General features: G+C 44.4%; 1 protein-coding gene across 1 annotated transcript; it reads right to left on the bottom strand.

The window, feature by feature from the left end:
* Window positions 1-23,533: 23,533 nt before the first annotated feature.
* On the bottom strand, window positions 23,534-99,843 carry CAPN13 (calpain 13). Its single transcript, XM_019735397.3, has 23 exons — window positions 98,971-99,843; window positions 78,785-79,017; window positions 74,138-74,216; window positions 72,388-72,503; window positions 67,171-67,307; window positions 62,858-63,032; window positions 61,852-61,926; window positions 57,129-57,217; window positions 53,305-53,379; window positions 52,056-52,183; window positions 50,166-50,299; window positions 46,131-46,142; window positions 43,973-44,172; window positions 42,967-43,003; window positions 42,559-42,615; window positions 39,437-39,494; window positions 39,281-39,339; window positions 37,625-37,693; window positions 36,693-36,768; window positions 34,698-34,826; window positions 33,613-33,668; window positions 32,953-33,010; window positions 23,534-23,997 (listed from the first exon to the last, which is right to left on the bottom strand). The coding sequence occupies exons 2-22, from the start codon at window positions 78,980-78,982 to the stop codon at window positions 32,984-32,986; spliced, it is 1,986 nt and encodes a 661-aa protein (XP_019590956.3). The 5' UTR covers window positions 78,983-79,017; window positions 98,971-99,843; the 3' UTR covers window positions 23,534-23,997; window positions 32,953-32,983.
* Window positions 99,844-118,811: the final 18,968 nt, after the last annotated feature.

The raw sequence follows: 118,811 nt of genomic DNA, 5'->3' as shown, positions 1-118,811 counted from the left end.
GCATGTTGACAGAAAACCCATTTACACTTTGTATCAACCTTGTGCTGCGGGCAGATCAGGCTTCTCAGTTGCATTTTATGTAATTAACAAAAATTATTATTAGGTTGGTGCAAAAGTAATTATGGTTTTTGCAATACTTTTAACCTTTTAAACCACAATTACTTTTATACCAACCTTATATTAAAGTATAGCTGGCATACAATATTATTAGTTTCAGGTGTACACCACAGTGGTTTGACATTTATATACCTTACCTACAATGTGCTCATCACACTAAATCTAGTAACCAATTGTCACTGTGCAAAGTTATCCCAATATTATTGACTATATTCCCTTCACCTTGTTCACTCATCCTCCCACCCCACCTCCCTCTGCCAACCATCAGTTTGTTCTTTGTTTCTGTGAGTCTGTTTTGTTTTGTCCATTTGTTTTGATTTTTTAAATTCCACATAAGAGAAATCATGTGTTATTTGTCCTTCTGTGTCTGACTTGTTTCACTTCACTTAATACCCTCTAGATCTATCCATGATGTTGCAAATGGCAGGATTTCATTCTTCTCTATTGTTACCATGTTTCCCTGAAACTAAGACCTAGCCAGACAATCAGCTCTAATGCGTCTTTTGGAACAAAAATTAATATAAGACTCAGTATTATATTATATTATATTACATTATATTATATGATACCGGGTCTTATATTATAGTAAAATAAGACTGGGTCTTACATTATATTATATAAGACCGGGTCTTATATTAAGTTTTGCTCCGAAAGACACATTAGAGCTTATTGTCCGGCTAGGTCTTATTTTCGGGGAAACACGGTAAGTAATATTCCATTGTATAGATGGACCACATCTTTATCCATTCATCCACCAATGGACACCTAGGTTGCTTCCATATATTTGGCTATTGTAAATAATGTTGCAATGAGCATAGGGGTGCACATATCTTTTTGAGTTCGTGTTTTCATTTTATGGTGGAGGTCTCCTAGGCTGAGATTGTATGGGGGTCATCCAAATCTCCCACCAGCAGGTGGCAGAGCAGGGAACTCGGACTCTCTGAGGACTGCCAGTGCACGCCTCTGTTCTCCTCCTCTAAACCACCAAATTCTTTAGCACACAGTGCAACCCTCCCATGACTTGCACCCGCAAATCTGTTTGCCAGTCTTAAACGGCAACAACAGGCAGGGTCAGCTTCCAGGCAGAGCCAACTTTGGTTTAAATGCAGGGGTGGATTAGGTTTTATGAAGTTTATACAGTTTTGTATACAATTTTGGAGCGTGTCTTTAGGAAAAAAATGCGAATATATACTACTTTTGCAAATTTCACAGAAAACACAGGACTGTGCAATTGAGGGTCCCTGGAGATTATGCTCCACTAGCTCCCTGATAACCTGCCTCTGCTTAAACATGCTAAAGACCGTTAAGGGCATGCAAAACTTTGGGTCACTTCTCCCTCCTGCTTGCATCTTGCCTGGCACAGGTGAAAAATTATAGTATCCTTGCATTAGAAAACAGCACGGTCATCCCAAAGCCCTTGAGGCCCATTATAAATGTCAGCCTAATTATTAAATGATTAGATAATAGCTACAGTGTGTGCTCTCTGGACGAGCTGCTGCTGCTGCTACCAAAACACCCCATGAATGCCAAGTGACATGTTTCGAAAGATGGGAAGGGCGTGTTTCAGGCCTGGACAAGCTCCCAGGTCACCTCTGTCAGGAAGATACCTCAGAGGCAGAGGATGGGGAGGAGGCTGTGGCAGGTACGAACCTCTTCCCCAAAGAAAAGGATCAGTTGCAGAAGAAATTTACTGGGCCAGCTAAGCTCTTTACATGCATTAGTTTCTTTAATCCCCCAAACAACCTTTTAAGGTGGGGCCTGTTATTACTAATTAAAAGATGACAAAGAGGCCACACAGCTAGTAAGTGGTAGAACCAGTATATGAGCCCAAAGCTCATGGTGAAGAGCACCCTGGGTAAGATCCCCTGTCTCTCCCGGTTTTGCTCACAAAAGGAAGCCTCGCCTTGGGTTTATAACTGACATCCCCCTGAGTCCACCTCAGACCTGTGTATAGTCAGGACTTCCCTGGGCAGGGCAGGGTGGGAAGGTGTGTACCAACAAAGTGGGACCTCAGCAGCGCTCCTCTGGTCCCCAGAGAAGGGTTGCATTAGGCTGATGATTTGCACATGTGCTCTGAGGACACCTAGGATGTTCCTGGAGCTGGAGCTTTCCTGGGAAAAGGAAAGGGGAGAGAGACATCTGACAGGAGGAGTGGGTGGCGCGGTAGAGCAGATCCAGGAAACACCCACACCCACATCCAACCAGAGCAGACCCATCTTCATGTAGATGGGCTGGGTTGGGCTTCCTGATATGCTTTTGTTTGAACAAAGGGAGCTGCACCCCCAAAATGTTTGCAGGCCCATGTGGGTCGTCCCAGCCCTGCATCCAGCACACAGGCTGCTTGGGTGGGCATTTGATGCCAGGTGATACAGGAAAAGTGGATCCCTAACTGCTTTGTTAGGGCAATCCGATGAAGTTATGAACTCCTTCTCAGAGCAATATTTTTAAATGCATAGAAGAGAACACATCAGATTCCAAAGGAAACCAGTTACACTGATATACAGTCATCAAAATACTTCTTAAACCCTTCAATTTCTGATATCGTATTGCACGTGCTTGGTTAACACATTTAGTAAGGTCTCGTGATAGGGTCTAACAACCATCAAAATGCTGAAATCATGACAAGTTTAAACAATAATTTAAGATATCTGCCACCAGTGCACAGTGACATGAAAAGTGTCTGCGATTTCTACCAGTGACAAATCACAGACACGGCTAGAATGTCTGAGGTCCACTGCTTACATTCATAATAGCAGGAAACGCTCAATTTTGGCTGAAGGTTAGTGAAAATGAAGATGTAAAAATGTTCCCATCTAAGTTCACAGACCCCTTGAATTCTGTCCATGGGCCCCACGGCCCTAATGTAAAGCCATCAGCACGGTTCATGTTAGCCATTCGAATTCTCACCCCCTAGTTGTTATGGGGATGTTCTTCTGGAGCACGATTTCCTGGCTGGGCCAAGCTCCTCGGTGCTCATCCTTTGCTCTGTGTCCTAGTGACTCACGAGGGGGAACATTTCTCCACACCTTTTCTCACTGGAATATGATCTCAGGGCCTCTGGCCCCAGAGCCTGTCCCTAATTCATCTTTCCACTAAGGAAAGCTGAAAAATGATGTCTGCAGCGTCCCATCCTAGGTCTGCGGGACTTCATCTGTTGCCCCAAGATAAAGTCAGTCGGCATCACACGCTGCAAGCTCATTCCCCGAGAGAGAGATCCAGAAGGATGCATCCAGTGGCTTGCTCTGCTCTGTCAAAATAGCAGAACGTCTCTGTTGCAAAGGCATGGGATTAGCAGCGGGCAGAGCTTCAGAGAGCTATTTTGGGACGAATGGCTTGTTTTCCCTCCCTCGGATGGCTTGTTTTCAGACTCATTCACAGAATGCCACAGAGGCCTCAGAGGGGAGGAGAGGGTGGAGCTTTCTCCTTGCACCTACGGAGGGTGGGGCTGGGGGACAGGGGTTAGCATGCCTCCCCTCCTTCTCAGGAGGGAAACTGCCAATTGTTTGCAATTTCCAGAAACCCCACAGTGGTGCCCAGTCCCTCTCTGGTGGCCCACCGTTTGGATGGCTCTCGGCTCAGCCTGGAAGATGGAAAAGGGCAGGGCAGGGCCTGGAGGAGCCCAGACAGAGCCAAGAATGTCAGAGCTGGGAGGGACCCCAGAGGGGTTCCCCTGCCCCATTGCCCAGGTCAGGGGCTTGAAGCCAGGTCCTGCCCAGCAGGTCAGGGGCAGAGCCAGCCCTGGCAGCCTTCATCCCCTCTCCTCTGGCCTGACGTGGCCTGAACCTCTGGCAGATCCCACTCCTGATGGCTCAGTGAAACTTCTGGGCTGTGTAGCAGCTCCTGCCATGGGGTATCCTAACAAGGGGGCCTCAGAGCTCCCGCCTGCAGGCTCTCCTGTGTCAGTGGAGTTGGAGTAACAATATTCCTGCAGTGTCCACATCTCTGTCCCAGCACCACTCTGAGCCAGTGCATGGAAATAGACCACCCCAAGAGTGACTTTGCCTGGGGCTTTATGGGCTGGGGGCGTCCTGGAGTGGACCGCCATGTGCCTCTCCATCCTGTGATTTTCAGGCGTGCAGGGATCATACTGATCCTTGCTCCAAATTTCTCTTGCGCAAGATGCCTCCTCTCCAACCCTCAGCTATGAGCCTGCAAGTCTGCTCTCTGCAACTCCTGGAAGACAGAGAACAAAGTGCTCATTCTGACCCAGCCCCAGCAGGTGCCTCTGGGCATGTCTCCTGCCCTCTTCCTGCTCCTTAGACTCTCCAGGTTCTCTTCGATCTAGGAGTAAACAATACACGCCTTTTCTCTCAGTTCCCTTAGCTTCTGAGTTGAGGCTAGACCTGATGTCCCATGTCCAGGTCCCATCCACACCCTCCCACACTGAGGCTTATACCACTGAGGTCCAGGACCCACGGCAGATAGTCAGGCTGTCATGTTCTCCATCCCAAGGCTCCTGGCGCATGAGGGGGAATTGTTTGGGGGCCCTGTCTCCCTCTTTATGGGTCTTCTCCCTGTGGGCAGCCCCCACCCCCATCTTTAGGGGCCAGTGTCGTCATACCTTCCCTCCCCTGGCCTGTGAGATTCCCTCATGAAAGCATTTAAAGCTCTTTCACCCAAGCGGATATGGCCAGCTCAGCTTGGAGTGCCCCCGGCTCTGTGGGATTCCCCAGGGATCCGAGCCTTAAGCTGAAAGAACACAAGCCCCCACCTCAGGGAGCAGGGAAGGGCCTTGGAGGCATGGACTCACCAGACGGTGAGGGTCGGGGTGGGGGCTGCTGTGAGAGCAGCTGGGTGGGAGCCCCATAGGAGAGCTGCTCAGAGCCCTTTGTTCAAACCTGGAGCCTCAGTGGCTTCACAAGGTTGTTAGTGAAGGCTTGGTGGGGGTGGTGGGCCAGCCTGCAAATAAAATCCAGATCCCAGATCCGGTCCTCTGTGTCCTGCTCGCTGAAGAGGGGAGAGGCCTGAGAGAGCCTCTCTTTACCAAAGCAGTTCCCATGACCTCCTCACTAGCCCTCTGGTCCCTGTCCTCTTCTTGGGGTGAAGATGCACGTAAGAAGGCCCTCCAAGTGGGCCCCGAAGGCGGGAAAGCCATAGAGACAGGATGGACCACATGCTTTTCCTACCTAGAACCTAGGAGCAAGATTCAAAAAAAAGAAGGGCAACAGATACAAGTGTAGTTTATACTACCAGCGGCCTCAAAATGGGGCGTGCCCAACGATTCATTGGTTCCAAGACAGGATCAAACTATTGATCTTCTATTTATGTTTATTTATAGCCTTTCACTTTACTATGTTTATATTTTTTGAAAGTTTTAAGGTGCATAATATATCTGTATACCTATTTACGCCATATAATGTTTTTTTAAATGCATTTATTGGAGGGCACGCTGAAAGTTATTTTACTAATAAGAGGATTGGATTAAAATGGGTTTAAACTGTGCTGGTGAGAATCTTCTGGTGGAAGGAGTATCAGAAGGGCTTCTGGAGGTCTGGCCCCCTCCCTGCCCCATGCCTCCCCCGCTGAGGACCCAGCCCGCACAGTGCTCTGACTTCCTCCCCAGAAGGTGGGATCTTCCCATCTGTGCTCTGGGACTAGCCACCTGCTGCTTCAGCACCTGTCACCTGGAGCCCTCACCCTCCCAGGCCTGGGCAGTGAGTGGGGACAGCTTCTCCAGGGACATAGGACTCAGGCTGCCCTGCTCCTTCACAGAGGGCCCCACCTCTGCTTCCAGAGACAGGCGCTCAGCTGGAATGGGTCTCAGCTGAGCCAACCTGGGAGAGCAGTTCCGACATGGGGGACACAGATGGAATGATTTTCTGTTCAGCTTTCCTAACAAAAACCACTTGGAATTTATGTCCCTGAACATACCGTTCCATGTTTTTGCTCAAATTCCTCTCACTGCTGCCTAGAAGCCTTTACATTTGCAAACAGCCCTGCCCTGACATTTGGGAGGTCATAGCCATTCATCACCACCAGCGTTTTATTTCAACAAGGATTCTTTAAGTCCCCACTGAGAGCCAGGCCCAAGGACAGACACTGGGGTTTCCAGAGAAAGCGACGCAAAAGGGGAGGTGGGCAGGGACCACCTTTTCATGACCCATTTTTAACTTTGTGTCAGGTATGGGCTAGGCACTGCAGAACATAATTCGTCCTCCCAGCAACCTGTGAGGTCCAGGTTAGCATTCCTACTGCACAGGTGAGGAATTTGAGGTGTGGGAGGCTGAATAATGCTCCCTCCAAAGATGTCCATGTCCTAATCCCTAGACCCTGTGAGTAGGTTCCCATCCATGGCAAAAGGGGCTTTGCCTATGTGATTAAGAATTTGGGGTGGGGGATTATCCTGGTTATTGAGATGGACCGATGTAATCACAGGGGTCCTTAGAAGAGGGAGGCCAGAGTTAGAGAGAGAGATGGAAGCAGAGGTCCAAGTGCTGTGAGGCCATGAGCCAAGGAATGCTGGAAAGCCGAGGAACTGGATTCTCTCCTAGAGCCAGAAGGAGCACAGCCCTGCTGACACCTTGATGTCAGCCCAGTGAGACTGATTTTGGCGCTTTCCTACAGAATTGTAAGATGATACATTTGTGTTGTTTTAAGGCATTAAGTTTGTGGTAATTTGCTTCAGTAGCAATAGGACACTAACATAGAAGGCAATGATTTTCCCAAGGCTACAGAGGTGGGAAATAGAAGAGGTGGGATATCAACCCAGGTCTGTCTGACTCCACAGGTCCAAAAGACGTTAAGAAGTTTTTCATCAGAGCTCAGAGCCTATGAGCGAGCCAAAGGTGCTATTGCTTGGCCAGGTAAGAGAGGTGTCCCAGGCCTGCAAAGAGTCGGAGGGGCAGATGCTTGAGGCACTGGAGGGGGGTCCAGGCTGAGTCAGAGGTGAGTGAGGTGTGAGACATAGAGGAGCTAACAACTGCAGAACGGCCCCAACTGATTCCTCCTAGAGGACCTGACACTATCTGACAACTCTGTTCCCACAGGAACTCAGGACCAGGTGTTGCCCCTTCAGTGACCACAGCTGGCTGAGTCTTCTACTGAAAGGCACAGCTGGACTGGGGTGTCTGCAGAACTTCTACCCTCCTTTACGTGGAGCAGCTGTGAGGCAGGGGGCCCTTCCCTGAAACTCTCAGAAGAAACAATGCCCAGCTCTGCCATGACCACCCAGGAGACTGGATAAATCATTGAATCACTCCTGTCCTCAGTCTCCCCATCTGAAAAATGGGATGACCATACCTACCTCACAGGGTGGCTGGAAGGATCAATTGCATGTGAGTTGAAGTGGAGCTGAGTCTTAGCTCGTACGCAATGCTGTGGCCCATACCGCTCCTCTGTCAGGGGCAGGAGTCCATTCTGTCTGGTACATGCCTCTGCTGTGCTGGTGGCCAAATAATTTTAATGGCACCAGCTTGGGTCCAGCTCATGATTTCTTAGCTACAATACCCTGCTCCAGCCACCGCTCCTCGTAAATAAGCCTCGGTGGGCTTATTTATCAGCCCTTCTGTTCTGAACTTTCACTCAGCTATAACAGAGAAGTGACCTCTCAAGCTGTTCTCTGGCTGGAAGGGGACATCTGGTGACCTGGACCCTCTGGCCAGAAATACCATTTAAGAAATATCGTTGCTCCTGCAACTCTTCCTTTGCCAGAATGCTAGGGGAGGCCGGGCACTGATGTCCCTACTCGCCCTTCTCCTGACCATTGTCTGGGAACACAGGGGACATAAGAACAAGTGGAGAGAGCCAGCAGTAACCACCTCTTCAAGTGACTCTTCCCGAGTCTGTTTGGAAAGTATTGCTCAGTGACACCTCTACTCACTCGCTGTATTTATTTGTGAGAGAGGCAGGATAGTTTTGAACAGCTGTAATTTCTGGCTCTTTCCCTATAAGAAAAAAAATTATCATTCCTATTCATTTCCTCCTGCCTCTGCGTCTCACATACCCCTCTATGAACACACACATGCATGCATATACACACGCACACAAACACACACATACACCCTTGCTTCAACGACAAAGACTCTGCGGGGTTGACGCAGGACTTTCTAGCATGACAGACAGACAAACAGAATAGGGAGAAAAGCACTGACAAAACTGTAGGTTTGGTCACTTACTGATTTTTACCTCCAGCTTCACTGAACACTCACTTAGTGTGAGGAAAATTGGGCAAGGGCAGGAGAACAGGCCTGAGAGGCACGTGACAGGGCTGGGGGCTGGGGCTTCAGGTCAGAAGGAGCAGTTGCTCTCTGGCTTCCATGAAGGTGCCCAGCAGATGTGCCTTGCTCGCCGCTGACACTGAGCTGAGCGCTGGGGTGAGAAACCTGAAGCAAGATCCAAGATGGCAGGGCAAGCTGAGAAACACGACGGACGAACCGAACAGGTATAGGATGGACACTTTCAGTGCTGCGTTTACATGAAAATAACTAACCTGCAAATGTCTGCAGGAAGTAAATCAGGGAGACAGGGAAGTAAATCAAATACGACTCTGGGCTTCTTTTGCTGGGTCATAGACAGGTTCAGGTGTCGTCTCCAGACAGCGAAGTCACAGATTTTTCTATGTTCCTTCTAGAAGTTTTATCATTTTGGGTTTTACATTTAGGTCTCAGACCCATTTTAAGGTAATTTTTGTATAGGGTGGCAGGTATGGTTTGCTCTTTTCTTTTGGCATAAGTATATTCAATGGTTTCAGCCTCATTTATTATAAAGAAGATCCTTTCTCCATCGAACCACCTTTGTACCTTCATGAAAAATTAGTTGACTGCATAAGTGTGGATCTATTTCTGGAGTCTCGTATGTACCATTTATAGATACATAGTATATGTATATTTTTCCCTCCAAAATCACACTGACTCCATTATTGTAGTCAGTCTCCTAAGTCTTGAAATCAGACAATGTGGTTCCTCCTACTTTGCTCTTCTTTTTCAAGATTGGTTTGGCTATTCAAGTTCCTTTGCCTTTCCATATAAATGTTAGTATTAGCTCGTCAATTTCTATTAAAAATGTTGCAGTTTTATTGGAGTTGCACTAAATGTACAGATCAATTTGGGGTGAACTAACATTTTAATAAACCATCACTTTAGGGCTTCCCTTTGTGCCTATTTGTTAGAGAAAATGTCTCTCTGTGTTCTCGACACTTCCCCAGCAATAGATTGCTGTTAGTATCGTTCCACACTTGTTAGCCTGGGGCTGGTGTTGGGGTGGGGGTTGGGGGCGTTCTCTGCGGTTCTGCTTCAGTTTCTGTCTTAGGCAGGGGCTGTGTCCCTGTGTCTTGGAGGGGGGGATAGTTGTGTGATCCTTCAGACCCCTTCTGTAGGAGGCTTACTCGTCTGGATGTATTTTTGCCCTTCCCCCAGAAGGAGAGGGTTTTATCTTCCCTTGTCCCAGTTGCAATGGGTCTTCTTGTGTGCCCTAAGGACAGCACAGTTTGCTGCCCAAAGGTTTATAATTATTTTCCCATAAGGGATAATAGAGAGAAGGATCCATGTGCAACATGGTTCAAAATTCAAAAGGATATACAATAAAAATCATTCTCCCATCCCTCTTCCCCCACCACGTCATTCTCTGTACAGAAAGCCAGTGTTATAAGTAGTTTCTTATCCTTTTAGAAATCTTTTAGGCAATTACAGGAAAATACCTCTGTGTTCTTTCTCCACTTATTTTTCACATAAATGATAGAATACTTTGCACGCTGTCCTATTACTTTGCTTTTTTCACCTAGCAGTACGTGTGACCAGAGACAAATGCTGAGATGTTCTAAATTAAATTACAGCAGGCCGGAGAGTGAGAGAAAGAGACAGGAAGAGTTAACCAGCTAGTAGCTGTGGGGCAACTAACAACAGACTGCTCACATTTCTCAGTGTATGTTGGGGCTTTGAATCAACTTCTCTAGCAACGCCCAGCACCCACTGCATCCCACAAACACATGAACGTTCACGACCATTGCCGGTATCCAATCAAAGCAGTAAATATTTCTTCCTTACAGAACTGCCCCAACTTCACATTTTTCCAACCACCTTATTTGTAGCCAATGCAAATTCTTTCAGAACACATTAGATCTCTCTTCCCCCAAACATAATGTGCTAAAGAGCCCATTAACTCCAGGACAGCACAGACATCTTGCTGGTGGATCAGACTGAATGCCCCAGGACCTGGTCCTCTTCTGGCTAGCATTAGGCTCAATAAATCTTCTTTTTAGAAAAGCGTTTGGCTCTGAAAATTTCTTTTGTTTAGCATGTGTGTGGGAGATCGTTTCTGATCAACACAAAGAGTTTTCCCATTTTAGGGGATCCAGAGTATTCTGTTGAATGCGAGTACCATTTAGTTAACCCCTCCCATTGGTGGACATTGCGTTTGTTCACAGGCAATGCTGTAAGGTCCTTTTCCTCATGGGCAGAGAGGTCAGCTGTGGCCTAAGCTCCTGCTCGTGGGATTTCTGGGTCTCGGACACGTGCAGGTGTATTACAGATATTGCCAAATTGCCCTCACGGGTGTGGCATCAGTTCAGTCTCACCTACACTGCAGGAGAGTGCCGGTTTCCAACACCTTTGCCAAAATAGAGCATTCCTAACCTTTTCGATCTTTGCCAATCTGATCAAATAGAAGCAGTATCTCAGTGCAGTTTTAATGTGCATTCATCTCACCAAGAATTAAGCTGAATGTACTTACACTGTTAAAGAGACGTTTCATTTCCCTTTCTGTTTTCCAGGGCCCAGGGTGCCTTAGGTCCCTGTGAGGTGGGGTGCAGTGGAGGGTGGTGGTGGTGGTCGAGCTGAGCGCAGGATTTAGAGCTCTCATTCCCTCTGCCTCCGCCAGGTGCAGCCAAGCAGCTGTTTTTACTGTTTTATGTGCACCGGGTTTCCTACCTGAAGCTTGATTCTGAGCAAAATGTTTCTGCTACATCAAAAAAGTTAGAAAATTATTGACTGAATGTCATGTATTTTTGAGTCACAGGAAAAAGACCCCCTATTGTATCCTTTGCCTCCTTATATGCCAGGCTCTCTGGAGGAAATCCAGTGAATAGAGCGGTGAGGACTTCTAGGCTAGGAGGGGAGTAAGATTTCAGACACTGTAAGACATTCTGAGGAACGTGAAGTATGGCCTCTGTATCTAACACAGGAGCTGCCGGGCCTGGCTGGCTCAGGTTCTGGCCTCTGGGCTATGACAGAAGCTTACGTCTGCATTAGCTGAAGTATGGTGGGCAGGGGTCTCTCGAGGAGGAGGCAGCTCCTTGTGCTCCTGTGCTCTGGGCTAAGCAGGGCATGACCCCCAGGAAGGGCCTGGAACCTTCTATCCTAAAGCATGTGAGAGAGTTTAGTTTTTATTTTTGTTTTTCAGTGTAGCATGGACACAGGGAAAGGAAACAGCGTTCTTCCATGAGAAGGCCAACACCTGAGAGGAGATACGGGGACAGCTGTGAGCCCACAGCAGCATGGAGCTCAGAGGCAGGAGGTCAGGGTGTGAGTACAAATCTCCAGGAGGCCGTGGAACTCCCACGGGGAGTTTGAGCGAATCTTATTTCCATCTTAGGGGCAGGGGGACCTGCTGACTTCTGGGTACAATACTGCTACTGTAACTAGAGATTAAATACGTTATCCCGCTTATGGAGCTGCCACCTGCAGTGTTTCCCCTGCTCCGGTGCTGCCTGGAACCACCCTGTCTGCCTATAGGGGCTGCCCCTCTCCAGCCCGCCCGCCCGCCTCCCTGGCCCTGTATTCCCACATCTCTTAAAAGCTTGAGCCCCATACCTGACTGTGGCCCCACCGTGTATCTCTCCTCCATTCCATGAACCTTCTCAGAGCTGCAGGGCCTCGGGCCTGCAGGGCCAGGACTGCTGATACGCAGGAGCCCCCAGCCCTGCACAGCCCACAGTGGGTTCTCCCACCATTGCACCTCGCAGCCTCTGTGCGGAGCTGCTGTCCCTCAGGGGTCCACACTTTCAGAGGTGGGAGAGAGGAGGGCCCTGGTAATCACTGAGGGCTGGGAGTGGCAGGTAGGTGAACCATAGGTTAACCATAGCTAACTAGCTCTGATTGCTTGTTAGGTTCCAGGCTTTGCTTTAAACTTGCTCATTATATTAGTACAGCCTCATAATCACCCCTACCAGGCAGGACTAGTTTTATCTCCACTGAGAAAGGAGGAAACTGAGGCCCTAACTTCAAACAAGCCTGTATCCCTGGGGGTCACTCAGCAGGGAGGGGTGGGGTACCTGGCTTCCTCCACTGCCGTCTGGTGAGATTCACAGCAGGGAGAAAGAAGGTAGACGACGCTAAGAGGGACAAGCTGGTGGCCCAAACCTGCTGGCTGAGGGGCCACAGCAGGACACATGTCTGCACATGTTCCTTCCCAGGAACATTTGGGGCCGAAGGGACTAGAAGCCACCCAACCGCATATGCAACTGCTAAAGGAGTTCAGTGAAGGAAGGGTTAGCCAGGATTTGGAGGACATTTCCCACAAATCACTATGACTCCAGGGGCAAAGATTACTTGGGAATTGGGAGAGGTCCTGTTGGATGATGCAAAGCGACATAGGGTGCTTGCTTTCCCAAGGTTTTCAGTGGCCCCCAGCGAGTCCAGGCTGAGCCTCACAGCAGTGGGGGCCTTGACTGATGGGATACTCCCAGGAGAGCAGTCTGTATGAGGAAGGGTACCTTCCTGGGGATCGGGGCCCTGGCTTCTAATGCCTCCCTCCTTGGGCCTCACTGTCCTCACCTGCCAAGTGGGGATCCTGGAACCCACTAGGAGACCAGCTCATCCAGTGGACAAGTGCCCTGGGGGCCTCAGCAGGGGAGACTGGGTCTGATTCCCGGCTCTGCCCCATGAGTGGATCCTCCCACCTGAGCCCACTTCTCTCCTGTACAAGGTGGATAGTTACAGCTCCCTCCTTGGGTCCTCATGAAGTGTTTGTTAAGTGCTCCCCACTCACCTCGTGTAGTAAGAACTCAGCATACAGCCCTGTGGTTATTGTCACCTAAAGGCCCTGCCAGCACTCTTGTTCTGAGAGGTGGCAAACAGCCTAGAGAAAGAAGGCTCGGGTTCCATGGCCCCATGCTGCCACCTGGTGGTCACAGGGAAGGAAAAGAAACTGAAGAGGGTGATGAAAATAATGAGGATGATGATAATAGCTATTATATGTAGAGTTCTTACCAAGGCACCGTCCCCATGTTTTACATGGACTATCCCATTTAAGGACAAGATACCTAAGATCTCATATTAAATAAAGTGGTACTGCTATTCATGTGGCCAGAAGCATTACTTGTGTCGTTTAACTTAATCCTTACAACAACCATGTTAGGTAGAGATTTATCCTTTCCACCAAATAGAGGACAGGAAAGTTCAGAGGTGTTAAATAACTTCCCAAGGTCACACAGCAAGGAAATGGCAGAGCTAGGATTGGAACCATTTCTGTTTGGGGCCAAGCTCATGCTTGTTTGAGCCTCACATGCTTCGTCCAGAGAAGCTCTGAATCCTCCCACAGGGGAGGGGACCTGGCAGGGAGGACAGGGGGACCATGGAGGGACGCTCAAGGGAAATAAAGAGCTGTGGTCAGGAAGCATCCACTTTTGTCCCGGGTCAGCCCTGGGACTGTTTTTGTTGCAAATGGCAGTATTTCATCTTTTCTTATGGCTGAGTATATTCCATTGTGTATATCTACCACATCTTCTTTATCCAGTCATCTATCGAAGGACACTTTTGTTGTTTCCATGTCTTGGCCACTGTGAATAATGCTGCAATGAACATAGGGATACATATATCTTCACAGATAAATGTTTTCATATTTTTTGGATAGATACCCAGGACAGGGATTGCTAGATCATACGGCAACTCTATTCTTAACTTTTTGAGGAACCTCCATGCTGTTTTCTGTAGTGGCTGCATCAATTTACATTCCCACCAGCAGTGTTTGAATGTTCCTCTTTCTCCACAGCCTCTCCAACACTTGTCTTATTGATAATAGCCATTCTAACAGGCGTGAGGTGGTATCTCATTGTGGTTTTGCTATACATTTCCCTAGTAACGAGTGAAGTCGAGCATCTTTTCCTATATCTCTTGGCCTTATGGATGTCTTCTTGGGAGAGGTGTCTGTTCAAGTATCTAGTTTCATTCTTTTGCACATGGCTTTCCAATTTTCCCAACACCATTTATTGAAGAAGTTTTTTTTTTCCCTCCATTATATGTTTTTGGCTCCTTTGTCAAAAATTATTTGTTCACATACATCTGTGTTTATTTTTGGGTTCTCAATTCTGTTCCATTGGTCTGTCTGTTTTTCTGCCAATACCATGCTATTTTGATTATTGTCACAAGAGTTGGTATTTTTAATCTCTTGTTTACAGAGGAAAGCAGCTAGGCCCAGAGGGGTCAGGACCAAGGCCACACAGCTGAGAGGTGGCAGGGATCTGAGCCTGGACCTGTCTGCCCAGTCCGCAGGATTTCCCATGGAGGGCCCGCCATATGACAGGCATGAGGTGGCCCCTGCAGAGAAACCTGAGCAGGTAGAGCTGGTGGCAATCACAGACAACCCTCAGCTATGTTTTTCTTTGTAGTTACAAGGCCTAGTCAGCCGACACTGAGTTTCCTCACATCTCACACTGGCTGGGCAAAGTCTCACGGAAGTGTTTAAGCTGTTCTCACCCTTTTGTAAGATTAAACAGGCTGGCACTTGAGGCATGTCTGAATTTTCCCTCTTCCTGGATGTGATTTTACAGGTGACCATTTCTACAGTGACTCAGGAGAATTGATCAGGTATTGTAATGTCAATGGGGCCCCCATTACTGGTGAACTAGACTACTATTCCTTTAAAAAGGCCACATTCCTGGCTTCCTCTCAATCTCTGTCACTTCATATCTGTGTGTGTGTAGAGGGGTGCAGTGGGAGGTGGGGGGCGCGAGCCTCAGCATCCCCTTCTCTGCACTTCTAGGGTCTCCTGGCCTGAGTTCTGGCCCACCTGGTGGGTGGTGCTGAACCAGCCCTCAGGGCAGCAAATGCTCAGCCCCTCTAGGGACCAGCCTGCCTGGCCCCCTTTGCAGGGGCCCTGAGCCAGAAGATGGTTCCTCTCCCAGGCTATATGGGCCCGTAGAGAGAACATGGCTTTGGAGTGGGACCCACCTGCAACCTGAATTTCAACGCAGCCCCTTGTATCTGTGTGGTCTCGGGCAAGACCCTCAGTTTGCTCATCTGCTAGTTGTAGTGATAATCCTTGCAAGAGGCTTTAAGGACAGGAGACAATGGAGCACGGTTCCTGGGACATGGTAGCTGGTGGCTCTTATTCCTGAGCCAGAAGGCTGTGGCTCGCTCTAACTTTGAAACACCTCCTGTCTAGCAAATATGCCTAAAAGGGCTGCCAGGCAAGGGGGCTGAGGCATCCCAGAGCCCATCCTCCAATTATCCAGCTGACAAATAGGAATCAATTCTGCTTCTGTTAGAGCATTACAACTTCATCACCCATAAAACAGATCCATGTGCCCTATCTGATTTTCATTTCAGAAATCAGGTATCAATATTGACTTTTCCACAGGGCGCTGGGGCTTAGAGGAACTTGTTAGCAGGATGTCTCCCCTCCCCCCATCATAAGCCAGGCAGCTCCTCACTTTCCACTTCTAGCCCAGTGGAGGTTGGTGTTCCTGTCTTGGAGTATATCAGGATCTCTGGGAAGTTTGTTAAATGCAGATTCCAGCCCCCAACCCCAATTTATTAAATTGGAACCCACAGAACAAACTGTCTTTTATCCTTTACAGAGAGAAGTGCTGTTAGCTTGGTGTAGAAACCCAGGCTCTAGAGTCACACATACAATAGCTTAAACAGCAGTTCAGCCATACATATTAGCTGCATATCCTTCTCAGCTTACTTCTCTCTTTTAGTGTCTTTTCAAGATTAAAATGGGAATTCTAATATCTATTTCAAGGAACATTGCTTGAGATTACATGAGATTCACGGGGAAAATGCATAGCCCAGGGCCAGGCACAGAGTAGGTGTGCCTTTTCTCAATTTGTTGCCTCTGAACTCCAAAACCATCCTTTTTTGCCCGGCTTTGTAATGCAGGAGCTGGACCCTGTTAACAGTTCTCCTTTGCCAGATGGTGTAATGTTAGGCCTTGTCAGCAGAGGGTGCTAGAGGGACACTGCAAAGACCTACCCCTCCTGGCTCCAGTGTGCCCTTTTACTTCCTACAGTGGGGCTGTGCCCAGCCTCTGGACTCTCTCACCCAGTCGTGCTCACTCCAGTGAGTTTTTCTGGCACTCAGCTGATGGGACTTTTATGCTCCAGCTTCACCTGCTGGTGCCCAGGTGAACTACTCCACCATCCAATGGGCCACAGCCACACTCGCTCAAACATGGTCTGCGTCTCACCCACATTGCTTTGTTTCTTCTTTGGGTAACTCCCTCAGCCCTAGAGACAGCAGCTGCTTCCTGCATTTTCTATACCTGTATTCCTTATAGTCCTCTTTTGTCCCTTTTAGAAGTTAACTACCTTTCTCTAGTTAATAATTCTTTATGTTAAAATTTCCCTTTTCAAACAGTTGGTAGGATTTTTGTCTCCTGACTGCACCCTGACTAATAATAGTAGGTGTTTTAAAATAATAGTTCACCTGCTCTCCACCACCAAAACATGTATTTTTACATACACTATTTAATGACAACGGAAAAATGACCACACTGGGGCAATGGTCTAGGGGAAGCCACGAGGAATAAAAGTGACACGACACTCAACTCAACTCCAAAAAAACAAACAACCCAATTAAAAAATGGGCAGAGGACATGAAGAGACATTTTTCTAAAAAGGACACACAGATGGCAAACAGACATATGAAGAAATGTTCAACCTCACTAACCATTAGAGAAATGCAAATAAAAACCACAATGAGATACCACCTCACCCCAGTCAGGATGGCTATCATCAATAAATCAACAAACAACAAGTGCTGGCGTGGATGTGGAGAAAAGGGAACGCTGGTGCACTGTTGGTGGGAATGCAGATTGGTGCAGCCACTATGGAAAACAGTTTGGAGGTATCTCAAAAACCTGAAAATGGAACTACCTTATGATCCAGCAATCCCACTCCTAGGTATCTATCCGGAGAAATCCAAAACTCCAATTCAAAAACCTTTATGCACTCCTATGTTTATTGCAGCACTATACACAATAGCCAAGACCTGGAAACAACCGAAATGCCCATCAGTAGGTGACTGGATTAAGAAACTGTGGTATATTTATACAATGGAGTATTACGCAGCCATAAAGAAGAAAGAAATCTTACCATTTGCAACAACATGGATGGACCTAGAGAACATTATGTTAAGTGAAATAAGTCAGAAAGAGAAAGACAAATGCCATATGATCTCACTTATATGCGGAATCTAAAGAAAAGAATAAGTGCATGAACTAATCAGAGACAGTTTTGGAAACATGGAGGAAAAACTGAGGGTTGCTAGAGGGGCGGGGGTTGGGGATAAGGGGAAGGTGAGAGGTTTTGGGAACGTACAGAGGGATAGTGGATGGGGGGAGGGGGGTTCACACAGTGTGAGGGATATAAATGATAAACGTCTAAGTTTTGCTTTGTCTTGTGCACCTGAAACTAATTTAAAAAAAAAAAAGAAAAAGTTGTATGGAAGATGAAAAAAAAAAAAAAAAAAGTGACACGAACACAGCCTCATCCAGCATTTTTGCAGTTTGCATACTGGAAAGCACCAAGGTCTACTGTGCAAATCATGCAGTGCTCAAAGGTTATACTTTGAGGAAGACTAATAAACACAGACCAAAAACTCCTGAGAAGGGACATGGTTCAAGAGGCAGGGAGCCCAGTTCCAGGATAAGAATACCATGGGACTCAGAAAAGACCTAGCAAGCTTAGCCGCTGTCCTCAGACACACCGAAATAGGGTGAGTGCCTGCGCCCTGAGGGGAGGTTCCGAAGCCTCAGCACACAACCCCTTTCCACTCTTTGCAGTTTGTGGGGTGTCTGTATAGGGAGGAAGGTGTGTAAAAAGAACCCATCTGCATTGTTCTTTAAGGATACATGAACCCTGTGGACTCCACCAATAGGGAAAGATTCTGGTGCCCAAAATGGGTGAAACCAGGTGAATGGCCCCTTCAGCACAAAGCTAGCTCAACGAGGCTTCCTTCTGGCTGGTTCTGCTACTTTTTCCTACCTCAGCAGCAGGTAGCCTGGAGGGAGGCTGGCCTTGGAGTGGAACACCTGTGGTCAATGAGGCTACGTGGTCCTGTGTGTGGCAGGTCTGTGTCACGTGGTGTGTGTCACATGGGTGGAACCCAGGGGTCCTGGGGTGAACTCTGGGCTGTGCCTTCCCAGGAGGGATAGCACTGTCTGCCGTGTGGGCCTAGGATCCCTGACTGTTTGACATAAGGCACAGCAGAGTCACAGCGAACAAGGCGGCTGGAAGGGAAGGACTTAAGAGTCAAACTACTACTTGAAGAACCTAAGGTCTTCAAGACCTTAGGTTGCATAGAGGCAGTTCCAAGACCGAGACTACAACCCAGGGCCTTGCGTTATTCACAATGTGGGTTAATGCCGCCCATTTAACCACGGAGGAGCCCAGGACTTTAGCAAGTGCTGAGAAGTGCTGCGATTAGTGAAGATGGCCACTAGGTGTCACTGTCCCACCACCATCCATGGCTGCTCTGTGGCCTGATTCCACCTCGCTAGGGCAATGTCAACGCTAATGGCTGACTTGGGGTGAGTGAAGGGGCTTTTGAATTTCCATTGTCACAAACATAAAAACAGCAGAAACTCCCAGGCTGAGTGGAAGAAGAGAGCACTGTTTGATTTAGTTCCCCAGAGCGTGGATCCCGGTAAGAGATGCTGTTGCTGCATTGCCAGGGGCTCCTTTCCTGGCCAATTGCTGCCCCTTAATCATGATTGCGGATTAGAATCCTTAGGACCTGGCTCCCCAAGTTTGTGATGTGGAAGGGACCTTAGAGATCTTCAAGTTAGGCCCCTTCATTTTGGAGAAGGAGGCCCAGAAAGAGAAGCCATTTCCCAAAGTGCACATAGCTGGATGGAGACAGAACTGGGCCCTGAGCCTGAGGCTCCAGAGTCTTGGCCCAGTGCTCCACAACCATCCCTGTGTTTGCACTGCACATGTTCAGTCATTCATTCTCTGAACACTGATTAATCACTAACTATATGCTATTTTCTTTTCTTTGTGGCTGAACAGAATTGGCAACTCTTAAAGTTATAAGATGACACGTCATGTCAATGACCAAATCGGGATGGCACAGCTGGGGACCAGCTTCCTTCCCCCTTGGTCGAGAGTATTTGCCAATGTCATCCACTCTTTATGCAAAACACCAGAAATGAGACCAGAATTCAGGCAACGATGGAGTCAGACAGATGATGGAGCTATTCACAGACACGGCAGCTCAGATGGTACACACTTCGTCCAGCCTGGCTGGAGGCTCCATCCTCTGAAGCCCACAGTGGATAACTGGGTAGGAAGGAACTTTGGGAGGTGGATGCATGACCATCAGAGGGCAGTGTGTTTTCACATCCTGCCTGGTCAAAGGGACTAGTTTTCTAGCACTGAAGAACGTAAATGTTTTAAGGGAATGGGGGTTTAAAATAATAGTCTAAGTGTGGAAAAGAGAAAGCTGTATCAGTCTGGACTTGAAATTAATCTCTCAGTCAGTCATTTTATAGTCTTGCCTGTCTCTCCTCTCACTCCAGCAACTATATAGTTGACACAGCTGTAAATTTGGAGAATTATGTCTCGTGTCCAAACCCCTTCCATATGACTCTTATGGTCCAGATTTTTTCATAACCTTAGAAACCCTCTCAGGGAATTTGATGGTCTCTGAAAGAATGGTCTGGAATCTTCTTAGAGATGTCCCAGCCTGTGCAGCCTCAATCCAGTCACCTTCCTCTCCCCTCTTCCCCACCAGACAGTTCCCCATTCTGCATCTATTTTCTCAGATGGCGCCATCACCTGGCTTGCAGCAGCCCAGCGCTGCCGTTGCACTCATTATGGACCATTCTGCTGGGATATTAAGCACTTTGAACTAGGGTGGGGGATGGTTAATCAACAACCTTGTCAGAATGATGGATTCTTCTAGGATTATTGCTTAATTAGTTTGTTTAGAGGTAAAAATCAACTAGGAGAGCAGTTCTCCGGGAGCTGGAAGGAAAGGGAGGAGGAGAGCTGGGAGGTGGTAGGAAGGAATCTTGGGGCTGTCCCAGGCAGCAGTGGGAGGCAGGTGGGCGGTCTCTGACCAGAACGGCCTCAAACTTGAATTCATTAGGTATTTCACCCAGGTTGATGCAACCCAGAGCCTTTCCACCATTCAGTGAGGTTGCAAAAGTAGTGATTCCTGAAATGTCATCCAAGGACCACAAACATTACTTAGGAGCTTGAAATAATGCAGATTCCCAGGCTTAGCCCCAGACTTCCTGGGTCAGAATTTCCAAACCTTTTTTAAAAAGTTATTCCAGTTGATTTTTATGCACAGGAAAGTTTGAGTCATTGCCACAACCCTGATCAACATTTCCACTGGCAACGGGTTTCAAATGTGTGGGTTCTATGCCAACCCTCCCACCAACATCCACGGACACCAGTCTTCTTCTGTTTCAGTCTCCTGACCTCTGTCTTGCACTCTTGCCTCTCCCACCTTATTTTGTCTATATGGCTCCCTGCCATGCCTCATTTTTCTGCCCCTCTGTCTGTCTGAATCTTCCTTCTTCCCCCAGCTCCCCAGCTCCATCTGCTTGCATCTCCATTTCCTTGGCTCTCTGTGCTCTTGTCTGTTGACGCATGACACCCTTTACACCCCCTTCTATAGTCTCCCCTGTACGGCAAGGGCTGGAAGCCTGAGAACTGTCTTTCCAGGAGAGTTCCAGGTATACTTTAAGTCCCACCAGCGAGATGCATTTATGTGGCATTTGGAAGGCAGGAGAGAGGTACAATGTTATCATTCTGCCTCCAGCAGCACAGGCAGATATGTAGGCTTCAGCAGATGTGAGGTTTTGTCAAGCAAGTCACCCGCCTTAGGGCTGCAGGCAATTGTGACCGTTCCTGGCAGTCCCCTGTAGTGTCTGGCTAGAGTGGCGGCAGCAGCTTCTTGATGCTTAAAGCTAGTGGTGGACCTAGGAGTTAGTGGTGACCTTCTCTGGCCTTTGCTTCTCCAGCCAATCCAACAGCTTTGTAAGCATCTCAATCCCTGCGTTAAATTTCTGTCTTGAACACCTTGAGTGGCTCCTGTTTTCCTGCCTGACACGCTTTCTGCTCTTCCCTCCCACTTAACCTCTACCTCTATTCCGCTCTCTCTCCCTTTCTCACCCCTCCCCGCAAACTGGTTATTATATGTAACTGAAAGTTTTAAATGTTTAGTTTGGGTTAAGTTATATTATCTCCTTTCTTAATTTAACACATGGGGGAGCTGAACATTTTTTTAAGTTGGAAAAACCCCCACTGAGCTGAATTGCCTCCCTGGATTCTGTCCTAGGAGGTCAAGGAGGTGCAAAGGGGCTGGGGGAGGGGGAGGGAAGAGTGAGCACACCTGCATGGCAAGTCCCCTACGATTTCCTACTGTACACCCTGCCTCTGTCCCCCTGGGCCTGGAGGGAACAACAGCCAAGCCAGGCAAAGGGGCCCATTTCTGTGCTAGGGAGGTGCAAGGCTGACGTCACCCCAGCACCACTGGACTTGCTCGTGGAGCTGCTTTCTGGGGTTGGGCTTCCCTGTGTACATACATACACGCTTTCAGATGTTCACTGTCTCTGGGGTGAACGCCAGCTCCAAGGAAGCGGGCCAGCCTAACATCCAGCTGCTGCAGAGGGCACAATCACTGAGTTAAGGGACATGGGTTTCAGTCCAGGATCTGCCACGTCTAATGGGGTGGCCACCTCTTCTCTGGGCCTCAAGGCTGTCACCTATAAAATGGCAAGGAGAGCCCGGCCACCCTGCTTCCCTCATGGGGTGGCTGCAGTTGCGGAAGCTCTGGGGAGTCTGAGGTCATTTGTTCCTTGAGGGCCCTTGTCCTTCCCCACCCCTCTGTCCGGCACTCACTGTGCTCCTAGCTCACCACCTCATTTCCAGAGAAAACACAACCTGCTCCAGGACACACAGGTAAGAAGCTGGCAAAACCAGGGCGTCTGAAGCCTTGCTTCAGACGCTTCTCTTGACCTTGGATGAAGGATGTGGGGAGCCCTGAGAAGGTACAGCCTAGGGATAAGCTGGCTGATCTGTGTTGTGCCGAGGCTAAGGATAAAGGCCTTCCCTGACATGGGGGGAAAAGGGGACAAAGTCCTCCCTAGTCCTAAATAGAGAAGCCAGACCCCTTTGCCACAGCCATGCACAGCCTCCCTGAGGCCTCTGGTCCCAAAGCAACTGTGAGAATCAGCTTTTCAATTAATCAATTGAGTAACCTTTCCCTTTATACCCTGTTTAAACAGAAAAATCAAAGTTTTCTTCTTGAGCTAAGCCCTGTGAGGGAGGATGCGACTCTGCATCTTATGGACACCAATCCAGCTGGCACAGGGGGCACGGCCTTCCCTTGGCTGCTTACTACTGACCCTAGGACTGTAAAGTTTCACTCTTCTTGTCTCCCAGGGCCCAAGCAGGCCCAGAAGGGGCCTGGGAGGACGTGTGGGTGGGGCAGCAAAGTGTGCAGGTGTGTTGGATTTTCTACCCAGACATCATGTGAAGGTCGTCTCTGAGTCCTGCTGGAAATGGCGCGTTTGTTCTTCTGGGCTTTCCCTTTTTTTAGCAGCGTCTATGTTAACCTGTCAGTACTGGTATTTTGTGTGCTGGACATCTTATGTAATGGGGCAGTCTGACAGCTCAGGACTCCAAGTCTTCAGGCATCTGCTTTGTCTGCCTCCAACGTCTGTGCTGAGAACCACGGCCATCTAGCCTAGTGGACCAAGCACAGGGCCAGGAGGCAAAATAACCTGGCTCAAGCTTTGCTGTGTGTCTGACGCTGCTATACCACTGAAATGATTGTGAATATTTTGCAACAGTCCCTGTGGGATGCAGGTTAGTTGGCTGTGTGTTTGTACTTGTACCACGATGTGGCCACTTCTGAACGCTGACCTTCTTCCTGAGCATGGGCATTTGCATCAGGGTGTCGCCCTGCTCATACCACCTGCCTTCATGGTGTCTGGTCAGGAAGGTCACACTGAGGAAGGTCCCCACCCTGCTGTCCTCCCGACACAGAACTGCAAGGATTCCCCCACTGGGGAGATGCCTCTAGGAATGTGTTCTCAAACCACCGATTTTCCTGAGTGGAGAGTGGCCTGGGCATGCACTGGAACCTAGTCTGTACTCTAGTGAGCCATGATATTTTGGAGAGACATAATGACAACTTAATGGATAAAGAGGGAGGGAGGTGGCCGCCTTGTTGGCTGGATCCCCCATCCTTAAATGTATTTTTCATCCTGGACTAAGATCCTCCTTGTCATAGAGTCCAAGATCTGAAATGCAAATCATGTTTTATTTTGCCATTTGGCTGTGAAACAATAATCAGGATTCAGACACTGAAGAGTGTGATTATTCTGCAAACCCCCAGTGGACCACTCCCGTGTCACGCAGAGAATCTTGTGGGTAGGCAGACTGGCTCATTATGGCTTTTCCAAGAAATGGATTGGACTGGTGGGAGGGGAGCGAGATACAGCTTCTCCCCTTCTTTCCCACAGTGGAACATCTCCTGCTTAATTTTCCAGGTGATCCCAGGCTGGTGTCTTGTAGTGCTCAGATGAACTTCTCTGTGACCTTGGGATGACCAGAGTCTGACCCAGCTGAGGACCTGGCTCAGGTTCCTTGAAGGTGGCTTCGACTATATTTGCAGCAGGGCAGGTGTCGTTTGTTTCACACTCACAGAAGGCAGCACAGCCCGTTGGAATGGAAGCAGATTCTTGAGTGATCACTGGGAGCTGGTCCTGGAGAAAGACACATGTGCTCAAACGCAGAAGGCCCAGGGAGAGTAAAGGAGCTTTTCATTCCTTACGTGACCACAGGCCCAGCCTGATTCCCACAGATACCCACCAGGCTGCAGAGGGAGCACAGGTGCCACCTGCTGGCAAGGCCGGACCAGCTCCATCATGCCCACGGCTCCCCAATGGATGGAATGTCTCCACCTCATTCTTCACAATTCCTTGGAAGCACCCTAGGCACGTACTCTGCCCTGTCTGAGTGCAAACTGCAGCCCGTTTAGCACAGGAGTGCCCACAGCAAAGTGGAGGGAAAGTTGGGGAATAGATGGTTCTCCTCTGACACCCCCAGGCAGGTTAGAAGGGCCCAGACCAGAGGCAGCTATAAGAACAACAGCTCTGTTCTCTGTTCCAGCAGAGCTCCGATCGGCTAGCTGTGGACTCCTATAGAAGAGTGGCTTTTCTCATGGGCATGTCTCTTGGATTAAAGCAACACTCTTGGATAGACATTTTTTTTCTACAACTAGGTATAATCAGCCAACTTTCCTGCCTCCTTCCTCTTCTCTTGAGTCTCAGACTATTTGCGAGTTTGCGGATTTATTTTTCATAAAAATCCAGCCTAATTGTATATAATTTAAAAATTCAAATCCATGAATTCAAAAACATGAAGGAAAAATACCAGTCCCTTGTTCCATTCCTCTCCTAAATTCCTCTTTCCAAACTCTTTCTTCTGATGCTGGCTCCATATTTCTAAATAATATACTTACTCGGTTACCCTACTGACTCATCAATGTTAAATGCCTACTGACTTATGATGGAAGATGGAGCTGGGGTTCTCCTAATCCACCTTCATACCTGTAGCTTCGCTTCCTGTATTCTCTAATAGATTTATGTCACATTTTTTTTTGTTAAATCAATATTCAATTTTTATTTTATTACAATTATGAATGCACTGTTCACTACCGAGTGAAGAAATACTCTAGGATCACATTTTCTTTCTTCTATAATTCTTTGTTCTTCCAGGAATTAATAATTACCTCATTTAAAAAATCTGCTTAGTCTATGTCATTATCCTAATAATTCTTCCAAAACTCTCCAGCAGAATTTCAAAATCCTTCTGAACACAATTTTCCCCATGATTAAGCAATCAGATAAAACCACTGGTTCCTTTTTTCCCAGAGGTCACTCCTTCTGCTCCCTATGGGGCCTCTTGCTCTCTTGTTCAGCTGCATAGCTCTGGCCCTTGAGCAGTTAGATCTCCTGTTTCCTGGATTCCAACTCTTTCTCCTTCTTGGTTTATGCCCTTAGAGTGTCCATGTCATTTTCCTAGTTGATACATTTCCCTTTGACAGCCAGCTCTGAAAGGTTGGACACCCTGGGTTTGCAAGGTGACTGCTCATCACTTGGTGTCTGTTTGCCAAAAGAGGTAGGGAGTTTTCACATCGCCAGAGGCAATCCAGACTTCTAACTCTCAAAAAGAATTCCCTTGGTCTGAAGAATAGAGAGATGGATTTATTAGAATAGAAGCAGACCCACTCTGGTGAAACTGTTGTTGGTAAATCAGCAGGATGAGGGTTACTGCTGCTCACATTTTTCCTTCATGCAGAGAACGAGAAGCTGGCCCATTGCTTTATTTGTATGTAGTGGGAAATGGTTATAACTACTAACTTTGTTAGAAGAAGGCACTTAAGTGCCAAATTGACAGTAGATCAACATGAATGTAGATGACATTAGCTACACAAACCCTCAGCAGGGTGTGACTCACAGTGTATTAAACCTCCAGACTCTGAAATCAATTAAGATCAACATAGCCTCCAATGTCCAAGGGCCATATATCAATGCACTGAGTATTTGCATTTTTAAAGTATGAACTTGGTATCTTTTAAGATTTTTCACATAAACATCATCCACAATGCAGCAATGGAGGCCTTGCATGCTTGTTCAAAAGAAATAGACATGACTGATGGGAGGGAAGGAAGAGGAGTTATTTGGTTGTGCATTTCTATCTCCTAATTTACTGAGCCGGAGGAGAGCAGATGGATTGAAGACGAGAGAGAAACAGACGTGTGCTCACAATGGAAGCACACCCCAGCTTGCCTGGTGAGTCCAAGGGCAGGTAGAAGATTGTACACAGCTTGTAGGGAGGACAAGTAGACTGGTGAGGGGCTGTAGCAACCGTAGGCTCTGGGCAGAATCTCAGTTTACCTGATAAGGCTTCCGTGTGTTCCAGTGACTGCCTTATTGCACAGAGGACCAAATGAGTGAGGAGAGGGCATTCTACTCTGGATCGAACACAGGCCAACAGTGAAAGTTTTTTGCTAACCTGGGAGTGATGGAAATCCTGGAGGAATGAAGCTTTGCCTTTGTAGGAGCAAAGTAAGGGAATATTGGGCAGAAGTGAAACATGTGCTGGACTCAGGAAAGCAGATTTCAAAGGGGTGAGAAGATCAACGGGTCCGAAAATAGCCTTAATGAGAGACTATTGATCATGATGTATTAGAGATGATAACAAGATAATGTTAACTATCTGCTCCCCAGTAATCCCAGTGGAGAAGAAAATAAAGAAATAGATGAAACATCAGAAGACTTGGGTTTAAGATAATATTACAAAAGTTGCAATGAAAACAAAACAAAGGAAGACACAAACATGAAAGGACAATTCCTTTCAGTCATTTGGGAAATCGTTACTGAATGGTTTCTCTATGCCAGGCACTTTGCTACGTGCTAAGGAGATAGCAACAAATAAGACATACATAGGCTTACAGTGTGGCAGGGAATACAGGCATCAAGCCGGTAATTCAAAGTGTGTTGACTCAGCAAACCGCAAATAGAGAGAACTTCCTCAACTTGATCAACAGTATCTACAAAACCTCCCAAAGCTAACATCATGCTTGTTGGTGAAAGACTAGGCATTCTCTCCCAAGATCAGAAAAAAAAAAGTGTCTGTTTTCTCCACCTCTATTCAGCATTGTACTAGAAGTTCTATCCAGGACCTTGGACAAAAAGTAAATAAAAGCCATCAGGACTGGGATGGAAGAAGAAAAACTATCTCCATTTTCAGATGACATAATTTTGTATATACAAAATCCTAAGGAATTCCCTAAAAAAAAAAAAAAAATCTATTAGAAGTAAAAAATGAGTTCAGCGAGTTGACAGAATATAAGATCAATATGCAAAAATCAATCTTATTTCTATACATTAGCAATGAACAGTCTGAAAATAAAATTATTTATGATAGCATTAAAAAGAATATAATACTTAGGAATAAAGTTAACAAAGGAAGTGTAGGACTTTTACACTATGAACAACAAAACATTTTTGAAAGAAATTAAAGAAGATTGAAAAAAATTGGAGAGACATTCTCATGTCTATGAATCAGAAAACTGTATATTGCATATTGTGAAGACAGAAATACTCCCAAAATTGATCTACATATTTATGTAACTTCTACCAAAATCCCAGCTGCCTTTCTTTTTCTCCTGATTTTGTCAAGCTGATCCTAAAAGTCATATGTAAATTCAAGGAACAGAGTCACCAAAACAATCTTGAAAAAGAAAACCAAGTTGGAGGACTCACACTTCCTGATTTCAAAACCTATACAAAACTATAGTGTCGACACAATGTGGTACTGGCATAAGGAGAGACATATAGATAAATGGAATAGAATTTAAGGCTCAGAAATAAATCTTTACATTATGATAAATTGATTTTTTAAAAAGGGTGCCAATACAATAAAATGGAGCAAAGAACAGTCTTTTCAACAAAAGTGCTGCTGGGACATCTGGATACACACATGCAAAAGAAAAAAGTTGGACCCCGACATCACACCATATACAAAAATTACCTCAAAATGGATAAGAGATCTAAATGTAAGAGCTAAACTATAAAAATTTTAGGAGGAAAACATAGAAGTAAATATTCATAATCTTGGGTTAGGCAATGATTTCTTAATTACAACACCAAAAGTGTAAGTGACAAAAAAGACAAATAGATAATTTGGACTTCATCAAAATGAAAAACTCATGAAACTTGAATTTCATGATATCATCAAGAAACTTAAAAGACAACCTGAAGAATGGAAGAAAATTTTTGTAAATAATATACATGATTAAGGGACTTCTACTAGAATACATACATCTATATCTACATCTATGCATCTTACAACTCAACAACAAAAAGACAAATATCCTAATTATAAATGGACAAATAATTTAAATAGACATTTCTTCAAAGAAGATACACAAATGGCCAATAAGCACTGAAAAGATGCTTAATATCACTTTACATCAGGGAACCGCAAATCAAAACCACAATGTGGTATCACTTCACAACCTCTATGATGGCTACAATAAAAAAGACAGACAATAACAAGTGTTGGAGAGGATGTGGAGAAACTGGAACTCTCATTCACAGCTGGTGGGAATGCAAAATGGTACAGCTGCTTTGGAAGAGTTTGGCAGTTCCTCGAAATGTTACACATATAGTTACCATGCGACCTAGCAATTCCACTCCTAGCAAAACACACAAAGCCAAATGAAAACTTGCACACAAACATTCATAGCAGGATTACCCACAATAGCTAAAAAGTAGAAACAACCTACATTTTCATTATGTTATGAACGGATGAATAAAATGTGGTATATAGACAAAATAAAATATTCTTTGGCACTAAAAAGGAATCATGTCTTGATACGTGCTACCACATGGATGAATGGTGAAAATATTATGTTAGGTGACAGAAGTCAGTCACAAAAGACCACACATCACATGATTCCAATTGTACACAATGTTCAGAGTAGGCAAACCTATAGATTCCGAAATTAGAACAGAGGTTGCCTAGGACCAGAAGGGTCAGGCAAAAATAGGAAGTGGCTACTAAAGGGTATGAGGTTTCTTTTCGTGGTGATGAAAAATACTTTACAATTATATTGTTGATGATGGTTGCACAGCTCTCTAACTATATTGAAAACCTTACACCTTAAATGGGTAAACTCTATGGTGTGTAAATTATATCTCAATAAGCCTCTTAAAATAAAAGGAAGAAGTGGGCAACAACAAAAAAGTATTTTGAGTGTTCTGATGGGGGATGTGTGATATGTGAGAAAATAATACAGGAACCCAATAGGGCTAAGACATGAGGATCAGGAGTTAGGTAACTAACCCCAGGGCTGAGAAGACAGTAAGGACAAAGGACCTGAGGTTGAGAAAAGAATAAAACATTAAAGGAAATAAAGGTAAGGCTGGTGTGGTGAAAGTAGAGGAGAGAGACAAGAGATGGTTAGATAGGTGGGCAGGGCCCAGATGGTGCAGGCCACCTTCATGCTATTAGACTTTTCCTGAGTATCAATAGGAAGACTTTGAAGGGTTTTAATTTTCAGGTTCGAATTTTTAGAAGTATGCTCAGACTGCAGGAAATTGAGGGATGGGGTGGATATAGGAAAATCAGATAGGGAGCCAATGCAAAAATCAGGGAGAGAGATGATGTCTGAGAAACCTAAACTGAAGTCATTTGAGGGGAACGTGGGAGGTGAGGATGTGGAGACAACAAGGTCTTGATGAAGTCTGGCTCTAAAGGGAGGAGAGAGAGAGAGCGGTAGCTGGAAGGGACTTTGAGATGGAGGAAATTTAAAAGATAAGCATGTTGAAACAGAAATTAGAAGGCTCCAGAAAAAAGAGAGGTTTAGTATTCAGAAGCCAGAGGAGATAATTCATTCAATCAAGCCCGTGCGAAAGAGGAAAGAATGAGACCCAGAACCTTCTCAGAGGGATATGCCCTCTAAGCATAACAGAAGGAAGGTAGGAGATGATTACAGATGAAAGTGGGATTGTAGATTTGCAGGTAGAATTTATTCATCTTCCCCCTTCCAATTCTGCAAAACAGTCCATGAGCCACGAGTGAGTGGATATGCTTTAATAATGTAATGTCAGAGGGTGCTGATCAACAAGGAAGGCAGGGGACACTCCTAGGGATGGTGATAGGCATTAATGAAAGAGACTGAAACACACATAACCATGTCTCCTACGTTATACTTCTTACATAACCTTAAGGAACAGGAAGTGTGGAAAAATTAGTTAGGGGAAATTGGGAGCCTATCTAGCAGAAAGGATAATGAAAGTCCGGTTATTTCAAAAGTTTAACCTTTAGATCCTGCATGCCGAATTAGCTTAAAGATGCAATGGAAGAATCATTTCTGACATTAGAAACCATACAGGTTGAAACAGGAATCAGGCAGATTGGAAATTCGAAATGATCAAATGTTCTGTTTTCAAAAAGGAATGAAAGGGGAGTTCAAGAAAATACAGTTGGCTCTCATTAACTTGGATCTCTGCAATGTTTGTTAACTTGTGTTCATTAATAATCACCAAGTGTTCATCAGGAAATATTTATGCTAAAATAATATTTGTTTATGGAGTCAGTGTCTGTGTCTTGATTTCAAGGTATATGATTGGGAGATTAAATAAATGCTATTTACAAAAATAATAGTGTCCCAGAATGTGTTGATCACAGGACAGTTACATAGGAGGACTGTATACTCCCAAGGGACATTGGCATATAGAGAATGGTCACCAAGAAGTCCTGGACAAGAACCACCAGGGATAAGTAAAGGAGAGGCTGTGGGTGAGGCAGCAACGCTCTCCTCAAATATTTGAAGGCTTGGCATGTCCAGTCTTTAGGGGTCCAGAGAGTAGAGCTAGAAGCCTGGGTAGAAAGTTCCAGGGAAATAGAGTGTTACCTCTAGATAAAGAATATCTAACACCTGCAGATGTCCAACAATGGGGACCACAAAATATTGAGCTCCCCAGTCCTGGAAAACCCTAGCAGACTCTGCAGGGGCTTCTGCTACAGCAGGGTGGGGTGCAGACTATGTATCTATGGAGTCTGTTCCCCGAAAGTAAACATGTAAAAATGTGACATGGGTGTGCTAATTCTTTAGCACATTTCTGCCAGAGATAGAGATGCTGATGCCTACAGATATCTGTGATATGTCCAAAGCTGCATAGTGAGGCAGTGGTGGAACTGGGGCTGGACCCAGCTCTCATCTCCCCAAGGTCCCATCATTTCTACTGCTCCACACTTAGCTGTTCCTGTGATGAGTGACTGCCTTTCCTCTTTGGGACTTCAATTAAGAATTCTAGAATGAAACTGGACCACTGTTTTACAGCATACATAAAAATCAACTCAAAATAGATTAAAGACATGAAACCTTAAAACTCCTAGAAGAAAATATAAGAGGTAATCTCCTCGACATTGGTCTTGACAATGAGTTTCTGATTTGACACCAAAAGGACAAATAAACAAATGGGACTATATCAAACTAAAAACCTTCTACACAGGCAAAGGAAATAATTAACAAAATGAAAAGGCAACCTACTGAATGGGAGAAAATATTTGAAAATCACATATCTGATAAGGTGTTAATACCCAAAATAGAACTGGTGCCAAAAAAAATGTATACACATTTTAAGAAAGGGAAAAACTATTAAAATTATGCTGACAGTAACTACTTTGAGCACCTCTGGTAATTGAAGTCAAACGTGACTTGTATTCATCTTTTGTTATCTGTATATATTATTACAATCCTAATACAGTTTTTTCCTTTCTTAAAATGTGTATACATTTTTTTGGGCACCTTCTCTATATAAAGAACTCATATAATTCAATAGAAAAAAACAAACAATCCGATTCAGAAATGGGCAGAAGATCTGAATAGACATTTCTCCAAAGAAGACATACAAATGGACAACAGATACATGAAAATATGCTCCACATCATTAATCCTCAGGGAAATGCAAATCAAAACCACAGTAAGATACCATTTTACCACCTGTTATAATGGCTTTATCTAAAAAGCAAGAGATAAATGTTGTCAAAGATGTGGAGAAAAGGGAACCCCGTGCACTGTTGGTGGTAATATAAATCGACACAGCCACTATGGAAAACAATATGGAGTTTCCTCAAAAAGTTAAAAATAGAACTACCATATGACCCAGCAATTCTACTTCAGGGTATTTATCTGAAGGAAACAAAAACAATAACTCAAAAACATATCTGCACCCTCATTTTCATTACAGCATTATTAACAATAGCCAAGACATGGAAACAATCTAGGTGTCCACCAATGGATGAATGCATAAAGAAAATGCAGGGCATATATACAATGGAATATTTTTCAGCCATAAAAAGGAAAGCAGTATTGCCATTTGCAACAACATGACTGGACCTTGAGGGCATTATGCTGAGTGAAATAAGTCAGAGAGAGATAAATACTGTATGTTCTCACTTATATGTGGAATCTAAAAATAACTAAAAATCAAAATACAACCAAAGTCATAGACACAGAAGAGACTGGTGGTTTCCAGAGGTGGGGGCTTGAGGAGTGGGAAAATGAGTAAATGTGGTCAAAAGTTACAAACTTCCAGTTACAAGATAAATAAGTCCCGGGGATGTAATATACAGCATGGCAACTATAGTTAACAGTACTGTAGTGTATATTTGAAAGTTGCTAAGAGAGTAAAAGTTCTCATCATAAGAAAAAAAATTTGTAACTATGTGTGGTGGCAGATGTCAACCTAATTTACTGTGGTGATCATTTCGTTATATATCTATATCTGTATATCAAATCATTATGTTATATACCTGAAACTAATACAATCTTAAATGCCAATTACATCTCAATAAAAATAAATTAATTAAAAAAAGAATTCGAAATCCCTTACTCATGACTTTCAGGCCACACTCTTTCATGAATGCCCACCGGTCTACATGGCTTAGATGAAATCTTTAGTCAGCATTGACCTTGAAATGCAGGGGACCCCTAAGCAGCTGCCTTTGACTCACACAGTGAAAGGCTCTGTAATTTCTGAGGAGGCTGCTCCCAGGGAGAGAATCTTATGTGTAGTTTCTGGAGGAGAAGGGGAATTGAGCCCCTAGACAGAAATGATTCTAAAGACGCCATGTCTTACCTGGACGCTGGGGTCTGCTCTGCTCCTTGCTTCAGTTGTACATGACCAGGTTCATCCACTAAGAAATAAGCATAATCATTACAACCAATCTTTGGACTTACTAGCTTAATATAGATCAGGGCAAATGGTACCTCCCTCCCTTGAAAGATCTGTTTTTCAAGGCCTGAGAAACCTGTTCAGAGGGCCTCGTGGCCATCTAGTCTCAGCAATGCTTTCCAGCTAATCCTAACCTAAGCAGGAGGTCCCAGCCCCCTGTCACAGCCCATCTTTTGCTAGTGTCTGAACAGCCCGGCAGTGAGAAGGGTAGCTGAGGTCGACCGGCTGGCTGGGCCAGGAGGCACTTTCGAACTCAATGGGAGGAAGTTTAATGTACAGTGAGCTCAGCAGGTGTTCTTCAGTTCCCTTTTGGATTTATGACTCCCACATAATCTTCTGCTTTATTAAGCTATTGGAAAAAAATAAAATCTGTCTGCCAAGATCCTAACACAGCCTTGGCAGCCAGCAATATATAAAGTCAGTAATTGGAGTCAGGGGGGCCAGCAGCTTGGCTGGCCTTTGACAGACTGTTCAATATCCTGAGATAGAAAAATGCCCCCTGGAATCAGATGAGGAGAGTAGGCCCAGGTGGTTCCCTGTCTCTGGGAGGGGAAGGCAGCTCACCTCCATTTTTGTCAGGTAGAGTCCTTTTCCATCCTTGGAAAGGTTCTGGAAAGTCTCTAGGGTGAAGAGGAGGAGAAGAATCAGGGCAGGCCTGAGCCCACATGAAGATAAAAACAAATGCGGTGCTTCTGTGTAAAGCACTCTCTTGCTCTCTACACAGCACGCTTGGCCTCGCCTCCTCTTCTCTTTCCAGCCAAACTGTACACCCGTGTCTTCAAAATAGCGCTCTCTGACTGCTCTGGCCCACTCGCCCCTCTCCCTTTGCTAGTTTTCTTGCACTTTGAATCTCTCCACATTTGACCTTGGGGATGTGTGGGCTTGTCTTAGGAAGTATTTCAGGGGCACAGTTTGGGGAAACCACCCTTGTCCAACAGAGAACTCTCTGGAGCAAGGTTTACACCTCAAGCTTCTCATTTACCCTCCCAGAACCCTGTTCTCTCAATCTTAATATTAATTGCCCAGCTCAGAGCTGTAGGATTTACAGAGGTGCCACATAGCAGGGATGGTGCTAGGATTAGAGTCGAAGCTAGATCCCACTTCTATAGCAGCTCCATTTTGAGCTCTCTTGTGGCTTGGGGTTCCACATAAGATTTCATTAAAACAAAGGGGTATGCTGCTAAAGTGTCAAAACCGCTGGCTTACATCATTGAGTTTCTGAATCCCGAGGAAAGACCTCCGGCCCCCAGCTATTCCCACATGTGTGCAATTTCTTCAGCTGAGACCCAAATCATCCAATGCAAGACTAAAGAGTAGATTTAAACAATAAACACAACCTGGATTGGGGACATAGTGATTTAACCTGGTTCCCCAGAGGCAGTGAATATATAGGGTGATGAGGAAATGAGGGGCCTGGGATAGGGGAATGTCCTGGGGAGAAACGAGTGCAGAAGGGAGATTGGGGACACAAGCCAACTACACCATTACATGGGCTAACGGTGGCTCTGTCTCTTGGGGCAACTACTCCTCACACAGGACCCCAGGCCACCCCACTACTGAAGCCTTGCCCAGACCCGGGAGAGGGGAGCGTTCCTCGTCTTCTTTTGTCTCTGTAAAGGCCTCCAGGATGTCCCTCAGGTGACACTTACTTGCCGTGGCTTCCAGCCGCATCAGGAAGCAGACCAGGCTGGGGAAGCTGACCCTGCCACTGCTGTCGCTGTACCGGAGGGTCATGAGCTCTAGCAGCTCATTGCTGACGGAGATCCCTGCAAGGAAGTCTGGGCCACAGGGGAGCCAGTGAGTGAGGAGGAAGCCAAGACTGAGGTGGTCTTTTGCTTTGCAAGTCCTGATAAACCTGTTCAGAGGGCCTAGTGGCCTTCAACCACTGTTTCCTACTTAGCTTAGCTTCTCCTCTTTACTCTTTTTATGATTCTCTAGTTTCCTCTTTCTTCCTCTGGGCACAAACAACTGTTCTAGAGTTTGGCCAGAGGCCAATTCAAGATACTCAACACCCCTGACTGATCTGGGGACACCTCAGCCTTCAAATCACTCGATAATTCCCAGGTGGGATGGGTGCTGCCAGGACACCTGGGGTTTGTTTCCAACCCTGCCTATGTCAAACCTCTGTCTGCTGGTGACCTTATAAAAACCACCTTTCTCCCCTACCCTATGACTTACGTGTGGGACTGTGAGTGTGGGTCAATGTGGTTCCTGGAAGAGGGGTATTCAGTCCCAGCCCGGTCATCCCGGGAAGAGACTGGTCCTCAGAGGGGAGACCACAACACAGTAGGTGACCTCAGGTGGGCAGGACCGAGGTGCCTTGCCCTTTTTTGGGTCTTGACATCTTGCATGTCTAGTTAGAAGCTCTGGGGAGGTACCAATCACATACCTGACCTTAAGTTCTGCTGAGCCCGTGGAAATAGGCAAGCAAGACCATCTATCAAGAGGACAAGCTGCCTGCCTATAGGCCCTACAGCCAGAGACTAGTTTCTCCAGCAGAGCTAATAAAATGGGAATTTGAATGCTTTTGAATAGGGCATGCACTCTCTCACTTGCACTCTGGCCCCTGAAGGCTTTTGAGTTGAACTTCAGCTATTCTCTCTCTTCCTTTTATTATTCTGGAGTCCTTAGTGAGGTCTCCTTTAAAGATTTCATCTTTCACTGGCTAGTTGGTGGTTCTCAAAGTGTGATCCCCAGACCAGGAGCACCGCCTCAGCAGAGGACTGGTTAGAAATGCAAATTCTTGAGCCCCACCCCAGCCCTCCTGAGTCTGAAACTTGAAGTGAGTGGTGAGGCAATTCGGTCTGTTTTCACAAGCCCTCAGGGGGTTCTGATACTCACTTGAGTTGGAGAACCACAGCTCTCTACTGAGAATAATTAAGGGGGAAGATATACGCTAAAGTGGGCAGCAGCAGCCCGTGTTTTAACCCTCTTTCCAGGCCAGGAGCCGCAGGAGAGAAAACTACGGTAACCTGGGGTTATCTGATTTTGCATCTTATTAAGGATGGTGCAATTTCCTGACTTAACCTTTCTGTGATCCATTTCCCCACTGGTAAAGTGAAGATAATGATTCCTGCCCTTCCCAGTTCCACAGTAGTCAAGACAATCAATTGAGATGACGTGAGTACAAGTTGTTGCTGAACTATGAAGCACTCCTGCACCCTAAGGTATTATTATCATTAGTCCAGGCCTGAAGGCTCTTGTCTCCTTGAAGCAGTCAGATGCCATAGCTTTCATTTAGCCCCAAACCCTCTATGAAGAGAGTGTGTCAGCACTCCCGTGGGTATTTAACCCTAATGGCCCAGAGGCTGAGTGGAAGCATCTCCAAGGGGGGCTTGGTTTCTGGTAGGTTATCAATCATATGGGGTTATTTTCTCACAATTAGAGTGGTGCTGGGGAGAAAGGCAAGTGGGAAAATGGACTGGCACATGAGAACTCAGGCAGGGCAAGATGGAGTCTGAGTCCGGAGCCTGGAGGCCCACAGAGGCCAGTGTAAACCAGGGGAGGACCCGGAAGCTGCAGCTCTCTTCTCTCCTGGCGGCCCACACCGCCACACTGGCCTCGTCTGCAGCATGCTAAGGCTGTGCGTCACACACATACCCCCCACCCCCAGTCATTGGGGCTCAAAGGATCCCCTGTGTTACCTGTATTCTTTACGGCCTCCTGCAAATATGAGCTCAGGAAAACCCCAGAGTTCTTCTGGATGTTCTGGAAAACACTCTGATATGGAAAAGAAGCAAGAAGCCCTTGTGAGGTCCCATTGCCCACCTTGAAGAAGATGCCCTGGGTAGAGGGAGGTCCCAGAAGTCCCTTTTCCATCTCTGGAGGCTGCTTCACTAAAACTTGAGTGGGCCCAGCTCAGAGGCAGGCAGGGCAGCCCAGCTGAGGGCAGAGGAAAGCAGGGATGGGCTCTGCGTGATGAAGCCGCTTGCTCTGACTTCCAGCTGCTGGGTTGTAAGTTCCCCTCCTGGGCTCGTAGCTTCCGCTCAACCAACCTGCCCTCTCCTCTTCCTCACCCTCTAGACTGGGCTCACTGCTTTCCAGGGAGGTGTACAGCACTTTAAAGAGTTTGCGTAAGGTGGTGGTTAAGAGCACAGACTTTACAACCAAACTGCTGGGTTTACATCCCAGCTGTGTTACTTTGGGCAAGTTACTTAATCTTTCTAGGAGCTAGGTACTGTGATTAACCCTGTGCTACAAATGGGGAAACAGGACACACCTGTGATTTTGCCGTATCTCCTGGGACATGGAGAGGAAGGGAATAAGGTGAACTAACAGCTGGGATGCCGCAGTGGGCTGAGGAGGAATGAGGAGGGCGAGGCTACCTGGCGGTTTTAGCTATAGTCCACAGTGACACCTTTCCCTCCTAGAGCAATCCTCCTCTTGCCACTTGATCAGGCATTGTCTTCTGGTGGTGCATATATGCCTCTCCAAACAAAATGGGAGCTCTCCTTGAGTGTAGGGGTGAGGTTCCTTTTCTTTTGTGTCCCTCAACCCTGGTGCAGGGTCAGGACCCAGTAAATATCAGCTAAACTGGATGGAGTAAGAGTGTGAGTCAAAAAAAGCACGCCGGTACCTGGCAGTGGACGAGACGGGTCCACAGTCTTGAAAACTCCCCTTGGTCCAGCCGTCCATTCACTTTCAGCTGCTGGGGAGTTAAAGAGTTAACCAGTCCATTGTGCAGTGAGCAGAGGGGCCAGGGTCCTGACAAGGAGCTCTCCATCCATCAGCTAGTAACAGAGTCCAACATCATGGGAATGGGACGTGGCCCCATGCCCGCTGCCTCCTGCTGTGTCTGAAAGGGACCTGGCTTAGATTTATTTTACAAGGGAAAATGGTGAATTGGAAGGAGAAGAAAGATCTGAGAAAGGGGCCACCAACATCCCTTGCATCCTGGGAAAAAGAGAAAGCCCAAAACACAGCCCCCAAAGCCTTCACCTGTTGGAGTGGAGTCCCTGGCAGGGGAGAGTGGGGCAGAGCATGAAGGGGTCATGTCAGCTCCTGAAGCAACCAAATGTGTGCAAAGTGTGCACATGAGTGGATTGGATAGAATGCATTAAGTGTATCAAAGCCAGCCCTGGTCACTCTATACAAGGGGTTTAATGAGAACCCATAAAAAGAAAGGAATGGATCTCTGAGGAACTGGAGTGTGAGCAGGAGGAAGGGTAGAAAAGACCAGACTGCTTTGCAGGGGCCTGGCGATGTGACACCCTTCGGGTTATCTGCCCCAGGCCGTGGAGCTGTGTGGCCATTTTGATTCATCTGCAGGGATGGGCAGTGTCTCTGAGTGATTCCAAATCCTGCTGACAGAGACAGGGCCTCATACATGATTTCCTCAGAAAGCCCTCTTGTTCAACAATGGCGGGCTCCAAATTCCCAGTCGAGTCTTGTTAGGAAAGAAAGGGCTGGGGATCTGTCTTTCTCCCAGCCGACTGCACACACCCAAAGAAAGAGCTACAGGCAGCAGCTGGGGGTTAGGCACACGTAGAGCTAGTGCCTCCTGCCAGTGGGGAGATGGGGTGAGCAGGAGAGAAATGGCCCTTGGAGAGAGAAGTCAGGAGACCTGGGTTTGATTCCCAGCCCTGCCACTTGTGGCCATGGAATTTGGACAAGTCACTGGATGGCCCCAACCCCGGCCTCCTCATCAGCAAATACAGCATAATTAATAATGGGGTGCAACTGCTGTGTAGACCTAGGCATTTTCTACAAGTTCCAGTGGTTGTCCTTATCGGGGCTTCTTAAGTAAGGCATTTAAATAGTGAAGACTCCTCCAGTGGCAAGGGGAGGGATGGAGAGAAAACAGTTCCCATTGGTGCTGCACAGAGGCAGAAATCCAGGCACAAATTCTGAGTAGACGTGTGATCTGGGCAAATTACTTAACCTCTCTGAACCCCCGTTTCTTTCATTGTATGATAATGCTTCTAATCATAGGGTTGTTGCAAGAATTACAAGGAAGAAACACGTATGTACCAGTACAGTTCTCAGCTCACAATGGATGCCTGGTAGATGGTAACTATTGTCATTATTGCTGTGGTTGTGCTGGAGAGTTGGGGAGTTAGTATAGACTCCACAGAAACCCAAGCTCTTTGGTGAGCACTTAGTACCAAGGAAGAAGAGGAAACACTGAGAGAAAAGCATTCCCCAACATCCTAGTTAGACTCCTGGGCAAGCCCACAGAGCAGATGGACTCTTGGAGCTGGGGGAAAGGTGGAGGGATGACTGAAAAGGATACATCCATTAGAGCCACGATGCTCCGGCACTCATCCAAGGAGAACGTATCCCCTGGACATCCTGAGATGGGGAAGAAGAGGAGGAACTGAAATGTCTGGGAAGGTGGCATTGGACTGAGTTGGCAGTAGGGTTGGGGCTGGGGACAGCAGGTTCTTACCTTTCAGGAATTCCTGGTTGAGAAGGCTCTGAAGCTGAGCAGCCTCAATGTTCTGTCCCTGATCCAAACAAGGGAAGAGTACAGGAGTCACTCAGTGCCCAGGAGCTTCGGGGCACACCTGTCTGACTCTAAAAACACTCAGATTTCTAACAACAGTTCCCACCGAGTGCCCATCTCACCTGTGTCATGAAGTCTTTTCTGATAGTTCCAGGCCATGGTGATAACTCCCTCTCCTGAACATCTGTAGTGCTGATTACGCCTGACATTTGATACTTTGTGTGGGTCACCTTGCATTTATCTCTTCGTTCTTTATTGGATTGAAAGAAATGTTTGCTTCCTCCCTGCTGTGCTGGGCACTTGGGAGCCCCTCAGGAGAAGTATTATTGAATGAATCAATTTAGCCCTGTAGGTATATTTCCCCATCTGCTTCCAGAAAGAGACTAAGAAAATATGACTACTGAATGTGTGTATGTGGTGAGGAGGTTAAAGCGCTGGGCCTGGAGGCTAAGAGAAGCCGCTCTAATTGAGAAATTACTTAACATTAGTCTTCTCAGACACTGAAGCAGAAAGGGAGACGTCATGGTTTTCCTTGGGAAGCAACTGAAGTTGAGGGGAGAGAAACTTGTCCTGGCCTGAACTTCCGGAGGCATGAACTGCATTCAATTTTCTACCAGCAACATTGACTATCTTTGTGGGCAGTGTCTTCCATGATGGTTTTACAGAGGAGTGGAGCTGTTCTGTATATGACTGTTTCTTACTTCAGCCTGGTAAAAGCTGAGGGGATAAGGTGACAGCAACACCCCGGAAAAGCTTTCACCTGGAGGAAAGCTGGAGTGAGGCCTCTCACAGGTGGCTTTGCAGAGTGGCACTAGGGCATGTGGAAGAAGGTGCCTCCTTGGGGTTTTTGAGAACCAGCACCCCATAGAGTTGCTCTCACCACACAGAACCAAAAGCAAAAGCAATCCTATAGCCTGTCCTTATGGGAGTCCTTCAGCTAGGAGGGTGGCCCCTCCCTCACGATGCCCCAAAGAAACATATCCTGCCACTGTCTGAAATTGATCCTCAGGTCACTTCTTTAATGCCTCACTGGTTGGTTATATCAGTATGGTGTGCCCACGATCAACTGAGCTTTTTCCTCAAAAGAATAATGGCACGTTGCTTTGAAGAGCAGTTGACATGCTGGTGAGGGACCCTAACTCCCATGGAATCACCAACCAGAATCTAAGTAGCTTTGGGGCATGGATCGTGTCTCCTTTCTTCTGCACGTCTCCCACCCTAGGACAGCCCCTGACCTGGACCCTGCACCCAATAAACCCCAAAACATTTGAGGAGATGAAGATAGGAAGATGAGAAGGGAGATAAGAGCCTCAATGAATTCCCAAAGAATTGTACTTTGTCTCTGTCGCCTCAACAAAAGATCCCCAAGGACGGATGCTTTGCATTCCCAAAACTTAGCATGGTACTTGGAATATCCTAGGTATTTGGGACATGTTTTCCAACTGAATAAATGATGGATAGATGGACCTGACCCCAAGGCCGAGTGTGTCCTTGCTTTCCCACAGGCATCCCTTGGGTTATGGTACCATCACCACCACCATGGCTAATAAAGGTGGTGGTAGCCATAGTAGCAAGTTAGTTTAAGGCTAGTTAAACCGATACAAGAGATCAGGAGAGAGGACACAGTGAGCGCATGGAAAATATTTCACTCTCAATTTACCATGGAGGGTACAACCTCTGAGCATAGTTGTCAGGTTGTGCAGAATGATGATGCCCGGTTGGCCCTGCTCAAGGGTGACCAGCAGACTGGGGGAAAGGGGCTGGAGTGCAGCCCGGTTTCCACTTCCCGGCCAGGCTCCTTGGCACAAAATTGCACCTGTGTCTTATTTAATTCCTATAAAGACTCCAGCTACTCTCTATGAGGAGACATTTGGTTGTTGTTTGGAGAAGTCCTAATTAGGGAATCTGTCCCATTTATCATCTGACCAATTACATTTTTTTATTTCAGACGTGCAGGTGCATGGACCATGTTGAGGATTTTGCCATCTGCCCCTGAATGAATCTTGGTCTCAGGTATTCTGATCAGGTCCTGCTGATCACCTGGGGGCAGCGACCTTGGCTTGGGCATCTGCTCTGGGGAAGCTAATCTGTCTAATTCAATGTAAATTGATTGAGCACCTTCTCTCTGCCTGGGAAGTAATAGGTATTAGGGACAAAGAATGCACGTGATGTATCCTGCCTCCAGGAGCTCACTCACTGGGGACAATCACCTTGCATCAAACGAAGTGCATTCTGAATCAGCCCATATATAGACCTGAATCCTAGGTCCTTATTGATTTTGACGAGGTCCCATACTGAGCTGCTTCTTGCGACATGTACCCGTCATGCCAGCTACAGTTTAAATTTCTCCTTGTGTTTCCCTCTGGGCCCAGGTTACCTAAATAATTTCCCTTTGGGCTGCCTCGTGGTCCTCACTGGCCCATTAACCCTCTGACTGCCTGGCATCCTTCCTGTCCTTGGCCTCTGACTGGCCCAGGGCTGGCTCCACACACCTGATCATCTGTAATAGTTTCTACTTCCCACACCGACATGATAATGAATGGTAAAAAACTCCTTGTGCAGAGCCCTTGGCAGCTGTTTTTAACCTGACAAGTCCAGGAGTTCTTCATAGTGGTTTATAAAACCATTAAGAAAATCCCTTGTGCACATAGGTGGCTTGGCAGGAAGAGGGCTGTTGGTGCTTTCTGAAGCTGGCCAGCTCCCGGGAGGAATGATGCCAAGGTTGGTGAAAGATGGCAGAGCGGCAGAAGGAAAGATTTCAAGGGGTGTTGCCAATTACTTGCTTCAATATTTAAAAAGCACACACACACACACACACACACACACACACACACACACACACCATAATGAGCCTTTCCCTTTCCAAGCTCTACATTTCATCCCACATGTCACCCAGGGAGGGTATCCCTTCTCTCCAGGGTTTGGTAGCCAGCTCAGTTCTGGAGACATCCAGAAAAAGAGGCTGATAAAACAACTCATCAAGTCACTTTTCCTCTGTATCTTGATAAAGCTGGGGAGAGATTTCCTTCTCTCTGGTCCCTCCATCACCTTGGTAAGTACTATACCTGCTGAGCATATTTGTAGAACATGATTTGTTGGGAGCCGTTCTCTGGAACACTTGCCTGGATCAAAGGGAAAATAGGCACCATCAAACGTCTGGGGAAGGAGGCTACCATCTGGTACATTGAGGGCACAAGCACCCCCGGATCTGAGACAGAGGCTTCATCTAGCATTGGATAAAAACTTTAGGGAAATGGGAAAATGGAAGTTTGTGGAAGGAAGATGGTAGAGTCCAGCCTGGCCTTGGAGGCCTGGTCTTCTCCCCTCTTCCCTGCCTCTTGGAACCATCATGGCTCATATGCTGTCTCTGTGTTCACTGGTCAGTGATAAGGCAAGAAGGAAGGAGACAGGAACTCGTGGGGGATGGGCTTTGGCCAAGGAAGATCACTAGCCGAACCTGACCGCACACTTACCTTCAATGCTCCAAGGTTAAAATTGCTGCCCAGGTTCCTAGAAAATCAGGGGGACAGTGTGACAAGGATGACCAGCTCACTATTAAAAGGAGATTTTCATATGGAAGGCAGCCTAGGTGGCACTGGACATGTATCTCACAGACTTGAGTGGGCAGACATGGCAGGCAGCAGGCAGATGAGCATCTTGACCATGTGTCCAGTCTTTTGGGTCATCTTGTCCTCAAACCATTTAGTAAATGGTTCTTTTCATAACCAAATATGCATGTACTGCAACCCCCATTACCAAGATGGCAGGTAAGCTTTTTCTCAAGTTCCAACTCTGATTGGCGGCACAGTGGCTGTCTGACATGCTGGATGCAGAAGGCCTCCTCCATACTGAACTGTAAAGACTGCCATGATTATAGTACCTTGGGTATAAGAGGGGCTGAGGCACTTAGCAGGGTGTGTACCTGTTGATACCAGGCTTGACCATTACCTTGGCATTGAAAACCCTTCACGATTGGACTCTATCTTTCAGGTCCACTTTTCACTTTCTCCCTGTTCTACCCCACATTCTGGCCACATTTCACACAATTACCATGTATGTCCCTTACTACCGTCCTGTATATATGGCCGACATCACTTAACAAGCCTTGTGCTCACCCACTTCCCTGCTTCTGCTGATGCTTTTTTCTTCCACCTGCATTGCCTTCCCCTTTGAAACACTAAATTATAGTTTCCATCAAGGACTAGCTCAAATGCCATGTCCTCCAAGAAGCCTTCCTGAGGACCTCTTGCCAGAGATGGGCCCCTCCATTCTGTCCTCCTGCATGACTTGGCATTTCCATCGAGCAATGGTTCCTTCTTGTTTGCGGTCTAGTTACTGGTCCACAGACTTTGCCCCCCTTTGTGGTGAGCATTTTGAGAGTGGGACCCATGCTGACACAGTACGTGCTGCACAGAATGACACAATGTGTTTTTATAAAATTAAGTAGAATAAAACACTTAGAACTCCAGAGGTTCTTACCTGTCATTGCCTGGCCTTTTCTGGAAGATTCGGAGCAAGAACTCAACGTCTCTCCACACAGATACGGCCACCACATAGGTCCCTGGGCTCAGGGTGAAACATTTTGTGAAGTTCCACTTGGTTATACTCTTTATGCCGTTGCAAGGTTTTCGGAATGGGGAATAAAAGGTGGGTGGCAATCTCTCCCCGAAGTGCAGGAACTAGAGGAAACATGATGAAGGTGAGAAAGCTCCCTGTGTGCGTGTGTTCCAGCTACCAGGAGAGACCCACTACCTTCTAGACCCCTCTCCAGTTACCACAACAGCACTAGAGGCCCTGAAAAAGAAGACGGTCCTTACCTGAACTCTCACAATGCAATAGGGCTTAGACTGTTATTTAATACAGATGCTAACACTACAACGAATGCACAGAAATCTGTCACACAGTTTTGCCTCGTTAAATCTAACAGCATCCTGGGTTTCTGGGTTTATCTCTCTGCTAATAGATAAAGACGAGTTCCATGAAAACTAGTGAAATTGTTCCAACACTGAATTACTTTTGCAGTCCCCAACGCGCCTTCTGTCCCGAACCTTTTGCAAAGCACCCTTTGGACTGCGACAGCACTGCAGAGCTGGACTCCTCTCACTCCCTGCATCTCATCTTTCCAGCAGAGTCCTGACAGTTCTTCTCATTGAAGAATAATAAGCCCTGATCATTTTCCTTTTATTTCAATATTTTCTTAGAGAGAAAACAATAAATATAATGCAGCTCCTATTACTGGATGTCACATACATATTACATAATAAAAACCCCTTACTAAATAAATTTTCCCCAATACAGTCGAGCATGGGGATTCCATTTAGAATGGTTACGCAGCATGAAATGATTATTTGTGAGCTCTGCCTTGGGGAAAAACAGGGAGAAGAGAAGAGTTTCTTTTTAGGGGGTGGGGACAGGCCTGGGATTTAAGATGAAATAGGAGCTAGGCCACTGTCCTAGGTATGCAGCAGGGGGCTGGGTGGAACCTCCAAAGTGATTCTGGTGGCATTAACAGCAGCCCCAGTGGGTTTGGAGCATGATTTGCTTGGGCCCTTCTGGCAAAAGCAATGATGAGATCAGTTCTTCTCCAGAGAGTCAGCACTGACCTGTGGCAGTGTGTGTGTGTGTGTGTGTGTGTGTGTGTGTGTGTGTGTATGTGTGCACGCACATGTGTTCATGCATGCAGATACACATGTATGGGTATCGTGCCCCCTACAATCTAGGAGATTCCCTACTCTCCTGCCCTTCTCCCTCCACTGCCCCCTTGTGGTCCTGTCCAGGCTCCTGATCCTTCAGAACAGACTTGCTCAATGGCAGCCTAAGTGTGAGTATCGGGCATGTTTCCTGGATCAAGTCCCCACTCCACTCTCCAGCTCTGGGAACTGGAACACCAACTTATTCTTTGTACCTGAGTGCTTTCCTTGAAGCCCTTCCAGAAGTTCCACTTCCATGACTGGGGTGCCGGAGACCAAAATCTGATCCTAAGCCCAGCTCTGTGGCTGGGTTACTGCTGTGACAGACAGGCCTCTTTGCTGCCTGCTTTGCTGCCCGGGCTTCGGAGTATCATCTACTTGGAGACACCCTGTCTGGCCTCTGTCTAACGGTTGGGATGCCTCTGGAAAACCTGGAGGAGCTTCCCTGGACCAGCCCTCATGCTACAGTCACCACCCACTCGCTCCCTTCCGTCAGGGGTCCTCAGACACAGGCACCTCCCCCGGCTGCAACAGCACCACAGAACCCACATCCAATTAAGGGGTTTGAGTACCTGTGATGTTAGGTTTTCCAAACCTCATCTATGCTTCTCCATCCTTACCATATTTTAAGCCACCTTCCCCCAATGTTGAGTCAGAATATCTACTTAGAATGTGTGACAACTTGGTCGTAAGAGGGGTGAGAGGATGTGGCGTGAAGTTGCATTTGCATAGCATGCATCCTGCTTGTGGTGGTTTTGGGGGCTGACAAAGAACATAAGAGGCACCCCCTTTAGCTCTGCCTCTCAAATAAATGGGAAACAGCTACATACGGCTTATCATCAGCAAGAGACAGGTCAAGGCCACAGGTGTTGGAAGAGGCATAACACTTTACCAATGGACAGTGACAGAGGCTTGAGAAGCCCAGTGAGGGCAGCGGTGAACCATACCTGAGGGTCGACCTGTGGGAAAGAAGGAAAAAAAAACAGGTTCAGGAACCCAAACCAATATGCAAAGGCAAACAGATCCCAGAAGCATGGCTCAGGGCCCTGCATACTTTCTCACGTGGTCAGCCTGTTGCCTGGCACACCCGGAAATGAACATGGACCGTTACTCATTCCCTACGCAGAGCTGTGATAAAGGAAATCAAACCATTGTAGGGAGCAAGAAGGGGAAGGCGACTGAGGAGGGAAAGAAAGAGCCTGAAAGGAGGAGACGCTCTCTTCATCAGCTCAGGCAGCTCTAGTTACCTGCCATAGTAATGATGATAAAATTGGGAGGAAAAGTGAGACATTGATAGAGCCTGGAAGTAAGACAGAATCTGGACCAAATGTAAATTCCCCAACATCAGAGCTCCTATGAGCTGCAAACTCCTTTTGTCCTATCAAACCACTGTACAATGTAATGAGAATTTGTTCTAGGCTCTCTGGTGTGTATAGGGAACGGATATGTGCATATGAAATATCTACGATCCAGTCTTTCTATGTGGCAGAAGGAAGCCCTGAGGATGCAGCCCATTTTTAAGCCACTCCACAGTTTGCAAAGTGCTTCTGTGTAATGCGTTGGATTGTCACCGTAATCCTGCAAGCAGATGCTGGGCTCCCTATTTTATGGATGTGGAAATTGAGGCTCAGCAGTCTAAGTAGCAGAGGTAGAAATAAAGCAAACTATGTTGCTTCTTTTGTGGTTAACACCCACCACCAGGTACTGTCTTCCACAGTTGGGTGGCACTTCTTTTCCCCTGCTGCTCCTGGGTCGTACCTGTGAGTACAGACCACTTGATTTGCCCAGGCAGACTACTCCAGAGACTAAGAGTGAGCTGGAAGGGAGGTAGAAAGTCTCAGCCTGGGGGAGGAGCTTTGGGGAGAAGATGAAATGTGTTGTCCACACTTGTCCTGTTTCTCTGTCCTGTCTTCTCCTGGCCTATTTGTACACCACCCATGTTCAGTTTGATGTAAGGCAGGGCAGGGCTCCCATAGTAGTTGGGGAGTCACAGGCCCACAACAGAGCTGGAGCACCACACATACTAATAGTTGTCATCAGGGCAGCACTGTAGCCACAAACACCATTAGAGGCGTGGAGATGTCTGAGAGCCTGGTTGCTGGTACCGACATAGTGTGTTTCTCAGCTGAACTGTGAAAAGAATTCAAGTGTCCCTTGAGGTCTCAAGATCTGGACTATTCTTTGGTGTTTAACTAAATCAGGATCCTGCAAGATCCGTTGGGATCTCCAGGGAGCCTGAGGAGATCTCGGGTCTGAGTGCCCCTTTAGCAAAGTGGACAGATAAGAAATAATGCGTCTCTAGCTGAAAAGTAGAGGAGTGGGCTTGGCAGCATTTAAACAACAGATATGATTACAATCTTGCCAGGGCTCCTACCTGTAAAGACTTTGGGCAAATCAGTTAACACAGGTTAACACAAGGTCCAACTCTGGAGCACCCGACTCACAGATGACAATGCAAACAGCACCCGCAGGAATTGTGTGCTAGGCAGCCCTAATCTCTTTTCTGAGCATCTGTCTCTCATCAGGAAAGAGAAGAGCTGGCTGAGACATTTTTAGTAGTCCTATTTGGTGCCCTAAACTGTTCAAGCCTGGCTGAGTAGACCAGATGTCTCAATTTCTTCCCATCCCTTCCCACTCCTTTTCTTTTGTTCTTCTCAGAGGTGAGAATAGGGGGACCCTGAGGGTGAGGGTCCCCTTAGAAAGCACCTGAATCATTTGAGAGTCCTGGGGCTGAAAGCAATGGAAACTAACCCAGAATAGGTCGAGCAGAAAGTTATTTATGGGAAGGCTAGCTCATAGACTCAACGGGACACCTAGACAATACAGCTTAGAGAGTGGGCAGAAGCCAGCTGAGATGGGTACATAGCTGGACAACACCACAGGATCTGCTCACATGGCTGCTGCTGGGCCCAAAGATTTGCTGCAAATAATCCCTCGGCTGGTCCTACTTCTTTTAGTTACATCCTTAACAACCAAAGCCCAGAGTAACCAAGAGGGTGTATGTGTGGGATGGGGCATGAGGGGAGCACCTAACTGGATAAGCCTGGGTCACAATTCTGTCTGTTTGCACCTGAGGGCGGGGGAGAGGGAATATTTGGCCTCTGCTGCAGTGCAAAACTAGGTGCTGCCTTCCACCAAAGTTCCCCCACCATGTGGAAAGGGTGTTCAGGTACCTGGTGGTAATGAAAATGACAACTGTTTACTGCTGCATCCTCAGGAGATGATCTTTCATAGCCTCAGCAGCGTTGAGGCACCTCAAAAATACTATACTAAGTCCTAACAATTTCTTTCCCATTGATTTCATATAACTAGAAAGTGGAAATGTGCTTACGGAGAGCAGAACCCAAAGGGTTCTCCTCCTTCTAAAGCCAGAATCACTGTTTTTCTTTGAGTTGTGAGCATCACCAGGAAGGTTAGTGCCTAAGCCCTACTGGGAGCCCTGAACCTGGCACCAGGTGTTCTAGTGTCAAGCACTGCCCCATCACCTCCTAGTTATACCTTGGGCAGGTCATTCTTGCTCTCTGACCTTTTGCTTCCACATCTATAAAAGTGGGGATACCAGGGTTTCTGGAACAATGGATGTGAATCTGCTTGGAGCTCTGAAGTACTGTATCCGCAGGCCTGCCTCTCCACACATAGGCTGAGACCCATAGTGGTGAACGCTGCCTCGTCTCAATGAACAGAAACTGAGATGATTCCTATAGATGACGTAGTCAGAGCTCTAGTCAGAGGTGGAGGGTGTGTTTGACTACAAGCTTGGATGACTCTGGTGCCCATCCCTAGCTCTGCCATTAATTCTGACCATGTCACTTCACCTCACTGAGTCTCAGTTTCTTCAAGTCTAATATGAGGAGAGGGAATCCCAGCATTTGATAGTTTATAATCTTGGTCATGCAATATGTGCAGAGTGGCTGTGGGGTATATGATTTAAGAACCATTCACTTAATCTTTGGGATGCATTAAATTATTTGGGGCAGGAGGAGGGAGCAGAGGCAATAGATTTTCTGTTGTAACTCTTTTCTTCTAAGTGGTATTTTCAAAAATGAATTCCCTGATTGCCGTGTTTCCCCGAAAATAAGACCTAGCCGGACCATCAGCTCTAATGCGTCTTTTGGAGCAAAAATTAATATCAGACCCGGTCTTATTTTACTATAATATAAGACCCGGTATATAATATAATATAATATAATATAATATAATATAATATAATATAATATAATATAATATAATATAATATAATACCATGTCTTATATTAATTTTTGCTCCAAAAGATGCATTAGAGTTGATGGTCCGGTTAGGTCTTATTTTCGGGGAAAACAGTACTCAGAATTGGGGTGTGTGCAGGCTTGTGGGTTGGGGAATGGCCCCTTAGGAGGTGAAAGGCTGGATGGGAGTGCCATGAAGTGGGAGGGGGGAGGCTAGGTAGATGAGTGGCTTTGGATGAGTGGTCAAGCAGATGCTTGCAAGCCAACCACTGAGCTATGAAGGGACTGTAATCTAAACATAAAAGAAAAACATACCCCCTGGCTTTCTACCCAGGATTATTTTGTTCTTAAACTCCTCCCAGAGTTTAGCCAATCATTCTTAAACTTTCAAGTCCATAAACATCACCCAGGGAGCTCATTACAATGCAGATTTTCAGGCTCTGTCTGTGAAGATTCAGACGGGTTGGGGGTGGTGCCAGGAATCTGCATTGTTACAACAGATGGTCTTGGACTAGACAAGTGTTAGAGCCTACCAGGGAACGCTGACAAGTGACATGGGCAGGAGGGTGCCCCACTATAAACTTGGTCACGTCTAATCTCTCTGTCTCCGGTTTTCCTGCAAATTTACAGAGTTGGGCCAGACGAACTCTGTAGTCCTTTTGGGTTTTATCTCTGTGACTGTGGCTCAATGACTTCTCCCAGTCTGGTGGGCTGCTCTCTCCCCACAAGTTATACACAAATGTCCCCAAAGAGCAAGCCCTGAAGCAGGCTCTCACCTTGTACACATGGAAGCTTAGTGGAAATTCGTTTGCCTTTAAATTTTGTGGCATGATACTGAAGGACGCGATGACATTGTTGTCTTCTGTGCTCTCTGGCACGGGGAAGATGTATTGTCTTTTCTCTTGAAGTCCTTTTGCAAGAGAAAGAGCTGTTACTAGAGCTCGGTTTGGCTCCTGGGACCCCTGGATGGGGCCATGTCCAGTTCAGACAGCCCTGGTGGGTTGGGTTAGAAACTCTGGATTTGGAGACCTAAGACCTAGGTACCAGTCCCCACAGTTACTAGCTGTGGAACAAGCATCTTTATTTTGTGAGCCTCAGTCTCCTCCTTTTAAAAATGAGGAGGGGGAGTATATTCCCCACTTGGAGAAAATGTTTCTTAAACTGTAAAGTTGAAGACTATTTTTGTAAGAAAAATCCCAGAGTCCTTAGGTATGTATTAGCGTATTTATTGGTGATAACATCTGAGTCTTGAAATGATGTCAACCCCCGAAGCACCAATAGAGACGGGAAAATAGAGAGATGGCAGTTCATAATACTCTATCACCCAAGCGTGTGCATCAAAGCCAGAGCAAGAGAGAGAAAGGATGTGAAAACCATTAGGTCCAGATGCATGAAAGAATTAAAAGAAGTCAAGATAGAGATGAATGACTACGCATCAGAAGGTTTGGGACACAACTGGGCAGCTGTGAAAGTGGGATGAGACAGAGGATCATCAGGGTCATGGGCTTTTGTGAGGTTGAACGAAATGATACATTAAAGTGAGTTAGCAGTACCTAGCAGATGCTTGCGTGCTGGTTCCCATCTCTGTCTTGTAAGGAATTACTAACAATGGCCCCAATATGTAATTTGGGTTAGTCCATTGATATGAACTATTTCCAGGGAAGAGGGTTTTGGCCCCACAGTTCAGGTGCAGTTCAGGTAGGTAAATCAGCAAATTTGCGACAAGAGTGACTCAGGCTTCTTAGCATCTGCCCATTGTCTCCCAGTGACTAGGTTGTCTGAGCAGCAGAAGGAAGAGCCAGGAGGTTGAAGAGGGACACCCTGGGGGGTGGCGTCATTCAAGAAAACCATTCTAGACAGGCAGGTGCCAAGGAGAGGAATGCACATGTATAGCTGCAAACACATTCACTCACTCACACTCACACTCACACTCACTTACGCATGTTGTTTACACAGCCTCTCCTGTCAAGGATATGTAAGCATACTCAGATTCATCTTCCCAGGGAGCAATTTCACTCATCCATGTCACAAATGGGGAGTGGGAGCTGCAGTGAGAATATGTGATTCTCCTAAGGTCACACCAACAAGATCCCACTCAGGGAAGCCCAAAGACAGGTGCTGAGGACCCACGTCTGGGCTGTCAGCACACTGCTGCAGGAGACACCAAACAAGGGGGCAGGAGTATTCTCCTTTATGTCTGGGTGGTGCTTGTGGTTTCAAGGGGCACACAGGGATTACTAATTCCAATGTTTGCAGATGGGGAGGCTGAGGACAGTGAGACTAGGTCTATTCGCAGATTCACAAAACCAGTATGTGGAAAGGGCATGGGTTTAACCCAGACTCTCTTTTGCTCAGTGTCTGTGTAAAGCGTCCTGGGTAACTACTGAAGAGCAGTGAGCCTGTTCTACTCCTGGGAGCTGGGAAGGTGTGAAGGTCAGTAGAAGGACAGTGGAATGTGAGAGCATGAAGGGGTTGGGGAGGCACATTTGAGATTCGCTTGCCCACCCCCACCAGCAACCGTTTCCTTTGGAGAAGAATAGCTGTTGTTTAGGCTGACAAATTCCTCTCCTTCCAACTTTGGGCTGATGGTCCAGAATCAGAGGCCATTGAGACCTGAAGCCCAGAGTGGGTAGGGCTGGCAGCTTCCCGTCTGGCAGAATAATTACCAACATGGTCCTTAAATGCCGTTTGAGACCAGCTTTCATGCGGCATGTTTCCATGGTCCAGGTTGATTGGAAATTGGTTACATATAAACAAACAGGAGAAATTCTCTTGGAAATCTCGGAATGACATCCTGTTAAAAACAGTTACACATCACTTAACGACCCCTGGTTTTGTCCTTAGGGTGGGAGTTCCCATCACTTGACTATACCTTTGCCTGTCAGCTACATTATCCATTGACTTACTACTGACCCACCCAAAGATCAGACCCTCATTCTGGTTTATCCGTGGTCAAGTAGATTTCTGCTCCCTCCAGTGGTTGGGAGGACAAGGTCAGAGTCAAATTCTGGGTTCTGCATGTCAACTGGCAAGGGCTTTATCATTAACTGTCGTCTCCTTAACCCACTGATCAAATTGCGAGCTCAGTCAGGGCCAACAGGATGACGACCAGTCTCTCTCCACCATGGATTCTACACACTGCGAGGAAAACTGCCTTTCCCTAAAGCTCTTTGCTAATTTCACTCTTGAGATCTTTATCAGAATAGAATGAACTCAACACCTAAAATCCCATCTCATGCTGTGATTAAATTGGAGATACTGGAAATCTTTTTCCTTCTTATTTACATTTCTCCCTCTGATTCCTAATTACTTAGATCCAGCCGCCTTTTCCCACATGCTAAATTTTATTTAACTATGTCACTAAGTAAACTAGTCAACCCCTCATAAAAATGTCCACCGTATCCTTTAAGATATGAGCATATTGCTAGAAATGTGTTTTCAAAACATCCAGTCCTACATAGCTGCTGGGCAATGACAACAATGTCTCACCCAGAACTCTCGAATCAGGGCCAGAAGATGAACGCTGAGCTGAGCTGCTCTTTTGGAATTTATGCCAAGGAAGACTGTGGCGCTCCAAGGTCCCAAGAAGAAGCATATAAGACACACGCATAATAAACATGCATCCTAGTTTCCAGGAAACTGTTGGTTTCAAAGCATTGGTGCCAATATTCCCTTTTACCAAGAACATTTCCTGGAAGTTCCAATATTTCAGAGCTGAAATACTCACACAAACTGAGAGCACACAAGTAATTTCCAGTCCAAAGTTTCTGTGTCTTGGAGAGAAAAGGCTCCCTCTACACAGATCTCTGCAAAGCTAATCTCTAGTCTCACAGAAGTTTAGGGAAAGGGGTAGGGATTGAGGGTTTGGGCAGTAGTTAAAGATTTAAAATATAATTTTAAAAGGAGCATAAATACCAAAATTCGCCATTGTTCTTATCCTCATATAGCTGGCTTTTCCGCGGATCCTGGGTTTCCTGCCACTCCAGAGACCTGAGCACGGACAGACAGAACATAGGGTGAGCTCTCCCAGGGCATTTCATCTCAACCACATGTGGCCCAATAGGGGCCTTTGTAAGGCGTCCATTAGTTCCTGGGACCAAGAGGAGAGTGTCATTCTACCTAGGGACACGATTCGGTACTTCTCTACATGCTGATGGCTTCCAGGTGGTCCTTAGCTGACCCTCTTTCCTTAGCTTTAGACGGATACAGGCTATGGTTTATCCCATATTTCCACCAGGACTTCCCCAGTGGCCTTGAAATCAACTCATCGCAATCTGTACTTGTCTTCTGCCTCCTCCTGTTGCCCAAGAGAACATGAGAGTCCCTCTCTCTCACACCCCCTACATCCAATCACCAAATATTAATGATTTAATGACTCTCAAAGCCATCGCTTATTTCCATCCTCCCTGATGTGTTCCTGGTTCAGGAACCCTGGCCTCCCTCTTGGACTTCTAAATGGTCTCCCTGAACTCAGTCCTGCTCACTTTCCCATCCATTCTCCACACTGCCATCAGAATGATCTCCCTATGACAGAAAGCGGATTGTGGCATTTCCCTGGTAAAACACAGCAGAGGTTCCCTTTTACTCTCAGGATGAAGTTCAGACCCCTGAAACAGAACCTTGGCCTCTGCCTACATCTCCAGCTTTACCCGAGCAACTCCCTATTTCCCCACCCCACGGCCACCCTTGAATTCTATGCTCCAGCAACAATGATTGACTTTATTGCCTTAGAAATACCTGTCCCCACTTTCCCACCTCCTGGCCTTCACCATGAGGCTCCTCCTGCCCTTCCTTCCTTCCGTCTTATAACCCGATAATTTTCACTCATCTTTCCTCCTAAAAGGCACTTCTGTGAGGAGACTTTGCTTGTCCCCCTCTGACACCCCCACTATACCTCCAGAGTCGGTGCCCCTCCTTTGAGCCCCATGGAACCCTGGGCCACTCCTGTCTCAGCACTTAGTCCCCTGTGTTACAAGTGCTTGTTTAGTTCTTGTTGTCTCTCACTAGACTCCAAGTTCCATGAGCCTTGCTCGCCATGATGATATCCTCATAGGGGCTAAACACGATGCCTTGGCACATAGTAGGCATGCAATATTTATTTGCTTTCTTAATTAATAATTAAAATTGTCCAGTTCATTGGGGGAATGTATTCCAGAAGCTAGTCCTAGGGTCTGTGGTGAAGGAGGAGACCCTCACAGGCAGAAGAGAACAGGTATCCCCGCCTCAAAGTGGAGGTACGCTCAGAGGCAACAGGCCCCAGAGGCACAGAAGCATAATGAGATCTTTCTCCGTAAGTGGCTTGCACAGAGGGCCTAGGTCACCTCTATGCTGGGAGAGCAAGGCAGCGACCACCCCTCAGGCTCCTGGCTGCAGGTTGAGCCAGTCAGATGTGCTGTGGTAAAACGGCAATTTTATAATTAAGTGATAATTACATTTTCTGCAGTGTGTAAGGGAAAATAAATGTAGTATAAATCAATACGCTATCGATTCATGCAAGTTTTCCTTTAAGTGTGTGCGGCTGAAATTTCAATTATGACTGAGATTAGACCATCCGGCTCTCTCCATCCATCCCCATTCTTTAAAAAGTAGGGAGGAAATTGACCACCTGCATGGAGACAGTGATTATACGGCCCCATCACTTCCTTCCAGCCTGGTTTCTCATGGGAAATGGTGAACCTCAGAGCTCAGCCAAAATACCTGATCCTACAGAGTAGGTCCTGCCAGGTGCATCTTCAAAATCTCTGCAGTCCACACATCTCTGCGCGGCTCAGAGGCCTTCATAAACCCCCAGGCCTATAGGGTGTGAATCCGAACTTCTAAGCTGGCATTGGGCTCAGCCCCAGCTCCTAACTTCTCACCCTGGTTCCTCTGTTTCAGACCAGCTTGTTGGCCCTGGACACGCTGTAACTGTTTCCCACCTACACAGTGATCTCTTCCAAAGTGAGTCATACTTATTTTTGGTGGTTGAACTCAAGTTCATTCCCGTCCATGAAGCTTTCCCTGAACATGCCTGCCCCCTGGAGGCTTCTCTTTCCTGATCTCTAGTGTCCCTTGTTGGCCTTCACCACTCATTTGATATTTAGCATGGGAGACACGGGCAAACATCAGCTCCTGTGATATTGAAGGTCTGTTCTCCCACCCCAGAAGAATGTGTCATTGACATTTGTTCCTCTTCCGGTCCTATCCCCAACAATTACCCCCAGATCAGGGATTCTGGATAATTGTACCACCCCCTGGGCCATAGTCGGCAGCTTGGTGTAATGATTGGGAAGGAGAATTGGAAAAGCCAGAGGTTGTTCATGTTTACATTGGAAAGGGCAAAGGATACCCTGGGAAGATAGGAAGGACAGAGGCAAGAGAAAAGGAGATTGGGCGAGTGAGTGAAAACATAGCCCAGTGGTTCCTGGTTTTGCAAGTTCATTCCCCTTCTGTGGAGGGGATTCAGCTACCCAGTTCTCCAGGGTGTATCTGAGGTCACACCAGGTTTATGCTACGAATCCATGTTGTTTTTTTCCTCCTTCTTCCCCTCCCTTGCTTTCCTATCATTCACTCTAATGGTATTTCCATCTCCCATTTGCTGAGTGCCCACTTGCACGGGCTTACATCCGCTGTCAGGCTCATGGAGAATCAGAGAGGTCCCTGCCACAGCCGAGCCTGGGCCATTGGGCCACACTCTGGGTATTGCTCTTCACTGCTTACTGGGTCTTGTTCTCCCGTATGTCTGAATGCTTTGCACTTCCTTTTAGATCATGTTATCTTTTCCACTCCCCACTTCTCCCCACATATCCCCCAACCCCTATCCCCAGCAATGCTGCTGTAGCCACTGCTGTGGCTCAGCACTTTTCACGGATATGCACAGGTCCTCAGAGGAATGCGACAGGGCTGGGCCCTGCTGGCTGCCCAGAGGAGCAATATCTGTTGCAGACTCTCTGTCCCTCTCAGGGCCGCCATCTCATTCTCGGTCAGTGAGGAGGTGGAACCAGGGACCAGTCCTCTTGGCAGCTGGGAAATGCCAGCCCAGCTCCCTCTGTGTGGGAACTTCTGACTACACAGTTGGGTCCCCACTGGTCAGCTGTCAGGGAGCAACTGCCTGGGACATGGCCAACAGGGGCATCTGAGACCCACTGAGCTCCATTCACTCCTACTCTGAGCATCGGTCACCCGTGAGAGTCCAGACCAGTAGGGCAGGACAATGACCCAGCTGGACTGAGGAAAAAGATCATCCAGATTCTTGCCTCAGTTCCCCTAACTCCCTCCCCCCAAAATGAAACCTTTTCCATCTGAAGCACATGGCGTCATCAGGACCAGAACGCCATGGGACCCCTTTATGGGATGAGGCACCTGCTCTCCAGTTCTCTCTGCCAGGTGGAACTTAGGTCCTGACCTGCCCCTCCTTTTTTTTATTTTTTATTTTTATTAACTAATTCTGGATATATGGGTCCACAGCTCTAGACTGTGACCTTCTGGAAGACAGACTGGGTCTTGTCATCTCTGTACATCCCACAGCACCCACCTAATACAGAGTACTTAGTACAGATAGTACACAGTTGGTGTCTAAAAGATGCCTGGTGAATAGCATCACGGGAGTGTGAGATGGACCGACAGATACACACAGGTGTGAACTGAAAAAGCATGCAGTGAGAGCCACAGCAGGGGAGACAGACACCGCCCTCCTGGGGCAGGGTGCACTCTGAACACTGGATTTCAGTGATGGATAGAGAGGTTTACAGAAGCCATACCTGTCACTCCAGCGCCCTCGCCATTCGAAGGGCCCCCCCCAAGGGTTCCACAGCCGGATAAGATCTTCCCAGCCTCTCCTGTACTGAATCTGTAAAGAACAGAAAGGAAACTGTCAGTGTGCTCCAGCAAAAGTCAGCAGAAAGTGGGGATATGAATGCAGCTGCTTTTTACCTCCAAGGACTAATTTAACTTCTGACCTCATTTGGCTGCAGCCAGAAAAAAAATTGAAAGGAAAAAAAATCAATGCCTGCTGCCTGCGTGGAGTTGGAATTAGATAGAGGAGAAAATGGCCCCTTTCTGCTCAGCACCTTGCAGGGCAGGTGCAACTTTATCATTCTATACGGCTGCATCCCAGAACTTGGGTGAGCTGAAATTTAATAGCAGATAAATAGCACAGGATGTTGCCACAGGCTGCAAAGGGGAGAACTTTATGGGTCCCCAGCCTCTTTCAAGCCCTGTCACAGCCAGCATCTCTATTTCATAGACATAGCTGCTTCCCTGTCAGCCACCCGCTGGGAGCTGTGCTGGAGTCTGGAGTCTCCACAGTGCTGTCCTGAGCAGAGGCTGATTTAAGGAAGACCAGGACAATCTGGGAATCAAGGTATCCGAGCCTGGCCCACCTCACCTTGCTACCCTGCCTCTGTTGATGAACGGGGCGCCCCGATGGCCTGGACTTTCTTTTCCCCTGGGGACCTCGTCATCGATCTCCCAGGTAGGGAGGTTGGCACATTTGCTCCTTCAGACCACTGAGGCCGGAGGGCAAGACTGTTGAAAAATTACAACGAAGTAATAGCCACCCTTTGAACCTATAGTCCCTGATCCAGGAACCTTCAGCCTGGAAAGAGAAATTAAAGCGTGATTGAGCTGTAGCTGTGATATTGATCTGTGCTAATGTTGTCTGCGGAGACAGACGCTTGGAGGATGAGGGAGGAGGCAAACTTGTTCATTGACTCCGGGTCAGAGGAGTCACCTGAATGGAATGTCACCACACGGAAAAGAACCCTAGTGTGGAGGCAGAGCTCAGAGCCAGGCTCCAGCTGAGTGCTTGACATGTGTTATGCCCATCAATCCTCTGAGGCAGAGTTTTATAGAATCCTTGTCTTGTAGAGGAGGAAACTGAGCATCAGAGAAGCTGAGCAACTTTCCCAAGGCCACAGATTAAGTGGCAGAGGCAGAATTCTGACCCCAGCGACTGTCAGTTTCCAAAGCTTAGGTTCTTAGTTTTGGAATTAGGGGTGGATAAAGAGTACAGCTGCTCCAGTGCCCAGCCCATTCTCAGATGTGGCCGTGACCCTAACCTCGCATATAACCCCTGGGCAACCTGGCCAAAGCCTATGGCACCACCAATCAGGCATGGCCATGAAGGAGCAAAGCAGTCAGACAAGGGCCCAAGAATCTGGCTGGGGTAAGGTTTTTTGTTTGTTTGTTTGTTTTTGTTTGTTTTTTTGTGTGTTTTTTTTTCCCTGTGGCTGTTCCTTATCTGCTTTTATCTTTGGCTGGCACTGCAGTGGGAGGTGATCTGGCTTTTCATGTAATGTGGAATGGGGGGTGCCATTTCCGGCCCCTCTCTGCCCCATCCCTGGGCACTCCAGATCACGCATACAGAATATTATTAATTGCCGGCACCTGGAGGGGCCCATAGAGCAGGATGTGAGAAATGGTTGTCTTGTGGCCCAAAGAGCTTAATAAGTCACCTCAGTGCCTAACGGACAGTCAGGGGTGAGCTGGACACAGGGGAGAAGAGTGGCCCGTGATTCGAGGGGGCCTGAAGAGGGTTAAATGAGGCATGCAGATAAACACTCTCCCCACTGCCCAGGGGAGTCGTGGGCCTCGCTAGGTACATAATAAAAAATGCCAATTTCATTTATCTTCCTGTCTGTGTCCTGCCCAGAGGGAGGATGAGCAGATTAAAAAGCACACTGCATTTATGGGCTGGTGGAATCTCAGCGCTTGCTGAGAGTTATAACCTCTTTCTGGAGGAGGAATCTTTAACCAAGTCAAGTTCTTGGGTCCTTGTCTGACCGTGTCCCTCTTTTTTGTCAGTGCCCTACTGGTGATCACATGGGCCAAGGCCAGGTGGCTCCAGGAGTCATGTGAGGCCAAGGTCACAGCTACAACTAAGAATGGGCTGGCTCACTTGCTTCCCTCTCCTGGCTACTGACTACCCCTGACCCTGGTCAGCTCTCTCAGAAAGGGTAGTACTGGGCAATAAATAATCCAGGTTTTCTATTCTAGGACAGTATTTCCTTAAATACATTTGCTTGAATACCAGTTCCATAGGCTATTAATAGTTATTTCTGGAAAAAAAAATGGTTTCGTGGTTAATGGTAGAAGAAAAGCAAGCTGTACTTGTATCATTAATACAGGCCTTCTCAGAGCCTTTAAAATGTAAATGTCTACCATGAGTCTCCAAATAGGGGCCGTGGTGAACTTCCCTGAGGATCTTGCCAGGCTAGTGCTCTGTAGAACACAGGCTGGGAAGTGTCAGCAGCCTCAAAGTGGCAGGAATGATGAGAATAGACCACTGAGGACACTCGGTTTTAATCACCTACCATCACAGGAGAGGTGTCCTGTTCAGACCACTCAGTGTAGTATAAGGACAAACCAAAGTGTATCCTGTGGGAGGAATCATTAGGAACCCAAAGCCCAGCTGAGCCCACAGCCCGACTCCTGAGTTCGTCTCCATCCCTTTGGCTCTTGGTGTTTACATGACTACTCTCTATAACTTGGCTATCACTGCCACCCAGCCTCTGTGGGGACTCACATCCCATGGCCATCTGGACCTCTGAATGCATACGTCCCTTCTCCCCTATGTTCAGAGGGGAAACAAAGGCTGTCTCAATGTATAACAAGGGCCTTGTGCAGGAAAGGCAGATACATTGTGTAGGTACCACAGCTCCTTCGTTCCATACCCAGCACAGATATCATTCACTATCACAGTTGTCTTTCCCCAAACCTGGAAGCCGTGGCAAAGGCTTGTCAACACAGTGATCCAGGCAGCACGGCCCATCAGTCAAGGTTGACACACGTTAAAAACATCTCTTTGCTATCGGTAGTCTAGACTTGTCCACATCTGGGACAGGGAACAGAGTGTGTACATGGCAAGGTGTGAGGATGTTATTAGCTGTCGCCATTGTAAATTCAGGAAAGGGCTTGGGAGAATTCAGAGGAAGGGGTTCTGGAGCTGCTGTGACTGGGATTTCTTCTGGCCTGGGTTTATCAGGACAATCTCTTCCTTGCTGGTGGGAAATGTCTTTTGAGCTCCTCACATATGTTCTATGATGAAGGATCAGTGATGTCGTCATCACAGGCCACATACAAATGCTTTCATTCACTCATGTAAGCGTACCCACCCACTGATCCAATAAGCATTTATTAGGTGCCTCCAGAGGAAGCATTTTGTTACTGATTTCCTTAGAGAGACAGGCAGGAGATAGAAGACACTGTCCTTGTGACGTGGGTTGGAACATTCACCAAAACATGGAACAATAGAGCACAGCCCTTAGGTCAATGGACAGAAAAGATGGATTGATAGAGAGGGAAGGTGAGTAGGAGAAAGCATGCTAGAAACAGAACGTGACACTGCATTCCTTGGCCCATAAACACCCGTGAAAAATGTACCCTGGAGTTTGGAATGCTATCTCTTCCAGCCTAGAAGACATGATTAGCTCTCAAGAGTTGTGGGAAATACAGACATGGGAGACTATTGGTGGGAAATCATCACAAGGCCAGGAGGTGCTGTCACCGCGTGGCTGCATGATGAGCACAGCAGGAAACTGAGGACATGTGGTGTCTGGGCCCAGCGATTTCAAGAAGCTGTGTGACCTTGTGAACGGTACTCTCCTCTCAGGCCTCAGCTTCTTCATTTATGATTGGAGGAAACTGGACTTTAGTAGTGTTTTCCAGACCAAATGATACTGTACAGAGCAATTACATACATTTTTGTCCACTACAAGTCGATTCTTATATCAAAAGAAAGCCTATCCTCCAGTAAGCCATCCTTGCCTCTTCTATGAGAATAAAGTTTTAGCTGGGCATATGGCAGCCCGTGAGACAGTGTGTTTCCCAGACTCCCTTGGGCCTTGGTGTGCCCACATGTTTAGGTTCAGACTAATGGAATCTGCGAGGAAATGGCATAAGCCTTTTTGATGTGTGCCTTCTATATGGATGTTTAAGTATCCCCTGGCATCTTTCTCTTCCCCTGGCTAGGAGATAAGGGGACTCCCCCTGGGCTCACAGGTAGAAGCCTCATGTGGATGGCAGGGCCATCTACTGGCTCTGGAATCACTGGCTTACCTGAGAGAGAAATGAACTTTATTTTGTTTGAGCCCTGTATGTGAGAGTTATCTCAGTTATAGCAGTTTAGTTGATATGGTGCAAATAAAACCTTTTCGGGGCAAAACTTCCCCCAGAGTCAATTGGCTAGTGCATTCCGCTTTCTTCTGTGGCTAATCCCCCAGTCTAGCTAGACACTCATCCTTTCTCAGATCAGATCAAGGAGAGCAAAATTTCTGGTGGGTCCCTGGTGGATGAGGAAACTGGGCACCAGAATTTCTGGATGCATAGAGGAAATGAGGAAATGAGGCTGTCTGTGATGGGTGCCACCATGGGGCAAGGGTGATAAATACTCATGTCAGCTTTGCTGGGCTTGCTGAAGGCGTATGATTCTGCCTCCTATTTAGAGGAGCAAGAACACTGGGGTCCAGCTCATGGGACTCTTACCTGCTCAGCTCCAGTCACTGTGTAGGCATGCCGACTCACCAGGCCATTCTCCATTTCCAAGTCCTCACCTGTTGGCTTCAAAGGAGCAAAGCAGAAACATGCATTAAACAGTCACAGGTTCCTCAAAGAAATAGAAAAGCACAACTCAATCAGCAGCTGAGCCATGGCTGGATGAAAAGTGTCCCACTGACTCATATTGGAATGGCATATATTCCTGAAACTCTTCTCTAGAGAAGCAGAGTTTGGAGGCTCCTGGGTGGTGGAGGCCCAAGGCATTTCATACCCCAAGAGACCACCCCATTACTGACAGAGTCCCCCCAGAGTCCTGAGGACCAGGCTGCTTGCTCCTTCAATCACTCATCATCCATGAGACACAGCACAAAACATGTCTGCCAGGCATACCTACCACCCCTGTGCTATGAGTAATTGGAGTTTAAAGTGCATCTTAGTTTTGGGATGGCATATCAGATTACGGATATGTGACTCAAAGCCTACATGTTTAAAGAATGAAGGAAGCATCCTGATGGATAAGGTTCTGGCTGTCTCAGAGAAAAAAACAAAAAATAATTTGGAGGGTTGTCCTGGCTTTTCAAAATGGGATGCTCTGCCCTCGGATTGCTGCATTTAGATTTAGAGTCAGGGAGAATTGAGCCCCATCCCCCAACCCTCACACACAAACACTGGTCACTCTGGACCCATTCATTGCTCCTGGTCACAGGGAAGCACTAGGCAAAGGCTTTGGAGTCAGACAGCTACATACGAACCCCTGCTCTGCCATGTACTGGCTGTGTGATGGGGAACATTTTACGTAGCGTCTCTGAGCCCATCCTCTTCTGTAAGTGAATTCTGCACTCCCTATCTCAGAGGGAGTGCTGTCGTGAGGATGAAGTGATATAAACTCAATAAAGTGCAGTATCAGGGCTCCCTGGCAGCCGCCTGGCCTCTCTCCTCTCTAGCTGAATGGGCCAGGCTTGAACCAGTTTAAAGGGATTCGTGTTCTACTCACCCCCGCCGGGGTGCAACAGGCCATCAGGGATCCCGCCCTGGCAGCTGTCTTCACCATCGTTAGCAGGTTGGAAGAGGCGGAGTGCAGTTCGATGCAAGTGACCACTCCTCCTGTGAGGTCCACGAAGGCATCAGCAACGCAGCCGAAGTGCAGGTTCTCATAGGACCCATGTAACCTAGGAGGAGAGAGCCAGACCAAAACCCCTGTGGTGCCTTTGGTGAGACACTCCAGGAAGGGAGGCTGCACACCTGACTTCTGTGTATTTCCCCGGTGAAGGACTACCTGACCCACCCCGAGACCATGGCCCCCCACCTTCCATTCACCTGGACGGAGATTCTAGTGATGTGCCATCCTCAGCCCTCTCTTTCCCCTGGGCAGCCCCAGGAGTGGCAGTATTGTGTAGAGGTTAGGAGTGCAGGTGCTAGAGCCACAGGCCACTGGTCAGATCCCAACCTCACCACATATTTACCCGCCTCACCTTGGACAAGTTACTTAGCCTCACGGCGCTGGACTTAGCCTAGTTCCTGGCTTATGGCCCTTAACAGATATTGGATATTAGTATGATGAGGAGCCACTGTTTCCCGTTCCGTTTAACAATAGTGATACGTGCCTACTGTGTGCAGGGCACCACACTAGGCATTGAGTGTTCAAGAATGAAGGAGACCCCATTCCTGCCCTCACAGACCTCCCAATCAGCACCCTGACCCCTGCTGTGGCCACAGGGAGCCTCTGTTTTCACTCTGTCCAAACCGTGATCCGGAGTTCCCATTCCCATTCTCAGATTCATCTCCCCAGAATCATCCGGGAGACAGGACAACTTTCCTGAAGGTAACATAAGTGAGGACGCTAAGGCCGGTGGCAGTGGGGACACTCCTACTACAGCCTTCTTTCTGGTAATGCAGTCACGGGGGCTCAGGCACCCGGATCTATCCATGCGTCTGCCTCTAATGGGGCCTGCAAACTTGGACAAGACCCTTCCCTTCCTGGTCCTCAGCCTTTCACCTGGAAATGGTGAGGTTGACTGGGTCAGCCCTGGGGGCTGTCTTCATGTAAATTCACCCAGCAAATATACAGCAAGCAGCCACTATAAGCAGGTCAACGTCCCAGGCAAAATGCCACGTATAGTTTAGAAAGTCTTTTATTAAAGAAAGGTAAGGTATACAGAACAAAAGTCATTCTACAGGAACTGCCCTGTGACTAATCTCAACTTGTTATCTAACTGGTTTTAAATTCTCTCTCTCTCTCTCCCTCTCTCTGACACAGGGTTATGCCAGGTACTACACACTGTTATCTCCAGAGTGTTTGTTTTGTCAACTGCAAAGCCTACCTTTGATCATGATTATGCCCTGTTGTGTCTGAATGTCTGCCTTTCTTGATTTCCCACAGATATTCTGGCTCCTGGTCCTAGACTAAGAGGGCTTTGCTGAGGGCACTGGAAGGTCACAAAGACTAGGGTTCTGGAACCCGTTTCTGAGCCCATCAACGTGACCCCCTGGTGATACCCTCAGGAGTAACCCCTGGCTTCAAAGAAGGCTGTACCAGAACGATTCCAGAGAAGCAGCCTTCGGGCTTGGTCCCATCCCTTCGGGCCCACTCCATCTCTGTCTGTGGGCCTCATCTGATGTTGCATCTACACAATTCTGCAGTCACTACAGAGACACCCAAAGCAAGGGACAGGACCTGCAGCCAGCAGCCCCCTTCCACAGCCTTTTCTCACTGTCTCTCTGCCATGCCCACAAAGCCTGTCCCAGAGACAGCTGGATGTTTTGACAAGGAGCTATCTCTCTGCTTTACAAACATGAGTTCACAAATCCTGCTGATGCTTCAGGAACATGGCAGCTATTCTTAGCCCCCTTTGCTGACAGGAGACAGAAAGGGAAGGAAAGAGAGAGAACTGTGTTCACCACACCTGTCACGACGTTGTGTCACCTGAACCCAGGAATTCTGAGAGAGCCTTGTTCCCATCCTTCTGCTTCAGCTTCATTTTGGGAAAATATCTGTCCTTCCAGAAATGATACGAATGGGGGGGAAATTCAGATGTCTGAATCAGAGCCAGAAAGGATGCTGAAATGCTGCAATTCTTAACTGCAGATTGGGATGATATACAGACTACCAGATCGTATCCCCCAATCTCCTCTCTATTTTATGACCTCAGAGAAAAATCTGCAAACACAGATTTCCCCCCCAACATATGCACATCTGATTGCCTTGACCAAGGCATTTCCAGACCCCCAGCTACAAGGACAGTTGAACGTTCAAAATCTACATGTTCACTCGGCATTGCCTACACACTCGGAGGGAAAGAGGGTCATCTCCAGCTGGACAAATGGGTTCTCCACGTTTGTGCTGTGGTCCTGCTGAATTCCACAGAAGCAAAAAGACAAATCCTTTCCCAATAGGATTGACAGGATGAAGAGATGATGGGAAAGCACGTGACTAGGGAGAATAGTTCTCATTCCAGCCAGGCCTCTAATACCTTGTGACCTTGGGCAAGTCATTTCACCATTCTGAGCCTCAGTTTCCTCATATCTCAAAGAAGAAGGTAGGGTTTGATGCTGACAGCAGTTGCTTCCAGCTCTGATATGCTATAATTCTATTTGATTCATGCCTGCATTTTATAACTTCCTTCTTTGGATAAAGGGAAAAGCTTTTAAACAGCTTAATAATTTGAGACACTTTATCCCCCGCTAGATTTCTCTAGGCCGTGGAATGTGGATTCCCGGTCCAGGTTCCCATTTCTTTTCAAGCTGAATGATTGCCTCGGGTCAGCTGTTAACAAATGGGGTCAGAGTCATCATTTCACGCTGAAGCTTTCTAATTCTCCCAGTGAACTGCCAGGCTCCCCCACCTTTTACACAGGAAAAAACAAGGCCCTGAAGTGGTGAGGCCTGACTCTATACTGGAAAGATAATGGTAGTGCTTGTGTAAGTAGCTTAGATATGAATTAACCTCCCCAAACATAAAGATTGGTTCAACAACCTTGGCTGTTATCTGGGCTTCATTCTTAAATACTAATGAACAGCTCTTCTTAATACTGGGAATGAGCAACTGCTTTAGTTTTTTTACAAGTTGGCTCAAAAGGAAGAATGTAAAAAAGAGGAGGTCTTGAGATGTCTTGCTGTTCAGATTTTGACCTTCAGAAGGACAGGAGCTGGGATAGTTTGGGGGGGTTATCACATTCCTCAGGGCCCAGGACAGGATGGGCAGGGTCTTCGGTCTTGCTTAACGATGTCCCCTGGTCAAATGACTGAAGACCTCAGCAGATTCCGGCTGGACACTTACTCCTGCCATCACCTCACTATTGAAAGCTTTGGCATTCCCTTTTGTAAAACGAGGGGTTGGTGAGAACAATCTTTGGGAAATCTGATTTGGTAACACTCTTCACTATCCATTTTCTCCTGAAAGGGGTGGTCCTCTGTCTTTTCGTCTCCTAGTGTTGATTTCTAACTCTGAGATGTCCCTCACCTGTGTGGGTCTTTATGACAGTGACTTCACACACACACACACACACACACACACACACACACACACACACACACACACACGAGCCAGTCTGAGTGTTCCTATCTAGTGCTAAGCATAGTGCCTGGCCTATGGTTAAATGTGCAACAGCCAACTGTTGAGTAAAAGCAACCTATGAATTGGGGTGTTTATAGTCCTTGAGCTTGTCAACACCAGAAGATAGCCCCTGAATCACAGTGTTTGGACCATATGATAACAAGTAACTCCTGCCCTGCACCCCCCACAAAAATGCAACCTCACAGCATTTCAGATCTCCCCTGCTCCAACCTCACTTTGAACTGTCCCACCTCAAGGTCTCTGCTCAAATCATTCCTACTGATGGGGACGCCTCCCGCTGAAAGTCTACCCATTCTTCAGGGCCTTACTCCACGCCATCTTCTCTGTACAGCCTTAGCCTGACTCTGTGAGTGCGAAAGTCAGAATTATTTTCTTTCCTGTGCACTCTCAGCTGAATATGTCCATGATATTATATTTTATTTGGGCCCTCATACCAGCCCTTGCAGTAATACCATTATCAGTGCATATCTCTCTCCAGCCCTGCCTGGCCCACCCCTTGCTAAGTGCCTCTGGGTCCCTCCCAACAACCTGAACATAGCTTTGCACGCAGCGATTGTTTAAGGAGGATGCCAAGCTAGGTGGCAAAGGCTCTGATGCTCCCAGGGGCATCGCTTGCATTCAGCAAAGCTGCCCCAAATCTCAGGGCCAGCTGGGGGGAAGCATGTGTCAGGAGAAGCAGCTGGTCAGGCAGGGCCAGCACCAAGGCCCTGGGCGAGGGGTGGACCCATCCTTACTTGGCATAGGCTTTCTCCAGCAGGCAGGGCCAAAACTCTTGGTTGTTGCTGAAAGGGTGCACAAAAAGGTACCCGTTGGTCCCGACAGGCAGGCGATCATCAACCACCACTTCCACCCACTGGCCACACTGCCAGAACTGAAAGAGAGATGAAAATATAGCTCAGTACAACTGGGCAGGAGGAGCTCCTGGACCCTCATCCCGTGCCACTAGATAACAACCATCACCATGTGACGTCCATGATGCAAAAATGAACTCTATCCAGAACAAGTCTCATCCCATGTTGATGGATAGGGGATGGGCATGTCATCTTCACTGAGAGATGGAAAAAATGAGTCACAGACCAAGGTAGTCAAGGAAAATACTAGCAGAGAAGGACACTTGGGTTTCAGTTGGACTTTGCTACTCATTCTGGCCTCACTTTGGCAAGTCCTTTGTGAGCTCCAAACATGCGACTCTCCAGGTACAGCTTGCACACAAAATGGCAGTAGGGAAAGCAGATGCTGAATAACAAAGGGGAATGGCAGATACAAGTGCTGTCCTGGGGAAAGGAGAGCCTACTGGGAGCTGCAGGTTTGCAGGAAGAGGCGGGCTTAAGCAGCTGGAGAGGACATAGGGAAGACATCCCAGATGTCAGGGCAGCGTGGGCAAAGGCCTGCAGGCCAGATGACGAGAAGTGCTCCGGAGGATGGAGCCTCACTCTGGCCTGCCATCAGAGCCGCAGAAATGAAACCGACTGGTGCTGCTACTGCTAAGAGTGCAAAGAAAGCAGATGTTCCTCTCCAAAACAGACTGTTTTCATCTTCAGCATTCAACTCTTAATAGTTCACCCGGGACGTTACCAAATGAGGAAAATTCATAACAAAGCCAGCCTTTTGGAGTTTCTTTGCTGGTCTCCCCTGTGCTGGATAAGCAGCAGGGCTTCTAGCTTCAGGCCTGAGCCTTGATGAAGGCAAGTCTCTGACAGGTGGGCCTGAAATAAAGCTGGTTGGATGCAATCTATCATCTGCTCAGTGGTGACAGGAAGCCATCCACATGGCCTTTTCCACAGCTGGATATCCCAGATGTTGGGCTATTGCATCAGCTAAAGACATATTTTCAAAGCCAAGACGGAGACCAAGACAGAGATGTCAGTGGAGACAAAGCAAAGAAGGTATTTTCATGGTCACTGAAGGACCAGTGCACTGCAGCTGGTTCCAGTGCAGCTGTAGATTCGCGTCCCTATTGCGGTAATGCGCATAGGCAGGTGAGGTCGAGAGCCAACAGGGATGTTATTAGGGGGATGTCATGAAATGTGGCTGAAGCACAAAGGAAAGCTAATCCCAGCTCCCAGAAAGGGGTACTGGAAGCACAGCCCTGTCTGGATTTGGGTTTAATGGGTTAGCAAAGGGTAGTACAAAGTATCGTCAGAGGAACTGTGCTTGAGTCCTGGTTTTGCCTTTAATTATCTGAACAACAGACATTGAGTAAGACACTTAACGCTTTGTGACTCAGTTTCCTTATCTGTTCAATGATGGCAAGAGCAAAAACTGCCTCATAGGGCTGTGACTGGAATCAGATGAGATTGTGAAAGTGAGATTATAGTTTTGAAAGTAGGAACTGTTTTTCATTAGCCTTTTTGATCAGCACCTAGGATAGTTCCTGGTGCAGAGTAGCCCATCAAGAATGGGTAAGTCCTGGCTTAAATGAGCTCTTTTGGTTGATTCCCTTACAAATTACCCTCACCTCCATCTTTCCCCACCAAACTTGCTCTCCCTATACAAAGGGAATATCAGATGAGATCATTGTTCCCAGAGAGGATGTAAAGGCCTAATTAGTGGTCAAGAATGAGGCCAGAGCTACTTCACCTCTCTGGGTGAGGAGGGCTGGCATCTGGATAATGTCTGCACGGTCCAAGAAGCGTGCTCGTGTCATTTTGCCAATACCCAACTGTTTGAAGGAAACCAGAAGTGTCTTGGGCAAAGCATCCAAGTTGCCTGGGCATTGAGCCCTTTCCAGAGAGCAGTGCCCAAGCTCAGAATGAGGAGAAGAGATGCACGGAGGTCAGCACTACAGCTGTTTCTGGGGAACTGTGAGACTTTCTTCAACACACAGGAGGACAGAGTGTGTCCTTCCTGGACCTCAGGTTGTCCCAACCACCTGTCACCCACCCATACTTGCAGCCCTGAGATGAGCTCAGACACAGCTGCGTCCTGCATCCTCTAGTTCATGCCTTGTGTGATCCTTGGCCCAGCACCATCCATGTCACCTGGGCACTTGTTAGAAGACCTAGTACGCAAATAATTGGACTGCAGGAAGAGAGAACAGGATAAAGGCGGATACCCAGAAACAATAGAGGGGAAATGTAGCTGAGCAGAAAAAGGGGACAGGTCTTCAGAATGGAAGGGCTCATTGAATTCCAGGCAAAATTAATTTTACAAAGGCATAATCTGGACATATTCCAGGGAAATGTCTACACACCAAGGAGAGAGCGCCTCTTAGAAACTTGCAATTTGAAAGAACACGTTGCATACAAAGTCAAGAGCATAGATTAGCATTGGGTTTTTCTTCTGCAACATCGGAAGCTATAAGACAATGAAATAAGGTTTATAGATTCTTGAAGAAAGAGGATGTGATCCAAGAATCCTAAACCCAACCAAAAATCATTTTTAAGTAAGAGCAAATGGAAAGCACTCATGTAATCTGAGGAAATTATTCAAGGAACTACTCCTACTTAATGAGAATGAAACTAGAACAGAAGTCTTAAGGGGAAATGAAGGGTGAAAGAGACGATAGTGAACAATAAGTTTTAAATATGCTGTGTACAAGTAGCATACTTATAACATAGTGACAATGAAATTGATAATGAAGAGATGAGCAACGATAGAACAGGGATATGCAAATAATAGGAAGCTGGGTTACCAATGTGAATATCAGATAAAGAGGAATTCAAGGCCCACAAGCATAACATGTAACAAAGAGGGATATTTGTAACCTTTATTCCGATAACCAGACAGCAAGAACATAAACTTTTGGCACCAAAGAATATAGGAGGAAAGTGGAAAGTCAGAACATCTTGAAAACATAAGAGGAACCCTCCAAACTGTAATTTTGGGGAAGAACGTCAACACACCTCACCTCTTTTAGAATTTGACAAATCACACAGACAAAAAAAATAAGCCAAGGTAAAAGAGATAATTGCAGATAATACTATCTGCAAATTAGAATGCTTGATTCCACATATAAAACTCATGACCTTTGGATAATATATATTCTTCTTGTATGTCCATGAAACATTTACAAAAACTGTGGTGGACTTGGCCATAAATAAAACTTTAATAATTTTTCAAAATGTTTAGCTTTTATGAATTATATTTTCTGACCATAATTTAATAAATCCAAAACTTACAGCCAAAAGATTACCCCCTTCAACACTTAATCAAAACTAAAAGTATATTATCTTCAAATTAATAAAAGTAAGAAATTTTATATCAAAACCTACAGATAGGAATAAGATCTCAGAAGAAATTTTATAGTCTTAAAACTTTCATCATTAAAAAAGACTAACAATGTTAAGTGTGAAGTTTCAGAAAATCAACAATAAAACTAACAAAGAGAAAGTAAACAGGAATTCATGAAAATACATCGAAAGTAGTTATATAGAAAATAACCCTCCCCCCCCCAAAAAAAAGAATAGAAAGATTAAAACCCAAAAGTTCATTCATTCAAAAACCAGTACAATAGATTATACTGTAAGACTGTACTGTACTGTAAGAAAAGCTGGATTCAGAAAAACAGGAAAAATAAAAAGATAGCACTGGGATTGATAAAGTAGATTTAACCACAAATAAGAAGAAATTAAATGAATTTCCTGAGAATCATATAAGCAAATTTTTGGAAATAAATTTGGAACTATAGAAAGAACAGTTGGTTTTCCTAGCAAAAAATAAATTTCAAGAATTAACTCCAGGAGAAATAAGAGTCCCAAGCAGATCAATAGACATTGAGCACATTGGAAGAATGAAAGAAATCACATTTAAAAAGGAGGTAGGTCTCAATGACTTAACTAGCGTCTACTTTATTTTCAAAGAACAGACAGCCAATGATTAACACCATTATTCAAATTACTTCAGATCAACGTATGTAAAGCTCAGCTGGATTCACTTAAAAAAGTTAGCATAACTCATACATGATGTAAAACACTAGACTCCAATTCTACATATGATATAAATGCAAAAATTCTAATAACATTTTTAGTAAATAGAATCCAACAGCATATTTAAAGAACAGTGTACCAGGAAAGTATGTCACTAAAATCCAGAGAAGACAGGATTTTGCTCTTGTTACTTTGGTTCAAAATTGTGAGATTCTAACTAATGTGACAAGGTGAAAGAAGAATAAAATAAATTCTATAAATATTAAAAGAAGAGACAATATTATCTTTATTTGCAGATAATATTAGGTACCTAAAAAACGCAGACTCTAGTAAAGAAAAAAATTAGATCAAATAAAGTAATTTGGCAAGGGGGCTCCATAAAATTTAATATACAATAAGGAGTAGCTTTTCTCTTTTCAGCAACATCTAGTTAGAAATGAGGGGGAAAATCACATAAGCTGCACAACTGTAAAATATTTGAGAATACATTTACCAAGAAGGGTACAGCACCAATAGGAAAATACAACTATAACATTTTATTGAAGGGCGTTAAACTAGTTCTGAATAAACGGAAAGATAGACCATGTTTCTGGAAAGAATCCTTAAAATAATAAAAATGGAATTTTTCCAAATTAATGCTGCTCCATTCTGTAACACAGTGGCTTTTATTTCTAATTAGACAAAATTATTTAAAAATTCTCATCAAAGAATAAATGTGCAAGGATTACCAAGATATTTGAAAGGAAAGAATAAATGAATAATGAAGGAGAATTTATCCTACCAGATGTTACATCTTACTCTAAAGCTACTGTAATCAAAATAACAAGATATGACACAGGAATAGACATAGACAAAAGTTCAATAATGTATAGGGTTGTTGATCAATGACTCTCTTCTTTTGTTGATTGTTTCTGCCTTTAAAAAATGTATATGAAAATATTTTAATTCTCATCTTTCCCATGTGTTGTCAGATCATGAGCTCAAATCCTGCAGAGTAACTAACAGGTAATAAGTGTCTCTTTCACAGCTCAGGCTGCCAGACCAAAAGAAACACGTGTAGGAACATCCCAGCAGGGCACATACCCGGAAACAGAAAATCCCTGCATACTGGTAGGAAAAGCTTTGGTCCTTCAGGATCTTCTGCAGAAGATGTGGGTTCTGTGTCAAGGAGCCCAGGGCTGCCAGGAACCAGCAATCTCCTGTGAGGGAAGGGACACAAGCAGAGCATGAGAGGCCAACTGTACACATCTGAACACCCCACCCCACGCATTTCATAGGTCTTTGCTAGCAGAGTTCATACACCTCCTTCTGAATAACGCATTTTTTTCTGTCTGAGAGAGGAGACTTGAAGGAAGGATTCACTGGAGCCAGTTCCAAGCAAGATAGAGAACGGGCTGGTGGTGGTTGGGGGGCCATGGACGGGAGGCTGGTAGGGATGATGGCGGTTTGAGGGAGGTCAGGAGAGCCCCAGCCAGGCTTCGGCAGGGCTTGTGGTCCAACTTGCCTTCTTATTTTCATTTTGTCAGAGGTGCCCAGAGCTCAAGTTACAGTGAATTTTGTTGTCAGCATTAATGGCAATGGTACTTTCTACTTTTCTATTGCAGAAAACAGATTCGTGCTTTCCTTTGCTAATATTTGCGCATTCCCTACCGGTGCTGGGACCCCTCTAGCCCACACAGAAGTTCTCTCCTCTTCCCCCTTGAGGGACACACATGGCTTGAGTTTCCCCTTGGATGTCACTGTGAACCCTTTAAGCAGCAGCAGCATCCCCTTCTCCTGAGTCTTCCCTCCTTTATCTTCAACATAATCAATTATTTGCATAGCATTTCACATCAGGCTCTGTGCTGGGTGCAGAAGCCACAAAGGCACCCCCACAGAGATGCCTTCTCTGAGGTAAATGAAGCTCAAATAGGAGGATTATTGGCTGGGGCTGGGGAGAGGGGGCTTTCCCAACACTAGAAACAAGCCACAGAAGCTTCTATCAACTTGGCTCAAGATGCCACCAGGTGAAGTCCAAGTGCACGCATAATTTGTAAGCTGACATTTTAAGGACATAGTGTCTGTTCTCAGAAGAGTTCCTGTCTTGTTGTTCTGTCTCCCAATTTCTTGTCCACTTTCCCCTCCCAGCCAATCCTGCCACTCCACTCCTAGGCCTCTTGCTCAGGGGTTGTCTTGGCCATTCCTGATACTACCCAGGGGGCTTCTGCAAGGCAGGCCCTGTTCTTCCCTGTCTACACTGCTCAGCTCTTAGCAACAACTTTACCCCTTGGCTGTCTGGTAGGTGGGAGGGAGTCAAACAGCTCTGGATTTAAACTCAGCTCTGTCACTTATTGCTTATGTGACATTAAGGATGTGACGTTAAGGAAACTATTTTACCTCTCGGACTCTTTATTTCCACATATATAGAGTGGGGATGTTGCAAGGCATAAAGGAACTAGTACATAGAAAGCATCTAGTGCAGTCATCGCAGACGCTTAGTAAATGTTTGCTTCCCCTTTCTCGGTCTCTTTTCTTCCCATTTTCCAGCAGCTGATGCTTCTCTCTACTCAGTGTTCATATTAAACCTTGTGTCCATTTTCTCCCTTTCTTCTGTAATTCCTCACCCAAATGGCTCTGCACACCACTGCTAAACCGCATTGCAGGGTGTAGGGTGGGGTGCGGAGCAGTCCAGCCACAGCAGCACTGAGAAGGCTGGCCTTGCCCTCTTAGCAGCTGTGGCAGAATTCTGGGGGTCTGAGTGGGCACACGCCTCCACCCCTCCAGACATGGAGGGTGACTCCAGCAGCCTGCCCCAATCCAGGGCCGGCCGGCAGAGAAGAGGTTGAGTTCTTACCTGCAGTTCCTTGTTGGATGTCAAATCTACTTGCACCTTCCAGGATGAAGTGAGGCTCTGAGTTACCAGCCAATAATTCCTTCGGAAAGAGGGAGAAGAGCCATGAGCATCTTTCATTCCTCTGTGTCCCAGTATGGTACCTAAAACATCACTCACTTTGTCTTTGAGAGATAGAGGTTACTTCTTAAATAGGTGCTTAAAATCTGAGTTAGAAAAGTTCCCCTCATTCTTCAGGTTTCATTACTATCAGGAAGGCAGATGTCAAAGGGGTGTCTACGTAATTGACACGACAGGCAATAAATGCATCAGCAAAGTGCATGAAGAGATGACATAAATAAGGACTCAGAATCCTTACATCAAATAGTCAGCCATCCTGGTCCTAACAAGCAGTGTTTTATTAAGAGGTTATACACAAGGGGGGTGGGGTGGGGGGAGGAAGAATAGGATATGTTTATTAGCGGAAACTTTTATAAACACAATGAAGCTTTCCTTGTGAAATGTCATCTCTTAGAAGATAGCAGAGGCCTTGTGGGCTCCAGGTTCAAGTGCAGCCATGTGCAGGCTGTGCATTCCTCAGATTGTTGTTCACTCCCTGGCTAACTCACAGACTGAGTGGTCCCTCCTCTCAGGTACTGTTACTCAGTGCCCAGTTCTTCCCCAACCTTCAACACACAGAGTGCTTGGTGGCCACAGAAAGGGGGTCGCTAGAAAGTGCTGCAATGCTTCAATGTCTGGGGAGAATTTGGGGAATTCGTAGCAGACATGAGGATGGTGAGACTTCCTGAAGGGGCTTCCCGGGCACTTTGGGGAACACTGGGTCAAAGGTCTGGCTCCTGCCCTCATCTCACCAGCCTGTAGGTTTGCCCCCTACGAGAAGCCTGCAGGATTATCCACAGCCTCCTTTCTGTGCGGCCTTTCTAGGATTTCCATTGCATAAGTTTGCATCATTTGGTAATTTTGCCTGTATCATTTATTTTCACATTGACAAATAAGTCCCCAGAGAGCAGGGCTGCAAACTGGAAATAGATTCATTTCTTCAACAGGCATGAATGTATTGAGTCCTGTGCCTTGTGAGACCTGCCAGCCCTTTGTAAACTACCAGTTTCCTGGTGGAGCCGCCAAGAGGAAAACAAAGGTGTACATGTCTGCAAACGCAGCGGCCCAACAGGTGCATTAGGAGTAATCACCTCCCTAAATCTCCTCCCACTCCTTTCCCTACAAATAACCGGCCCTCTCAGAGGGCTAGAGAAATGCACTGGGGCCCAGGTCCTCTGGATGGAGGCACCAAGCCCAACCCTCTGCTGTCCGCAGGGCTGGACAGAACTGGGGAGTTCTCCCAACACAGCCACTCGGGCAGAGCTCTGCACAGGGCCACAGACGGAGCAACCCTCCCAGTTTCTAAACAACTTGGGGCACTTCAATGGCTTTAACTATCCCCTCCCCTTCTACTGGAAACAGGAAGTAAAGGTCACAGTGGAGGCTTGCTGCCACTGAGCAGATGCTTAGACACTCCACTCACAGGAACTAAAGAAGAATGTGGAGGCCACGGGGTTTGGGGACCAGGAACAAAGTCCACGTTGCTTAGCTTTCTTGAGCCACCCTCAGTGCAGGTCTTCTTCTTCACTGGTTTTTCCTGATTTCTCCCCTGTGATCAGCAGAGGAAGGGCGTGTGTGCTCGAGAGTCTGTTCAGACAGACCTGGTGTAGAATCCTGCCCTGCATTGCTCTCTGGGTGACCCTGAGCCACTTCCTTTCCTTGACTGAGCCCCAGTTTCTTTGTGCGTAAAATGGGAGACTCAAATGATAAAGCGATCACGGCACTAGCTGCCATTATCAAACCCTGACGGAGGGCTAAGTGCTTTATTCACAGATCGTCTCTCAAAAGCCTTGCAAAGCAGGAGTCCTTCCATTTTACAAATGAGAAAGGATGCGAAATACTTAGCACAGCGTCGGGCAGGGTACATGTTCAATAAATATTGATTCCCCTCCTTCTGCAACATTTGCAAAATTACAAAAGCCATGCTCACAGACAAACCTAGAGCCTCAAATCTGTTTATTATTAAGCAACATAGACTAAAAATGAATTAAGCAATCAACTCAAAGATGTTAGAAAGAAAAAGGCAAAAAGAGTCTCGCAAATACAGGAGGGAAGAAGTGATAAAATAACACAATTAGTGAATTATAAAATAGAAAAATAGCAAAATCAACAAAGCAAATAAATTGCTCTGTTTAGGGGAGAAGATTTTTATAGATCCAACCTTTGGCATTTGTAGTAGAGAAACCCAAATAAAAGTGGAAGTGAAAATAGGATTTTAGCAATATAAAAACATGATGTAAAATTCTATATTAATCAATTTAAAAATACTGATGATTTTCTGATGAAAATTAACATGGCCCCAAATCATTTAAGTTCATAAATAACCTGAAAGATTAATAACTTTGGAATAGTATTATAAAATGATCAAAGAAATATTTCCCTAACATCTTTATAAAGTCTTCTGCGTACACATATTTTCCTGCTGAATTGTCTCAAACTTTCAGAGACTAGACAATTCCATTGTCACTTACATTTACATGGGCCAAAGAGGAAACCATTTATACCCCTCCAATAAATGCCATGAAGGCTTTTGATAAGTACACTTTCTCTGATTTACCCAAATGATAACAATTAAAATTAAAAAACCAAAATTTTAGCTAATTAGGAACGGAGAAATATTTTAATGTTATAAAAATTAAATAGCACTTATCTCAAAGCAAAAGTCAAGAGTCAACATCAAGTTTATGGGCAAACACTGGAATCATCTGCATCAAAGTTAGGCACAAAACCAGCATCTAAGTCTCCTGTCCTCTTTAGCTGCCTGTTTCCTCCCCACCCTGGGCTTTAGCAGGGCATTTCGGATGATCAAAAAAGAGTAAAGGTAGGAAGAGACAGAAATGATACCCAGAAGCATTTTAGCCTGCTATGCTGACTTATTGAGATAAGGACCACAGAGAAAATAGGTAAAGATGGCTGGGAGGATGGGAATGCTTTGGCTCTGGGCAGTCCCCCTGTCGATAGGTAGGCCAGGCACACCAGGGTAGTGAAGTCACTGGCAAGGGGCAGTCTCTACCCTGAGTGTGACTCAGAATCACCTGGGGGCCTCACAGGCTTGGGGACCGCCGGGTCCTACCTCCCACAACTTGGATTTAGCATGTCAGCCAGAGGCAGAGCTCAGGATTTACTTAGTCTCTCAGATGACTCCAAGGCCCAGCCATGGTGAGGGAAGGTTCAGAGAAGCAGAAGGGAGTCCTTCCAGGTCCTACAGGAAGCAGGCTAGGAGTCAGACAACCTGCTTCCCCGTGCCCAACTCTTCCCCACCAACCACGCCAGCGGGCAGGCGCTCCCTGACTTCAGTGTTTTCTGATTCTGTGAGACAGACTGGCCCTTTGAATTTCTGAAACATCCATGCATGCAGAAGGACGTTGTGATGGTTGATTTTGTGTGTCAATATGACTGGATCACAGGGTGCCCAGATATCCGGCTACACATTATTTCTAGGTGAATCTTAAGAGTGTTTCCAGATGACATCAGCATTTGAATCGGTGAATTCAGTAAAGCAGGTTACCCTCCCCAGTGTGGAAGAGCGTCATCCAATACATTGAACTAAACATAACAAAAAGCAGAGGAAGGGAGAATTCTCCCCTTCTTTGCCTGACTGCTGAGCTGGCACATCAGTCCTCTCCTGCCCTTGGACCGAGAATTGCACCATCGGCTCCCCTGGCTCTCAGGCCTTCCCTCTAGAACTAAACTACACCACTAGCTTCCCGGGGTCTCCACCTTGCAGACGGCGGATTGTGGGACTTCTTCCAATTCCTCATAATAAATACGTCAATAAAATACATTGATATATTTCCTATTAGTTATATGCTACAGGATATATGTATCTCCTATTAGTTCTGTCTCTCTGGAGAACCGTAATATAGAAGCCATTGCAGTAGTCAAACTAAGTAAACTTAGGCACTTAGTTCTGGATTTGGGAGCTCCTTCTCAATGCAAAGTTTGGGGCAATCTCTGCTATATTAGATATGCCCAGAAACTCAGGTAATGCAGGGACCCCTGGAATCTTAGAAAATACTCTCTCTGAAGGGACACCAAATCCAGCACTCTCCTGCGATTGTTTCTGGAGGGGTCTCTTCCATTGTGACATCACTTGGTCAATTGTGGATAGTGATTCCTGCATTCTTTTCAAAGGCTTCCCCAGATGGGGTGCTGCTCTTGGATGAGGGAACACCAGGTTTAGCACATTGGCATTTAGACACAGGCCCTTTCAGAGGGTGGGCAGAGTTCAGGCTGGGCCAGCTGGCAGTGTCACTCACTCCCTTTTCTATTTTTTGCTAAAGAGCTTTACTTTATTGGCATCAAGTTCTTTGGCTAAATGGCAACTGGCTGCTGGCATGTTTACTTTCTGTCACTTTCTATTACTTGTTGCTTTCACGTTCACAGCCTACACTCATATCTCTACTTTGTTAAACCATTCTTTTTCTGGAGAACTCATTTCGGTTCCAAAGGAAAAACCAGGCTGGGGTCCATCCTTCTTTCAGTGGGAGGGACCACGGGAGGGGGCTCAGAAGGCCCAGGAGCGAGGTGTGTGCCTGGGAGCTCACTCACCTTTGGCCGCTTCCACGTCAGGCTGGAGAGGGGTGTCCTCTGGAGCACCTTCATGCCTATGGAAGAAATCTCAGCAGGGAATGTCTCATCCTCAAATAGCAGACCTCTGCTTAGGTAATGATCCCTCAAGGAGTTAAAATCCTGGCCCTTAAACTTGATGACAGAGGTCTTGGCTAGAAGCTCCTGGTTGTATGCCATAACTCTCCTCAGAAGACACCCAAGGTCTTTTCCTTCTGGTGAGAAAAAAAGATATTTTTAGGGATGAGCCATCGAGTGTTTTGCATCATCGATGTGAGCCCTGGAAGGGCACTCAGGTGCCCCCCACCATAAGTGAGGGGACTGAGACCTAGATCAGTGCTCTCCGTGGTAACACAGCCAATTGGTGGGCGAACCTAGACTAGAATTCAATCATCCTTCCTCCCAGTCAGTTTTCAATCCTCTGTCTCAAAGAGCTTCTCAGTGTGCTGTATGTGCACCAGAGACGATGCGGGTATTTGTACATGAAGGAACATTTATTGAATACTGACCTTGTGCCAGGAGCTTTTCGGAATGCTGGCAATCCAAAAATAAATACGACATGATTTTTATCCTCCAGGGGCTCATTATCAAGTGGGAAAGATAGATTAAACATTTCAACAACATTTAACATTTTATTATTCAACAGAAACTGTCTAATTAAAAATGTGTACAAAGTCCTGTGGACATAAAGGAACTATGAACTGCCAAAGACAGTCCAGGATGACTCTCCCACAGGCAGTGATCTTTGAATTGGGCCATAAAGGAAGAAGAATTTGCCAAGTGGAGAAACGGTAGGTATATAAAAACGGTCCCTCCAAGTACCCTGAAGAGCAAGTGCAAGGAGGCCCAGGAGTTGGACTGGAAAGGTCATAGGTGTTAGAGGGAATGGGAAGAGCAGGAGGGGACAGAAACGTGGGGGCTGATTATAGGGAGTGTTGGCAGAGATGGCCAGGAAGGCAGGTGGGTGTTAGCACACACAGACCCAGGGAAAGTTCCCAGCACTGAATCTCTATCTCTGTAAGAGGAGGGCTAGGGAAAACCAAAGCAAGAGGCTGGCCACTCCAGTCTGGCAAGTAATAGAGTTTATTAAGGGAAACTTACATATGAGGCATGTCTTGGGCAACAGCCAGACACAAGAGACCCTGGCACTGTTTGGCAGGTGCCAAAGAATTATATAGGGCAAAGGAGGGAATAGTCATGGGTACTAGTACACGATTGCTATGAGAAATTACATGCTTGCCCAGGTCAGGACAACAACCTGTTCCCGAAATGAGCATATAGCAGGAAGAAAGGGAGGAATGTTGATTTATATCAGAATAAACATCAAAGCCACCTCCGTTCTGGCCTGGATCCAGCTTGTGGAACAGACAGTGGTCACATCATGGAATAGTAGTCTCTCCTCTACAGTTGGAAAGCTAGATTGTGAAATGTTTTATATCTCGCAAGCGGTACAGGGCCATTGATGACGTGGGTCAGGTCGTGGTATAGGATTGCAGAGCAAGTTGGAGGCCGCATGGAGGGGATGGGTAGGGACTGAGACAGGAAGGATACTGCTGCATTTTTCCACGGGCGAGAGTGTTCGAGTGTTAGTAGTGAAAATGGTCGAGACAGATTCAACAGTCATTTTATAGGTAGAACCAATAGGATTTGATGATGAATTGAATATGGGGGTAAAGGGTAGAGAAGGTGGGAGGGAAAAGAAAAAGCAGTGTGGTGAACATTCCAATGGGTTGAGAAGCTTGCTTTCTGCTTTTATCTACCAATTCTGCAACACTGAGTGAGTATTCCACTCTGTGAACCTATTTCTCCGCCTGATGAATTAATGATAGCAACCTCTTAGAGTTCGTTGTGGTATTAATGAGGATGGGCCTAACATACCCAGCAGAGTGGCTGGCATACAGTAGGCACTCAATAAATGATGGTGCCCTAATCTCCTTAAAGAGATGTCAGGAAGTCTGGGCTTTCTGGTCCAGGAAACCGTAGGCATGTAAACACCATTTCCCGAAACATAAATCACATCCTCCATCTGTGAGACAAGCTGACTTGGATGTGAACCCTGAATTCACACTTACTGGTTGTGGGACTTGAAAAACCTCCTTAGGCCTGAAAGCCATGCTTTTTAAGTTTCTTTGACCAGGGTCTGTTTAGGTGGCACAAAAGATCCCAAGGTCCATATGTCCTATCCATTCCCACTTCAGGGGATGATAAAGATCAAAGAGGAAGGTAAATGAACAACTCATAAAGAAGAATATGAGCTTGAATCAAGATCTTGGATTAAAAATATGCAAAATTAAACTAACAGCTATTTTCTTACAGTTAATCTATAATAATAGTACATTGCAAGTCATTTAGATAGCACACATTCATTAGCAGGCTATCACCAGTTAAGTGGCACTGTACCCACATGTTTGGAGGGAATTATGCATACAGTTGTCTAGCAAACAAGGTAAGAATGGTTTATATTTGAACTATTAGGTTGAACCACAGGAAAGTGTCATTTTTGTAGGTCAAAAAAGGTTGAATGGAGTCCGTTTCATATGGTTTAACCTAAGGTAAAAATGGTTGAATATAAGCAATTTCAGTTGATTTAGCCTAATATGACATATACATTTCTTCAGTCTAGTTCTTGAAAAATGGCAGGTGAAAATATGTCAATATTCCTTACCACTCACTATAGAGTAGAGGAGAGCCCACAGCAAATTATATAAATAGTGATAAAGCTGAGACGACAGTAAGGTATCACTCAAGAGCAAGAAAACAGTAATAGATTTGACTGTCAATTCAAGACAAAGACAGTGACACCTGATAACGGAGAGTTGGGAAAACCGTGGGTCTTCAAACTCTGCACATGCTTGGGGACAGTGGAATCCATGCAGCATTGCCAAGGCATCTAACTTTCAGTAAATATTGGATCATAGTATGTGATAAACTCCAGCAATGAGCTCATTTTAGTTTAGAAAACCAAATTATGGCTACCCTTAATTACACAACTATGGGGCTAGTAAGCAGCCCCATAATTGTATGTAAAAGTGAGTCTAAAGAATTTGGCTTGACTTCTGTGTCAGAATCTTGCAAAGGCCCTACATTTGGGCATAAGTTTCTAGGCCATCTGCAGGGCCCTGTCTGCTATTGGATAGTGGACTGACTGACTTTAGGAATCCCAATCTAAGACTCACTTTACACATTTGTGAAATGGAGGTAGTAATTAATATGCATAGTATAGGGTAGTGAGACTCAGATGAAACCACGCTTGTCAAATACTTTGCACTGTGACTGATAAATAGAAAACAATTAATAAACGATGGTTATTAGTATGACTATTATCATTTTGACCACAAAAGGATTGTGCAGAAGCCCCACCCCGCTAGCACAGGCACTTGTTCTTGTAAATGACAGGCTGGGCTCAGTGGGGCCTGGAGGAATGAGGGTCAGAGGTGAGGCAACAGAGCCATGGCCTGAGCTCTGCTGTGGCTCTGCATCCACTAACTGAGAGCCCAGAAAGGAGAGGAAGGGCTCTGGGGGACAGGCGGCAGAACCTGGTGTCTGTTGCCAGAGGAGGTGAGCTGTTCTGGGAGGGAGGAGAATCTTGACCTGGAAAGTGAAGGCAGGACACACAGACCTTACACCTACCAGGTTCACCTTCTTTCTCTCTGAATGCTTATGGTTCCGTCAGGGAACAGCCTGTGGACTCACTTTCTTAGGCAAGAAGGATGTACAGAACTTGACAACATTTCACTTTTGTGTGCAGTAGAAAAAGCCAACCAATTCTCCCACCTGTCACTTTGGGGAGGGCTTTTGCATATTTCTTCTCTACCTTACTTGCCTCACTTTGCAAGATAAGGAAAGGCAGGAGAAGACTCAGCTGCCTTATTAGGAAAAAGAGAGATGGAATGTCTACCTGATATTCAGGATAAAAATCTGTCTCACTGCTGGGTTATCTCTTGGGTCAAGCAAGAAAAATTGCACAGGAAGAACTGAAAAAATAAATGGCAAAAAGAATTGGTAAAAAGTTCTTAATGTAAGAAGCTGTGTGAGCTAATGGTTGTTTTATGGCTTTTAAAATATTATGTAGGAGTTTCCAGTTCCTTTATGGCAATGTGAGCAGCCCCCTATCCAGCCCGGCTTTCTTACTGATTATAACTATAACTTCTGGGGAAAATAAAACAATTACTTGAGAACCCAGAAATGGGAGGAGAGGGGGGAGGAAGCTGGCAAATTGTAGCGGGAAAGTAAAAACTTAGAAAAGAAACAAGAATGAGGGTGGATTTCCAGTTTTTGTCTTTCTCTCACACATCTTGCTACAAAAGGATAGGCTCCAGTCATGAAATGGCCTGGCACAGATGACTGAAGCTTTGATGAAAACCCTGCCATCTCTTTGGCAAAGGAGTTCCTCAAGACTTGGGGAGGGAACTAAGGGGAAGAGGCTGAGATGGGATAGAGCCAGAGAATGGGATCGTCTAATTCTATGTATAAACTTGCATTAATCTTAGCCTAACCCATCTGTACTGTGGATGTATAGGACAGATCCAAACCAGCAGAGCAAATGCTTAAAGAAATGAACTGAGATTTGATCATGTCCCACAGAGGATGAGCTGGAATGCATAGACAAATTATCGGGTTGATTGCCTACGTTTTTTAAAAAATCAACAATCTCTAGAGGGTTCTAATGGAATACAAAGTCTACGCAGCATAAGGCTCACTTTGTCCAATATAATCCCAAACTACTCAAAATAAAAAGAACTAAGAGAATGTGACCCATTCTCAAGAGAAAACACAATCGGCAGGTGCCAACTCTGCAATGATCTAGATGTAGAAATGATCAGATATTCTATATTCAGTAAAAATATATTTCAAGAATAAAAGTGAAATAAAGCCATTTCAGATAAAGGAAAACTAAGAGAATTCATCATGCAAAGACATGCTTCAGAAGAAATGATAAAGGGAGTTCTTCAATTTGAAGGGCAATCATAACAGGGAAAATTGAATTTTCGGGAATGATATACAGTAAATATCTGAGTAAATATATAAGACTATTTTTCATCTTAAAATAATTTAAATGTATATATGTTTAAAGCAAAAATTATAACATTTTGGAGAGGTTTCAATGTATGCAGATATAATTCACATGACAACTATAACAAGGAATAGTGAAAGGGGATTAAAGGGGCCTATATGGTTGGAAGTTTTCCGTGTTTTACATAAAGTGGTAAAATCGAATGTGAAAGATTGGGCATGTATGTTATAATCCCTAGATAACCACTAACAAGATAATAAAAAGAAATATAGCCAAAAAACCTGATAGATATGCTGAAATGGAATTCTAAAACATATTCAAATAATCAAAAGAAGTCAATAAAGAGGAAATAGTGGATAAACAAACAAACAAAAAAATAAACACAAAATCCAATCACATTGACAACTAAATTAAATGTTGATTAAGCTCCAGTTAAGGGGGGCGGTGGGGTGGATGAGGGTAAAGGGGATCAAATATATGGTGATGGAAGGAGAACTGACTCTGGGTGGTGAACACACAATGGGATTTATAGATGATGTAATATTGAATTGTGTACCTGAAATCTATGTAACTTTACTAACAATTGTCACCCCAATAAACTTTAATTTTAAAAAAGGGCAGAGATTGACAAAATAGATAAAAAGCAAGACTCAACTATACGCTGTCCATAAGAGACACATTTTAAACACAAAGACACAAATTAGTTGAAAATAAATGGATGAAAACAGATATACTATACAAACATAAGAAGGATGGGATAGATATTAATAGATTGATCAAATAGTCTTCATAACAAAGATCACTGTTAGCAATGAAAGGGGGACATTTAATATTGGTAAAAAAGATCAGGAAGAAACATAAATCATAAATGTTGTAGGCACCTAATAATAGAACCTGAAAATACATCAAACAAAACTTAACAGAATTAAAGCAAAAAGAAACAATTCCAAAATTATGGTAGGAGATTTTAGCACCCATATTTCAGCAATTAACAGACCAACTAAAAAAAAATCAGTGAAAACATAGATCTGAATAACACTATCAAGCCCCTTGACGTAATTGATATATATACTACAGTACATCTAACTGCAGAATATAGATTCTTTTCAAATGTTTGAGATACTTTCAACAAAAATTGACAATATGCTGGGCCATAAAACAATATTGAATCCAAGGATTGACTCACACAGGGTATGTTCTAACTGAAACAAAGTTAAAATTAGAAATCAATAGCAATAAGATATTTAAGAAAATCCCAAATATCTTCAATTAAACACTTTTAAATAATTAATGAGTCAAAGATGATATCATAAGGGAAATAAGAAAACCCAAAATAAGTCTAAGGAAGCAAATAATAAGGACAAGAGCAGAAATTAATAAAAGAGAAAACAGTAGAGAAAATTAACAAAGCCAAAACTTCTTTGAAAAGACCAACAAAATTGGCAAATGCAGAGTCAAACTAGTTACGGACAAAAGATTGAGAATGCAAATCAGCAATACCATCATTGACAAAGGGCTTATCACCACACAATCCTATAAACATTAAAGGTCTAAGAAGAGGCTACTATGAACAAACCAATGCCAAAAAAAAAAAAAAAAAAAAAAAAATCAATGTTATATGAAACGGATAAATGTCTTGAAAACTACAGTTTACCAAAGTTGATATAGGAAGAAATAGAAAATCTGAATAACCTTATGTCTAACAAAGGAATGGAATTTGTTATTAAAAGCTTTCCCCCAAAGAAACCCCCAGACCCAGATAGTTTCACTGGTAAAATCTATTATATCTTCAAAGACATAAAAATATAAACCTTACACAAACTTCTTCAGAAAATAGAGAAGGGAAAAATTATTTTATTAGGTCAGCATAACAATAGTGACTCATAAAGGAATTTACCCTCCTGGAAAAGAAATTATGGATCAATATCCCTTAAGAGCATAGATAGCAAAAATCCTTAGCAAAATTTTAGCAAATCAGATCCAACAATGTAAAAAGGAAAAGAAAAGTAAAAGAATATATATCAAAAGTACCATGTTGCCCCGAAAATAAGACCTCGCCAGACCATCAGCTCTAATGCGTCTTTTGGAGCAAAAATTAATATAAGACCTGGCATTATATTATATTACATTATATATTATACCTGATATTATAATATAATATGATATGATATGATATGATATGATATGATATGATATCATATCATATCATATCATATATCATATTATATTATACTAAAGACCCAGTTTTATTTTAATATAAGACTGGGTCTTATATTAATTTTTGCTCCCAAAGATGCATTAGAGCTGATGGTCTGGCTAGGTCTTATTTTCGGGGAAACCTGGCAAGTTGAGTTTATTTCAGGAATGTAAAGTTGGTTTAACCACTAAGAAAAATCAACCAGTGTAATTACCATATTAAAAGGCTAAAAAGAAAACCAATCATTGAATTAAAATTATTTGATAAAATTCAACATACATTTTTGATAGAAATTCTCAGAAAACTAGAAAAAGTAGGTAACCTTCTCAAACCAATACAGGACATCTATGAAATATCTACAGGTAACATATTAATGATGGAAGAGTATTTCCCCCCCTTATGATCATAATTAAGGCAAAAATAGTCACTGCCTTTATTTAATATTGCACTGGGGGTCCTAACCATTTCAATAAGAAAATAAAAGTCTAAGAGATAAGAAAGAAGAAAAAAATGGCCTTTGATATTTTGATTGTAGAAAATGCTAGGAAATCTTCAAAATAACTACTAGAACTAATAATTGAGTTTAGCAAGGTAACAAGATACAAGGTTAATATAAAAATCAATTGAATTATGACATACTAGGAGCATACAATGGAAAAATAGTAGCACCAAAAAAGAAAATACTTGGGGGGAAAGATGACTAAGGCATCCAAGATCTCTACAACAAAAACTATAAAACACTGCTGAGAGAAATTAAAGAAAAACTTAAATAAATGGAGCGATATATCAGGTTCATTGATTGGAAGGCTTAGTACTGCAAAGATGGAAATTTCCCCCAAATTTATACAGATTCAATAGAATTCCAACCAGAATTCCTTTTTTGTTTTTTATAAATTGACAAGCTGATTCTAAAATTTAGATTTAAATACAAAGGATCTAGAATAACTAAAGAATTTTTTTTTTTTAAGACAATTTGGAGGACTTACTCAATCTGACTTCAATACTTGTTATAAAGCCATAGCATTGGCAAAAAGATACATCATTGGAGACCTATAGAAAAGTAAGTCAGGGGAGAAGAGTACATAATCCAGAATAGACCAAATCATATATGGTTAATTAATTTTTGACAAAGTTTCCAAGGCAACACAATAGGGATAGAAATGTCTTTCAGAAAATGATGCTGGAACAGCAGGATATCAATATGGACAACAAACAAACATGAAACCCTACTTCATACTATACAAAAAAATCAAGTCAAAATGACAACATAGAGCTAAAACTTAAACTTATCATAATTTTAGAAGAAAACATAAGAGAAAACATTTGCAAACTTGGGGTAGGTAAATTCATAACACATATAGCAAAGGACTTGTATCCAGAATATATAAAGAACTCATAAATCAATAAAAGAAAGATAACATTAAAAATTGTCAAAAGATTTATACAAATACTTTACCAAAACTTATAAAAATAGACAATAACCATGCCTATTTTAAAATGCAATTGCATAAAAATAGGTAACATGAAAAAATGTTCCACATGGTAAGTCATCAGAAAAATGCAAATTAATACCACAGTGAGATACCACCACACACCCACTGGAAAGGCTAAAATAAAAAATACTGACCATACCATGTGTTGGTGAGGAGATGGAACTTTCATATACTATTGTAAAATGGTACAATCACTGAATAAAATTTTTGGGTTTAGGGTATGCATGTATTCAACCTCACTAAATATGACAATTACTTTTCAAGATTGTACCAATTTATAATCTCACTATCAATGTAAAATGTTCCCGTTGCTATACATCCTCACTAACACTTGATATTGGCAGGCTCCTTATTTGTATCCATCTGGTGGGAGTCAAGTGGCAACTCCTTGCAATCCTGATTTGTTTCCCTGATTACTGGTAAGATAGAGCATCTTTCAATATGTTTATTCTTCATTCATATTCCCTCTTGTGTGAAATGAATATTCATATCTCATGCCCATTTGTCTGTTGGGTTGTCTTTTTCTTATTGATTTGTAAAAATTCTTTACTTACTCTGGATATTCATCTTTGTCATATATGTTGCAAATGTCTTCTCCCAGCTGATGGCTTATCTTTTTACTTCTTTTACAGTATCTTTGATGAACACAGATATTCTTCACTTTATACAAATACAAATGTGTTGTGAATATTTGCTTAGAAGTTTAATTTTTATAAGTTGAGCCAAATGTTAATTCTTATGGGAATTTAATATAAGAAACTCTAAGATAGATTCTCTTTTCAAAATGGGAAGTTTATTTGTCATTAACACATTCATTTCCCCAAACTGCAGATTTAAAAAAATTTTTTAGCTCTATAATAATACTTTTAAGAAGTATGATATTCATAGCAAAATTCTGAAATGGATTTGCAAAGAAACACTTTGAGTACTTCAGAAATAATGCTCATATTTCTAAAAGCAAATATAGCCTTGTCAAAACAAATTACTTAACTTTCCCTCTCTTTTTGTTTATTTTTCCAAAAATAGAGTTCCTATTTTGGAGGAACAGGAGAATAATATATATATATATATATATATATATATATATATATGACTTGTATCTGGAATATACAAAGAATTCCTGTAAATCAATAACAGATTATTAGTATATAAATTTATATATGATATATTATCTGAGGTTGGATGATTTATATAGTATATAAAACATATGAAATACACAAAATATATATTTTATAGACATATAGCATATCTTGATTTTTAAAAAGTATTTGGAAAAAAAATCTCCCTTTTTCCCTACATATAAGTTGGTGAAACCAGACTAGACTGCTCGACTGGGTAGGTTGCATCCTGTAGTATTATACAGTACAGAGGTACAGTGTAGAGTAGAGTAAATAGAATTCACAGTTTGAATCAGAGCTTATGGCTGAATGATTCTGGATTATCTTGGAATTCTATACTATAATAGTCACAGAATTCTGTTCCTTAGCCCATCCTGTTTAACATTTTTATCTTGGTCCTGGATGAAGATGTTGAAATGAAAATGAAGATGCTTTTCAACTCTCTCATCATTTTTAGTGATAGAAAGAAAGAACCAAGCAGATGGCAGAATCAACATTCTAAAGGATCTCACAACCAAGAAGATAGAATTTAACCAAGGAAACTGCAAATATGTCTTCGCATTTCAAAGGTAACTGTGCAAGTAAATAGCGAGTGGGATCTGCCTCGGCTAAGTTTCACTTCGAAACTATTTTGTATGCTTACCTGACTTCCTATTTTAAATGAGGCAGGCAGTACTGTGAAAGGTTTGGCGCAATCTGAACTGTTGTGACAGCAATAAGGTGTTGGTCTGTACGGGGTAGCTCCAGACCCCTGGACAAAGCTGCTCTTGACCTCACATGGACATGGAATCCACGGTGTTCGGTTGGTTCTGGGGGCCACATTTCAAGACGTACATCAGAACTCTGAATGGTACCCAGAAAATGAGGTTGAGTAGCACATGGCATCTGGTCAGGAAACAGTCTGCTCACAGCAGAGTTTCCTGGCATGTAGTTATATCTGTCTGTGAAAGGTGGTGACTTTTTCTGCTTGGCACAAATATGCCATCAGCTAAACACGTCTGGAACCTACAGATCACTTCCTGGGAAGTTGGAAATCTAGCAATGTTAAATGGGACAAAGACAGACTGAAGGACTTACAGTGACTCTCAGAATAAGCCCTGCAGTCCTGTTCCCCAGTCCTCCAGAATAATCCTGGTCTGAGAGAACAGGGATGTAACCACCTGGGGTCCCACAACTGGACTTCCCCTTGCGGCTCTGACCCCCAAGGTTATGCTCCTGTTTGTAAAACTGGGCTTTGACTTGTCCTTTAAAAATTCTTTTTTAAAAAGACATCATGGAAAGGTGGTCAAGAGCATGTGGAATCAGATTGAAACTGTGGTTTGAATCCAGATGTTGCTCAGTGATTGAACGACCTTGAGCTGTGCCCTTCATACCTCTGAGCCTCCTGCCTTACATATAAAATGGACTGGAGTTGGTGGTGGTAAAACCAGCCTCACAGCACTAGGTGGATATTAAATGAGAAGATTCTTGTAAAAGGCTTGGCATGAGACATAGTGAAAACTATGTGGCACGTCTTGTGAACATAACCCTATCAGAATTCTCCCTAGGTGCCCATTGCTCTGGCCTTGAACTTGAGCCCAGTAGCTGGGGCCCTGTAATCTGTGGTGGGCACCCAGGGCATTGGCCAGTCACCTCCTAAACTTCCAACCATAGGTTTCTCCAGGTTCCCCGAGTTGTGTTCAATACAGTAGCCACTAGCCACCTGTGGCTATTGAGCACTTGAAAAATGACAAGTGCAACTAAGGTGCTGAATTTTACATTTTATTTCATTTTAGTTAATTTCCACTGAAATTTAAATCTCTACACAAGGCTAGTGTCTGCCTTATTGGACAGCACTGAAGAGCTGCAAATGGCACAAGTGACAATAGACCAAGGAAGGCATGCACACTTTTCAGTGGGGTGCAGAAGCATCCTTGAAGTGGGCAGGTCCCTTTCAACTTTGACCTGGGGGTGGGGTTCTCTCCACTCAACTGCTTTCCTTCAACATTGTGTTTTTGCCACCAAACCCCCCAGTCACTTTCTGCCAGTGATACGATAGGACCAGTGCTGGGGGGGGGGGGGGGGCAGCAGCTCTGCGGACCTCACAGTGGCAGCTGCAGCGCTTGCCTGGGTATCCAGGATGAGCTTAGCACATCCCAGCAACAAAGGGTGAATGCATCTGCATTTTGTTTTCAATCAGCTAAGACACAGGAAGCAGCGTTCATTTGTTCCCTGCCGGGGAGTGGTGCATATAGCTCTCTCCTGGCTTGTGTTTTTCAGAACAATGGAAATAAATCTGATGTAATGTAGCAGAACACGACAAAGGACGGGTTTCCCCTTAACAAATACTCATTTGAAATGGTGCCCAAGCCCCGCACGAGGAGCGATCTATTTCCCACAACAGTGTTCCGGCAAAATCCATTACTAATTCCACAACTCAAATTAAAACTAACAGAGCTTGAAGGCTGGGGCTGACACTCTCTCTGCTGACAAGGAGCAAGGAAGGGTGGGGGAAGGGGCCTGGCGCACTCGCGTGTGTATGTGTTTAATTACACTGTTTAACACATCAAGAATAATTTAGCCACCCGAGTGGAGAAAATAAGGCACTTAACTGCTCTCTGGCAGAAAAAAGCCCTGTGCAAACCACTTTTAGCTATATGCCACCTGGGCACACCTCAGGGCTTTGGAGAGCGAGAGAGAGAACAGAGAAGGGGGAAAGCCAGGGAGAGAGGTAGAGTAAGGGAGAGAATAGGGGGTCAGAGAGAGGAAAGGTGAGAGACAGGTAAAGGGTGAGAGGAAAAGAGGGGTTGGAGAAAGGAAAGGCGAGAAAGAGTGAGAGAGAAAGGAGGAAGGAGGGAGAGAGAAAAACAGAGAGGGGGGAGAGAAGACGAGGGGAGAGAGGAGAGATAGGGAGGAAGAAAGAGAAGAAGGGAATTTTCCACATGTGCAAATCTACTAGTGAGAGTTGAGGAGGACAGGTGACTACTTCTCAAGGAGAGCTAGCAGTACGAGGCAGTGTGAGGGTGAGAATGAACACAAACATTAGGTTTTAAAATAGTGCGTTCCCTGGGTCACTTCCTCACTTCAGAATCATCTCAGTGAGTTTCCATGCCTTGGGGGCTCAAAAGCCATGGGTGGGGTTTGTAGCCCCTGGAAAAGCAGGTCTCAATGGAAAACATGCAGGATTTACTTTGCAGAAGGGGAAAACTGAGGCTTAAGATCAAACAAGACAAGTTTGGACAGCGCCTGGAATAGACTGCTTTCCAGCTCCCAGCTTCAAGGCTGGTGATCTGGCCTGCAAGCAAAGCATGTCACCGTCCCCACCAAGGGGCACCTTACTTTCTGTTTTATTGGTGCTGAGAGGGGCCTGAGATAATCCCTAATACAACAAGGGCCCTGGGAGAGCAAGAAATGAGATGCCTCATGCACGGCTTCAGATTTAGAAAGCTCCAAAGCTTCTCAGATCTGGAACAGGTGCCAAAGAAGTAAGGGCCCCGAGTAGAGCTAGCCATTGCCTGCTAGTGACTCTGGGTTCAGCCACAGGGTGACTGCTAAGGAGATGAACAGCCTGGCATGAGCGAGGCAGAAAGTCCACCCCTCTTTCTGTGGCTCATGGGGAAACCCCATCTTCCTCTCTCCCTAGTGGCCTTACCACGTGGACCCGGACGCTTCAGGAACTCAGGGCCTAAGGCAGCTAAGGTACCTCCCAGGGATCCCTGTGGAGTAGCAAAGGGAACGTTTGCCCTGCAGAGAGGAGACTGTGGGCAAGCCGCTGCTCAGTTCTAGCCTCACTTTCCACATTTGGAAAACCAACAAAGTGAGACACCGTCTGCTTTTCATCTATGATGTTCTGTGTTTCTGGAACTGAGAATGTGGGTTCTTATGTACTTGTACAACATGTTGTTGGGCAGATGATGACACAGGACCCCAGTGAATATATTATTCCTTTCAGTTAAGTTAGGTTCATCTTGTGCAAATATGAAAAAAAAAAGAAAAAGAAAAGAAACTTGCCTTTGCATGAAAGGACCCTCCTTTCCCATCCTCAAGCATTCTTTGATTAATTGTCATTCAATTATGAAAAAAAGGCCTAGAAAGTTCCTAAGTAAACTGTTGATGTATTATGAGTTCTTTCTGGGTTCTCAGAAACATCTCGTAATATTTGATGTGATCCTGGATTTCTGGGCATGTTTTTTTTTTTTTCTTCCATGAAGAGAGGATATACTTCCCACTTGGCTGATCCAAGCTCCCTCTTTAGCAAATTTAGGGACTTAGGATGTTGGGGCCTGTCATGTAGCAAATTATGATGTGGGTCTAAGCGCTACTGTTTCTGACACATAGTCCCCCTGGTAGCCCCAGACTGCTCATATCCCAGAGGAATGAACCAGAAAGGCCTTAGACAAGCACTGCATATTGAGTTTAGGGCCTTCTTTCTTTCTTTTTTAAAAGTGGAAGCTGATACCACATTTAGATAATTGGTTTATTCTTAAAGGATTTCCTATTGGCCTATCTTCTTAGGCTTTCAATGAGGTGAGATAAAGAAATGGAGCAAATGGATGAAACAGAGACAGAGACAAAGACAAAGAGACAGGGAGACGCAGGCAGAGAGACTGAAAGACAGACTGGAGATGGAGATCTTGGGGAGGACTGAGAGGTCCGAGACGCAGGGAAGGACAAAATCCACTAATGGAAGGTATTCTCAGGCAGTCCCAGCATCCTTGGTGCTGAAATTGTGTCGAAATAGCACCATGCTTTCTGCCCCTCAGATGTGAGCACTCAAAGCACACCCAGAAAAGAGATGTGCAATGGCTGAGACCCCCTGCTGGAGCTCTTTTGAAATCCCCCCCTGCAATGACAGAGTGAGATCCAGGCCACTGCTTCTGGCCACAGCACAGGGAAAACGGCAGGGACACCAGCAGTTGGACCTCTGCCCCAGTTACCTTGGGCATCTCAGTCTGTGCCAGCCATATCTGGGCAGCTCGTGTCTGTGGGGGCCACAGAGGCAAGTGGGCAGAACCTTGCGCTGGGAGCCTGGTTCTGGCTATGTCACTGGCCCCTTCCCATCGCCATGTGGGGGTGGCAGGGGTGGGGAAAGAGATACAGTAGTGCCAGCAGCCAAGCACTTTGGCTAACGGAGAGACTCCTTTTCTAAACAGCTTGGGGACAAACGACAATGATATGGCCCAAGAAAGCCCAGACCAACCTACTTGCTCTAAGACTTTTCTGAAAGTTTCCATCCAAACAAATAGGGTCATGCTTATGAGGTCAGGAACAGCAGGAGGGGAAAAGTCTTTTAAAAAACAAGAGCTTTTTTAATTAAATATGTCAAAGACCATCCCGAAAGTGAATGAACTTAGAACACAAGTGTGTGGAAATGTGTGCATGAGTGGGTGACAAAGAGACCAGGAGGCGAGGGGGCTTTTAGGCCTCCAAGGGCTCCCATGCTCATGCCTTCATTCTTTCCCACCCACACTCCTAAGAAACCTGAAAAAGCCAGAGCATTTGAAGACAGGAGCTAGGGTAAGAAGGATAAACAGTAGAAAGACAGAGGAGCAGAAATGGTCTGGGAGCCTGCTTGTGAGGGGGGCTTTGGGGAGGTAGTGGGAAAGACAGACAGGGGGTGGGATGAGGAGAGACTGTGCCTGCAGAGCCTCAGCCTGAGGTGGTGGCGATGCTGCCAGAGGAAACCTCCTGCCTGGACTACCTGCTAGAACAGGTGAGGCAGGCAGGGGCCACGGGGGAGGCTTGTGCCTGGCTGGGGAAAGTGACCTGGTTGAGGGAGAAGACAGGGTTCATGAACAGTGTCAGGAGATGGCGACATGGGATCAGGACAGCCTCCGAGTTGAAGGAACATGCCTGAGGTGGCCCAGGAGCCAGCCCATCCTGAATGCCTCTGTCCTGAGTTTCTGCACCAGGAAATGCCATCTGTAAGTTTCTTAACTTTAGCTCCTGAAAGGAAGTTGGAGATGACAGTAAGGAGCTGCATGATATAGCTTAGCTGGATGGCATTCATTTCCGGACAAGGATTCGAGTGGGGAGAAGACAGAATGTTTGACTAGGCGATCCAGAAAAGCATTCCTATGACCTCTCCTACCTCAGGCCCATGAGAGCTAGTTGGATCCACATGTAGGTCACTGGCTGCATCTCCTGAGGGCAGTCGTGTGGTCAGTTCTGATGGAGACATGCCCCTCAGGGTCTCTGTCCACAGGCTGTGATGGGGGCTGCTCGGTTCTCTCAGCGGCTTGAGAGGTCCTGGTCAGGCTTGATTCACAGTCAGGGGAGGTGGGTACGGCAGGGCTAACCCAGCCGGTGATCAGAGGGCCTAGTATTGCCCAAGGGACCATCCTTTCAGAGAGAAATCAAGCAGAGGTCCTGGCCACTCTGTTTTAAAGGTCCCTTATGGCTGATTGTGGCACAGCAAGAATACTAACCCCAGGGCCTTGGCTGCCTTCCAGCTCAAGAAGTCAGAGGCAGCCTCTCATCCAGGGCCACTACCTTACAACAAGATACTGCTCTCATCTTAAGTACAACTCTGCCAGAGGTGGGTGGCAGTGGGCAAGCCTTGGCTTCCACACCCCTACACCATCTCTGAAAAATCTGCACGTGCTCATTAGCTAACTAGATCGTTTCTGAGGCAACTCAGGGGCTGGAAAAGATGACATTCAGCTGCCTTTCAACATGAGTGTCACAGATTACATGGGGCTGGGAGGCCCCTTAGGGGTCACCTTATTCAACAATCTTCAGTACTAAGTCAAGGAAGTAAGATTTGCCTGAGCTTTACTGGCTGCTTACGGGGAGAAGCAGCTTTGCACAATGGTGAGCACTCAGGGCCTCACATGATATTGCAGAATTTTGTATTTGAAAGGTTTGTGCAAAGCAAACAGTAGTCCATGGTAGAGACGAGTCCCCTGAGAACTCAGGGGTCCAGAGTAAAGACAGACTGAACCCAGGGCTGCCAGGTTCCAATGTAGTGTTTCCAATAGGCATTCCCTAAGGAAAGTAAGTTCTGGCCCACTTAGTTTGACCAGTTTCTCTGTTTTGGTCTTCTCAAAGCCTTCATATGCAAATCTGAATCATGACTCTCCAAGGGGGGAAGAGTAGGAGACAATAGTCACCCAAGTGTTTGATCCTAGAACCTTTACATGGAGGAGCTTCCAGCACTAGTGTTTCACGCACCATGCTTTAGGAAGCACTTGTCCAAGAGGTAGAGTCCCACCTATCAATGGCATGTTCTGCCTCATAAAAGTTTGAGAGAGTGAAGCAGGCACTGAGTCTGACCTTTCCCAAACATTGAGGAGAGCTGGGATGGACTAGTGTACCTAAGGACCTCTTCATGTTGTCTCATGGGAGAAAGAGGTGACTCCCTAAGCTCAGCGAACAATAGTGCCTTGTACAGGTCTAGTAATGTTAATAATTTGATCTGTGTGGGACAAATCTTATATGCCGTCTCAGGTTCTCTTCATGTCACCTAGCTCTGGGACTCTTAGTCCCCTTTTCAGCCCCTGGCAAAGAAGTGGCTCTTCTGACCACTTTTGGACTCAGATGAGGTGCCAAAGCTCAAGGATTGGGATCTGGATTTCCCAGTGACCACCAAAAGGGCCAGATGGCACAAATCAGAAGTTCAGGAGAGTTAACTCCTCATGGGGCAACTTTGAGCAATGGAAAATAGGAGACAGAATGAAACTAGCATGTGAATTTCCTCTCCAACCTCTCTCAGGTAGATTACCCCCAGGCCCAGTGTTTGTGCAAAGCTAGTGCACAGACGCCCTGATTTGGCCAAGGGGCCAGCTATGTCGTTTTGTGAAGGGACACATCTCTTGGATTGCTTCCCATCCTCCTCTCATTTCTCATTTGTTGCCCTGGTAGTGCACCTCCCAGTGAGGGATGAGCACTTAAGCTTTGCTTATAGAGAACCCAAGCTCAAATAATAGCGATTATAATAACTAATTTTTTTTGAGCATTTACCATGTGCCAGGCACTGCCTATGTCCGAGGGGGTGGTGGCCTCGGTGTAAGATGTTCACAACCCTCAGAGCCTACAGCAGCAGCAGATTACCAAAAGGAAGGCAATGCCTTCTATGGCCAAGAGGGTGATGTGCCATCTCATCTGGAGGCTTGAGTCTCCTAGGCAGATGGCACTTCCTGTTCCCGGCACCGCTCCTCACGGGCCTCCTGAAACTGAGCTTTGATACGTATACACTACTCCAATACCCCTTTGAAAATTCTGGCCGGCACCATACCCTGCTCGCTGTGCCATGCAGGGTCTCTGGTCCGTCCCGCGTGGACACAGAGTATGGTGAGGCCAAAAAGGAACACCCACGAAGCCATGGATGGGGGTTCATAACACTATATTCTCACTGGCGGCTGGGTTGGAGACACAGAAAGCAGGAGCCGCACTATCCTCAATATGACATTCGCTTCTCTGCCAACCAACCAACTTGTCAACGTGGCCATTGCAGTTTTATTAGTGGCTAGTGGCTAACTGGTTACAGCTGATGGCCAACTAGTTACAGCTGATGGCCATCTAATAACTGAGCCAGCACCTTTCCACGTGAGGCCAAGAGCCTGGAAACTGCGCTCTGGGACTCCATCCCTACAGCCTAGCACTTTGCGTATATTATCTTATTTATTCATTTCAACAATTGTATGAAGATGAAGCAGTTGCTGTCGTTACCACATTTTAGTGATGATGACACTGAGCTATAGAGAGATTAAGTAACATGCCCAAATGGTAGTATCATATAGCACATACGGTAGAAGCAAGCACAGTGCTAAACATAGAGCAAGCCCTCAGTGCGAGTAACGGGGTCATCAATTTGTAATTTCTTGATAGCACCTTTTATTCTAAGGTATTCTTTCAGTGAGTCACTCACTAAACACAACCAAGTAACCAGGGGACAAGACAGGGTACCAGGAACAATATCACCCTAGCTCTGTCATTTGCATCTGGTATGAGCTTAGCAGTCAGTCATTCACCAGGTAACTCACTTTTTTCCATCTACAGTTTGGGGATTATGAGCTCATGTTACATATAACTCTTTCCTATTACACAATTGGTGGCTTGCTCTATTTTCCTCAACCAATGTTCTAATAATTGAGTCCTCCTGTAGCTATCACCCACAAAAACAAAGCTTAGGTCCAGGTGGGACAATTCAGGAGGAGATGCTGACTAAAGATCCAGTCAATGCCACCTGGGGGTCAGCAAAGTTCTGTTTGTATTCCAGATCAGACAGGGCAGTCGGCCTGTCATAACCCAACTGTAACTACAAAGGAACAATACCTGCACTTGTCCTAATCTGGTTAGCTTGGGTTCAAGCAGAACAGCTGGAGCTTTCTCCCTGGGAACAGAATCACATCTCCAAGATCACACAACTTCAGCTGCCACAGAGGCACATGCACTTACCGTGAAGCAGCTGGAGGGGTCTGGGAACCCCTCTGAAGTGGTATTGATCAGTCTTTGTGATTAATCCAGATTTTTCAACTTTGTTTGTATAATTATCAAGCAAGATCATTAGAAAACAAAAGGCAAGGCCTGGGCCCCATGCCTCCCCTCAGCAAATATTTACTAAACATGGATTATGGGTCAGAAACTACACATGGGGGAGCAGACAACACAATTCCTGCCAGCAGGGTATCCCTTATTGTTGACGTAGCCCTCACATTTGTGACTTTGAATGAGCAGAAAGCAAAGGAGACTCAGTGAGTAAGAGATGCTCTCACTGTGTGAAATGTGCAAACTTGAGATTATCTTCTCGTAGGGAGTCAGCGCATCCTTTGCCCTAGCTTTCCTTAAAGCTTATCCTGGGCCTGCCCCGTGGCTCAGGTGGTTTGAGCGCCATGCTCCTAATGCTGCGGTGGCCAGTTCATTTCCCATGTGGGCCAGTGAGCTAAGATTGTGAATAGTGACTCTCCCTGGAGCTGAGCTGCCAAGTGCTGCCATGGCTGCCGTGGGCTACCATGTGCCACCATGAGCGGCCGGCAGCAAGTGAGTGGCCGGCATCTAGCCTGAGCAGCTGTCAGCTGGAGAGAGCTGCGGTGGGCAGCGACAGGCGACCGACTGCCTCAGCTTGGGGGAGCACAAGGCTCAGAATACCAGCATGGGCCAGGGAGCTGTGTCCTACACAACTAGACTGAGAAACAACGGCTTGAACCGGAGTGGGCGGGGAGCGGGAGAAAGAAAAAAAAAAAGCTTATCCTTGGACCACGGCATCAGAAACACCCGGTTTTCAGAGCTACTGAATACATGTCTCCGGGAGGTGGAGACTCAGAATCTACATAATTAAGACACTCTCTGGGGAAATTTTTATGGTCACTAAAGTTCAGAGCACTCTATTGGTCCAAAGCCCTGGGAGGTTGCCACTCACACCTTACCTGTTTCCTAGACAGGTGAGTCTGATGGACTATTCAGACTCAGCAGCAGCAGCAGCAGCAGCAGCAGCCTGTGGTGTGGAGAATGGCGGGCTCTTTGGAGAAGCCACAGGCAGGTAGTGTTGGCAGCACTGGCAACTGTTGCTTCTTCCCCGTAGGCTCTTTCTTTTATAAGCACACCAGGTACTATTGCCCCACCTTAGTTAAACAATGACTACAGCAAATATTGGGACACAGCGCCTTCTGCAGAGAAGATGCCAAATTAAACTGCAGAATCTTCTGGATACTTCGCCCGAAGGCAATCTCTACCTTACTTCCTGGAACCCCTAGGTGCTGATTTCTTGGCTGCTTGTGTTGTGAGTTTTTCATTGTTTCTAGATATTCGGTTTCCTTAATCTCCTTCGGGAAATTGGTATTTCTACGAACCGACTTTGGGAAGCAACCTTCCTGCAAGCCTCATTCTCATACAGGGAAGTGCCTTTGCCATGTGTCTCACATCAAGGGCAGCTGCTGGAGTAAATCCCATCACCTGGTCTTTCTGTTAGAGAGAGCATCTTCTTTCTATAAATAATTACAGGATACATTAACCCCTGAGCATGGTGAGACTAGGGAAAGTCTCCACAACATCCCAGCTTAATGGATCAGGAGAAACTGATGAGGCGTGGAAAGCAGATGCTTCCTGACCCAGGACCCTGAGAGTGAGGCTCACCCATGTTATAGGAGAGAATTTGGAAGTCACTAGGCACTGATGTGACTGGATCCACCCCCAAAGTGTGATGGGTGGAAAGCGATGGGATTTGGAAAATGGAAGGAGGCATCCAAGCCCTTGGAAAGTGTAGCTCAAACCACACCCACGGGAGGCAGGACAGCGGGTGAAGAAGGATCATTCAAAGACTGGAAGTGGGTTTTAATCCCAGCCCTACAATTTTTGGCTCTGTGACTTGGGCACGTTCCTCCCCCTCCGAATATTAATTTACTATTCAGTAAAATGAAGATAATGGGGGTGGTCGATTAGTTCATATGGTTAGATCGTGATGCTCTTGACAACAGGGTTGCCGGTTCGATCCCCACATGGGCTGCTGTGGGCTGCGCCCTCCACAACTCAACTGAGACAACTACTTGACTTGGAGCTGATGGGTCCTGGAAAAACATACTTAAATAAATAAAATGTTTAAAAAAAAGAGAGAGGATTATGGTACTAGCCTTGTCTCCTTCATATTTACTGAAGTGCCTGCGTATCAGAGGACAAATTTTGTTAGAATTTTTACTATAAATACAGTAAACAATAAACACCCTAATGTATAAATATAGTTAATGAATAGATACACATACGTTTGTGGCACGCACTCAAAATGATTTGACTAATAGGGATGTAATCAAAAACATTTCAAAGCCATACTTTCAGGAAAAAAAAAAGGTGTGAAAATGCTTTGAAAGCCCTACCCACGTATGTATATCTTGAGACAGTGCCTAAAAAACACTAATTGGGAGCTTTCCTGCTTAGTGATGATGATTTCGTCTTCTCCCATTTCATAAAAGTTTTTTTCCCCTTAGAACAGGAGCAGTCTTTGGGAATGTTGAGTTGAAAAGGAAAATATTTCCCAAAGGAGTGTTCTTGATGCCTGGAGACAAGTGGCTTTGGGTGACAGTTGTGCTGTCAGAAAGACTTAGGTGACAGACTCTGCAAGGAAGACCTGTTCACAAAAAAAGGGGCGGGGGGCTGTTTGCTTCTAGAGCTTCACTGGCGTTTTCCTTGTGGTGTTTTCCCTCTTCATTCATATGTGCTCTTTAGAAGCCAACTCTCAATGGTTGGTGTTTTCTAGAGAATTCCAGCACGTGGCTATAAACTCTAGCCATAATTTTCTAGCTGGCCTTCCTTCAGTGTGGCATGCCCCTCGGACCCTTCCATGCTGGGCAGTTCGTATCTGCTCTGAGATGTGTGGGACCCACCTCTTCTTCCATGGAGGCTTGACTGCCTTCACTGCGTACAATGGCTGCTGTGTCACAAGGCCAACTGAGGCTTCCACCTTTACTGCCAAACATGCAGGTCCTGCTGTGGCCCCCCAAGCCTGGGCCACCAAGGATGGAGCTCAGGTATTCACTGGATGTAGAAAACGCTGTCATCACCAGAATGCTATGGCCACCCACCCTTCCTCTGCCAGCATCATGGCTGTCCCCAAGTTTGCCACCTGAACCCAGTGGCTGACACTTCATGATGTCAGTGTCCTACAGAAATGACAGAGAAATTGCTCTTTTTTGCAATGTGGGGATTCAGAATGAGTCACCCCAACACGTGCCTCTGTGGTATGTGGATTGTTTTGAGCTAAAGGCAACTTTAGCAGGAGGCTCAAGAGAAACTTCTGGCTCTCCCTTTAACTGCCTAGAAGAACTTGAATTAGGGGCCTTGCCCATAATAAGAAATTATCAAAGATAACATCTTTTGACCTATCTATAGGGCAGGGCAAATATCTATTTACTAAACATTTGCAATGACCCTTTGAAGCCCCCGAGACACCTTATCTCATCCCTAGCTCAGAACATCTTATATAGCTCAATCCCCTTTTCTATCTCTGAACCTCTTGTGCATGTGGCATCTCTGACTTTCATGTATGTGGGGTTCCCATGCATATGCATGTATTAAATTTGGTTATTTTCTATTGCTAATGTATCTCATGTCTATTTTATTATTAGACCAGCCAGAAGAACCTTGAGAGTAAAGGAAAGTTTCTTCCTCCCCAACAGCAACTTCCTTTGAGCCAGAAGAAAATCTGAGATGGACTGGGATCAGGGTCCCCACCCTCCCCTATGGACCTAGGCTAGAATCCTTGAGACCGTCTTGCCCACAGTGAATCTACCTTCCATCGAAATGACTTCTTTCTCAGGAGACTCTACTAATTCATTTAATACACTTACAAGTGCTTCCCCCTTGCCAACCTCTAGCTGTGCCTCAGAACACCAGATGCTGGGAGACCCACCTTTTCCTCATCCCTCCTTCATTCCCTTTTTCTTCTCATCTTTTTCCCTCCACTTCTCTATTTTGCCTCTGTAAGAGCTTCCTGCTCTCTCCCCTCCATCATTCCTTTATCAGTGATTTCACAGTGGCCACCTATGCCAGGCCCAAGAGACACAATAATAGACCCAGTGGGCAAAGCAAGTCTTAGTTGCTTAGAGTCTAGCGAGAGACATACATGAAACAAATGACCACAAAAAGAGTGAGATAATTTCACTTGTGATCAGTGCTGGAGGGGATTTGCAGGTCTCTGAGAACCTAAAAAAGGGAAATCTCAACTTGACTGAGGACTCATGGGAGGCCCTGCTAAGGAGTGATGAATAAGGGGAGTCCAGCAAGAGAAGACATTGGTAGAGGTGGTCCAGGCAAGAGAGAGATGATGAGAAAGTACAAATCCCAAGTGCACAGGTGGTTTTGGGGATTAAATCCAGTGTCCCTGCAAAATATGACAAAGGGAACTATTTTGGCAAGGAAAAAAGCTATACGGTCTATTTGAGACATAGTGAAACAGATCATCTAACAGATTTCATGTATTTTTACATTCCCCAGTGGGTGGGTGGGGGGGCAAAGTCAACAAAATGTGATTTTTCTTAGTGCCAAAAGGCATGAAGTGAATGGAGGGTCACCCAGCTTTAGTTTGCTGTGCTCTGGACTGTGCTCAGAATGGATTCTGAACTGCCCAGGTCACATTCTTAGACTCAGAACTGGGGTGACAAATCTAACATTACCTTCAAGAGAAGCATTATAAACACATTGTCAAATCAAAGTCTGTGGGCCTTACCACTTACTGTGGAATTTTGGACAAGCTAGCTAACTCTATGCCTGTCCTCTCAACTCCAAAAATTGTGAAGATAATAGACTTTAACTCATTAAGCATCATAAGAATGAAAAAAGCAAAGGCAGGTAAGTTGCTTAATACTAGGTCTGGTACTTCATAATATTCAATAAATGGTGACTGTTACATAGTAAAACGACACCTACGCTTGGTTGATGGAAGTTTAGGAGAACCAACTTAGGAGAGAGGCTGGGACTTCAAAAGTGGAAACCATGGATACTTAGGGGAAGGATAAAGGTGATAACTCAGGTCCTGGAAATAGAGCCTGAAACACTGACCCAGAGAACATCTAGTAAGAAGTAGGAAGTCATTTTCACTTGTTTCTTAAAGTTTTGTTTCAACACATAAGTCATATACTGCAAGTATTGTCTGAAAAAACCGAATGGAGACTGGCATGGTATGTTCATTTCTGGTGTTGCCACATGTTGCTGAACTGAGAAGGACAGAAGAATTTTGTGAAGGAGAAATGGACTCTGCTCTCATGTGGATATTAGTCATGGTCGGCTGAAAGGATATGAACCCCTTCCCTGTGTTCTGACGTGGTGGCCATGGTGGAGGGGGACTGGAGAAACCCAAGTCCTTCACGTGCTGAGGAGCAGGAAGCCAATACTCCAAGACACGTGTGTCTGTGTCAGGGCGGGGTGGCTGGTGCGTGCTCTGCCCTTGTCAATGTTCCTGCTTCCCTGAGGGTGAAAGCGTTTGATGGACACCCAGGCCCATAACAGCATTGTCCGAGGGTAGTCACTGTCATTGCAGCTTGAGGAGGACACGTGGACCAAGACTATATCGTGTCCTGGGACTACAAATGGATGAGGGGATAAGATATGGGGTCGGCATTGTTACTTCCTTCCTTGATTGTTCCCCACCCCCAATAAACAAGTTCTCAGGAATTGAAGCAAGAAGGCTTAGGTCAGCCGGTGCATGTGAGTGGGTTAGGGACGGTTGGAATAAGCTGTACTCTCTATTTTCATTTTTTATCTTAACCCAGAGGCCTTGTGGAAAAGACTTCCTTCTTCCTGACAGGTTATAAATGGGTAGGGACTCATGCAGATAAGATGTGTTCAAAGTTGGCACTGAATGGCTTGAAAACAGAGGAAAGGCTTTTGGTAAACTGCTGGGGGAAAATTTTCACTTGTCCAGAAGAGTCAGTGACCAACCTTGGGAGTGAGCAGACCTTGGGGAGGAAGAGGCAGTGTGCCCAGGACAGAGGATTGGCAGCAGGTTCTTGTAGGGCCTGCGAAGACACCATATGTAGTGGCAGTGCCAACAAAAATTCACATGGAGCTACAGCGGGACTGCTTACTTCTGAGTCAGTTGTCTGAAAAGAGGCTCTCAGTCCCAACGGAGAGACCTCCAGGGACCTTCTCAGAAAACGATCTTGGAGAGCCTGGTTCAGCCAGTATAGCTTCTTTCTGTGGATTCCTGGACGTCTCCATCTGCATCCCAATGTAAGGGACAAGAAAACCAATTTAAAAGGATGCTTATGCTCCTAGGTAGCAGTGGGGGGTGCGATGCAGGAAGAAAAGGATGTCCTGAGGAGACTGTCTTCCTCTAAGCCATCTTGGGATGACAAAAGGAACGAAACAGAGCAGAGAAATGAATGACCAGTGCAAAGGAGGAGAGCTGGCGGGGGTCTTAGAGAGGAAGAAAAGAGCAACCTGGGGACCTGGACCAGCAGAGGATCACATGGGGCTCTTTACAGGGCTAACTGCCCACTGGCACACTATCTATGAAAGATAATCAAAATAATTTCATTTGTATAGAGTAATTAAGTGAGGAGGTTAAAACTGCCAAGTACTACAGCGTGAGGAACACACTGAGATGCCTCACAGAGATCAGACTTCTGGCAAGCTCAGATATGCCAGTTATGATCACAAAAGTTAGACAAGGGAAGTGATCAGATATGTAGCGGTGCTTCCTTGACAAGAGGATCCTACTGGGGAGGTGTGTACAAGTCTCTTAAGATCTATTTTCCTCCTTCTTAGAGCCATACTGACATCTTGAGAGGACAGTTAGTAGACAGTGGACCGAGGGTGAAGAGAAGCACCGTGTGTTCAGTTGTGAACGCTGGGGTGGAACAATCAAGCTTTATTCATTTCTTGTTCACTTCTCATGTTAACCTTTTATTATCTAAAACTATCAATTCAATTGCACAAAACAAAACAAAACAAAAAATATTTGGGACCATTCACAAGCGATGTTGACCATAGCTGCATTAAGAAAAAACTAACTAAAGAGAATTTGAAAAACAGGATTCTCAAGCTCGATTCTAATCCTCATTGGCAAACTGATCTGGTCATCCAGGATCCACTCTCTCTTTCCCCCCCATGCCTGTACCCCGACACCCAAGACCCCAGATGTGAGGCCATTAAAACAATGTAGAAGAACATGAAGGGAATTAGGAGCATAGCTTAGAAACGCTGGACTGCAGTGTCCAGAAGTTCATTCTAATTCTGACCTCACAGCAGTTCAAGAACCTAGGCATAGCTTCCCCTCCCAGGGCATTTTACCTTCTGGGATGTCATCAGAAATTGCAACCAGGACCTTCCCTCTTTACCATGTCCTCGCTTTCCTCCTTCTCCAGATAACAAACACAACGATTTTTTTTTTAAAGATACAAATCAAGACAAAGAAATATAAATAATGAAACTCCCTTTCTAAAGAAAATCACTATCAATGCTCCATTACAAGAATAGCAAACAGGGTAAGATCATGAGCACGTAGACCCAATTCCTGGGAAATACTTATGTGAGTAGTAAAGGTGCTTTTCTTTTTGAGTGTGGGCCACCATTCAGATAAAAATATTCCACCTTGAGATAACCAGACTGATAGCAGCAAGACCTGCAAATAGTTTGATCATGACTCTTTAGGGACTTACATAATTTGAATACGTGTTTTTTTCTGGTTGATCCTGAGATAAAATTGCCTATGGACTATGGGATGAAAGAGATTTCTTTTGGTTTCAAAATTTTACTGTGAGAATAAAGTTTCTAGAAGGTTCCATATCAAGGATTTTTTTTTTTTAAGGGAGGGCATGAGTCTAAGCATGAGGTCTCAAAGAGCTGTGATCTATTGATAGAAATCCATTTGAGAGAAACTTTAATTTTCATCATTAATTTTTTATTTTACTGTGTTTGATTTTATCTTATCTAATTTTGTTCTATTTCATTTTATAAGCTTAAGTAAAGTTTTCTAGACTGAATTCGAATGCTTTCAAAACTTGCTTGCTATGATAGAGATATATAGTACTCAGATTTTCTACTGGACAATTTTCCATTTCTGAAACTTGTCTTACAAATACGTTTTCTAATCTATCTGAGTCCTTGGAAGAGGAATACGCAGATAACGAGATACAGCCCTGGTCAACATGCAGGCAATTCCCTTCTAAATGTTAGATTATCTTTTTTGTGATGACTCCAAGTGTTGGGTCATCCACATGCATATGCCTTAAATGGAGAGTCTGGCAGAGAGAACTTGGTTTTGGAGAACACTAATTCGCAAATGTTGATAATTAGGAGTGTGCTGAGTGCATTATTTATAAATCTATCCTGAAATTTGTGTCCCTCTGTTTTTCTTTGTTGGTATACTTAAATTCTATCTGGCTTAGAAGATTAGAAAGTGTTTAGGTGAATTGTGTCAAATGGGATCAGTCAGGGAAAGCTCCTAGCAGGAGTCAAAACATGCAGGCAGGGATTTTAAGAAAAAAGAGACCTGGGTTCAGCAGGGAAAAATAAGAAACAACTTTCCAGGACAGAATGAAGGCCATGGTTGATGGGTAGTAAGTTAGTTTGTTGGAATCCAACAAACTCTGACTCATAAGGGTCCCAAATCAGTGGAATGAAGGGCTTTGTTTAAAATCACCACCACTGATGATTAGCCCTTTTCTGTCTTAGCCTGGTTTATAAAAGTGCAGGGGAAGAGTTATTTTAGGAGGACTGCCTTTTGTCTTATTTGATTTGATATCTGCAACATTCTGGTGAAGTACATGGGTCAGATAATTTCTTCTTCATTTCATTTTCTTTGTATAATGTAAAAACTGAAAGAGTTTTTCATTTTTCTCCAATTAGAAAAGGAAAACATGTACTTTTCCCAGATAATACAGAAAGCCATAATGAGAAGTTCAAATACCGGCTGTAATTGCACCACCTTGACATAACCGCAGTTAACAGTTTCTACATAGACTTCCATATTTTCAAATAGTGTAGAACAAAATAGAAGGTCATACTCAGAAACTGTAAATAGTTTATCTTCTCACTTTATAAGATATATATTTCTCCCTGTCCGGGAACATAAACACATTTTTAATGGCTCCCAGTGTTCCATTACATGAATAACTCCTTTGGCCCATCTCTGACTGAGGATTATTTGGTTTGTTTCTGGTTTTTCACTATTTGAATAAAACTGTTATGATCACCTATATGCAAAAATATTTATTCATTTGCCTGATAATTTTCTTAAGATAATTTCATAGCTGTGGAACGGCTGGATCAAATGTTATACAGATTTAAAACTTTTGACACAATGTGTACATTGTCCATAGAAAATGTTTTTCAGGTTTGAGCTATAATTGACATATAGCACTATAAAGCTTTAAGGTGTACATCATAATGAATTGATTTACATATATTATAAAACGATTACCACAATAAGTTTGGTTAACATCTATTATCTCACATAGATAGAAAAAAAAATATTGCTTTCCTGGTGATGAGACCTGGTAGATCTACTCTCTTAGCAAATTTCAAATTTATCTTACAGCAATATTAACTATAGGCATCATCTTGTATAGTACATCTCCAAAACTTTTCTATCTTATAACTGGAAGTTTGTTTCTTTTTTTGATGTTTATAGTCCCATCAATATTTTATGAATGACTCTCATTCTATGCAACACATATCAAAGAGTAATATACTCTTTAATTCCTTTGTTAATATGAGAGGCGTAAAAAGTCTTTTAATGTTATTTAAAGTTTTTAAACATATGAATATTTTAAATTTTATGAAATTAAATTAGATTTTGCTTTATACAAGTATGTCAGATTTAATACAAGCTTAGAAAAATATTTACTCATTTTCTCTGTAAAATTTCCAATGAGAAATATAAAATTAAAACCTCCACTGACACCCCTGCACTCCCAGTCTTCTTTCTATAAGAAACTACCACTGTCAATTTCGTATAGTTTCATGACATTCTTCAGGTTTTATGTTTAAATCATTAAGCCATCTGTAGTTCATTTTGTTACAAGTTTTAGGCTAGAAAACTCACCCCCAAACTCTGTGGGGTACAGTACTAACCCATCTCCTACCCATTGATCAGAAACGCCAGTTTTTTACATATACTAAATTCTTATATTGGCTGGTGTCTTTCTCTGTCTTTCCACTCCTTCTCTGGATATTTATTCTGTTTTGTTAATCAAGCTCTCATTCATTTATTTATAATTTATATTGAATGTCTACTGTGTTGCAGGCACTTGTCTACTGCAGTGAAACAAACAGATATCTCTTCCTTCTCATGGAATTCATAACAATTGTTCATATGGTCATTTAAAATATAATCATGCAATTACTTAAATATAATTCAATACTAAGAAGTAAAAGTAGAGGGCACTTGCAGAATCCCTTTTCTTAGTAATACTAACATATTTCAGAAAATAAGGTTTATGATATTTTATAATGATATTACATATTATTGATATTTATGATGATGATGTTTTATAAACATTATTTTATGTTTTAATACTTAGGAGAATAAGTCCTCCCTTATTATGCTTCCTTTTCACAAATGTTTTAACTTATTTATTATGTTTATTCTTTCTCATTTCCTAAACATCTGACTTTCACTTTAAACGAGACAACTAAGCCCAGGAGAGCTACGAATCAGCCCAGGACAGTGGTGTGCTGGAGACTGTTCTATCACTCCTGTGAGCCAATCATATACGTCTATTCTCTAGTCCATGTTCAGTGGTATCAAAAGGGTAACTTCAAATTAGCCATGAGGGGAGCATTTGTACCATGGAAACTGGCAAACCGTACAATCAGGGTTCCTTCCTTCCCATTCCAGAAGCCATCTACTACCACGCTACTGGCCCAGGGCTTATAATCTGTCAAAATATGTAGCTAAAAGTTGAGCTCAGATCTTCTGACTAAGTAACTGTGAATTACTTAATTTCCAGAGGTCCTTAAAGGCTTGTAGTTCCAGGCTATGAAAAAATAAGCACATGGAATCCATATTTATATGTACATAAAGTCATCAGACACCCCAAATAATGTATGTGTAAGCTGAGTCTTAAAAAGCAATTTAGAAAACACATTGAGAGTCTTAAAAATGTTTATACAAATTGGCCCATATTTTAACTTCTAGCACTCTAAACTGAGAGAATCATCCCAACAATAAACAAAAAATTGTGTACATAGTTCATATTCAACTTTTATATGTGCTGTGGTGTTTTATTGTGACAAATTAGGAGAAGTAAAAATATTCAACCATAGAAGATTGGTAGGTAAATATGTGACATGCCCTCTGGGTAATAGTCTGCTGCCATTACAATTAATTTTATTAAGACTGCAGCATGGCAAATGTGCATATAGTTTTATAACAGTTATGAAAAAAATAAATAATCAACAACTTAGGAGGTACAAAACAAAAACTATAAGTTTTACTTAGGCATTGGGCTGGTAGGTAATTTTCCTCCTTATTTTTAAAAAATTTTCATTACATGTTTCTTCAAGATGAAAACAATTATTTTATTTGTTTTCAAATCAAAGAAGTAGGGGATATAGGAGCTAGGCAGAAGCTTTGAGGTTTAGAAAAGCCCCTAATTTTTAAGGTTTTAGGTATCTGTTGAATTTTGTCACCTCCTCTATGAACAAATTATAACTTTATACAATAATACATTTTAATAGGCACTTCCCTTGATTTAATTTAGCTGTGTCCTATTAATAATTGTACATTACCCACTGGAATAACGTATAGCTATTCAAACGCACACACACACAACATTTAAAAATACTGGGTAATTGGGAAATGGTCATAATATAATATGGAGTAAAAAAAATCAAAATTATAGAGACAGGGCTATATAAATTATTCTGCTTGAAAAACACAAACAAATATTATCAGGTCAAGACCATAAATATAAAGTCACAAAAAGAAAGATTAGAAAGAAGTATTTCAAAATATAAACATTGATTATCTCTGAATGGTGGTATTATGATGAACCTATTTTCTAGTTCAGACTTTTCTGTATTTTCCAAATTATCCACACATACATATACTACCCAAAAAATATTGAAAAGATATTCTTGAAATATTTTTTTTTCTGCTTGGAAAATAGTATGGTAGTTCCTCATAATTTAAATACTATGTGCTCTAGGAATTCCACTTCTGGGTATATACTCAAAAGAGCTGAAAGATGGAGCTCAAACATACTGCAGACCCATGTTCACAGAAGTATTATTCACAATAGTCAAAAAGTGGAAGCAACCCAAGTGTCTGTCAATGGATGAATGGATAAACAAAATGTGATATATACACAAAATGGAATATTACTTAGCCTTAAAAAGGAAGGTAATTCTAACACCTGTTACAACATGAATGAAATTTGAGGTCATTATGCTAAGTGAAATAAGCCAGTCAAAAGGACAAATACTGTATGATTCCACTTATATGTGGTAACTGGAGTAGTCAAATTCATAGAGATAGAAAGTAGAATGGATGTTACCAGGGATGTGGGGAGAGGGGGATGGGTAGTCAAAGTTTAATGGGTATGGAGTTTTAATTCTGCAAAATGAAAAGAGTTCTGGAGATGGATGGTGATTTTGGTTGCACCACCATCTGAATGTACTTAATGTCATTGAACTGTACACTTAAAAATGACTACAATGGTAAATTTTATGTTATGGATATTTTCCCACAATTTAAAGAAATACTTTTTTTAATCTCTTTTGAGTTAAAATCCAGATCATACTAGAGTCCCAGATAAAGTGATAAACTTGGAAGGCAGTGGGCCAAATTGTGGGGGTCTTAACAGCCCAGTGCAGCTGTTAAGTAAGAGAAGCCATGGGGAAAAGATGTGGCGAGAGTGGCCCTGCAGGAGAACCAGTCTGGAGTCATGCTCAGGCTGAACTGAGCAGGGGTAGCAGGAGAGGGGAAAGAAGCCAAAAGTTATCAAAAGCCTCTTATATCCTAGATGCTCTACATACACCTCCATTTTTATTGCTAAGGAGATTAAGACTAAGAGAAGTGACTTGCCCAGCGCCCCAGAGCTGGCAGACGGCAGATCCCTGTCCTGAGCTCAAATGTCTCTAACCCTACATCTCTGATCTTTTCTGCGTACCATGCTACTTCCACGTATTACAAATGAAAGAAAGGAGGGAGAATGGTAGAAGGGGAGAATAAGACAGAAGGAATGGGCAGAAAGTAGGAAAAGAAAGGAAGGAAAGGGAATGCCGGGAGACAGGAAGATAAGATTCAAAGCTGCAAATAAGAACAAACTTTTAAATAAAGCCTTAAGTTTCCATTGAACTTTTGACAATTATGGTTTGTCAGCATGGTAACTGATTCATAATTATTTTATGGGAGTTTAGCAACTCTATATGTAACTGGCTCAGAGCTGTTGCAGAGCTGTTAATCCTGAATGTTTATTACCCACCATTCAATAAATAGCTTAATAAATCTAAAGAAGTCCAATTTATGGGGATGGTTATGGCATACTATTCAAATTCCAAGCAATTACAATAAAACCATGTCTATTGAGAGTACTGCATTTTTTAAAAATTTGATATTGGAGGATGTGGGAACTTGACATCACTTTGAGCTATTCTTTGCTTTCTCTTTGGACCACAGGGGGCCAGAGCAGGACAGAGGTCAGAGGCTGTCTCTCGGTTGCTGTCTACCAAGGCAATAGAGGGAGATTAGAAACAGGCTTATCATTTTCTATGATATTTAGGGATCTAGGTTCCTGGTGATAGTGACACTTCAAATTTTTTTGGTTCCCTTTTCAGGGCTCACCTCTGATCCTGATATGGTGTATGCCATAGCCCGTGTTGGGAGGGCTTTGGGAAACTTCTAAAAGGTGAGTGATTTGGAAGGAGTCAGGAGTGATGACTTCTCTCCTCACACCTCCTGTTAAGATCAGGGACTTCTCTCCTCATTTCCAGGAGCCAAAAGCAGTCACACAGAGGGCTGTAGGCAGAAAAGAAAGGACACACACACACACACACACACGGGCACAAACATACTTCATGGTATTACCTATTGGCCCATGGATTTCCTCTCACTCACATTTTGCCTTCCACTGTGTCCCATTAAGGAAGCAACTGCTTGAAGGTGATGCAAAGAGGGAGCAGAGAGAATTGCCAAGTGGGAAAGATACTGGCCTAAAAGCTCACAGATCTGGTCCTGACCTTGGCTCTTACCTTTTCTGTGTGGCTTTGGACAAGTCACTTCAACTTGGGCCTCAGTTTCCCCTTCCAGTTCTAACATGCTGGTTCTATGTTTCAATAAAAGAGAACAGCAGGTGAATTAGAAAGAGAGGCAAAAGAGGTACTCTGCAGAGGAGGACCCCTATCCAAATTGGAGACAAGACTCAACGACATCAAAAGGAAGTCTGAATCCATGTTCTTCCAGCTCAAATATTGGTCTATTCAGTGTGAAGTTCAGTGCTTGAAACTGCATATGAGTGAGACTCATCCCCGTCCCCACGAACAGTTCAAATCTAGTGAAATAGGAGACACATATTTAAATAACTATAGTACAAGGAGATAAATGCTAAACTGGCACTTTGGAGAACATGCTTTAGGGGCACAGAGAAGGAAAGTCACTCATTCTGAGTTAGGAAAAGATGTGTGTAGGTGAGACTCAATGGAGAAACTGATATTTGAATTAGGTCTTAAAGATGGATGAATAGACATTCACCACTGAAAAAACTGGGGAAGGGCACCCCAGGTAAAGGGAATAAGAAAAGTGAAGAAGCATGGAAGTGCATGCATTCACTTGCAATATGCCAGAAATGGTTTGGGGGTACTGGGGATACAACAGTAAATAAGACAGAGTCTCTGATTTCATGGAGTTTATAGACAAGTGGGTGGGGACACGTACTGAACAGTGAACCATGTCAATGAATAAGGTGGCCTTAGGAAATGGACAGCCCATGTGCCTGAAACGTGGGGGTGAATGGTGAGGAAAAACTGCACATGAGTTTGAAAAGATACAAGCTTAAGAGATGGTGGAGGGTCATAAGTGCAGTGCTTCAAAGTTCATATTTTGTCCTTTAGGTAGTGGAAAACTAACAAAGGTTTCTTTCAGTGGGGAAATAGTACCAGATTTATGTTTTAGAACTAAAACCAAGGAAAGAATACATTAGTGGGAAAGAGACTGGATGCTGTGAAAGCAAATAGAATTTTATTACTATCATCTAAGAAAAAGATGATGAGAATGGATGTAGGTCCATATCTGTGGGAATGCAGACATGGAGAGAGATTTGAAAGGCATTTCAGAGGCACAAACAAGATCTGGTGACATGAGCAGTGAACGAGAAAGAGACAAAAATGACACCGTTTACAAACTGAGTGACTTGGGAAACATTTATGCCATTCTCGAAGGTAAGTAATACAGAAGAAAGAGGAGTTTAAAGGAAAATCACACAGTTGAATTTGAGATGCCTATGGGATAGCTAGTAACTTGACAGTTAGAAGTGTCCACTTGGATCTCAGGAGGTAAGTGTAGGCTGAAGCTAGTGATTGGAGAATCTTCTATCTAAATGTATTATTGAAGCCAGGAGGATGCATGAAGCCACTCAGAAAAAGAATGGAGAAGACTAAGCCACACTGATGAAACTCATTGAGATGGGGATATGTGAAGGAATTTAGATAAACACTCAGGGAGAATGATTCCTAGAACCAAGGAAAGCAATAAAAAGAGGAAGGGGCTTTACCAGGGAAATGCTGCCTGAAGGCCAACCAAAACCAAGGGGAAAAGGGTGCCATTTAATAATTTGGCAATGAGAAGGCTATTGGAGTTGGAAACTTTGGATTAAGCTATGTTACTAAAGGGATCGGAGCAGAAGGCATTATGTAAAAGATTATGAGGAACCAAAAGTCCAGGATGTAAACAAAGCAAGCATAGAAAACACTCTGAAAGAGTACTCCAGCAAAGAAAAACTTGGAATAATTGGATATTAGAGTCATGACATTCATTTACTCATTCAATAAATATTTTATGAGCTCCTAATACACTCTAGATACTAAGCTGGGAGCATTATAGAGACCAGCAAGTTACAATTCCTGCCTTTAAGGTGCTCATAGTCTTGTAAGAGAGACAGATGCAAACACGGCAATAAAGGCAACAGTGGAGGTATGTAAAGGTGCAGGTGAAGGTAGGAGGGAAAAAAGAGTTCTATTTGTTGGAGAAGTCGAGGGAACTTCCTACAGAGCTGCCATAAAGCTTTGTTTTGAGAGATTAAAAGGAGTTGGCCACGTGGAAGAAGATGGGAAATTCATTCCAGAGAATGGGAACGGTGCATGCAATAAAATGAAGGCAGGAAAGAGAATGCAATGTATTTTGGGAAGCAGTTTCGTATCGTTGGAGCATGAAACTTGTTGGGGAGGGTCAACTGCTGGGCCTAAAAGGCATGAATGGCTTTAGAAGACTTGGGGTTTTGAAAGCTCTCTTTGATTTTAATTTTTCTTTTTATTGATTCTTTTCTCTGATTGTTTGGCTTACTTCACTGTTCTTGTAGTTTAAGATGAGCACTTGGCTCCTTTATTTTTCAGTGTCCTTCTTTAATAATTAAGCACTGCTTTTAGAGTGTCTTATGATTTTTATATGAAGTGTTCTATTTTTCACTGGTATGTAGGTAGTAAGTAATTTCTTTTTTAATTTCCGCTTTGAAATCAGTGAAATGGAAACTTAAAAAATAGGCAATATAAATAAATCTAAAACCTGATTCTTTGAGAAAACCAATAAAACAATATACCTCTTGCAAGCTTAATTAAGGGGGGAAAGAGGAAAGCATAAAAACAGACAAGATTAAAAATTAAAAAGGAGGTGTGTCACTGTTACATGCTTGAATTGCATACTAGCAAAATTTAAAAGTTAGAGTGAATGTATTAATTCCAGATAAAACATATCCTATTAAAATTGATTTTAGAGGAAATGGAAATCTTGACTTGATCAATTATTAGAGAAAAAATAGACAAACTGATTAGTGAGTTACCATTGAAAAAGTCACCAAGCCTATAGGCTGGGATTTTATATAATTTAAGAATAGGCAATTCCCATTTAACTACTCCAGATGATAGAAAAAACCTGACAAAGACAACAAAGAAGAAAACTATATTCTAATATTACTTACACATATATAGGTACAAAATTCTAAATGAAATATTAGCAAGTAGAATCTTGTAATGATCTAAAGAACAATACATTATGATTAAGCAGATTTTATACTAACGGTGGTTCAATATGAAAGAATCCATCAAAACAATCCATTATATCGTGTATAATTATATCGATATATAACATCAACAAATTTAATATGGATGTGTGCGTGTATACACACAAATATGTATACACACAAATGCATATATTGTTTGTATGTATTATATACACATATATATTTATATATATAATATATATGTCATTAATATATATGGTATTTATCTCTATCTTTATATATTAACCCAGGAGAGTACGATCTAAGGTTGAGGAGATTCTACTAATGAATAGTGGACACTCAGAATTAATAAAATAAAGCACAGACATATTTGACTAAACACAAATTAAGGTAAGCCTTTATATGAAAATACCAATGAAAATAAACTTTTCCATGAAAAAAATGATACAACAGAGACATTGGTGAAAATCTGAAGGTAAGGACCTCCAAAAATTCTCTCTTCCATAGAGGCAATAGTAATACTAGCAAAAATGCTCAGAATCAACTTTTAGAGAACTCTGAAAGTTAACCAAAGGCTTGCAGAGAATCAATGGGCATTTATATAAGAAAACTGGCTGAATTTAGTAAAAAATGAAAGCATATAGCATTTTAACTTGTTCTTCCCAGTTTGGCAGTAGCCATGAAAACTAACAGCTCACAATCACAGTGCAAACCAGCATCCTGGCAGCCACCAGAGCAACTAATTTGAAAATAACTAAAAAATATACAGTAAATGAAGTGACAAGGGAATTAAGGGATATTAGAAAACATCTATTTAACACAAAAGGATGCAGTAATGAAGAACACAGTAAAACAAAAAAACCCATAAGATATGTACAAACAAATAACATACTAGCAGATATAAGTAATACCTCATTAGTAATTCCATTAAATTCAAATGGATTAAACAGTATATGTAAATTATTAAACCTAAAGGCAGAGATTAACAGAATGCATAAAAAATAATCCTACTATATGCTGTCTGTAACAGATACACTTTAGAAGCAAAGATATAAATGGGTTGAAAATATGCAGGCGGAAAAGATATATTATGCAAACAGTAACCAAAAAAAGCTGGAATGACTATAAGGAGATAGTCTTTAAGACAAAACTGTTACTGAAGACCAAGAAGGCTATCTTACTAGGACAAAGAAGAATAAGCAGTATAAACACATATGCCCTTCACAACAAAGCCTCCAAATACACGAAGCAAATTACATGACATATCAAAGGGAAAAATACACAATTTAACAATAACAGATGGAGTCCTCAATATCCCACTTTTAATAATGGATAAAACAACTAGAAAGAAGATCAATAAGAAAATAGAAGACTTCTATATATAGGACAACACTATAAATGAACTAATCCTAGCAGACATCTATAGCACATTCCACCCAACAAAACCGGAATAGATATTCTGAAGTGCACATGGGATATTTTCCAGGATAGACAATATGTTAGTTCCTAAGACAAGCCTCAATACATTCAAAAAGTTTAAAACATACAAGATATGTTCCCCATTCACAATGGAATAAAATTGAAATCAATAACAGAAAATTTGAGATATTCACAGATATGTGGAGTTGAAACAACACACTCCTTAATAACCAATGAATCAAAGAAGAAAGCGTAATGAAAACTAGAATATAGTTTGAGAAGAATGAAAATGAAGACACAATTTTCTAAAACTTATGGGATGCAGCAAAAGCAGTGCTTGGAGGAAAATTTATAACTGTAAGTGGCTATACTAAAAAAGAAGGTTTTTAAAAGATTTCAAAACAAAATCTAACCTTCTACTTTAATTAAGAAATTAGAAAAATAAAAGTAAACTAAACCCAAAGCAAGTAGAAGGAAGAAAATAATTAAGGTTAAAATGGAAATAAATATAGAATTTAAACAATAATAAAAATATCAATAAAACCAAAGTTGGTTCTTTGAAAAAAATCAACAGAACTGACTGATATTTAAAAAGATTGATTTAAAAAAGAAAGAAGACTCAAATTAATAAAATTAAGAATGAAAAAGAGGACATTAATATTGACTTTATAATGAATAGTATTATAAGGAACAATCACAGGTCAGCAAACTAAATGACCAAGATAAAATGGACACGTATCTAGAAAGATACACAGTGACTCAAGAAGAAATTGAAACTCTGAGAAGACTTGTAACCAGTATACATATTGATTTAGTAATCAAAAAACTTCCCACGAAGAAAAGTCCAGGAACGAGGGACTTCACTGGTGAACTGTACCAAAGTTTTAGAGAAGAATTAGCACTAATCCTTTCACAAACTCTTCCAAAAAATAGAAGAGGAAACTTGGAACACTCATACAATACTGGTGGGAATGTAAAATGATATAGCTTCTTTGGGAAACAACTAGATTGGCAATTTCTCAAAAGTTAAACATAGAGTTACCAGATGACCTAGCAATTACACTCCTAAGTATAGACCCAAGAGAATTGAAAACATGTTTGTACAAAAACTTGTCCATGAATGTTCACAGCAGCCCTGTTCACAATAGCCCACAGGTGGAAACAACTCAAATGTCCATCAACTGATGAATGAATAAACAAAATATAGTATCAATACAATGGAGTATTGAGCCATAAAAAGGAATGAAGTTTTGATACATGCTATAACATGGGTGGACCTTGAAAGCATTATACTAAGTGCATGGAGCAGACACGAAAGGCCACATATTGTATGATTCCATTTACATAAAATATCAAGAATAGGAAAATCCATAGAGACAGAAAGCAGACTTGTGGTTGTCAGGGACTGGGGGAAGAGGTAGATGAGGAGTGACTGACGATGGGTACAGGATTTCTTCAGGCAGATGAATATGTCCTGGAATTAGATAGTGGTGATGGTTGTAAAACCTGTGAATATACTAAAAATCAATGAATTGTACACTTAAAAAGGTATATTTTATGTACACAAATTATTTCTCAATAAAAAATTTAGTTTATGCATATTGGCAAAAAAGATACAACAAAAATAATAGACATGCAATAGATCCATAAAAATGTTTGTAATTCAGAGAGTAGATAAAGGGTTAATTCTTCTACTAAGCAAAGAGAAATTATAAATTGACTAAAAGACTAAATCACAATAAATAGAACAAATTATAACAAAATACAATTCATAGAAAGTCATATGCAAATGGCATTAAATATCCTCAATTCACTGATAATCACAGAAGTCTAAATTAAAATAACAGTAAGATATCATTTTTTTGCACCCATCAGACTGGCAAAAATTGAAAAGAACTATCATATCTATTGCTGGCAGGGATGTCAGGAATAAAGAGTATTCTCATACATTGCAGGTTGGGCTACTGATATAGTTACAGCTATTTTGGAAGCTAGCAAGCAACAATTATTACTATTCCAAGCACATATGTCCTTTGACCTAGCAATTCCACTCCTGTGACTCTATTCTAGTTCAGGATACAGACACAGCTAGAAACACACACACACACACACACACACACACACACACACACACACGTGTGTGTGTGTGTGTATTTTTTTTCTCAATTCTTTATTGGTGTTTATAG

This window comes from Rhinolophus sinicus, chromosome 2, assembly GCF_057876585.1.
Source record: "Rhinolophus sinicus isolate RSI-liver-muscle chromosome 2, RSI-T2T, whole genome shotgun sequence".
Classification (NCBI taxonomy): Eukaryota; Metazoa; Chordata; class Mammalia; order Chiroptera; family Rhinolophidae; genus Rhinolophus; species Rhinolophus sinicus.
The sequence above is the reverse complement of the archived record's forward strand: the minus strand, read 5'-3'. Positions and strand labels throughout refer to the sequence as shown.

What these genes read in the sequence shown, in the direction of transcription:
- CAPN13 (XM_019735397.3), bottom strand. Translation starts at nt 78,982, where the DNA reads ATGGCATACAACCAGGAGCTTCTAGCCAAGACCTCTGTCATCAAGTTT. An exon ending in TTAACCTTGGAGCATTGAAG is followed by an intron (nt 42,616 to 42,966) that starts GTAAGTGTGCGG and finishes CCTTTGATCCAG; the next exon opens with GCAAGTGTTCCAGAGAACGG. An exon ending in GCGGCTGGAAGCCACGGCAA is followed by an intron (nt 33,669 to 34,697) that starts GTAAGTGTCACC and finishes TCTTCACCCTAG; the next exon opens with AGACTTTCCAGAACCTTTCC.